At 38.7% G+C, this 135,425-nt stretch overlaps 1 protein-coding gene across 1 annotated transcript; it reads right to left on the bottom strand.

The window, feature by feature from the left end:
- Window positions 1–34,286: 34,286 nt before the first annotated feature.
- On the bottom strand, window positions 34,287–100,915 carry LOC149785962 (radixin-like). The gene is made up of 14 exons (XM_089976218.1): window positions 100,763–100,915; window positions 89,984–90,052; window positions 86,659–86,742; window positions 79,492–79,587; window positions 61,323–61,427; window positions 60,407–60,582; window positions 56,591–56,674; window positions 54,613–54,759; window positions 52,286–52,382; window positions 50,385–50,658; window positions 49,257–49,417; window positions 44,265–44,454; window positions 43,405–43,502; window positions 34,287–38,951 (listed from the first exon to the last, which is right to left on the bottom strand). Exons 2-14 carry the CDS (start codon window positions 89,993–89,995, stop codon window positions 38,787–38,789), a joined length of 1,689 nt encoding a protein of 562 aa, XP_089832344.1. The 5' UTR covers window positions 89,996–90,052; window positions 100,763–100,915; the 3' UTR covers window positions 34,287–38,786.
- Between the last annotated feature and the right edge of the window lie 34,510 nt (window positions 100,916–135,425).

Below are 135,425 nucleotides of genomic sequence, written 5' to 3'. Positions count from 1 at the left end.
GCTAGAAAGAGTTCTATGTTTACAAAATAAAATGTTAGTTATTATTAGAAAATCGGGTACTAAAAATATAATGTTTAACCTGGACTATGTCAAGTACACCAGACAAATTGTTGGGGAATTCCAATAGCATAGACCCAGACCCAAATAAATAGGTTTACTTCTATTAATAATGATCCTGATATTAAACCCATGTAGATAGAGAATATCTTAATTATGTATTAGTTGTTACAGAACAACAACAAAAATCAATAACTCTCGTCAAGTAGTAAATAAATTTAATTTTGGACAAGGTTAAGTCCAACATACAATGTTATATTAAAATAGCATATAATGAAATAAAAAAGAAACCTACCTAACAAACAGTGCAAATTAAAGATACATAACACTTCATTTTTTTAAAGGGAGTACTAACCTGATATTTTTGTAACATTAAAACTTGAATTTGTATTTAAAGTAGGGATGTGCTTTACACTTGCTAGCTTCTTTCAATCTAAATTGAAATCATCTTTCTTCCTTTTCTCTTTCCTCTTTCTGCACTTGCAGTTGCTTCTCTCTATCCTTTGTCTCCAACTGCATTTGTTTTTCTTCTTTCTATAATTGCATTTGTCTCTCCGTCCTCTTTCTGCAATTGCAAATATATTTTATTTCTGCAGCTCAAGCTTTCTCAACTCTAATTCCATCTTGTATTTTAATTTCAGCTCCTTTACTTTTAGGTTAGAGTCTGATACAGACTTACTGATCACACCTAAAGCACTTTTATCCACACAAAAAACTCTTTTCCACCAAATATTGGACCAAACTGTTTTTATTTCTTGCTTCATTAAAGAAAGTAATATTTTCTGGCAAGCTGAAATAATTCATCCTTTTCCAGTGAGTCTAACCGTTCATTGGTAGGATTTAAAATAAAGTTTTCCACTTTAGATGACATTATAAAAGCTTGTTGGTTTCACTAAAGATTTCTAAAATCTGAAATAATACCTTGGAGATAGGAAATCATAAAACAAGGTGAATTTAAATTTCAAATACATAGTTTTCTGAAATATTTTAAAGAAATTCGTACCCCAAGGAAAAGCGCCAAATGTTCTGTTACAGATATTAAGAGCATAAACTAGTAAGAGTGGTTACGTGATCTTTCTATTGATGTTGAAAATTTTTAAAAACTATTGTCAGGTGTTGTAATCTACACTGTGACATCATTGACTGGAAATAAATTTAAAATTACAAACTATTTTAATGATGATAAACGATATCAACTTCTATCAGATATATCACTGAATACACTGGTCAACAGTGAAATCATTACTGACTTGAAAAGGCCCTAATCTGTAGTATTTTGGTGTGCCGAACACGAATATAACCGTGAAAAATTTGTATTGGCTCTCGTTTTGAAGATATTCATATACCTCATTTTCTATGTTTCACTGTGTAAATTTCTCCAGTAGGACTGCAGCAACATCCGGAATAATGATGTAACATTGCATAATACCATCATGCTCACATCATCCACAGTTGATTGCATCATTTTCTGATGCAATGCAATACTAATGCCATGCGGCTGCTGAAGTAAGTTGACGTCAGCAGTGTACTATACATGTGTAGGCCTATTATACTAATGCCAGGCGGCTGCTGAAGCTGACGTAAGCAGTGTACTATATAAAGCCCAATCAGATAGGTTCAGCATTTAAAATATTTTAGACGTTGTGCGAGACAGTTCAAGCTACTGTTACATAAAACTTATTATTTTATCCATTTACGTACAATAAAGAACAGTAATGCCTCGAAAGTGTGTTAATACCGCGGACAATTTTTGCTATATTTGTGGGGAAGTGACATTTGCCAACCAGAAGAAAAGTATCAATTCTCAAGTGAAGAAGGCATATCATCTTTACTTCGGATGCAAGGTTGGTGACCAAGACAAGCCTTGGGCTCCGCATATATGCTGTGCTACATGTACAACACAGCTTTCACAGTGGTTGAATTGCAAAAGGTCATCAATGCCGTTTGCAGTCCCAATGGTGTGGAGAGAGCCAAGCAACCACCTAAATGACTGTTACTTCTGCTTGGTTCCTCCTCTTTCCGGCGGAATAACGAAGCGAAAGAAGTCGAGAATAGTCTACCCAAACATTCCGTCTGCATTGAGACCAGTTCCACATGGTGAGGGACTTCCTATTCCAGAACCTCCAGCAGAATATTCTCTTGATTCATCTGACGAAGACAAAGGTGAGTCGACCTGTTCTTCTCCTGGTCCATCAGCATGCAGTGATCCAGATTTTCACTGTGGTGCATCATCAACCCCACACAGAATAACACAGGAAGAACTAAATGACCTGATTCGTGATTTGGACTTATCAAAGAACAAGGCAGAATTGCTAGGATCAAGACTCCAACAATGGAATCTTCTAGAAGAAGATGTCACAATTACTGCATATCGAAAGCGCCACCAGCAATTGGAGCCTTTCTTCAGAAAGGAAAGTAATCTGATATTCTGTTCCGATATTGAGGGCCTCATGAATGCTTTAAAAATCACTCATGACCCACAAGAATGGAGACTATTTGTGGACTCTTCGAAACTGAGTCTCAAGGCTGTGCTTTTGCACAATGGAAACATTATTCCATCTATTCCAGTAGCGTATGCTGTCCACATGAAAGAGACATACGATAACTTAAGGCAGCTACTGAATTCCATTGAGTATAACAAGTACAGCTGGCACCTCTGTGGTGATTTGAAGGTAGTTGCCCTTTTAATGGGACTGCAGCAAGGATATACAAAATACATGTGTTTCTTATGCGAGTGGGATAGCCGAGCAAGGGAAATGCACTACATGAGGAAGGAATGGACTCGCAGGTAGAATGTAGCCATTGGAGAGAAGAATATCCAACACCCAGCTCTGGTTGAGGCTCAGAAAATCTTGCTACCACCCCTTCACATCAAACTAGGTTTGATGAAGAACTTCGTGAAAGCCATTGACCGGACTTTGCCAGCATTCCGATACCTGCATGAAAAATTCCCTCGACTCAGCGAAGCAAAGATTAAAGAGGGAGTTTTTGTGGGTCCTCAGATTCGAGAGCTTTTCAAAGATGACCGGTTCAACAACTTGCTGGAAGGTGACGCGAAACAAGCATGGAATGCTTTTCGCCTAGTTTCTACAAACTTCCTCGGAAATGTTAGGGCAGAAAACTATAAGGAACTAGTAGAAGACATGTTGATGAAGTATAAGAAACTTGGCTGCAATATGTCTCTAAAGATTCACTTCCTTCATTCCCATTTGGATTTCTTTCCTAGCAACTGTGGTATTGTTAGTGATGAACACGGCGAACGTTTTCATCAAGATATCGCAACAATGGAACAAAGATACCAGGGAAAATGGTCCACTACAATGCTGGCTGACTACTGCTGGACACTCCTCAGAGATGCTCCCGAACAGCTGTACAAGAGACAGGCGAAGAAATCTAAGATGTAGTCAATGACTTGATTTTTTATAGGTAGGCTATTACAGTTGACCTTTTACTATTGGAATGCATTTCGTTATGTAAACATTAATTTCTTGCAGATTACAAAAAAACTAGAGCCAATTTTGCAATTTGACTGTCATATTCGTGTTCAGCACATAAAAATTGATAAGAATTGACTAATTTTATTTCAGTAACATGACTTTTGTAAAAATTTGTTGTCCAGTGATATTTGTCATTTAAAATAGATTTCATGTCACGGAATTGCGTGCTATAAGCATAAATGTAGATGGGTTACCCACGGTGTATAACTTCAGTTTGGCACTTTCGAAATAGTGACCTCTAATCACGCACATTAGCACTTACAGAGCACCGGCAGTCGGTGCCCGTTTAGCGCAAGCGTTCTGGCTGTGGATGTAACCACGTCCATTTCATTTATAGCGATACGTTTCTCTGTATCATCACAAACTAAAACAGTCGTGTGAGGAAGCTGTCCACTTTAGTGAAGCAATCCTCACACGTAGAAGTATGTGAAAATTAAAATCTGTATTTTTTCTTTCCATTCGTTCTATCAGATGGAATTGTTAAATATCTAGAATGTTTCGGAATTAATTAGAAATTTTCCAGAAAGTCAGACCAATGCTTTATAACACCAGGCTACCGTATAGAATATAATTCAGGTTAGATATTTTTATAGCTCAATGCACAAACGGACTTCATTTATATGTTGTACGCAATATACGACGAAAAATGACTTATAATCCAGTGGGATTCTCTTTTTTGATGACCAATTCGTGTTCAAGAGGGGTAATTATGTTAAATATCTCGCACAGTCATTCTCATGAAAGAATTGTTTGTGTATCGAGGTCGCCTCATGTGCACCGATGTGAAAAGTATCGCACCGTATTCGCTCTTAAGCACGTTTCCTTTATTACACAGCTCAGTTATTGTCTGTTTATCCTTTCTAGGAAGTCGTTGTATATTTGTTTAACTCAGATACCGGGTTCAATTGTAGCGTTGTATCGAATGAAGAAACTTACAGACTACCATACAAAACATTGCGTAGATTCGCGTTTTTTCAAGCACATCAATTGGCTATCATAAATGCCTCATCGATTTTGTCAGAACTGTTTTTTTAAACTGATATATTGCAATAATTATATTTTTTACATTTTGTAAACTATTTCACCATATCAAACCACAAAAATAGGTCCAACTGAGCAATGCAGTACACCGGTATTTTTTTTCTTCTTCACATTTTTGTCAAGGTTACGAAAAGAAGCACGACTTCGTTAAAACGCAAACGGTGAAGAGTCAAATCTCTTCAGCAGTTTCCGTTTATTGCTTTTCTTTTGTGTTTATCACATTTATTGTCACACACTTTCACTTTTAATAACGATACCATTTCTGATTATTTATTGATCAACAGTAGTGAAAGGGGATATTATAGCGTCAATGGGACTTATCATTAAAAATACCCTTGGGAACATATAGCGTCAAGGGAAATTTAACATGGAGAAAAATCGTGGGAACATATAGCGTCAAGGGAAATTAACATGGAGAAAAATCGTGGGACTGTTGAGCGTCAAGGGGATTTGAACATGGGAATAGGGGACTGTATAGCATCAAAGGAATTTAAACAGGGTGGGACTGTATAGCGTCAAGGGAAATGGAACATGGGATTTTTTTTAAAAATTTTTTTAAAAAGGGGTAGGCAATGGAAAGGCTATCTCTTTTCGAGAAATATGGCTGGCCCTGAAAAGGGCCTTTGGGTTTTCTTCTTCTTCTGCTTCTAATTTCTTCTTTTCCTCCACCAACTTCTTATTTTCTCACCTACACTCTTTTTCTTCTTTTTTTTCTCCTCCTCTTCTTTCTTCTCTTCCTCCTCTTCTTCTTTCTTCCTCTTCTCATTTTCTTCTTCTTTTTCAATTTTTTCATTCCATGCTCTCATCCTTGTCCTTTCCTCTTCATCCTCCTTCTCCTCCTTTATTTCCTTCATTACACCACTTATCATATCCTTTGCTTTTCTTAAATTATTAATTTCCATTTTTACTCTATGCGGACTATAAGAATAGTGATCTTCAACTAGTCGTACGAGCATTTGTTCTATCATTCCCAAATTGTCAAGGACGTCTTGCAATGATTGAAATTTATCCAGGTGGTTTGAAGCCATCTTCTATGAAGAATGGTTTGAACGACGAATACTGTGGGTTCTTATACTTAAAGCGCGTACGTGAAGGAAAACATCCCCCTAAAAACATAAAATGGATCTTACCTAGATCATGACCCAACAACGCGCAAACGTGAAGGAAAACATCCCCCTACTTTTTCATTTCATATAATATAACCCAAACTATACTCTCCACATACGCTAAGAAACCCATAATCTACTATTCACACAAACATACCTGAGCTCTTACAAACACGCAAACACACAAACACATACCCTCACATCTTTTAAAAAGAGTTAGTGTTTATATTCACACTACTCTACCTACACACATTGGCAAATCGATCGTTATTTCTTTTCTAGAGTATTGGGTAGCCCTGAAAAGGGCTGTTTTGTTTGGAACTTCATGGACACCTGGTTAATGGTGGCACCTTCCAGGCCTGGCACCACATACACATCTTATCCCCCAGTTACTTTTTACCTTTTGGGGGGAGAGAGCAGAGGCAGGATATGTCGCTTCAGAATCCCAATTTTCGCTCTCTGGGATTCTGAAATTTTTTCTTCTCTCCTTTTCCTCCTCCTCCTCTTCTTTGTATCTTCTCTCCTCCTCTTTGTATCTTCTTTCCTCTTCTTCTTTATATCTTCTCTCCTCCTCTTCTTTGTTTCTTCTTTCCTCCTCTCTTATCCTTCCCTCCTCGACAATGGCTTCCGCGGCCAGTTCATTTAATATGCGCCTGGCATATTCCAGATGCACATGAAGTTCCAACAGTTTCTCCAGTCTCGTGTTCATTTTTGGTGTTGATCAATCAACAAGGGTAGCTAGACTGCCCAGCGAGTTTCAATTTATAGTGAAAGCGCGGACGTGATGGAAAACATCCCCTAATAACATAAAATTGATCTTACCTAGATCGTGACCCAAAAAAACAGCAACGCGCGGACCTAAAAGAAACACTCACTCACTTTTTTATGCTACCCATCACTATTGTAAAATTTTTTATAAATCACTTCAATAGACTATCCACATACGCAAAGCAATCCAATCTAACTCCAAATATACACCTCTAACAGCCAAAAAAAAAACAAACATCATTTTAATCTACTATCCACACCAACCTACTTTATCACTTACAAACACACAAACACACAATCCTATACACAAACACATACCCTCACATTTTTTTGAAAAAGAGTTAGTGTTTATTTTCACACTACTCTATCTACACACATTGGCAAATTGATGGTTATTTCTTTTCTAGAGTATTGGGTAGCCCTGAAAAGGGCTGTTTTTTTTTGTTTTGCTATGGCATTCTTTTTTTAGTTTCTAAGAATGCGATGTCCTCTGAGGATAGACTTTCTGGCGATAGGTCTGCTTCTTCGGAAAGAGAAGAAGAACTCTTTGGTGTCGATACGGCAATCGACAAAGCCTCTGTCAGCTTCAGGTTGTTGCTGTTGTTGCTGCTGTTGCTGCTGTCTCTGAAGTCTGTACTTCTCTGTCCATTCTTCTTTTTCCCTGTTCATTTCTTCTCTGAAGAGCTCTTCTATCAGGTCTTCAGTGATTTTTAACATTCTCACATTCTCTATTTCTTCTGGCTTCGGTATCAGACTGTGTCTGACCCTATGCAAATTCACGTAGGCTTCGTTGAGCTTAGCTAGTTTGGAACACATCTTCTTAGGAGGATGAGTCGACAATGGATGGTTAGACTGGGAACAACCCCGGTTCTTAAAGTCAAAGCGCGGACGTGAAGGAAAACATCCCCCACACGGTTTTCGAGTCGCAACGTTCAGTGAGTGTCATGAGAGGGATAGTAAGAAATGAAAGAGCATCAATCCAACATTCTTATAGCTAAACAAAAGACAAAGGCATTTTTTTCCAAACACAACATTTTTTATTCAAAAATCACTTAACACTAAACAACAACATTTCTAACATTTTTTAACAATAATCCAACACTATAACATCAAACAATTTTTTTTTCAAATCACAAACATTTTTTTCTCAATCTACAATCTACTTTGAACAGGGCTGACAACGTTGTGAATGAAATTGTGATTTCCACTGTTGGAAATCATTAGGCCATTGATGGACACTACGTTTCCTAGCTTGAGACAAAAGATAAGCATAATGGTCACAAAACCATCGATCTACTTTCACATCGTTTCTAGCAGAAGAACGAGGATCGAAATGAGTCACTAAATGTTCTAAGGAATAGCCCAGGCTGCGATGATGCAGAAAATACACACAGTACTGTCCACACACCAAGGAATCTGTGCCTTGTAATTTCACGTTATTGAATCGGGTGGTTTGAGCATTTCTTCTCATAAAGTCAATGATATCGTCTTCCAAAGGGGGCAATCCGTACGAATCGAAATATTCCACACATCCTTCTTGAGGAAAGTAGACGACTACCCAGTGGGTTCCTGGGAGATGACTGTCGTCCGTGTTGATCACGTAAGCTTGATGGTCTTTAGGTTTGCGATGAGGGAGTTCATCTTTAGCACAGACGACAGGATTCCAAGAAGCCGTATACGAACTGTGGTTCAAAAGGTAATAAAGTTCCCAGGTATCCATTGTTTTGTGTTTTCTTCTTCACAGGTAATAATAAGTCGTCAATTCGATCCTGACTTTTTGCTTGAAAATGTCTGACGAATAAACGGTTATTCGTTCTGTTTCCTCACTCTGATTCAGGAGAGCTTCGATACGATGGATCTCTTGAGTGGTTAATGGTGGACAAGAATGTTCACGCAAGTCTTTATACCACTGGTGCAACACGTCTTTGTTCGAGATGAGACTCCAAGCTTCGTCCAGATACTCGTCCAATTTTTCTTCTTGGCTCAACATCATGCATTTATCGTGTTGAATTTGACTGGGATGATCGTTTTGACATCCATAGCAATTTTTCTTGATCAATTCCGTCATTTTGTCGACCAAGTGTTTGGCAAAACAGCAGACTAAATGGGCTTCTTGTTCTGGCCATCTCGACTTCATCATGATCACTTCTTCTTTTTCTACGGTCTCCTCACATTTCATGTCCAAAGTTTCTCCACTAGGTAAAGAGGGATAACAGTCTTCCATGGCTTCTAATAGTCTAGAATGACTTCTCTCAAACTGTTGATTTCTATCGTATTGTCAAATTCTGCATACAGGATGACGTTCACCGTATTATCTGCGCGTAAAGCTTCTGCAAACTGAATTTCCACACGAATCTGGCCAGATTTTATAGGGTGGAAATGTCCCTCGTCGCTGCCTTGGTCTGGAGTGAAATCGAAAGCCCACAAAGCGTAGCCTCCTGCATAATCTTCGTACGTAATGCCGTGACTGGTGTTGGTTCCTAACTGTCCGGTAGCTTCGTACAGGGACAAGTACGATCTCAAGTAATTCGACTTAGTATTGTCGTCATTAAAGACAGGTTCGAAAGGTCGGGTACACAAGGTCTTGCCGTCGCGACTGACTTCAATCTTGGACACTTTGTAATGATGAAAGTTGAAAGGATTTTCATTGTAGGCTCCGTTGAAAGCTGAATTCTTGACGATACCAACAATCAAACGTTTGGGTAACTGTCCTTGGAACAGATGATCTTCGATCATGGATCGCTGTCCAGCAGGAATGGTGAACGTTTTCACTTCTACGCGTCGTATCGGATACTTGGCGGTTGTTCTGCTCAACGCCTGACTGATGTCGTTACCTACTTTAGGTAACACTTCCACACGACGCACGTAGAGTCTGGCTTCTTGGATGATGGTTTTGTAAGTGGCATCAGCAGCAGCCATCAAATGGAAAGCAGCACTACTGCGATTCAGTCTCAGGCGGACATCCACCCCGTTCAGCAAATACTTTTCTTGTAACCACATGTCCAAATGCAAACGATCCATCAGTTCTAAACTACGACTTCCAGCAATTTTCTTTTGTCGTTCTACAAATCCCGTTGGATTCGAAGCATCCCCAGCAAGTACAATGCCGTTGAACTTAGTCGCTTTGTCAGGTTTCCATACCACGCAAGCATCCAGATGAGTATCCTTGGCGTTTTTTCCATACGTCAAGAGATTTTCCAGGTACGCTCGGTAAGGGTAAGTATCCATGCTGCTGCTGACCAGTTTGTTATTCATGTACAAGTCCACTTCGCTAAACAAGGAATGCATGAAATTATTGACGGGAGCTACTGCTTCATCAGCGTCTATGTTAGCGTTGGGTGGTTCGATCACTTTCACTTTCAAGTATAGGTAACTACTATTCAGATCGATGTAATCTTCGGGCTGTCCTTTGATTTCAAACTCGATGGGAGCGGAATCGGTCAATGAGGAGACGGGATGAAATTCCACCCATTGGGATTCTTGCATCGTCATCATGGTGGGGGGCATGGCAAACATATCCAGTTCTGTCTTGAAACAAGCACAAGACTCTCGGTGCATCATTTTTTTCTGTGTCTCAATAATCGAAAACGTCTAAGTCTCGAACGGTTCTTCTTTTCTTGGCTTTTCTAGCTTGAAGTCTGGTGAAAGGGTGTTTTCTGCGTCGTCTCTTTCTGCCTTGTCCTTGCTGAATGCCTGACTCGGTAGCGTGCAGGGCATTTATAGGTGTGTCTCGTCGGCCTAAAATGTCTTTGCCCGTTTGTAGCAAGACATTTTTACCAGCCCTCATGAAGGCTTCTTTAGGGTTTTGTTTGTCGATGATGACATTTTGGAGAAATTCTTTGCCTTGCGTCAGTGCCGCATCTTTCAAGGCGTGCAATCCGCGTGTCACCATCGGTTTCAACACCGGGGCCACTGAACGAAAGGCCGATTTTAACATGTCTCCTAAACCGTGTCCTCGCTGTCGTGCAACCCCTCGGTACACTGGATACATGACTTGCTTACGAGTCGTGAGAGAACCGTTTTCGAAAATGGAGTTTCACCGTGACTTTTCCTTTGGTGAATGGAATATTTTGTCCCAAATCTCCTTTTATAGTAATGTTGACCGTGTCCAAATACGACTTGCTGACCGGCAAATAGTGAGGATGGACAAATTCGCGGTGAACGTGGTAAGTGTTTCCACCTTCCTCGTCAGCGTTTGCGGCAGAATCCACTTTGAAAGGAATGACACGCAGTAACGGTACGGAGGTGTGTCCCACCACGTTGTATTCCACCACATCGGAGTACACAAACATCAAATTCAGTCCTTGGTTCAGTTCTACCGGGGTACGAAAATACTGGCCAAAAGACTCGTTGCTGTAAATGATGGTTTTTTGGGGTGGTGTTTGTAGTTCTACTTTCTTCCTCATCTTTATGTCACCGCCCAACATGTCAAACAATTCATCATAAAAATAGAAACCCATGATTTTATCCCCCTCAGGAAATTTCATCAGGAAGCGACGAGCTGTTTTGTGGTATTCCAGGGTGACAGTTTTGTTCTTGACATTCTTAAAAGTTTCCCCAAACACGCCATTAAACTTGGTGGCTATGGTGCTGACCAAATGTTGACCACTAAAATAATAGCCTGGGGGAATGAACAACTGATAGGTGGTCCACTTTGGATTTTCTTTGTTAGGGGTTTTCTTGTCATATTTGCTATGGGTATCCATCCACTGTTGTATTTGTTCGTCATAAACTTCCACATCAAATTTATTTTGATTGGGAAGGACATTGAGGACTTGGGTCGGGTGAATCATTTCTACTAAAGCCACTTCCCAATGGGCTTCGTGATCTAAGGGGATGGCTTGAGGTAATTTGGCCGTGTAACAGCACAACGTGTTGTTGGGAAACACCTCCATGGAACTGTCACTGGGTAAGGTTAAGTAAAATTGGTTTTGGTGACTCATAATTCCAGAGTTCTGTGGCTGTCCGAGGGAATATTAGTGGATGTCAGAGGTGTGTCTCCGCCCAAAATGGGGTTCTGGTTGTGGTTGTTGTTGGAGTGGTGACTGGCACTGGCACTGGACACAACGTTCCCGTTCGAGGAGAATTTCAGGGAGGGATTGGGAAGCAGGTAACCGATGCAACTGCTCAATAAAATGGTCCACAATTGTTTGTCTCCTTGTTGCAAACTCAAATTGGCAATGGCTGCCCCGATGACACAATACACCACGAAGATTTGGCAGAAAAAGACGATTTGCGTTTTAGGCACACGTTCTCCGCACCACACCCACAAGGGTTGTTTTTGTAAATCTTGCACAGAAGAACTAGGGGAAGAAGGAGTGGTCGACGTAGCTGCGTCTGCTGTGTGAAAGGGCATGATGGTCACTTCTTCTTTTTATAGTCGATGACTTGCGAAGCGTCGATCCAAGAATCGAAACTGGGTGGATATCCTTTCCAAAGTACTTTGACTTCTTTGACACGTCGTTTGCCCACTTTACGGGTTCTGCGTTCGAGAATGCTTTCGATGTCGTACACGTCGTCTTCTTTTTTGGTGACACGTTGTAACTCGGGCAAATAAAACGTTCCTTTGAGCACTTCTCCGTTCATGTCTTCCAATTTATAGACGGCAGGATGACGGCCATGCACTCGTCCAGTGACACGAAACAATTCGGTCGTCCAGTTAGGTAAGTAACCTTTGTCGAAAGTGCGTTTGGTTTTGCCAATGCGCACCCAATCTCCTACGACCAACATTCCACTTTTCTCGGGGACAGCCCTCGTCGGGGACGTACCAAACAGACGCTCAAACACCAACACTTCGTTGTCGGGAGTCACGTCTTGCGGGGCACGTCCGATGCTTCGATGGTAAGATTGGTTGTACGCTTGCACCAGGTGCGGTAAGATGTCGATGTACTTCAGAGTGTGGTGATGCGTAAAATATTTCCACATGCGTTCTTTCAAAGTGCGTTGAAAACGTTCCACGATGCTGGCTTTGGTTTCGGGATTCTCGGTGGTAAAAAAATGAATGTCACGTTTCTTTAATTCTTTTTGGAAAGCTTGGTTCAGAAATTCGGTGCCTTTGTCCGTTTGCCATCGAAGAGGGTGACGACCGCTTTGTTTCAACACCCGTTGCAGGGCTCGCACTAACTCGCTGCTCGATTTGGAAGTCAAGGGCACGACCCAGGCAAATTTGGAAAAGACGTCGATGACACAAAACAAATATTTGTAGCCACGATTGTAGCTGACCAAATGAGAGACATCGGCTAAATCGGCTTGCCATTGATGATCGATGCCTTCCACTCGGGTGCGACTTCTGGCAAACTTGCGTCGAATGGGTTTGTGTAAAGTGTAGGTAGCTTGTTCTTGTAACCATCGTTGCACTTGAGGTAAACGGAGACTCTTCAGTCGCGTTTTGGCAGCACGATACAATTTTTGAACTCCTGCGTAACCTGCAGGATGGGAGGGATCGTAGTAAATGCTGGCTAAGACTTTTTCCATTTTTTGTGTTGGTGTGTTAATAAGTCACCCACTCTTCGGTGATGCTACTTTGGGTGGGTCGAAAGGGTGGTTTGGAAACGGATTTACGTGTCCGATGGGCTACGGGAGTAGAAGTCGAAGGTAGTGGTGGTGGTGGTGGAGGTGGCAATGGAATGGCTTTGGTTTTCTTTTCTTTTTTCGCTTCTGGTTTCCCTTCTTTCTTTTTCACTTCTGTCGAAGGAGGCGTGGACATCATCTTTTTAACCCAAGCTTTCATTTCTTCTCGTTGGGGTGTGGGGGACGGGGTCAACAAGGATGCTGCAATCTTACTCGAAATGGGAGCTGCTGACGGTGTTTGAAACACTTCGCGCATCTCATCTTCCTCAGGTCTTTGTGGGGTAGCATCTCTGGTGACCCTTGGGGATGGTAGTGGTGGTGGTGGTGGTAATGATGATGATGGTGCTGGACTTTTCATCAAGGTCTTAAAATCTTTTAGAGTGGGTAAAGCTGTTTCGTCTAAAGCTTTCTGGTGAAAGAGTTGCAGTCTTTGCAAGAGTTGACCGTACTTTTGCGATTTTTCTGTTTCGGACAAATCTTGGCGATCCATCAAGGATTGCAATTCGTGTTGTAACTGGGACATCTCGCTCAAATTGGGATTGGGAGGTAAATGCGGGGTGCGTTGTTCTTGCCACCGATGGTATTCCATCCATCGTTTGTAAGGCACTAAAGCTAGTTTTCGTCCTTCCATGGGGTTGTCAGGGGTGAATTCTGAGATCTTGGGACTTCCGAGGGCCTTTTTATCTTGCTCCCACCAGTCCTCCCAACATGGTTCCCAAGACTCCTTTCAGTATGGGGCCTAACAAGAGAGGTAAAATGCCTCCACGTTGGACCAACATCTTCTTTTTTTGACGAATGGGAATTTTCTTTTGAACCATTTTCCGAAGAACGTGACGATGTTTGCCTAAGCATTGTTTCTGGTGTTTGGACAAAGGGATCGTGCCTTTCAAAACGTTCAAACAACATTCGCACACGGTATCGATGACCTCTTTGGAGGCCGTTTGAATGAGTTTTTTTCGTAGGGGTGGAGAAGCTTTGGACGGGACAGATAACATGTCCCCATGTTTGGCTAAACGTGGTGGCAGTCCTTTCCTTTTCTTTCCTTGGGGTTTTCTGGAGGGTGACATTTTTTGCTTGTGGGTTCCGGGACATTCACCGAACAGACACTAACGTCGATGACTTAACGCACACCCTTTTATCTTTTTTTTGGGACTATCGCTTTGTCATAAAGGTGACAATGTTTTTCCCAAAATCGCCAAGGAATCCTCCCCTTTGTTGACGCCTCTTTTTCTTGGAACGACTGTGTCTTTTCTTAGGGTAATGTCGATGCTTGGCTAAGCGCTTTGTCGGATGACGCGTCTGCCTTTGTCTCTTTCTTTTGTGGCTTCTTGGAGGTGACATCTTTTACAAGTTCACTGATACCCCGACTTGGTCACAGGCTCTTTTTATACTGGAACGCGTCGCCACTGATTGTCTTTACGTTTTATCAGTTTGAGGACAGGCATGACACGTCGTGCAGGGGTACGCAACGGACTAAATCGAGCCAGTTCTTGCTTGGACAAATCCAGTAAACTTTGTAACATGCCCGATCTTTCTTGGACTTTGATTTTGGGAGAAGGTACTTTGTGAGCAGCAGCCACTGCCACTAAATTGGAGGGTCCTGCCACTGGGGAAGTTCTTTTGGGGGTCATCAACGGAGATGTTCTTGGTGTGATCAACGTCTCCAAGTACTCTTCAGTTCTGGGTGTCATCAACGGAGAAGTGGATGAACGTGAGGATGCCGGAGACGCAGTCACTGCCGTGGCAGGTCGTGGTTTGCGAGTGTAAGGTTGCGTCCTGGCCGAAGTGCCTCTCTTGCGACTAGTTTTCTTCTGTGGACTTTTCTTTTTCTGGGGACTTTTTCTCTGTTTCTTTTTCTGGGGGCTTCTTTTCTTTTTCCGGGGTGGTGGTGTCTGGTAAGAGGAGGGTCCTGCCACTGGAGAAGTTATTCTTCTTGGGGACCTGGTCTTTTTCTTTTTCTTCTTGGGGCTTCGTTGGACTTTTGTCTTGGGGATAACTTTGGGGGCATTAGGATCCCATCTTAAGAGTGAGCGAATGATGACCCCTCCTAGAGTACCGCTCCTTCCAGGTTTCAAAATGATTTGTTTTTTGGTTTGAGTATCGATGCGGGGATCGGCCAGTTGGACCAAAGCGACTTTGTTTCGATCGAAAAAGCGTTTGGTTTGATGAGGAATCTGAATGATTCCTTGGAGTAATTGACGTGCCGTCACCGTGAACCATCGTAAGACTTCTTTGAGACTAGCTTCTAAGACACGAGCTCGTGTTTGTGGATCTTTTTCTCGACTGATGCCATACAAGGCACGAATCAATTTGACGGAAAGATGCGACTGAAGGGACGTCATGTTGACGTTGTGTGAGACAGACGAAAAAGGTTTGAGGTTTTTATAGATTTTTTTATGTGGAGTGAAATGAAGTCGAGGACGGAGACGTGTACAGGACAGGCCCTCCGTCTTGGCACCAGTGGTGAAACAAGTGGGTACGAAATCGCAAATCCTCGGGGGTCGTAGGTTTCAAATCGACGAGTAAATAGGCGTGTGGTGTTTGAGTGGCATCGTCGTACGCCTGAGTCAGCCAAGGCGTTCCTAACTGTTTGGCTAAGACTTGCACTTGCGATTTATCTCGAGGGCTTTTAAACAAGACCACGTAATGCGCATTGAGACTGATGGTGCGATGGGCTTTACTTTGTTGAAACAAATTTTGGGTGATGTAAACGACACTGGCATTACGGTGATGCCCTTTGCGCGTGAACCACAATTTAATTTCTTCTTCGTCTTCTCCTAACATGTCGTCGAAAATGACCAAATGGGTTTGACGGGAGTCAGAGACGATGCCGTCGTCTTCTTTAGGAATGCCTTCCACAAATACGATGGAATCTCCTTGACTTTCTCGCAAGAGGCTGTACGCCGATTGCCACTCTTTGTAACACCACACGATCCGTTGAGGGGGCCGATCGATCAAATGATGTTTATGTTCAATCAAACGTTTGACGAATTCGGTTTTGCCTGAACCGCTAGGTCCAGCAATGAGCATGTTAAAGGGATGGCGAAGATACAAAGCCTCCCAACTGGCACGATCTAAGTGTTCGTCGATGACTTTGACAGTAGAGGAAGAGGGAGCAGAGACAGTAGAGGTAGCCATGGTGTGAGAAATGTCACTTGTGACACGAAAAACAAACAAGACAAGAGTTTATATACTTTTTCAGAACACGTTTATTGAATGTTTTTTTTCAAACATGAATACGAAATACTAAAATACATAAAAGCCAAAGGCTTAAGTACAAGGATAAAAGGCACATGATAACTATGAACGTGGAATAAACACAAGTGTCTGTACAACAACCACATGTTTTGGGTAATGTTCTAACCAGTTCTATAGTAGGGGGTAAGGTCACACAAGTGTCCTCCCGAAAGGGTCTTTCAGGCCTGTCCACGACAGTCCTGTCCTGGGTGACCGGTTCTTCTGGCACCGTCACTAACACGGGTTGAAAAGTAACTTTTTTCCTTGAACAACTCTCGTGCATACTGGGCCACTTCTTGGGTCCAAGCCTCAAAACCCCATTCTTTCCAGGCACGGACATCTGTCCAATGGGGATGTAAGTCACAAGCTACACACACATCGTCATACACGTCTTGGGTAGCTAAAAGTTGACGAATCTTTTTTTCCTGTTGAGGTCGAGAAGTATCCAGATGAAAACGCAAGGCTTTGAGCAAAAGGAGTTTTTCGTGACCATTTAAGGCCATGGAGGTGGTAAGTACTGATCGTAAAGAGTCCACAAAGAATCGGCTGGTAAACGAAATCCCAGAAAACAAGTCACTAAGACACACACCACTTGTCGTCCCAAATTGAATGGATACAGTTCTTGTAATAATCGATGGTAATGATCCACGGTTTGAATATGGTCATTGAGTTCCTTCCACGGAATCTGTTGGATGACATGTGACATAAACCGTGGCATGGCAGCCTGTTTTTATATTCTCTTTTTTTTGGATGCAATACACGTACTTTCTAGCCAGAGATCTTCGTTCTCCAGTAGGGAATCTAAATCTTGCATACTGTAACCGAAACGTCAGAGTTCGTTTAGGTGTTTCCTCTTCCGCTAAGCAGATTCCACGTAAAATATGTTTGTAATCCTTTAACTTCTCTTCCTCAATGCGTTGCACTAGGTGAATCTCGAAGTAACCATAATCATGAACATGTCGATCATTAGCGACCTCAAAGTTTTGAACAATGTCTGACCATTGAAAGAATTTCTGACGAATCAGTTCTCTTATACCATTCAGGTACCAGTGGTTAAAGATCTGGTGACGTATCGGATGCAATTGTTCTTTACGTTTGATTTGTATTTTGACCAGCTCTCGGTAAATGCGTTCTCTCAACTCCACAGGCAAAGCACGAATGTTCTCTTGTAAAGTATCCATGAATAGGTCATACTAAATCCTCTTTGGTCTGACACAAGAAATGTACTGTTTGCACAAACATGGTTTTAATTCATTGTCGAATCTAAATCGTTTCACCACTAATCTACACATTACAATTCGTTCAGAAGTTTCCTCTTTCACCAAGTTGACATTGCGTGAAAGATGTTGGTAATTCGTTAACTCTTCCTCTGGAATTCGATGCAGTACGTTTACAATGTAGTAGATAGAATCGTCAATACCAAACCATTCCTTTTTATAACCAGGAGGTCGTTGATCAATGTCTGTCCAATGGAACACTTTCAACTCAATCAGTCCTTGTATAGCCTGAAGGTACCAGTGGTTCAAACACCGGTGACGTAACGGATGCAATTGTTCTTTACGTTTCACTTGTATTTTGACCAGCTCTCGGTAAATGCGTTCTCTCAACTCCACAGGCAAAGCACGAATGTTCTCTTGTAAAGTATCCATGAACAGATTATTATGGTAAGAAGTTACTTCAATGTCTCGGTCCCACTAAGGGTAAGTAATGACAATTCGGTGACCATCGAGCATGTTCTACGTAGGCCGAATCTTGCGGTTCCCAGTGGTGAAGTGACACACCGCAACTGAAGCACTTGACTTTATCTCCTTCGCCCAAGTAGAAAAATCCGGCTCTGGCTAATTCTTCGGGGGTCGGTCCTCCCAGATACTTAGGCCATTTTCCTTTGAACGATTGAAGACGATTTTCAAAGTCGCAGTATTCCGACAAACGCACAGGGAACGAATATTCGTCTTTCACAGGTTCGTTTCGATGAGGGTTGAGTGACATGGGTAGGAGTTTGCTCAGGGCTGGATGACATCCGTAAGGGGGTAGACGTGAAGGTGAACATTCCCCTTTAAAACGAAACCCAGTAAAATGTCCAAGAGGACGAGCAGCATCGCTTTCGCATCCCACAGGTTTGACACGCACAGCATCACTTTCCATGATAGGGGTAGGGGCACTAAAGTTCCCATGATGCTTTACGGCATCGCTCAGGTCACAACGTACAGCATCGTACCCATCGCAAGGCTCACAATCGCATTCCACTTCCGAAGCCTCACACTTGAATTGTGCCCTTCTAAACAACTTGTTCTGTGTTTCTCTGAAAGTATTCATCTTGTTCGCTCGGTCTTGGTAGTCACAATGAACTATCGATCTTGACCATAGCCCCTTTTTATACTAGTCGCAATGCAGTCTCCAGCTTGTACATCTTTCCTTTTTTACGTTTTTTATGTCCTGTTCTGGAAGGTACCGTCTCTAAGGTACCGTCAACATTGTACCGTAGTGTGATGGGTGGAAAGGCCATAGAAAGGTAAGGGCAGTGCGGAGACCATCGAGTATGTTCCAGAATAGCTGAATCTTTATAGATACATAGATCCATTCGTAACTTCAGTCCGCAAGCGAAACACTGTACCTCGTATCCCAATCCTGACTCAGGTCCCAAGTAGACAAATCCTGTTCTAGCTAAAACATGCGAAGAAGGTAATCCTTCCCTATCCGTAGGCCATTTCTGAAACGTGTCCAATCGACGGGCACAATCACAATAGTCAGGTAAGAAGACTGGAAAATGGTAGGGTTTGAACTTGGAGTTATCATCGGGTTTCTCACTCGATTCTTGCTGTGGCGAAGTCATCTTTCTAGTGGGGTAACTATCCTCTTACAACCAATGTTTTATACCAACGTGTCCATACGGTAAGGTGAAATGATTGGGAAGTCGAACTCGCTTCTGGTACACGATTTGATAGACTTTTTCCAAAGGTCGACTGACGATGTGGTGAGTGGGTAAACGTACAATCTTGTTCGGTTGGTGAGTGGTCACTTTAAAGTTTCCATCCTCTCCCGATTGCAAGGCTTCTTTCAATACCCCAAAGTTGACCATACGACTGGTACGATAATTCAGAGTCAGTCCTTTCACTTTGCACGTCGTGTGCACTTCTCCTTGTTTGTCCCGGTATTCGTAGCCGTAATTTTTGGGACCGCCACTGACGAAACTTAGAATCTTGTCGTCGGGATGCTCGTCTGTCCAGGCTCCTAAACGGTCTCCTTCGATGTTAGGGTGATGTTGAATCGGGTGATGGATGTAAATGCAACTGTCCGTGTCAAAGTACAGGACGCGTTCTTCTAACAGTTCTAAAGCTTCGTACAATTTTAAGCGAGCATGGGCTGTCACGTAAGCCGCAATGATGACATTTCCAAAAGGGTCGTCTTGTACAAAGTCCAGATCTTCTTCGTAATTGACCAAGATCAAATTCTCTCGAACGACGTCCACGTGTTTCATGTATTTGGTTTTGTCGTGAATCATCTGGAAGTAGCGGGAAGGTTCTGTCAAATATTCCGTCTTGGGTAAACACGGTCGTTGTGCCATTTTACCCCACAAGCAATTTAACATCACTTTGGCAAACGATCGCCTGCCTTCGTTTTTCTCGATGTGGTCTAAAGTGATGCCTTCTTGTTCGTAGTATTTCTCTTTGAATTGTATTTGGTCTTCGGGAGTGTGACACCAGGAAGGATAGCCGCTGGCTTCTTGCTTCAGTTTCAAAAAGGCATCCACGTAGTCGGCGAAAATGCCTTTCTGACTGGGGTCACCCTTGCGGTATTGTTGTGTCTTGGGAAAGTGGCAAATTTCGTACACTTCTAACAGTTGGTATCCCATGTCCAAAGCTTTGAACAATTCTACGCTGACCCAGGTTCCCGTCAAGGCCCGTTCTTCCTGGCTGTGCTGACAAGCTTGGTCTTGGTTGCACGTTTCGGCACAAGTACGGCACAAGGGAAACATCAGTTTGCCTTGACAATGGTGAGGTAAGACGGGATGGTATAGGTTCGTGGGAGGCAAAACTTTACACTTGATCAAGCCTTCGTATTGTCGAATGTTTTTCAGGTCGATGTGTTCCGTCAGCAATTGTGGGTGCCCTACGGGAAAACGACAATATTTGCACACGTAGGGATACAGCGAACACACGTCCAAGTATTTGATTTCTTCTCCTTTCTCTTCGTCGGCTTGGTACAGCAAACAGGTGACATTGGTCCTTCCTCCGTACAAACTATCCCTCGGGTTCAGCGGATCCATGAACTGGTAACTTTCCACGAGGCGTTTAAACTCGGGATCGGTTTTCATACGGTGATCGTACTCGTGTTCCCACATTTCCACCACTTGGTATCCTTGTTGTTCTAACTTTAGGCGCCGCTGACAAGTGTCCTGGTACAAGTCTTCCATGGTTCGTTGCAAAAACTGATTTTTAGTGCCACGGTCAGGGTAACAGACGGGACATCCGTGAAATAAGTAACCGTTAAACTCGTACACGATCTTGGGGTTTTCTAAGTCCCAGCCATCGACCGAATACGTTCCGATGGTCTTTTCGCCCCCTCCGTTGCGGGCATGCTGAATCCATTTGTCTTCCTTGTCGCACAAGTAATGTAACCAACGTAGGGCTTTGACCGAGTATTGACGTTTGACAAAGTGAGTCGTTTGAGGGCTGATGACAGCCACGGTGTTTTCAGGCATGAATCGTTGTCGATACACTAAGGAACACGCTTTGGCAATGGTGCAAGCTTCTTTCAAAGGATCGACCCCTCCGTGTTCCATGAACAGTTCTCGAAATTTTCCACAGCAACGCCGTAAAATGTCCACGTCGGAACGACAATACTTTAGCATTTCTTCCTGAAAGTCGAAAGGGTCCGAGGCGTGAGTCTGGTACCAAGCGTAGAAAGCTTCTCGTTGTTCGGTACGCATGTTGTCGGGGTCGTAATAGTGAGCCTCGGGTAAATGGGGTAGAACGGCATGTTGATTGGCTTCCGTATTGAAAAAGTGTGGAAAATACCCTTTAGCCATTTCTGTCATTCCAAACGTTTTAGGCATTCGACTCAAAGGCATGGCCAAATAGCTCATCGAATCTTTAAACTGCACTTGTCCCACTTGCATGAAAATGATTTTGGCTCCGTTCAAAGTCACTTTAGGACGTTCGGTGCCATGTTCCGTATAGTATCTGAGAAGAAACTGTCCATGGTATCCGGAGAAATTGTGAGCCATCACCGTGGCATGACGATGACAATCTCCGTAACGTTCGATGTCCTCTTGGCTCCACGTCTTGTCGATGGGGTCTAAGACCCATCGAGCGAAATCGGCTAGCGTGTTCGGTCCCCGAAAGATTTTTTCACGTCCTCCAGGAATCTTGCTGCAGTGAGGGCAATGACTGAAAATAGGTTCTTGAATGCACTTCTCGCACGCTCGATGAGCCACGCAGAAATTAGGAATGTGAATGCCGGTTTCTTGCATGCATTCGAAATCGAAAAAGATGAAATTGCCTTTCTTCTTGTGACCGTCCTCTTTCTCTGGTGGGGGTTGGTATTTTTGCACGTAACATTGGTGTTCCAAGTCCACGATGTGGTGACAAATGTGACATTTTTTCTTTCCTGAACATACGTGTGTCTTGATATTATTGGTACGTATGACTTGTTCACACGTAGAGCACAATCTCAGCAGTTGACAAGCGCATTTCTTCTGTGAACCTTGCGTTTTCAGATGTTGTTGGTAACAGGTAGGGCTGACAAACGTGCGCAGACAAGTTGAACAAGGCACTGGTTCTTCGCTCAGACAGGGTGAATAGGCCAAACATCCTGGGCATTTCGATCCACAATGTTTGTGTTGCTCTCGATTATTATAACCATGGTCACATTTCTCACAGTAATAACCGTATCCCAGGAATCCGGTGATACTGGTAATGGTATCGAAATGGTCATCGTGATGATAAACATGAATGTATTTTCCGTCCTTAAAATCTTGCCCTCGAAACAACATAGACCCTCGCACTTCTTGAGGGTGCACTTTCAAGGTGTATCGTGGAGCTAGGGCATCTTGCAATTTTTGCATCTCAGGAATGCCACAGGGTGTGTCTTTGGACAGGCCAGCTTGTTGCAACAGGAGTTCTGCTTCGTTTCGTTGTTTGGCTCGGTCGGATTGTTGAATAGTTTTCCAGGTTCTTTTCCATTCCACCGTGTCGTTCTTGTTGGCATAGGTTCGTCCCACCACGATGGCACGGGCTAAACACATCTGGTCATGAGGGTTGTGAATTTGGACAAGGCTACGCTTAATGCTGCGAAGGTCGTTCACCAATAACATCTTTTTGCGTACGGTCCCTTGAGGTGGAGAGACATGGGTCATGTCCAATGTGGCTTTTCCATCGGTGATGTCAAACTGGTCATTAGATTGTTGCACGTGTTGAATCTTGTCCATGACTTTGGAAGCGGTCAATTCTGCAGGGCTGCTAAACTCGATCCAAACAGGGGATTTCAAACCGTCGTGTTGTATGGAAAGTCTCAAGCCATCGTCTTCTTTGGGTTGACATTGTTGCTTGAGTGCAGTGAGCAAAGAATCCCACACCCCAGTGATAAACACTTCTGCTTTCTCTAACGGCACTTCAGCCTTGAAATCTTTAAACTTCACTGTGTATTTGTAAGCCGTAGTTCTAAATTTTCTAGAGGAGCGCTTTTCCGTCTCTCGAATGGAATAGTACTTTTCAGGGTTAACTAAGGGTGGTGAAATTGGTTTAGAGGGTTCTGATTCTGGTTCACTCATGTCCTCTTCAAAATCACTGGCATGAATTTGTGCCAAGATTTCAGCCCTGGTACGAGGCGATAGATCACGTTTCTGCCTCTTACTTCTTTCTTCTTCTTTCTTCTCGAATGAATTAGATCGTTTCATCTTGAAAGCAAAAAGTCAAATGACTCAAGTTCAAACACCATGAGCTACTTTATAGTCATAGCATACCAGCGTATATAAAAGGGTGTGTGTCTTGTCCTTTCACTATTCATTTCACTCTCAAGCCGAGCACAACGATGGAAGAGACTAACCAGATGGAACGTTTCGTCAGAGCTTTGCGAGGGGTCATTAGAAAATTCTCTTCAGACCAGCTTACGGACTACTCTCCTTCCTTTAGAGATAAAAGTCAAGATACTTGCTATATCTGTCAGAAGAAAGGGCATTGGTCTTCAGAGTGTCCAGACCGTCAAAAAAGAACAAAAACAGGGACTAAAAAAGACAAAAGTCAAGATACCTGTTATTATTGTAAAGAAAAAGGACATTGGTCTCCAGATTGCCCAAAAAAGAAACAAGAGGAGTCAGAAGAAAAGAGGGATTCTTCAGAAGAAGAGAGGGATTCTTCGGAAGAAGAGAGGGATTCTTCAGAAGAAGAGGAAGAAAAAAGACAATTCTATTTACAAGAGGCAAAGAAACAGGAGAAGAAGAAAAGAAGGGAAGAAAATGAGGAAAAGACGGTGAAGAAATTCAAAAAACAGAGAGACTAAACAAGGAGAAAGAAGAAGTCAATGAACTTTTTTATTAAAGTGTTGTGTTGTGAATTGTGAATTGGATTGTAAAAAAAATGGATAAAAGAATAAATGAATGATATAAGGTAAGAGTCTTTGAGTTTTGATTTTAAAATAAGAACGTACACTCACGCACTCATACACAGACACGTACTATAAAGGTAAAATGGGTGGGGGTTTTTTTTGAGTTATTGGCAAATTGAAATTGTATTTCTTTTCGAGAAATGTGGGTGGCCCTGAAAAGGGCCTTTTTTTCTCTTTATGGTGTAGGGGTGAGTTTAAGCAATCAACTTTAACTGCCTTATGCCTTTGCCACGGCCAAGGCCTACTTCTGAACTGCGTAATGTTGATGATGATTGGGTTGAAATCACTAAGGGTGGTACGGTAGGCTTAGTCACAGGGTTGACGTGTTTAGCTCGGGAAGGTCGTATTCTCTTCGGTCGTGATAAAGAAGTCTGATACATTTGTTTCAGACTTCTTAACTCCGCTAAAATGTCCAACAGTACCGTGACCGTTTGATTTTCACCCTCTTGTTTCTTTGCTGCTACTTCTTCTTGCTGTTGTTGCTGTTGTTTTTTTTCTTACCTCTTCTTCTTGTTGCTGTTGCTGTAGGAGAAAAGCCTGTTCCGCTTCCTTTTGTCGTTGTATAAATTTCTCCAATTCTTCTTTCTGTCTCTGTCTAAAATTCTCCACTTGCGGTAATAAAGAAGGTAACGAAGGTTCCGGAACAAATTCTTGCGAGGAGAGAAAATCCACAAAATCCCAATTCACCTCTTCTGAAAGTAAGTCCGGGTTCCCTTGGGCGGTCTCCCCTGCTGGTGCACCCCATTGGATCGTTTTCTGAGTTTCCGTCATGTTGAATCACTGTCGCATAGATTGACTGCACACAAGCGCTAGCGAATCTATATAGACTACGTGACGTCACAGACTGCTCTCTTCGGATTGGATGCGGGCTGACTGAATTTTGTAACGCGTGTTCGGATTGGTGAATGAACTCAATCCGTTTCAATCCTACCTGTACCTATAAATAAGCGCAGTTCAGTGCATTGATTCACCTGTTCTCGTCGCTTCAAGATGTGGACCACAGTTGAGTCATCCACCCTTGTGTCTTCCATGATGTTTCGGACAGACTTGCTTATGTATGTCCGATCCAAGTGGACCGTTGTCCACAGGACAAACACCAGCCTGTGGATACGTAGGATCTACGTTGAAAGACAAGGATGCCTGAAAAGAGTGCTGGTTTACGGGCCAACAGTGAGACGCAGCCTAAGGACAAGAAGAAGACCAATACGGTGCCCTTTATGTTAATGAATACATTAACATAAACCCAAAGGCCCTTTTCAGGGCCAGCCATATTTCTCGAAAAGAGATAGCCTTTGAATTGCCTACCCCTTTCTTATTTTATTTTTTTTTTATTTTTTTTAAAAAAAAAATCCCATGTTCCATTTCCTTTGACGCTATACAGTCCCACCCTGTTTAAATTCCTTTGACGCTATACAGTCCCCTATTCCCATGTTCAAATCCCCTTGACGCTCAACAGTCCCACGATTTTTCTCCATGTTAATTTCCCTTGACGCTATATGTTCCCACGATTTTTCTCCATGTTAAATTTCCCTTGACGCTATATGTTCCCAAGGGTATTTTTAATGATAAGTCCCATTGACGCTATAATATCCCCTTTCACTACTATCAACTATACTTTAAATGTGTCCGTTAAAGAACGACACCATTTTAATTGTGTTCGTTTATAAACTTTGTGCGCACCGGTAGGATACGGTTTTCACTTGTTATAGTCGAGTTTATGAGAGAAAAAAGTAAAGGTGTGAGATGAATGTCATAGATTTAAATTATCATTAATAAATAGATTATTAAGCTTGTGGTGTGTGTCATTACTAGAGTCAATTACAACTGGTTTCATGATGTTACCTCTATTTGCATAGAGAACAACTTATCATTTATTCATTTATATGGTGAATCATCAGTGAAAATATGCTTTGCTGATTTGGAAACAATACATATAAAGAGAAATATGGAAGGAAATGATTTGTCTAAATCATCGTCACCAACACAATGAGGATTGAAAACTGTAAACATCTATGGTAAAAGCTAATTGATAGACCATCGAGTATTTTTGTTGTTGTGTGCTGTTTTGCTTCAGTGCTTGTAAAATTCTGTTTGTTGCTAAGTGTGAATTATTGCAGTTTTTCTCGATGTGTTATAATACCTGTGTACCCTATGCAATATTCACTGAAATGTTGTTTTCGTCTCTCCGACCTTTGTAGTGTTTAATTTGACATGGTTTGCGTTTATATTGTTTCTGATCAAGCTCAAGTGCATATTATTTACGATTTCTGGCAATTTACAACATTTCCTTTTATGTATTATCTATTATTTACCCAGTTACATTTCAGATCACTTTTCACTTTCTAAAGGTAATATTGAATATTGACTTAATTCCAATTTAGATCCAATGCGAGAGAAATTTCCAAATTTCAGTGCTAAGAAATGGAAACTGAAGACAGCAAAAAAGAAAAATGGACGCTTCGTTACATCAAAAAGAGCGTAATTAGAGGTAAACTTTCCAGACAACATGTAAAACGTTCACATGAATTTAAAATATCCAAAGAGCAACATACGCTGCAAGAAGACATTAAAGCTGTGTGCTGCTCAGCATGACAAGCAGGCGGAAATTTGCACCAGACAAAAGAAACAAGAAACCAACAAAGAAGACTCCAGCTTTTCGATTCTCAAACTGGAGCGTATGCACCATGTGCACCGGCATCTCTGGCGATCTCAGGAAGTTGGACGACATCAGGAACACAGCATAGCGGCCCTCCAGGAAACCAGGCTCGCCTTCAGCGGCTCCCTCAGAGAGGAAAACTACACCTTCTTCTGGAAGGGTCGAGAACCTGAGGAGCTCCGACAGCACAGAGTGTGCTTCGCCATCTAAAACACCATCCCGGCCTCGGTTGCGCCTCCCTCAGGGGCCACTGAGCGTCTCTTGTACATCCGCCTTGCCACTGCTGCAGGTCCTGTCAACATCCTCATTATCTACGCCTCCACCCTCACGTCTTCAGAAGACACAAAGGATCAGTTTTATGAGCAACCGGACAAACAGATCAAAGGATGCCCTAAAGATGAGCTACTATACTCCTACGCGACTTTAATGCCACAGTATGTGTGAACCACGAGTCATGGCCTACCTGCCTCGGAAACCATGGCACTGGAAAGACCAAAGAAAACGGTCAGAGACTGCTGGAGCTGTGCACCTACCATGACTAGTTCGTTACAAACACCTTCTTTAAGTGTAAGCCACAACACAAAGTGTCATGGAAACACCCCAAGTCTCATCGCTGACACCAGCTGGACGTGGTCATCATCAGGCACTCTGCCCTGAAAAGCGTCCTCTCCACCAGAAGCTACCACAGTGCAGACTGCGACTCCGACCACGCCCTCGTGATCAGCAGTGTGCGCCACACAGCCACACAAACTACACCACTCAAAACCAAAAGGTCGCCCTCGTATCAACACTGTGCAGATGTTGGTCTCCTCCAAGGTGAAGGAGTATGTTTATACCCTGGACAAGGCTCTCCAGGACTTGCCAGAGCACGATGTCACAGCCAGGTAGAACACCATGAAGGGTACCATCTACAGCGCAGCCATGTCCACGTTTGGCAAGAAGGAACGACCCAGTCAGGACTGGTTCAACGCACACCTTTCCATGATGAAACCAATAATCGAGGACAAACGAGAAACCTTCATTGGTTACAAAAAATGCCTCAGTGAACGGACGCATGCTGACCTCTGAAGTGCCCGGAGCATCACCCAACGCATCGATAGAATATACGCTAACGAGTACTGTCAGCAACTGTGTGAAGGAATCTAGCGCAGTGCCGAGTCTGGAAACGTTCAAGGTATGTACAGTGGCATCAAGAAAGTTCTAGGCCCTACAGTGAAAGGGGTCTCACCCCTGAAATTGCGGATGGGAGAGAAGATCACAGACCCTGAGCAACAGTTGTCCAGATGGGTGGATCACTACTCAGAGCTATACTCCTGAGAAGTGTCAGTCACCATTATGGCCCTTAGCAGCATACAGAAACTGTCCACCGTGGTGGAGCTGGGCAAAGTGAGCACCTTAGAGGAGCTCAGCAAAGCTATCGACTCCCTACCTAACGACAAAGCACCAGGTTGAGACAGCATCCCGCCTGAAGCCATCAAACGTGGAAAATCAACATTGCTTCAGCCGCTGAATGAGCTACTCTGCCTCTGCTGAGAGGAAGGATTAGTCCCCCGAGACATGCGCGATGCCGTCATTGTGACCCTTTACAAAAACAAGGGCGACCGCAGTGACTGTAACAATTACAGATGAATCTAGCTCCTGAGCGACGTTGGCAAAGCGTACTCGCACATTATCCTCAACAGGCTTCAGCTGCTGCCAAACTGTTTTTACCCGAAATCTTATTGTGGCTTCAGAGCAGGAATGTCGACAACAGACATGATCTTCTGCCTCCGACAACTCCAAGAGAAGAGCCGAAAGCAAAGTCAACCATTCAACATGATGTTCATCGATCCCACTAAGGCCTTCGACCTGGTCAGCGAGAAGGGCCTATTTGAACTTCTTAGTAAGATCGGCTGCCCCCTCCAAAAAAAATCCCCATCTTCAGCATGATAATCTCATTCCATGCCAATATGAAGGAAACAGTCCCGAACGATGGATCCTCCTCAGATCCTTTTCGGGATCTTCTTCTCCCTGCTTCTTTCCTACGCCTTCGACTCGTCCACTGATGGCTTGTATCTGCACACCATGTCCAACGGGAGGCTGTTCAATCTGGCACGACTGCGCTCGAAGACCAAATTGAGGTCGGTGCTCATCAGTGAGATGCTCTTTGCGCATGACGTGGATCTTGTGACCCACACCGAAGATGCCTTATAGAGACTGGGAGACCACTTCGCTGATGCCTGCAGGCAGTTCGGACTCACCATCAGTCTGAACAAAATAAACGTCAGCGTGCAAGATGCCATCACTGCCCCTTCCATCAAAATCGACTGTGTTACCCTGGAATCAGTCAACAACTTTACTTACCTGGGGTCAACCATCAGCAACACTCTCTCGCTCGATAGGCAAACGTCATCATGGTACGACTAACGAAGAGGGCGTAGGAAAACAACGCGCTGACAGAGCACACCAAGATCCAAGTCTACCAGTCTTGCGTTCTTAGCACCCTCCTATATGGAAGTGAGACCTGGTGCACCTATATGAATCAAGAGCGTCGGCTCAACTCCTTCCATATATGGTGCCTAAAACCATCCTGAAAATCAGCTGCCAAGACCACGTCCCACATAGCGAGATTGTGCAGCGTGCAAGTATGCTCAGCATGTACTCCTTGCTGAGAAAACGCCGCCTTCGATGTCTTGGACACGTCCAACGCATGGAGGATGGGAGGCTGCCAAAGGACATCCTATATGGACAGCTAGCCACTGGCACCAGAAGAGTCGGCATCCCCTCACTCCGTTTCAAGGATGTGTGCAAGAGGGACATGAATGCATGCGACATTTCACTCAACGGCTGGAAAGTGCAGGCCAAGGACCGAGGCAACTGGAGACAGACGATCCTTAAGGGCATAGCAGTCGCTGCTGTGAGGAGAGGCCAGTTGTCGGCAGAGAAACGTGAGAGAAAGAAGATCGCGGCAGCAAACACAGCAATTCAGACTTCCCAGTACGTCTGCACCAACTGCAATAGGGACTATCACTCGCGCATAGGCCTGCACGCCATAGCAAACGTTGCCAAAACCCCAGAGACAGACGACACTCCAAGGGCGCTACTCGCATGGTCTCTCGAGTCTGAGCCACCAATGATAATGAATGGTGACACTTCAACTACCTATCCAAAGAACCTGGGATGGTGAGACTCGTTGCAGTGTGGCCGAGCGATGAAGTGGTATCAGGCGTTGGATAGGTCTTGAAATAGCAGTTTTACAAAATATAAAGATGGCTAGCGTGGTATCAACATTCAGCGACTGGATACTGTATACTGAAACGAGAATAAAGACAGCAAGTCCTTTCGACGATGTGATTTGGCGTTTCACATAAGAATGCGAGGACTTGGAGGTAAGGCTATCAGCACGGAAGGGGACTATGGAATGGAGCTCGGGGGAAGTTCCAAAAGGAACTAGAGTCGACGAGATCTTTCCCTTATGACAATTTCACTTCGGTGGACATGTTAAGTCCATAAGTTTAGAATCATCCAAGATCGCTGATACCGAGTCTAAATGGAATGATACAATGCCAACTTCTTCCACTGTAGTGCAGGAAGCTTTACTCCGATGTCGTATGACAGTTCCACACCCTTCACTTTCAGATGTGTTTAACCCTTAATTCTTGGATAGAAAAAACAAACGGTACTTTTAGGTGCTGCGTTAAAAAGTCAAACTCAGTTATTGCTGGCAGTACCTGATAAGTCTTAAAATTAATTGGTTGGGGCTGTAAAGTTACAGAGATCCGCGCCTCATAATCCAGACAAAATGGTACCGAGTCCAGCTGAGAGCTATGGTTCGCAAGATGGAGAAGTTTTACTAAAGTTTGCGCAATCAATACGGTAATTTATTACGCGCCTACCCAGAAGCTAGTTACCTTGTGGTCCACACGTTTGTAATGGAACAGTTCATTGATGCAATGGATGATTCTGAGATGAGCCTGAAGGTGTAACAGTCAAGACCCTCTTTTACTGAACGATGCAGTACAAATGTCAAAATAGAGCCTTTTACCAAAGCTGAGATGGCCACATCACACAAATTTCGAATGAGAATTTGGCAAGAAAACAATGGCAGTGAGTCTTTTAAGACCTTTTCCGCCTGTATATAACCTGATAAAGTGGGGTGAGATACATGGCTGCAATGTCAACCTTTCCCACTATCTACAAGTTAGACTAAGCAAACAGCAGACTCCTATTAATGTGGATGCCATAACATGCTAACGTGTGCCATACATCTTTCACATAGTATTATATCTGGATTCAGTTTGAAAAATGTCTAAACTGAATACGTAAAAATTTAGGTATCATATCCCTAGCATTATCGTGATATTTTCCCTATATGCACATAATGACACAGATGCTACCTGCATATTGTAGGCCTGCACATCGAGTGCTTTTCTAGGATCAGACCCAAAAAGACTTGGAACTGTATGATCGCTTACAAACCTGAAATGATATTCAAAATAAAATGTCGTTACACAGAGCTTCTGTTGTGATTTTTAAAGGTACATAATAAAATTTAGGTATATACCGACTTCTTGTTCTTTTAGTTTCCACTAATTTAAATAATGTCAAACCTTTCAACAGCAGTCACTCATGTGAAAAGATGGTTGCACATAGATGACAACTATATATTGATTTTTTAATAAATACCACACACCAATTATCATTAATTAATTTTCAATATTTTTTATGTGTACTATACAAAAAAATGATAATTATGTTCTCTTCCAAATTTATATTCCACGCTATATTACTATATCCTGTTCTTTTTCAATCCATTCTCGATATGAAATCATCACTAACTTAAAAATCAACACCGATCTCAGTTTGGTGAAAAACAATATCTAGATTAGTTAGCAGCTTTAGTTGCCAAGATCAATAGACAGCTTAATGAGAGACCTTGATGAGCAGAAAATGAGAAGGCACCTATGATCATTTCTTATGACTAATGAAATGAAAATTCACTCGTCTTCATGGGCTCGTTTTGAATACTGAATGACCCCCAGACCCTACAGAAAAGGGATGAACTCGTACCTCTCCTCAAAGACGACCATTTTTTCTTCAGAGATAGCTTTAATTTACAGGCAAATAGATAACCAAGTATACCTGTCACAAGTGCACAAAAGGAGACTTCCATTTCTGATGCAACAACAGAACTACTTTTCCCACTATCCAGCGAACGAATCGCTTCAATCTTCTCCTGTAAGGATAAGAACTGTCTTTACTTTAGACGCAGACACATTGACAACTCTGCATTCACCGGACAGTGACTAGTACGAGTAAGTACAATTGAGGTATGAAGCACTTAAAGACTAATTCACATCTTATATATCTTTCACTAAACTATGCTGTCCACATCATTGTTCAATTTGCATATTTGGAGTGGTCATTGCTGACGTGTTTCAGTGACTACTTAAAGCAGCAGGCAGGTGACCATTAAATACAGGATATTTATATAAAAAAATTTGCCAGAGGTAAATAAGAATGGCCATTGTGACCAGGAAGGGTTTCAACCAGGTTTGAGAAAAATGGGGCCAACTGACCCCTTCATTTGAAAAAGGGGGCTAATACTGTGCTCCATGGGCCAACCTCAAAAAAGAGGGAGAACATTTACCTGATGCAATTTACCTGTTATTTGCATGAAAATCCAAATAAATTACGTTCTGACCATGTACTAACAGTACTAATAAGTTAAATACTTCCATCGTCTGCCCCTCCAACATTAGGGTGATCAGTCCTTGCAATGTCTTGACATTCAAGCAATTTCTTGATAGTACATGGATATTGTTTTGGCAGCTAAAGCCTTGTTCCAATCAGCTGACTGAAAAACATCCTCTGTAAGGACTTCATGATGATCAATGAACTTGATATGGTGTGTTGAAGTTGAGGTCCTCAAGTTCTGACAACCAGCTGTCATGGACTGCACAAGTTGCAATACATTTTATTTGAATCTGGATCATATTCTAGCCAGCTTTACTCCCGTTTCCATCCGGCTTAGAATAAATGCATGAATTTTTATCATCAAAAGTTTCATTTTTGGTTAATTATTCATCTCGGCTTCCATAGGTTTCTCGGTCTTGTTTGGTGTAGTCATGATCTCTAAGGTTATTCTGATTGCTGTCACGCTCTAGGCATAATTATAGTGATATGTATATTTGATTTGTTTTAAATTTTTTATTCCATTACATGCTATTGTAATGTAACTTTATTTACTGGATTTTACATTGTCTAGAAATTCAGTTCAGTTCTGTTCTGTTTGATCTGTTTTTTGTAAACAACTAATAATACAAACTTTGTATCTAATGCAGACCGAGTTCCTGACCTTGATTCTGAAATCAGTGAGAGTTGTAGTAAATGACTCTTTTTTAAAAAAATCTTCGAGTAAAATTCATAAAGTGGAATCGTGGCTATACTTTGAGTATGTGACAAATAACATGTAGCAATTGTTATAAACTCTTATTTCTCCAGAGGATTGACCCACATCCAGGCATGTTTTGCATTGTAGCTAGATTTATTACTGATGTTTTGAGAAATAATAATTATTCTTGCCATAACACTTGAGAAGTCAATGTGATTTATGTTGTGACCAGTTTTTGGGCTAATTATTTTGTTTTGTTCAAATTATTTGGATTCCAAAAGATTTTCCAATTTAAATACTTGTGCTCTAAATTAATTCTTAGTCAAGGACAGTTATCGAAATTTACACAGAATTCACACACTGGAATATTATTTTCTGATTCAGCAAAGAACTGTTGAGACATCAGTCAGACGCTGATCACAGTATATGCCATCGCCTAACATTCTGGATTTCATTGAGATTTGAACTAAGTTTCATTCGGACTTATTTTTATAATTCTTGGATAATTTTTAGATTTTCGTAAAACCGCAAGTTCTTTTTCTCATTTTCACCTTGTTTTTCTTGGGAAATAAATCGTTAAATTTTACAAAGCTTGTCTTCACTTTTTTCTGGTTGTCTTGTTATCCAAAACACGTAACAATAGCAAAAAGAAATGTCCATCGTTTCATACCTGCCTCTTAGTCGCCAATACAAATGCAAAAACACTGCATCAAGGTCGCATCAAGGTCACATCATGTTACTTGTTAGCACATGGCTTACAAAAACTGCTAAGAAAACAGATGTTTCTTAATAACAAATGTAAATTAAACAGATGTTTAACTTACCTCAATAAGTTACTTGAAACAAAAAATATTTAATAATTTAATTCAGGCTTCTACAGTTCCAAGATTAGACTGGTTCCATTCTAGAAAAATATACTGGCATATCTAAATGCACAGTACCGGTCCAATTCTAAGCTGGAAATATTGTTATATATCAAGTAAATTTTATTTTATGATCCACAGTTAAATATACACGTTCAGGTGAATGGGGAAAATTGCCAGGATGAGCAAAGGTGCTATTGGAAAAAATTGCTAGATAAACTTTATTCATTTTCATTAAATAATCATTAAAAGAATGGGTTATTTAATAATTGATTGGTACAACCGTATCAATTTATAGATAAAACTGCACCCCATCCATTTTTTTTGCGCCTTTATTCTGGCACACTGAATTTCTGTTTTTTTGTGGAACATGTGTCTATTTTGTGTTAATCCCACAAGGGCACTTCCTGGCTGAAACACTGGAGCAGGTGACCTTAAGCCAAAATACATGTCTAAATGACTCACTTCATTCAAGTTAATACTCAATCTGGAATACAAGGAAACAAAAGTCAATTGAAAATTGTTTCAATTTATTATGATTGAAAATCATTCACATTTAAATCTTTTCATTTGCTGTGCCTTTGCTACACAGTTTGATCTGGATCATTCAGCCCTCATTTGGAATGGATCTTTTCTTTGACTACAAGTCATGACAAAAAGCACTCTGCAAATATATTTAACATAATCCATTCCATCTATTTGTTCTTTACATGAATACAAAGAGTATATAAAAAATATAATTCTAATTCCTTAGTGAAGTGTATTCATCTCTACAGTTTATCTTAGAGTTATACAATATCACAAATGATTTTTAAGCTAATGTGCAAATGCCATCGATTAAATTATGATATAAAATACACAGGCAAGACTGTTGTTTTATGATTTGAATTATTCTTAAGAGGACTAACTGGAAAATAGAACATTTTAAAAGGTAAAATCTTTTGCAGATAGTAATGTTCAGATTAGCTTGCATCATTTCCATTAAAACAAATCTGAATTTTTGCCATCACCAAGAACCTTAAAACAATTCAAATATTCTGAATATAAAAGGTGCAAACCCATGCTGACTGGCCCAAATCTGTTTAACTGGCCCAAATCTGACATTATTAATATACAAAATAAACACAATATGCTTCAAGCCAATACCCAAACTGTACCAGCAAGAACACTAGGGCTCGTGTACTTGCCATTTACACTTCAACTATAATCATTGGATGCTTCTGAAAATCATCCTTATGGTATTACACTTGAATGTACGTGTTGCATACATTTCTTACATTTATTCTAGGTGAAGTTTTCCTCTCCTGCCTGCATCATGCTAATGCAAAAACCTTTTCAAAGAATCATATCTATATATTGCAATCTGGGATTTTTATAGTTAAAATCTGAATAAACTGAGCAATCAGAATCAGCAACAGGAGGCTCCAATTATTAGAAAGTTTCTTTTATTAATTGATGCATAGAACTTTCATACTTTAGCAACAAAAAAGGCATCAAATGAATTCTCTATATGCTTAAGATTTCTTTGATCTGAATTTGTGGAATATGCAAATTTTATTACAAAACTGACAGGCACATTTTCTAAGTACAGCTTGAATAAACCAAAATATAAATTACATGATACATTTTCCACTATATGACTACAACCCTAGCCTAGCTATATCAGTAAAAAATATCATTCAAGATAGATAACTGGACTAGAATGCTTTGGCCACATGGAAGCAGTACTAACAGAAGAGGGGGGAGACAGCTGTGTATTAGCACCTCAGACACCATTTTAGAGATCATTAAACTACCAAATTAGTGCTTAATTTGACTTCTGCCATGGGTAGTCTCCATTGTGGATCAATGTACATCATACTGCTTTGATAAAAAGATGTATCATTACTTTTGTAAGAACTTTACTGACACACTGTGGTACATTACCTATTTAAGTAGAATGTAATAACTTAATGGAGGTCAGAATAGTACATTTGACGATTTGAACGATGGACAAATGACAAAAATATTATGTTTAATATGCTCAGTAAAATTTAAATACTCAACCAACCATCACCATCCGAACATTATCAAAACTGGAGATTTTTTTCTCCATTATTTCAAGTGAAAGTGGAAAAGGGTCTACTTCAGTATACTAACAGAACACAGCAAAGATACAGAGAAAATCTAATTTTTCTACATTGGACAAAATTTCTCATTTCTGTACTACAGACATGGTAGAACCCATAGCTAATGTACAAACAAACTGGAAGATTGGGAATGTTTAGTTTAAATTAGTAGGTACTTAAAAATGTGTGGCTATTCAAATATTTGCACAAACTGCAAGGTCATACCTACAACTTACACTTATCAATAATCCACCCAAGATACCAATGTCTACAATAAATACAGCACTAGACATCTGCAAGTAATGCTTTCAATAAAAAAAAGTTATCAAGCAGAATACAAAATTGGCAACTTCGATGCTTACAGTCCGTGATACAAACATTTATTATATTTAACTGCTTGTTTTAAAGTAGTCTTTCAAAACAACTTGTTTCTGCTTCTGCAACCAAATAAATTCTTGCATGCAAAAAGGCCAAAGAAAAACAAAATGAAAACCCAACTAGTGGAATAAATATTAGAATAATAATTGCATTGTATAATCAGTTTTTAAATCATTACTTTCATGTACATACTTAAATATTGGCTTTTTCTTTTCTTACACATGCCCGCTGGCAAGCATTCCCTTAAATAATGACAATAAATTGACAAAACAATTACTAAATTTTTACAATAACAACAGTGTTCTAGAACCAGTTTAAGGTCATTGTGCCTATTAGGCACATGTCAGCAATAGGTAGGGAACAATGAATGATAGTTTTTTATTCAAAGGATCCAAAGGGTATTACTTTATTTCCTTCTGATGCCTTGAGGTAAGAATGTTTACCATACAAGAGACAGTCTAAGGTCGAACGAGCTTACAACTAATCCAAATTGGGTTGGGAGGTGGGGAGGGATTCTGTACTTGGATGAAACCAACCATTTAAAACTCCAACAAACAATGATCCTTCCATGGAAACAAGACAAGTTCATCGCCAATCCACATATTTAAGTTCCAATGAAGAAAACAAAATTTTTAAACTGTGAAAATTTATAACAATGAAAATAAACGTCTTAGTGTTTTGCATTAAAAAAATTCCTTGAATTTTTTTTCAAATATTTGTCTCTATTTATAACAAAACTGTGCACAAGCACGAAGGTATGGGATGATGAGCGATCAAAAAATATCTAAACCAAATGTAGAACACTTCATGATCTCTATGATCACAGTCCAAAAAGTGCATTTGTTAAATGAGCAAATCCCTCAGACATGATAAATATCAAACGCCTATACACACAACAATAATGCATATTAGGTATAAAAAGTAAGGAAGAGAGAGAGAGACAGGTTTGGGGGTAGCTTGTTAAGTGTGCAGAAAAGGGAAATATGGTTTGGCTGAAGCAGAATATATTCCATGTATTATGTACAATTTAATACAATCTGTTTATATTTCTGACATTACAAATAGAAAACTTCTAACAGTTCATAATTAAAGAGATGGCAACTAAATCTTTGAAAATACAGCCTTTCTAAGTCATATGTATTTTTTATTTTTCTTCAATGATGAAGAAAAAGATCTTGGATCTTTCCTTGTTGGATTTTTCCTTGGCCTGCGTCTTCTCCATTATGAAATATCTTAACATGCAATGCTGTGTGAATATAAATCCTTTTTAATACAACCGAAATATCAATTCTTAACATGCAATGTTGTGTGAATATAAATCCTTTTCAATACATATCATATTTAAAATTAAAGTAAAACATTAAAAATACTATCAGACATTCGCTGAAAATGAAAATGGCTTTCATTAACTTGAACAAATTAGACAAAGTACATGAAAAAAATTAAAAAGCTTTTACTTTGAAAGCCATTACAATAACAAGATTTTGATCCTCTTCTTTAAATCAAGAAATGTAAAGTATTCTGTATGTTAGGATTCATATACGTTCTGAATACTTAGACACAACATAGAATGACAAGACTTTATAAAATTTCAACTAATTAAAAAGATCTATTTCATCAACTGCTATAAATATGATTTTCATTCCATCATAAATCAGATTCAAAAGATACGCTGCCTAAGAAACAACAGCTATAAAACAAATTGGTTGACAGGGAATTGCTATGGTGAGGTCGCAGTCTGTTGTACATCATCTACGTCAAAAAGATCTACATAATCATGTATAAAGTGAAGAAATTCTTTATTAATTCAAATGTTACATCTCTCACCAAAACGTTTGTTTTCTAAATACCTCTGTCTCACAGAAGAACAAGATAAAAGAGGCAGTACAAAGATTGGTTATGACTAACTTTGCCCAAGAGAAGTGACTGGCAAAAATTAACTATACACAAAGACTAGTGTTTTAGGAAATTTTAAACTCTTTTGAAGCAGACATTATTGTATTGCATACATTACATACATGCTCCTTGAGAAATAAATGTTCTCATGTAAACAGAAAAAGTATTAATAGGAATTATTATAATTGCAAATGGTTAAGTACAATGTACTGCTGTGCTTTCTTGTGGTTTTATGATGCATGGGGAAAAACAGGTCTAATATAGTACTGGCTTTATGAAAGCAATTTCAGCCTCTCCAAGCACAGTGGTCCACTTCTACCAAAGTTTCTGGTTTTAAATTTCTCTATCTCAATTCTCCTTCAGAAGGCTTGGTGTTGGATAAAGAACTGGTATTTTAGCACTTAAACAGATGAAGTATTGGAAGAAGTGGGTCACATGAATTGTGATACAGAGAGCACTCATCCCTCATCAAACTTATTAATTACATCCACCTAGCTATATAATATATCAATTCAAAATCTGGTTTTCTTCTTCAAGTAATTGTCCAAAATACTCTCGATACAATGTTCCAGCAAGCACGAAACATCAATGGTACATGTTTGGCTGAAGGACTGGTTCCCCTGAACCACCATTACATGGACTCAAACTCATCAATTCGTTTCTTGGTGTTTCCTTGTCTAATCTGTTTTAATGTCTTGTACTTATCACGCCCTTGCCTCACATTCTCTGCATGTAGCAAGTCATTCTTTGTCAATTTCTCTTGGTCCTTTTGGTGCTGAAGTTCTGCCTTGAGAGCCTGAAACAAAAGATCGATATAAATAGAAAGAAGTTTTAAAACAAGACAAAAGGCCTGCATGTCAAATCTACAATCCAGAAATTGCTGTAAGACGTGATCTTGAGTCCCAAGGTCAAAAGGGGAGAGTGAGTATACCATAGAATGAAATGTCTTAACTTCATAATGATTTATGCAATGTATCCATCAGGGAGAAATAAAAGCAAATAAATTTTTTAAACCCAAAATCTTAAAGCCAATTTTCTGACTGAACTTGACCCCAAGGTCAAAGGAGAAATCAGACACGTCACAGAATGAACCATCTTAGATTCAAAATGATATATTTCAAGTAAGCAAATCCATCAAGAGGTTTAGGAAATATAAGCTGACAAAAAAACTGAGCAGATTCTTATGAAACACTTTCCATGACAGTGATTTTAACCTACTTCCAACCTTAAAAAAGATCTCAGACCTGCCAACCCTGACGAGTCAGCCTCAGTAAGGAAGTTGATTTTTTTCCATAAGATTTAACAGTTTTCAGCATGGTGTAACAAAATATCAATAACTGCTATTGTAAAGCTGGAAAACGTAATTAAAAGTACGCATCAACAATAAACACAATGTTCAACTGGAAAGTTTGTAAAGCACGCATAGACTTTATTTACCACTAGTACAGTTGCACAAACTCTAGTTCCAAACCCTATGCAGCTCAATGGCTTGTTGCTATCTCTCAACCAGACAACTCTTGGAAATTCTTTTCCATTTCCCATGGCGACGGCAATTGCATTTCCTGCCACAAGACATACTCAAATTGGCACGTGATGTCTAATAAACCTGTGTCCTTTCCAGCTTTTTATTCACAAGAATCTGAAAACTCTTTTTTTATTCTTCTGTGTTGATTATTAACACTTTTCTAGAAGTTTATTTTCCCTTTCATCTTAAACATGCATCGCTTTCTGGATGCCATTTTTAAAAATTCTATAATCAACAGTTTGATCATGCAGACGCTTCACATGAACAAACAGGTGCAGTTTAAAGCATCTGGGGTGCTGCTGTAAAGTGGTCTGATTCCCTGATACAAGATGAAACCCAGATCCACATAAAACATGGATGAACCAATTATCTGGAATTTTTGGCAACAATCATTTTTCTGTAGTTTTTGCTAGTATGCCTTAAGTCAGTCGCTATTTTAAGGGAAATTTCCTTAAGACTTATGGCAAAATCATAAGAGTTGGCAGGTCTGATATAACATGAAATATGTACAGAACGACGACTTAAGAAAGCAATTTGTTTCAACTCTTAATTCAGCGTAACATGGTCACTATTTACTGACCAGAACAACGATGCTCACTGTCCAGTTGAGCCAGATCCATACATAAATCATCTAAGGGCTGGGGATCATAATCTAAGAATCAGGATCCTCATTAAATGATCTGTCATCAATGATAATATCCAAGCCTTCATAGATGTCATTCAGCATACAGCTGCTCATGAAATTAGGTCTGTGGAAAGATGAATTCCAGCAGTGAATCTGACTGCTGGGACTGGAACTGAACCTAACGCATCAGCAGAATAGTTCATTCAGCTCAGCATCGTGAAATGATATCCATGTATGCAGCTCAGTGAATTTTAGCATAGGTATCTTGAAATGTAAATAAATTTACCTAATATAAACAGCAACTTGTTATCTGACATAAACAGCAACTTGTTACCTGACATAAACAGCAACTTGTTATGCAAAATAAACAGCAACTTGTGACCTAATATAAAGAGCAACTTGTGACCTAATATAAACAGCAACTGGTTATGCAATATAAACAGCAACTTGTTACCTAGTATAAAGTGCAACTTGTGACCTAATATAAACAGCAACTGGTTATGCAATATAAACAGCAACTTGTTACCTAATATAAACAGCACTTGTTACCTAATATAAACAGCAACTGGTTATGCAATATAAACAGCAACTTGTTACCTAGTATAAAGTGCAACTTGTGACCTAATATAAACAGCAACTGGTTATGCAATATAAACAGCAACTGGTTACCTAATATAAACAGCACTTGTTACCTAATATAAACAGCAACTGGTTATGCAACATAAACAGCAACTTGTCACCTAATATAAACAGCAACTTGTTACATAATATAAACAACAACTTGTTATGCAATATAAACAGCAACTTGTTATGCAATATAAACAGCAACTTGTTACCTAATATAAACAACTTGTTACCTAGTATAAACAGCAACTTGTTATGCAATATGAACAGCAACTTGTTACCTAATATAAACAGCAACTGGTTATGCGATATAAACAGCAACTTGTTACCTAGTATAAAGTGCAACTTGTGACCTAATATAAACAGCAATTGGTTATGCAATATAAACAGCAACTGGTTATGCAATATAAACAGCACTTGTTACCTAATATAAACAGCAACTGGTTATGCAATATAAACAGCAACTTGTCACCTAATATAAACAGCAACTTGTTACCTAGTATAAACAGCAACTTGTTACCTAATATAAACAGCAACTGGTTATGCAATATAAACAGCAACTTGTGACCTAATATAAACAACTTGTGACCTAATATAAGCATCAACTTGTTACCTAGTAAAAACAGCAACTTGTTACCTAATATAAACAGCAACTTGTTACCTAGTAAAAACAGCAACTTGTTACCTAATATAAACAGCAACTTGTTACCTAACATAAACAGCAACTGGTTATGCAATATAAACAGCAACTGGTTATGCAATATAAACAACAACTTGTTACCTAATATAAACAGCAACTTGTTACCTAATATAAACAGCAACTTGTGACCTAATATAAACAGCAACTGGTTATGCAATATAAACAGCAACTTGTTACCTAATATAAACAACAACTGGTTACCAAATATAAACAGCAACTTGTTTTCTTTAAACTAATTAGCACTTTTTTTATTGTAAGTTTCTGATACAATCTGTCTGATGAGTAGATCATGTTTGTTTACATCTGGCGCATTATGGCTTCAATAAATGCCAGTCAAAATCGAACTCTTCCACAACTACAGTGCCAACATGGTGGATTACATCTACACATACCACTCTTTTTCAGGATATATCGAACAAGTAGTGTTGCTCTGTACATTGGTGTTGAAATCACTCAAGTAGTGTTGCTCTGTACATTGGTGTTGAAATCACTCATATTAAAAACTAATTCAGTAGGTCTATCTACATATTGAGAGACACTTATGAAAATTCACTGAGCAAAAGTGTCAGACATCATTCATGATGCTGGGTTGAACGAACAGCATTGTCAAAGTCTTAGTATGCATCCGATTCCTAAATTCCAAGCAAATTTTATAACCCAATACTTGTTCTCACTTGATAGTGTTGTATTCCTTTTGCGTAGTTCTTTTTGTCCTTGTACATTTTTGGTTTTTAGCATTTTGTGGCTTCCAGACATCTAAATACCTCATGTCAACAGTGGGAATCAGAAGTAGCATGTATCAGACATTTCATAGATGCGGAAGAGTATTTATTAGGAGTTACAAGCATCTAGTGAAAGCAGATTAAATGCAAGTTATTTCTCTTCTCATCACCCTGATTCATGAGTTGATATCAGAAACAAATCACCATTACTTATTTTTCAACTTGCTTTTAATACATATCTCAATAACATAAACATAAAATTCGTAAATTAAATTTACTAGATATGACTTTTGTCCCAGTCCGTCATAATAATGGTTAACATAGGAAAGAATTAGACCCGCAGCAATTTTGCAGATTCCCCAAAAACCATCTCTCACTCAACAGCCCAGGCTTCCAGGTCTATGACACAGGTGTGCAGTTTGTGTTTCCAACTTAAAGAATGCATAACCCGATGAAATATCGAGTCACTATTTTGACAGTACTAAGTGAAAGTGGTGCCACCTTGTGGTACTCAAGAGGGGCTAATGGGTAAGAGTTTCTTCCCTTGGTCTACATAGTATAGAAAGGAAAAATTAATTTTCCTCTTTTCAGAAAGACTGATTTAAAAGGTAGCAAGCTTATTTTCCTAATATTCACTCAAAAGGTGATATAAAAAACAGCTTGCTTCATGTTGTTACATACCTAATCAATTTAAAATTCAAAACATATTAAGAACAATTTTTCTTAGTGACTTCTGCTTTTTTTCTCTGTTTTTAAACAAAGACAATGGATATGTTATCAAGTCTGAAATCTCGGTCAAATATTCTAATAAACCCATGGTTAAAATAGAGGACAGTATATATTGGCATGTTTGTAAAGCAATTCGGTTAAAAGATTCACAAGTGACTAGGATCTAGGAAAGAATAAGTGAGTCGACAGAAAAGTTATCACCATAATTTTAGACTTGTTACTCTGTAGCTATAATTATATTCTTCTGTGTGCATGTACATGTTTTAACTGTGTTTGTGTGTGTGTGTGTGTGTGTGTGTGTGTGCACGTGTTTGTGTGTTATACCTCCAATTGTTGCTGCAGGGACCTGTTACTCTCTGTGGCTGTAATTCTGTCCTCCTCGGGCCGTGGCATCTCATTCTCGCTCACTTGAAGTTCCACAGCTAACAATATTGCCAAAAAAGTTAATTTCTTATCAATAAAAACACTTGAAACAGATGGTCATTATATGTTAAATGTTACTTGCATTATAATGATGGACAGAAAATATCTGAAATACTGTTTTTAAAAAAAACACATAAAATGAGCACAAATTTCACTTAGACTGCTCAATATGGGTTATAAAAATGTCAGAACTATTACTGAATGTTCAAAGATGGCATCCATTTTCCTTTTGTTAAGCTGCCTGTACTGTGGAAAAGTTATTACAAGACCTCTGGTTCAGCCCTTCGAATATTTAGAAGCTTTTCAAGACAAGTCCTGGAATGAATGAACGCTTCAAAAGATACATTGTAACCACAACTCTGCCCATCAAATTTAAAAACTTTTAATATAAAAAGCCTCATTGGAATACATAACAATTGGGAATCATCAGATGAAATTATAGTCTTACTTTACATCTGGGAAACATGTCTAGCCCCAGACAAAAATTCACTTTACTTTCTTTAATGGATAAAGTGATGTGAATCATAACATTTTTGTGAACTTTGAACTTTTAAAAATGTAAAAAGACACAGTTCAATAAAAATATTTTTCATAGTAAAGACCATGATGGAAATATTTGTTTTCTTAATTACTATTTGACAAAAATATGTTGAAAATTTTCAGAACTTACTAAATTTGGGAAAGGGGATAATGCTAAATAATTCTGATTTCTGATAATTTTTGTTTACTTCCTGTAGTCCATCTACTAATGGCCAACTTACTCTCTTCCTCCTCATGGTCTTCCTTATTGCTCTCACGGACCAAGGCCTCCTCAAAAGCACGCTGTCTTTCCTCAGCCTCAAACTGTGCCTGTTCCAGGTCAGTCCGCAGTGAACTCATCGCATTCTCCTTCTCCTCCAACATCCGCTCCTTTTCCATGATCTGTTCCTGGGCTAATGCAAATTCTCTAGCCTGTTAAAAAAAAACAATTTTTGTTGTAAAACATATTTTTTTATTAATGCTTAGTTGATCGTTATATAATACTATCTCACAAATCCAACCCTCCTAAACTAATAAAAATGTTTGTGTCTTTTGGTTTGTTGTTCAACAAAGTATTCAATAGTTGCTTGTTTGCCCAACCAACGAAAACAACAAAATTAAAGAGTAGTCTCCCCTTGGAAATAGGAACTGACCCTTGAAATAGATGTCATATAGTGGAATTAAGTATTATTAAAGAAACACATTTTACTTCAAATACATTTCCAGATCGTATACATTAGGTGGCAAGGTCAGTGGGGAAGGGAGTTAACTTGCAAGACAATGGTGTGCTCGATTCATCTACCACCACCAAAGTTCAGATTTTATATCATTTGCTTCGTTAATCTGAAGTCAGGTTTAAATTTAAATCAAAGAGCTCTTGGTGTAGTGAGTGTCCCTGCTTCTAGGAAATTCACTTTCTAGTCTGTATATTGGTCCATCACTTTTAGAAGAAATATAGTCCTGGATTTCCATTTCAAATGCTACTGACAGCCCATAGCCAATCATATTGCTTGACTCAAGTCTGAAGTTTACATCTGAACTTAATTACTGTTGGTGAAATCCAGACCTGGTCTTGAGTCTGTCCCTTTTAGGCTGTGTGAATAACCCAAAAGAATCAGAATAGAGATCTTTTCCTTTCCCAAGCAGTATGAACACAAGTGATCTCCATTCTCTGATTGGCTCAGTCTGCTTTAGGTATCACTTCAGTGAGCTGATTGGGTCCCGCAGATCTTCTTCAACAGATGGATCCAAGGAAGAGTGGTTTCATGACAAAAGATCAATTTCCAATGGATGGGCACAATGGGAAGTGGGGCCCATCATGGCAATATTGTCACCAAGTCGGATCAACTGATAAGGCGTGAAATATGACTGCTCCTGCACCCTGTAGCTAGAATGAGTAGGAAGTAGATGTTGTACAACAGGGGGCAATAAGAAGGCTTTAAATGGTGGTTCAAAGGGTGTCTTAAAACCCATAAAGATCCATTTCTGACATGGAGTTATGGCCTTTGGTAGAGGCAAGAATCTTTTATTTATAAGGTTTTGTTCTTTCCATTGTTGTCCTTTCATGACCACAAACATGTTGGAGATCTTGGAATGATTGTCCCTGTTTGTGATGGGAGCTAACTTCTCCACACACAAAAAAAAAGACTTGATGAGATACATCTCTACCAGTACAATTCTGAAAACTTTTTTCTTTCAAAATCTTTCAAAGTTGTGGGTCGTCTTCTTCTGAGAAATGATTCTTTCTGAGTGCTTGTCTGACATGGGCTAGGCATGTAGATTCAACATCTCTCGTTTTCAGCCAGAAAACTTGACCACAATGGTTGTTTTGGAAGGCAAGTAAATGAGATCATCAATCCAGGATTCTTCCACCTGATGAAAGATATGAGTTGCAGCTGTCACTTGGATCCTCTCGCTTCCTGCAGACTTTTGTAATCACAGGAGCCATGGGGGAAAGGAAATGCATCAAGGAATTCCTGAGCTTAGATTTGATTCCACAAGGAGCTGAAGCACACAGGTGATCCTAAAGAGATGTTCATGCAGGTTAGATAAAATCAAAACAAAGGGGTTTGAACCCCATGTCCATATGAATGAAGCACTAAAATGGAATGAGATGGCATTAGTAACTGCTGACAAGTAATCCAAGAAGAGCAAAACAAAAGATTTCACATCCTGCCAGAGAATTTTCATCCAGATACAGATATCAGATTAGCAATGGAACTAATCTCAGTTCTCCCGTCTGAACTTAAATCCAAGAAAGGCCTGGAGTAAATTCCCGTGGATAATAGCTGTAAAATGAACTCAACTGCCCTTTTTCACGGTGTTTACTTCTTGCAAGAAACAGACAGTCAAGGCTGAATCTCACCCATTCTATGGTGAAGTGTTAAGGCTTCCCATATTAATATACTGGACAAGGCAGGCACAGGCATGTTCTCATTTTCTAAAGGAAGGCTACTGGGCAAAGACAAGAAAAAGAAAACAGTTCTCTCCAAATGACCTGCCATCACTTGCTCTTGGAAACAAGGCTCTCACTAAGGAGTAGGACTTGGAAAGGGGTTTTCCCATCTGGTATGCCTCAGAGAGGTCCTTCCCACTTATCTGAAAAATCTCAAGGAATTAAAGATTGCATTCTGGGTCAAAAGACCTGTGAGAGGTCTGCCTGTTTAGTGACTTTATCTATCTCACCATGGAACAGAAAACTGACTTCAATCTGACAAAAGCATTTGTAATGGTCTTGTAACAATGTGAATAGCAATGGATGTCTTTCACAAGCTGGAATGATAATGGAAACAGCTACATCACTTGAGGTTGTGGAACTGTGCTATGGATTACATGAGGCATGAGAGTTACTCTTATGTCTGTCAGAGGGTGGTCTCAGTAGAGGTTTCCAAGCTATGCTTTAATTGCAAACACATAGCCATCAAGACCAAGCTGAGCCAACTGCTATGATGTTGCTAACCAGTTGTGAAGGGACTTCCAATCCATGTACACAAATGAAGGTTTCAACCTTCCCAGGCAACAGATGTAAAATCAGTAAAGACAATCAGCTGGTGTGTCTTCTAAAAAAGTAGGTCGACATTTAAAAGAAAGATGCAACATGTCAGTGACCTGACCAGATAATAACAGCAGTTTCAGAAAAATGCTGCTCTTTCTTGGTTAAGAGGCTGAAAGATGCAGGTATTCTGAATCAGGCAAATGACAGAGACAAAAAGGCAAACCTCCAATGACAGAAGCTGGAAGACTTCTTTCAAAAGATGCACAAAAGGCTGAGTTCTCTGTGGCCATCTCTGAATCAAGGAAGAGAAATGGTGCTTGTGAACATGTCTTTGAACTCTGGAATCCTGGCATATTCTTCTGAATTTACTGAATGGATAACAAGTCAATAAATTACATATAATCATACTACATCTTCCTATCAGCCCATGCACCACATGCATCACTGGGTCTGTTCTAGATCCCAACACCACAATGCGAGAAATCTGGGTGTATTCTAGATCCCAACACCACAATGTGAGTCATTTGGGTCTATTCTATATTTAAGTCCACAAGGAGAGTCATTGGGTGTATCCTATATTCCAAGTGCACAAGGGGAGTCATTGGGTCTATTCTAGATCCCAAGTCCACAAGGAGAGTCACTGGGTCTATTCTGTATCCCAAGTCCAAAATGAGACTCATTTGAGTCTATTCTATATCCCACGACCACAATGCGAGTTATTTGGGTCTATTCTATATTTAAGTCCACAAGGGGAGTCATTGGGTCTATTCTTGATCCAACTCCACAAGGACAGTCACTGGGTCTATTCTGAATCCCAAGTCCGAAATGAGACTCATTTGAGTCTATTCTATATCCCACGACCACAAGAATAGAGCGACAATAGGATAAGTATGTAATAAGCCAAGTATCATTCTGCACTTACTATGAATTGGACGTTAAAAATCAGGATAAATGACAAACAAAATTAAAGAAATTTTCTTATTGCTAGGAATAAATGACCAGTTTACCAACTAAAGCTTACAATAAAAATCAACTACTGACATGAATTATAACTACCACAGAACAGGGCAGGCAATTCAGATAAAGCCAACAAGCTTACCATATGATGAAAATGACAACTGAGACGCAAAAACAAACTATCTGGCTACAACAAGATTTAATACAAGATGGAGTATTCTTCCCTTAAGTGAGCAAATTCTTAAGTATTGCACAAAATGGTGAAAAGGCACAAAGTAGACAGTACTTGTGAGACCTTTTGTTGAGCTGCTGACCAGTGGAGTACATAATAACTGACAAATTGGTTGCTATTGTTTTTGTTGTAGTGTTTAATGCCATTTTTCAGCACAAGGTAGGCTATACATGGTGGCCAGTATAACTGGTGAAAGAAGAACCCTGAAAAACCCCAGGAAGAACCACCGACCCACGAGAAGCTAATAAGCTTTCTCGCGTACAAACATTAGCCGAGCCCGAGACCTGAACCCATGCAGACAGCAGTGAGATGGCAGTGATCCAGAATGGTGAGTGCTTTAGACCATTCGGCCACTCAGCGCCTATCCCACAATTTACAAGACCACACTTTTAACTTTCATCTCCGTAACCATGTCAGTCAAAGGATGTGGTGAATGTTTTTCTTAGCTTAGCGGACCGGATCTGATGCAGATGAATGTATTTCTCCCAAAACTTTATAGACAGGTACTAAAAATCAGGTCACTCGAAATATTTAAAACTACAAAAGTAAATAAGAGCCTTTTCCATACTAAATCTGTCAGGAAAATAGAAAAATTATATAGAAGACATAAACTTAACTCGAATGTGTACTTTTCATGCATTAAAAACAAAACTTTGGACTTTGTTTTCCATGCCCTAATAAAATAAAATAAGACTTGGAAGGGGAAGTAACTCTAACAAGAACTACTTCTAATCTGAACCAGCAGAGACTTCCTATTTCCTATTAACATGAATTTATTTATGAACTTATTGATTCACAAATTTAAATTTTTAAGGTTGAGAAACAATTACATTTTTGTCGGTACATAAACTTGTGCAATCCTACTCTTTTCATAAATGAATTGTTTAGCAGTTCACAATGCTTTACTGTCATGATTCACATTATCTACAAGAAGAAAGTCAGGCTATTCCAAAAGGCAGGGTTGTTCTTCATCTGGTTAACTTTTATCGACACAAATATCTTGTACCATTTATTACCAGTAATGCATAAAGAAATATAGGTTTGTTTTACCAATCGTTCCTTCTCTTCCTTCTCAAGACTGGCAGACTCCTCATACTGCCTTCGGAGCTCCTCAGCCTGACGTCGCTGTTCCTCCAGCTCAAGTTGCTCACGTTTGAATGACTCCATGTCATCCTCCAACCTGCGGATCTGGGCCTGAGACTCCTCCAGTTCTGTCATGAATAACATAGTACATTAGAACCAAGGACAGAACAAATGACCAAATTTGCTCTGTAGCAACAAAGTGATTATATCTATAACCAGAGTGTAATCAATCACCTATACAAAACTTTTAGAAGTCCCAAGTAGCTACTGTAAGCATTAATTATCATGCAGAAATTAATTTTCAATGCAAATGATTTTTACAATTAAATGTTGTCCCTTATTGTAATAAAAGTAGGGATTTTTTTCACTTTTCTTTATGTGTGAACTTGTATTCCTTTTAAACTTTGAAATTTTTACGTTTAATTCACTCTAAATGACCAGTCTTATGCTAAATTACCATTAAACCATCCAATCCACATACCATCTGTGAAAAAGCTTAAAAGACAACACAAAATAAAGAACAATCTTTTCTATGATATCAAAGTACATGTACTATAAAGAGTTGCTAAAAACCAGATTAGTGTTGTTCTTATTTGTTACAAAATCACTTTTCTTAAAATCTGCCAAATGTTTATATCCAATTCTGTTTATTAAACAATGTATTTTGGCCATGAACAGAGCTTGGAAATAAATGTACAGCAAAATGTAACCCAAGTTGGTAAATCATAAATAACGGTCCCAGCGACATACTTTTGTGCTCAAAATGTAGTACTTGTCAAGATACATCCTCTCAACAAATTTCATGATTCAAGGGATAAAAGAATTTCTTCAGTGTGCCAAAATCATGTGCTAATGAAAAAACAAAAAATGTACAACTAACGTACAAATTTGGCCTAATCAGCCTGGTGAAACCTACTCCATAATTCATGCAACAGTTTCAGAGAACTAAAACAAAAACGTAACAATAATACCCCAAAAAATAATAACAATGCCTTCAGGTAAAGAGACACAAATCTAAACTATGCTGTTCTGGCAAAGATAATAAGTAATAGATGATTAGTTATTACTGGCAATAGGGTACACAGGAATACATACCTCTGTTTCTTCGAGCATTTTCAGCTTCATATTGCCGTAATTTTTCCTCCAATTCCTGTTTCTTTTTCTCAACCTCCTCACGTGCCTGTCTCTCAGCTTCTAGCTTCTGGCGCTCCTGGTGCTTGGCCATGCGGTCTTCTTTGGCCTGAGCCTTCATCTGTTGGACCTCAATAGTGTCAGGTTTTCGTCTTCTCATGTACAGCTCATGGTTACCCATACATAAGGCTAGGATTCGTTTGTTTATCCTCAACAGGGGTGCATAAAACACAAAGTCCTACAGTGGATATAAGACAGTGGCTATACATACATGATGTAAACATGTAGAAAGATGTTTTTAGTGTAAATATCAAGTCTTGCAACAAGTTAACTAAATATACCTCTGTAATGAAAGAAATGCAAAAATTTAATGCAGGGAAGTTTACATTTCTGAAAGGACAAAAATAGCAAACTAAGCCAAACTGCCAATTTTGCATAATATGCAATCTTAACATACGACACAAGAAGCTGAAAATCTTAACATACGACACAAGAAACTGAAACTTGGAGAACATGATGCATGTGGAGTCAAGGATACAAAATGAATATGGTCCAATAAAAACATATCAATGATCAATGCGTGCAGTGGCCAGTTGTGGACAAATTTCCGTTCTGGCACAAACTTAGTGTGAGATTGTTTTTGTTGCAGTTTTTTTCTTCTTCCCTTTTCTTTTTATTTAATTCTGTAAAATGAAAACTATTAATTCCTTTTGGTGTCAAGAAAATCAGGACTTTTCAAGGTACTCGGACAAGATTTTGAGTTTTCAAAGTGTTTTCAAGGCCTTTAATGAACAGTTCATTTTTCAAGGCTTTTCAAGGTCCCCTACGTACTTTGCAACATGTATGTAGGTTCTTAAATGTGCACCTGCCTCTTCTAAAACACTGATTCATGACAACCATATTTTTAAGTCATTTTACTTCCCAATTTATCAAACCTGAAACTGCAGAAATAAGTATCCCATATATATAATATGGAATTCAAGTTAATCTTGATTGCCTTTTAGACACCTGGAAAGAGGCATTCTAACTGATAGGATACTTTTAGATACTTGGGTAGAGGCATTCTAACTGTGACAGGATACTTTTACACACCTGGGTAGAGGCATTCTAACTGTGATAGGATACCTTGAGATACCTGGAAAGAGTCATTCTGATAGGATACTTTTAGATACTGGGTTGAGGCATTCTAACTGTGATGGGATACTTTTAGAATCCTGAGTAGAGGCATTCTAATTGTGATAGGATACTTTAAGACACCTGGATAAAGGCATTCTAATTTTGATAGGATACGTTTAGACAACTGGGTAGAGGCATTCTAACTCTGACAGGTCATTTTTAGACCCTGGGTAGTGGCATTCTAACTGTGACAAGATACTTTTGAGACACCTGGGTAAAGGCATTCTAACTTGGACAGGTTATTGTTTTTAGACACCTGGGTAGAGGCGTGATAGGATACTTTTACACCTGGGTAGAGGCATACTAACTGTGATAGGATACTTTAAGACAACTGGGTAAGCATTCTAACTGTGATAGGATACTTTTAGACACCTGGGCAGAGGCATTCTAACTGTGATAGGATACTTTAAGGCACCTGGGTAGGCATTCTAACTGTGATAGAATACTTTAAGACACCTGAGTAGGCATTCTAACTGTGATAGGATACTTTTAGACACCTGGGCAGAGGCATTCTAACTATGATAGGATACTTTAAGGCACCTGGGTAGGCATTCTAACTGTGATAGGATACTTTAAGACACCTGGGCAGAGGCATTCTAACTGTGATAGGATACTTTAAGATACCTGGGCAGAGGCATTCTAACTATAATAAGATACAAATCTTATTACACACAGCTTTCAAAACTTACTGGTGCTTTCTTGTCTATAGGTTTGATCACAAATTTCTTATCGTTGAAAGATATATTTCTTATTTCACTCCACGGAAAACCTATTTTTGGCGTAAGTCTGAAAGAAAGAAAAAAATAGAGCTGATTGTAAAATTCTAAAGACTGAACATTCTTTACATGCATGTAACATCTACCACAATTATATCAAATTCATTCAGGTTCTGAAACAAAAATAACTGAAACTGTTGGGTATTTATGATTATTTGTAAAACTTGTACATATATGCTTGCTCATAACATTTCACTTGATAGTCACCCTGCACGCTGCCATAGTATGACAAGCATGGCAGTTTCTATATATAAGTATGTAACCTTAATACAGGCACTAGGGTAATACCATACAGCACATGGGCACAACATTCAGTGACTTTGTTAACCAAGAGTCATCAAAAGGAATTCAAATTACTACAAACACAAGGAATACTCACCTTCACTGAAAAGTAGGAGACAACTTGGGAGTTCAGTACGGAAAAATACAACAGGCTTAGCAAAAACTGAAGGTTATGATTGCTAATAATATTTAAAAAATCAAAGAATGCTATCCAAAACTAATATTTACAAAGAACCCACATTCGATAACAAAGCACATGACATGAAGGTAAAAAGAGGAGTGATTCCCATGAATACAATTAATGATCAATGTGAATTGAATGATATATATGCAAGAATGAGGAAATGTTAATAAAATATACCTAACTTTACCTACGCCCCTTAACAAATGTAAACAAAATATACCTACCCCCTTAACAAATGTAAACAAATACCTACCCTTACCTACCCCCCTTAACAAATGTAAACAAATACCTACCCTTACGTACCCAACTTAACAAATGTAAACAAAATATACCTAACCTTAACAAAGAAAAATGCACAAAATATTTGATTCCCTAATGCCCTTTGTAAGGGGTAAAAATGAATAAATATCAAGCCTTACAAATGTATGGAACTAGTGCTAATAACTCTCAAGAGAGCTTAAATTAACTGAGATTAAACTCAATCAGGAGTATAATCCTAACATTTACAAAGAACATGCAGACAAGAGAAAAGGCAAATTATCTCTTGTTTGTGCAATGAACCAATGTCAAATCATCTTAGACACAGACAATGCACCATGTCAACTAAGAAAACAATTAAAGGGAAGTACACATGGCAAGAATGTGAAATATGTCCCATAGGCAACTCAGTCTATACTGGACCTCAGATTGGCACAATCTTCAGTTGGGACCAACAAGACATCATCAAGAATCTTTAAGTGAAAATCCCATGTTGGTATGACCATCCACTTAGAGTAGTAGTGATAATGATTTTCAAGATGGCAACTGTAGCAGTCATTTTAAACATCAGATTTGCACCATTTTCATTTTGAACAAACTAGACATCATTTCTGTTCATGTGGAGTAGCAATAACAAGACTTTCAAGATGGCTTTTGTGGCAGCCATTTTGAACATTAAAAAGGTACCATTTTCATTTAGAAGCAACCAGGTATCTCAACAAGTCTTATAGTGAAAACCCCATTTTGATATGACCATCCCTTCCCAACCCAGGAATAACAAGATTTTCAAGATCACTGCTTGTGGTGGCCATATAAGATTTCAAAGCAGCAACATTTTTTGTTTAGGATAAACTAAACCATGGATCAATATGTGTTAAAAGTTTCAAAGCAATCCTTCAAGTATTTTTGGAGTAGTGATAACAAGCTTGTGCAAACTGATGGGTTGATAACAGGTACATTGCAATTCTGACTTTATAACAAAATGTATGTGCTTAACTCTTTTAATGTGTACAGACTGCAAACTGTGAACAACAGACCTACTGCAGCATAAAGCATCAGCAGATCAGGACCTTTGTTGTCTTTTATATCAATGATATCAGATTCTAATTTGTTGTGTTTTATATCAATGATATCAGATTCTAATTTGCTGTGTTCTATATCAATGATATCAGATTCTAATTTGATAGCCAATTATGTGGTGGCTGATGTGGGATATCTGCTGTAAAACTTTACTTGACAGTTTGAGCAATACATTTTACTCAAGGCTTTAAAATCTTACATGAATTGTACATATATTGCCTTATGATTAACTAGAATGTTTTTCTGAGCAAGATTTCAAGTCTATTAGTTTTATGACAGAAAGACCTGACCAATCCATCATAAAACCGTAATCCATGTTTTGGAAAATAAAAATGCGTCCATCCTGAATTTTCAGTGTATTTGCAAGTAAGATTTGGAGTTGAATAACGTTTTATGATCACAGGAAATCTGTACATCGTCAAATATTTACACTTACTTATCTTCCTTGTCATACACATTGAGACCTAGTGCATCTACTCCCAATAACAGATCTGTGCCCTTCTTATTTTTGATCTCAAAATAGTTTACACCATACATTTCCAAGTCCTGCGCAATTTTGAGGTATTCCATCATTGCATCTTCTCTGTAAATAAAAAGAAACAAAAATAATACAGAATCATCTATATCATATATCCCACAAAATGTATGTCATGACACGGAAGGATTTGTTCAATTTGTATATAGAAATCTGCATTTACAAAGGACGCAGGGAAGTGATCGATATCATGATGTTTGCTCCTGAAAGAATGTTTGATGATGGATGAACAAAAGAAAAGGACACAAATGATACAAGCAAAATGCACATCAACAAGACAAAATTTCATAGAAATATCAAGAAGCCAAACTGGAAGGATAAATAGAAATTTAAAAAAGACAAATCAGTGTAAAATACGATTATATTACTGAGTGGAATATATCACACATAAATTAACAACTTACATTTTATCCATCAGGAAGACCAACATTTTTAATCCATTTATATCATAAATCCACTAATTCTCTTATGGGTCACATACAGTATAAAAACATTAGCCTATAATGATCTCATTTTTCACAGCATCTTGTAGTATCTTAATTCTTAATGTCTTACAAATTTGACCTTGTAAAGGTGAACAATTTAGACTACTCTGCCAACTGCCACCCCCCAAATAAATGAGAATCCATCCTAATTTGTAACTTTGAATGTTGGGGTGATGTATATATTGTTCGGCCAATACTGGTTACATAATACCAAATACTTTTCAACATAAAACTGTCCAATATATTTTAACAACCATCAAATTCCTTGAGAAATGTAAAAGTGCTTTTCTGATTCTTGCAGTTTTTGTTAAGTAAATTCAATGACAGTTATAAATTTAATGGCATGATCAATATATAAGACAATTTGGTGGCAGGGTCAATATATAGACAATTTGGTCAGGAATAGAAAATACAGAAGAAAGAAAATACAACATCCAACAACCAAAGCTGATAAAGTCCTACAGTTTTGTGGATTTAAAGTTGTTGTTGTTGTTGTTGTTGTTGTAGGGTTTAACGCCATTTTTCAGCACAAGATAGGCTATACATCGTGGCCAGTATTAATGGTGGAGGAAGAACCCAGGAAATCCCCGGAAAGATCCACCAACCCACAAGAAGCTACTGGCAAGCTTTCTCACATAACGATATGAGTCGATTCAAAGTATGCAACAGAACTGAATATAAGAAACTTCATTAGCTAGTGCCATATAACCTTTAAAATTTCCGATGGCACTGAATGCAGTTCACATTATTACATGTCCCTCTCTAAGTCTGAACAATTCAAAAACAAATATAATATTTTAGAATGCACACTAAATCATGTATGAGTATTTAAAAACAGAATCTAATCCAATATAATAACAGCTTCTTTTCTCTATTATACATGTACATCTATAATGGTCAATCAATTTATGCCCTTTTAATCCACTTTTTGGGGTAAAAGATGTGCACTTCATTTTATATGGATGCCGTCATGAGCTAGGGGAAGTAAAAATGACATCAGTCAATAATATATAGGAAATTCGCATAAACATAGAAAGGACTAGAAGGCCAACATTCAGCTGTCCAATCTTGTCACAAACAGGCTGCTGATAGACTCGCCCAATCTTGTCACAAATAGGCTGTTGATAGACTGGCCCAATACTGTCACAAATAGACTGTTGATAGACTGGTCCAATCTTCTCACAAATAGACTTGGTAAACTGGTCCAATCTTCTCATAAATAGGCTGTTGATAGACTGGCCAATGCATTAAAAACAAAGCAAGAGAAATGATGGCTGAGGGCAATATCATAAGCCTATTATGTCATAAACCAGATACATCATAAAAAACATGAGACAGTTCAAGATTTCCGGTTCCATACAGAACTTGTAGCAATGTAAAATCAGATCGCTTACCTCAACATTCCCTTGTGTTCTGCCCACCATGTAGTAATTCTCTCTTCCCACTCTTCTTTTGTCATCTTATGCTGCTCAAAAACTCTGACAAAAAAATATGTGTCATGGTTACTGCAAGAGAATGCAAATTGGGGAGAGGGGGTTTATAACTTTTAGTGATGGCACTGTTCTTCAGGGGTTTTTGGGTTGGAATTGTTGATATCTGGAAAACTGGATAGTCTGGACACTTAAGAGTAAAGATGGCAATTAAATTAGGAGATGTTCTAGGATAAAAGCATACTGGTTTATTTCTTATAATATTATAAGCTAAAACTACAAAACATCAATTTTAAATAATTTTTTTAAAAAATTAAATGGTATTTAATACACAAAAAGTCACAAAGAATGCAAATACATGCAACGACATAAAAGCAAAAAAAAAATTCAAATATCTGAATATTGCAAAACCACTTTAAGGTTAGGTGAGGAAACAAGTGTACAGCAACTGGCCAAAGAACAATTTAGCAAATTCATTCATTCCATGACTACCTACGCTTCCTTATTTTCCAAGAGCTTATCCACAATTTATTTCATCTAAGTATTAACTGTGCTTTAACAACTTCATATTTTTCTTCAAATTATAGATTATTCAATTAAATCCCCATGGAGTATTTTCTTGTTAATTCCAGACATTTGTTTTATTTACATTTATAAATTCTATATCCTAAAGCTCTTGTTTCAAATCTGATTTAAATTTTTCTGCATGGAGGACTCATTATAACCTCAAATCCAATTCTTATTATTCCTAATTATAGGTCACATCCAATGAATGACTGGAAAGTTCAGCATTTATTAATGACAGGCATGTTTATTGTCAGATCAGCATCATTTCTGTAATATTTGGTCGAATTAGTGGTGATTTTTTGGCACAGAAGCCTTTTCAAAGTTTATATGTGTTAAGTTGTTGTTGTGGGGGTTTAACGCTATTTTTCAGCACACAATAGGCTATGCATGGCGGCCAGTATTAATGGTGGAGGAAGAATGCGGGAAAACCCCGGGAAGAACCACCGATCCACGAGAAGCTACTGGCAAGCTTTCTCACATATCCACATTGGCCGAATCCTAGACTCAAACCCACGCAGAGAGGTGAGATGGCAGTGATCTGTATCGGAGAGCGCTTTAGACCACTTGGGGCCCCTATGTGTTAAGTAACAGTCGCCATGTCTTATGGCAGACTGGCATGAATGTACAAGTTTAAAAGGTCCTCAAACCAGATTTTTTCTGTCGTAACTGGTCATATACCAGTTTCACACTGGTATGGTTTATTCTGTGGGCACAACCCAAAATTTATTCAAATTGGTGTGCTCGTTCACAAGACCAGTGACCAGAATATGATGAAGCACTAATGAAAATCCAAACATGGAGGGGCCCTGAGTGGCCGAGTGGTCTAAAGCGCTCTCCGTTACAGATCACTGCCATCTCACCTCTGTCTGCGTGGGTTCGAGTCTACGATTTGGCCAATGTGGGTATGTGAGAAAGCTTGCCAGTAGCTTCTCGTGGGTCGGTGGTTCTTCCCGGGGCTTTCCCAGGTTCTTCCTCCACCATTAATACTGGACGCCATACATAGCCTATCATGTGCTGAAAAATGGCATTAAACCCCATAACAACAACAACCAAACATGGAATTCTCACATATTGCATGGGTTTTTCCTATAAAAAAAGAACCAAAGACAGATATTCAAGTATACACTGTAAATGACAAAATGCAAACCAGTCAAAGTGAAATGTAGTATATATAGTGTATATTTCACGGGAACCAGTCAAAGTAAGAGATGCATGTGCACATTATATGTCAGAATGGGAATCTATACACGGATACACAGTGCATATGTCAATGGTAATCAAAGACATGTATACACAGTGCATATGTCAATGGTAATCCAAGACACATGTATACACAGTGCATATGTCAATGGTAATCAAAGACACATATACACAGTGCATATGTCAATGGTAATCCAAGACACACGTATACACAGCGCATATGTCAATGGTAATCAGACATACAAGAATACACAGTGCATATGTGAATGGTAATCCAAGACACATGTATACACAGCACATATGTGAAAGGTAATCAAAGACATACAAGTATACACAGCGCATATGTGAATGGTAATCCAAGACATACAAATATACACAGTGCATATATGAATGGCAATCAGACATACAAGTATACAGTGTATATGAATGGCAATCCAAGACACACATGTATACACAGTGCATATATGAATGGGAATCTAAGACGTACAGATAATAACCAGTCAAAGATACACAATATACAGTATGTCTTATTTACCATGGAAAACATATATCAAATATGGATCTGTTCAATTTCCTCCAAACAGTATGTGGAAGAAACACACATGCAAGTATACACAGTGCATATGTGAATGGTAATCCAAGACACAAGTATACACAGTGCATATGTGAATGGTAATCAAAGACACATGTATACACAGCGCATATGTGAATGGTAATCCAAGACACATGTATACACAGTGCATATGTGAATGGTAATCAAAGACATACAAGTATACACAGTGCATATGTGATTGGTAATCCAAGACACGTCTACACAGTGCATATGTGAATGGTAATCAAAGACACATATACACAGCGCATATGTGAATGGTAATCCAAGACATACAAATATACACAGTGCATATGTGATTGGTAATCCAAGACATGTATACACAGTGCATATGGGAATGGTAATCAAAGACATACAAGTATACACAGTGCATATGTGAATGGCAATCAAAGATACATGTATACACAGTGTATATATGAATGGCAATCAGACATACAAGTATACAGTGCATATGAATGGCAATCCAAGACACACACGTATACACAGTGCATATTTGAATGGGAATCTAAGATGTACAGATAATAATAACCAGTCAAAGATACACAATATACAGTATGTCTTATTTACCATGGAAAACATATATCAAATACGGATCTGTTCGATTTCCTCCAAACAGTATGTGGAAGAAACACACATGCAGTTTAATTTCATTAACTTCTACATTCTTATGACAACTGCAGACCTATCATCCCCAAAATGAACTTGGTATGGCATTCATTATCTTTCCACAAGTTAGACCAATTTTCAGCAAGGCTTAGTGAAATATCATAAACTGCTTTGGTACCTGGAAAACATTCGTTTAAAAGGTTTAAGAGGCATGATGATTTTGCAAGCACAACACTACCTTTAACTATAATAAAGTTCATAAAGTATAATTTGGTCTCAAACATCTTCAGTTCAGTTTCAGGAAACTACAGTTACATGGAGCCTAATGACATCATACTCAGCTTTATATAATCTTCGATGTCTTTTTGTTCATGTGGCAGTCATCTCTCCCACCATAAACAATACTCAAACTGACACAACATTATGTCCAACAAATGCAACTGCCGCCTTTCCCGCGCACAGCCAAGTATATAAATAGGTCTGTATCTCTGGACTCTATAAAACAGTGATTGTTCCAATCACCTTCGACATGTTTTTATCTGCTGGACAAATGATGCAATAGCTTTATGATGCTGGTGATTTACATAAATATGGATAGATTAAAGTGATTGATGCATCCCTCAATAAAGATAGCCAGGTACCCTTACCACCCCTACCAATCTCATATTATTTGCTTCAGTTCCCCCAAGACCATAATTTAAGGTCTTTTCAGAATGCTCTACAGTAAAATCACAGGGGTTGACAGGTGGCTGCTTACTAGAATGGTGGAAACTATAATCTGGTTTGACTTTACTTACCTCTGAGGGAGAAGATTTCTTGTATCTGTGAGAAGAAAACCTGGTTTGTGAATATCTTTGTTGTAATCCCCATATTTGGCCTGACTAGCATAGGATGCCAGTAGAACGGAGGTCTCTGGAGGACAGTATATCTCATCGTTCAGGATTCCTTCCTTCACTTGCAGGAAGAACATTCGCTGAAATTACAAGAATATTTGCATGAATCAAACATATCATGTTCATCTGCAGGAAGGTTTCCTCACCCCAATAACCAAATTTACATTCCAATGAATTACCTCTATCATGGATCACAAAGATTTTCTACATAATTGTTTCCTGTATTTGGCTTGATGACAATAAGAAATATACTTAAAAGGATGAAAATAGGTCACTGTGCAATTCTCTAACTATTCAAACTTTAAAGAAAAAAAAATCCAGAAAGCAATAAGCTGGCTATGGTCTGAATGTCAAGTCTTTGCAACAGCTTGCAGTAGATTAGTGTTGTACACAAAATGTATCCACATGCCAAGTAATTTATCCACATGCAAGGTAATGTGCATTAATGTACATAGACAATTTTAGTGTTGTACACAAAACGTATCCACATGCCAAGTAATTTATCCACATGCATGGTAATGTGCATTAATGTACATAGACAGTTTTAGTGTTGTACACAAAATGTATCCACAGGCCAAGTAATGTATCCACAGCACAAGTAATGTGACCACTGTATTAATGTACATAGTCAATTTTAATGTTGTACACAAAATGTATCCACATGCCAAGTAATGTGACCAAAAGTATTAATGTATGTAGTCCGTTTTAGTGTTGTACACATGAAAATGTATTCAATGGTTTAGATGCCAATGTGCTTATAATTTTTTTAAAATCTATTTGTTTGAATTCCTGGTTCTGTCACATGTATGCTAATTCCTACCTGTGTGATTTCTTGAATAAGTTCTTCTGAGACATCTTCAGGGAAGAATTTGGCTCTAAATTTAAACTGTAGTGGAGTCTCTTTCTTCACACCCTGGCTCAAAACCTGCCACAATGGGAAAAGAAACAAAATTCAAAAGCCAACCATATATGCACATTTTCACAAACTCTGCTTTCTGAAATATACGATCTTGAGATGGTATTTCAATTATTCACATTCACAGTCAAAATGCTAAAAGAAAATGAGCAACACCAACAGCATGTTATATGCCCTTATGTGGACAAGTTAACATTTTGTGAAGAAACCATTTTGCACTAAGAAGCAGCAATAATAGTAGCAATAATAATAATAATAATATTTATTTAAAGAGTGCAACTCAATTACTTAAATACAATTAATCTCTCTTTTAGGGCCCTATACTAAAGAAAACCCTTCATGACAGTTTTCTTACTCTCTCCCTCATGAAAATAACAATTTACAAGCAAACACATTTACAAGTACGTACCAAAGCACATTACAAAAGTTGGAGAATTTAACAACATATTCATCTCTCCAATATCTATGTTTTGAAATGACTTCAAGCAAGATAATGTGAACACAGCAGTTAAAAATCATTTCAACTCAGATTGTACCTTTAGGCTATTCTGCAAACATGTGGCATGAAGTGAAGTTTACATCTGTATTATACTTTGTCATAAAACAGTATTAGGTACAAAAGTTGAGAGACATCCATAATACTAAGTTCATACAAAAAAAGACATTTTACACATACTTTTGTAAATATGAAAGATGCAAAACAGGCAAGTGATAAATTTGAAGAGTAATACTGCAATAAATCCCAGAACTCTATCTGGAACTTATGTTTTTCTCATTAGTTTCTTAATATGCAGGTCTGAATACTGCATGTACATTTTTTTTAAAGAATGAATCAACAGATCAAATCTGAGCAGGAAGTGAGTTCCATATTTTACCACTTGAATACTATCAACTTCCTTTGTATTGTTCAAAGCAAGGTTTTGGTAATTCTAAATTGTTGTTAAAATTCAATCTTAGACTATAGGGAATAAAATTCAATCTTAGATTATAGGGAGAAGACATTTTGTTGAATATCATAGTCATGTACTTCTCTGAAACATTTAAAAACCAGAACTGCTGTCAGAAAATTTATTCTTTTGTCATTTTGTAACCATTTTAATTCTGAACACTGATGATGATGGGGCATAAAAGGGAATCAAGAATCAACCTTACTGCTCATTACTGAGGCCTGTAAATTCTATCTAGTTGGGAACAATGTCCCCATATTGTTCTACAGCAGCCAATCAATGGAAGTATAAAACCAACATAGTAAAAAAAATGTGAAATCCTTTGTAAGGTTCTTTTGTTGTTCTACTAAGCAATGACCTTTTAGATGTGAGGTACCTAGTGACACTACTTGTTTTTCCCACTGAAGACTTCTGTCAATGATTACTCCCAATATCTTCTCATCATTTATAATTTCAACTGCGATATGCCTTTCTTTTTTGAACGTCAAGGGTATTTTTTTGTTCCCATGCAAGCCATCTACAAACTAGTCTTTCATGTAGAAGTACTGCTATTCTGCAGAAACCAGTTCTTTCTATGTGACCTTAACCTCGAACCCCAAAATCAATCAATAGCCTTCTTCCTTACTGCAAGTGCAAGCCATCCACAAAGTTCAGCTGATATGTCATCTAGAATTAATGTTATTGTGCAGAAACCATTTCATTCATTCAGTGACAATGACATTTGACTTTTTATTTACTAAAAAATCAATAGGGTTCTTCCTTACACAAAGTCCAAGCCATCCATAAAGTTTGGTAAGAGATGACAGAGACCTCAAGTTTTTGTATACAGAAACCATTTTTCTTTGTTCAATGATCTTGACCTTTGACTTCTAGAACCTTACCTAAAATGAAAGCCAAAATTTAGTGTTTACAGTGAAGAACTCGCGTTATGCCAAAACTATATTTCTTTTAGTCACAGTGACCATGACCCTTTGACCCTGATATCAGTAGAGTTTTTCCTTAACTCGTGCACAAGCTGCCCACAAAGTTTAATAACTGTATATAAGGGAGAACTCTATCGTGCAAAAATGTTTTCCTTTTTCAGTCCGTGAACTTGACTAAAGCTGTAAAGATTTTAGAAAACCCGATCAAAAGCAAATTATATTAAATGTGTAGAAACCTGAAGTCTGCATTTTTAAAATTCACAGGGTCTGATATATATCAAAACCTAATGTTATCTGTTACAAAGTCCAAGAATTCATCCTCACTCTCTCAAAATTCAGAATTCCTCCATCATTGTCTAGTAAATCATTTTCTAGTCATGGTAATTATCGGCCAACTCCATTTCCTTGGCCTTGTCGTATGTAGATGCTTATTTAGAGACTGAGCTTGAGCTTTGTAAGTAACTGACCATACAGATTGTGAAATCTACTAAAAGGTTGCAAATGAACACGTCCGCTATGTGCAGCAAGATTAAATAACCACCCTGTTACTTGAGACTGAACCACACTTACAGCACAAAGGGTTCTACATGGGAAAACAAGCTATCAGATTACAGACAATTATTTTCCTGGAACAGACATATCTTTGCTTGGTACACATTTTCAAGACCCATTCAAAAGGATTGTCAACTTGAAAACTGTGTGTTGCCATACCAAGCACTGGCAGAAAACTTTTATATGTAAAATGGATACCCTACAGCTCATTTTATTACCTGGGTAATTATGAATGGGTAGGTACCCAAGTATTGGGTACCTGCTGACTGCTTTAATCTTTAACACTGAGCCAGAAATCAATAGTTTTCCTTCTTTCCTTAACCTAAGTGCAAGTCATCCAAGAGCAGTTTGGTTAAGTGTAATTGGTGGACATTCTAAAGCTACTGCGTGAAAACCAACTTGGCACGGACAGCATCATAACATAATGAGCTCCACCTTTTGATTGCCATATCAAAATTGATTGCATCTTCCACAGAATGAACTCATCACACCCCAAATTTAATGACCATTTTCTGTCTTGTAGTGTCTAAATGACCAGACTGTCTGGCTATGGCTAGGTCAAACTGCCCTACTTTCAGAACAGCATCAATCACATAGTGCTGTCAATGTAAATAGTGGACACGATGGTAATTATTAAGAAGCATTTTGAAAGCTACATGTATGCCACACTGAATTATGAGGGCTGTCTGGCCTGACAGACATCCTTTCAATATCTGACTGATAGATATGACCTAAGGGCCAAGTGATCAGTTATGAATCTGATACCTGCAATAGTAAAGTGGACAGGACTAGAATGGACTGCACTAACACAGTAAAAACAAAAATAATAATTTAACAATAAGACTGATCCAAGTCCATACAAAGTAGTTTGTTTCCTGTTTTATACCACATATGCTTGCTTGCACATTGGAAAAATATCACAAACTGCCAAGACCCAGATCCACCATGACATAATGCCTGTTAAGCTGGGTCTACACAGTTTGTTAGGACTACTAATCAGTATAACAAGCAACACAAACCCTAATCTGCAATTGCATAATGTGCCAGCAGTTCATGGTCTATATTATTTGCAGTTGAACCAATTTGTGCACAAGTATATGTGGTATTATGGCCTCAAGAACCAAGATGTACACAAGTACATGTATTCGGACTTCATGACCCAATTTGAAGATGAGTTCATGTATTAGAGCTATACTATGTATGTAACTTAATGATATATCAACACAATTCCATCTATGCAAATAAAATTTAGTCTAAAAATGTAAAGGTCAAGTTTCAAGCCCTTCCAAACCCAATCTAAACTAGTCCTACAACAAAAAAAGATTTTTAAAATTATGTAAAAGGTACAATGTAAATCAAATAAAAGACAATAATAAAAATTAAAATATAGTGTCAAATGACATTCTTTAATCCTTAAATCATCTTGTTAAAGTAAATGCACTGTTATGTATATTTGATTTAATTTATGATTGATTTAATTGCAAAATTTTTTAAAAATTATTACATGTAAAATTAATTTAATTTTGTTTACTGGAATTTGATATTTTCCAGAAATTAGTCTGACCTGACTATTCTGTCAAAAACACCTAAAAATAGAACTTTGTATCCTTATGCTGACCTAGTTCCTGACCCTGATTGAGAATTCAAGTAAACTTTTTTTATATTATTCATTCGTAATCTGGGTCTGATAAGAGTGAAATCGAGCCTGACTGGGACTATGTGACTTTGGACGTAAACAGCTTCTACGATGTTCTAGAAATTCTGGTTTTACCGGAGGGTTGACCCTCATCTGGGAATCATTTTGCGCAGTATTCAGGTTTTATACCTGTCTACAGAGAGCAAGGTGTTCATTTTGTTGTGACCAGTTTGGAGTTACATTTTAATTTTTATTCAAATTATTTGGATTCTGAAAAATTAATTCGTTTTCCTGGAAACAGTCAAGTGCTCATACAGAATTCCTGGACAAAGATGTTTCTTGAAATTTTATTCAGGATCTTCAAACACTGGAATATTGTCTTCTGTTGTATAACAAAAAACTGTAGACATATTAGTATCAGTCTCATAAAGGCTACAGTATACGTCATCGCCTTCCATTTGGGATTTTTCATCAGGACTCGAACTTGAATTCATTAAAACATTTTATTATTAGGACTTCTAATTTCAGAATTCTTGATTATTTTTGGATTATTTTCGGATTTGATTCTTAAGACCGTAAGTTCTTTTTCCCTTGTTACATTGTTTTTCTAGGGAAATAAATTATTTGTTAAATTTTACAAAACTTGTTTTCACTTTTTCTTTGTTACTGTTTATGAGAGCCTAAACACGTAACAGCACACACGAAGAAAGTCATTACTTTAAGTTCGCTATCTGGATTCCACCTCTTGACAGCTAGAAAATCCAGAAAGAAATCCAAGACTGCTAATTTTTCATAGACTTTAATCACAAGACTGGCAGATCCAGAAACAGTTTTTCCCTGGATCAGATATACAACTATATAAGTGGTTAGTGCATTTGACACAGGACCAGAAGAGTACAAGTTCAAATCCTGACCAAGTTAGGCTGGGGTGAAAACCATGGCATATCTCTGGGATAAACACATTATTACTCCAAACACCTCAGCAAGATATAATTTTTCAGGTTGTTGATTTGCCATTATTACACACCAATCAATCATTACTCAACAGCCAATTAGTGATATAAACACTGCTGTACATGTACAGTACATACTTCAGCACACCTTTATTAAACGAATCCCAAGTAGGTCACCAACAAGCTACCTAATCACATGCCTACAACAAGACTATAACCTAACACAGAAATCACAACATAGGACAAATCTTTCTAGCCTTTATCACTGCTGATAGGTCACAGTTTAACAGGTCAAAAAGTATACAACAAGAATCAGGGGCACTATCATCTGAAAAATGTTTGCACAAAACTGACATTGTTGACAGATGGCAATCTCAAGAGTAACCACTCCCACAGATATAGTTACCAGGGACATGGTCTCAACTGACCGATGTGATACCTACATAACTACAATGTTACAATGTCTGATATGTCAATGGAATGTCAAATCCATACCGTCTTTTTCATGTAGTATCCTTTAATTCTACCTGACAAGAAAACAAATATAACAGAAATTCATCCTCTTTTATAAAGACAAAGTTTCTCTGAAGATTTTAGCTGGAATCATACTTCAAAATTTTAATCCTGAGCAAATATTTAATTTTCTGAAAAATTACTTTAAGACTGAAACCAGTGCTCAAAAGTGATGCCCTTGTGCAATCTTTGAAATAACCATCTATCCCCAATCCTGCAACAGACTTTTCCAGTGACTAGCTAGTTAATATTTTACCTGCAAACCCCAATTAACTAGCCAGTAATGTGACCAAATTCTTGGGGTGGGGTGGGGGTCAGGCAAAAATGTGTTGAAAATTCATGCTTTCTTTCCAGTGTGTACATGTTGCAACCTTTCTGCTTATTTGTGATATCATCAAATTTTGAGATTTTCTTAAAAGAGCAATGTAAGACGCTAAGTTACTACTGAATGGACTGTGAGATGATCCTTTGACATATTTCTCGTCTTAAACTGCTGTATTTGATACTTCTTTGTTGCAAAACAGTGACCAATTTTAACCAATGCAACACGGCATTTTTAAAGAAAATCAGTGACCTATGTTAACTGACTCAGCATGATGTTTTTAAAGGTACTCAGTGACCAATGTTTAACTAACACAGCATGGTGTTTTTAAAGGTAATCAGTGACCAATGCTTAATAAACTCTGCAAGGTGTTTTTAAAGGTAATCAGCACTAGTTAAGGCTTGCGTGTGACAAACATAATTATAATGCACTGTCTTGGTAAATGCTAGCTTGGACACATTTTTCAGATCTAGTAACTCTATTCTATGTTTTCAACTGTAATCACAAAATCATGCCTACTTGACACCCTTCTTGATCAGACTTCAATAACTCTTGGTGAATGAAACTATTTTACATGATATTGCCCACTGCTGCAAACTTCGTCAATTTACAAAACAAATTCATTTCCTTGCAATCTGACTAACTACATCTGAAAGGTCATATCCACTACAATAGGAAATGAACAATGCTTGGTGCCTCCCTACACACACAATGACAAGTTAACAAGCTCCATGTCAGCTGATGTGACATGAATTTTAAGACAAATTACATGCTGAATACACCATGACTGTGACAAATTATCTTTAGGATTTCAATCAGCAAACTGGCATCAGGCTTCCACTTCAATTTATCATGGCATATTATGTTTAACCATTCAAACTAGATCTTCAGTAAATGAACCCCCCCCCCCAAACTCCTAGTGATGCAAGGATATGCATTGTAATTCATATCACTCTCTACAGATATGGGAACAACCATTTCATCAGAGGCCCAGGGTGGGGTGGGGGAAACTGGAGTGATTTTATGGAGAAAACAAATTCTGGCCCTCATATACTCCAATACCTTGAACAAAAATTTTTTTATACACGTTTGCTCTCATTTATAACAAAAACAATCATATTATATGAACTATATTTTTTTAACAAAATTATAATGTGGCAAATATAAAATATCCCAGCCTGAAACAAATCCTAGCCGTCCCACCTACCTACTCCCAACACTTTTAAAGGTCAGTCCTTAAAATTCTGCAAATCAACTAGTTAGTCACTGTCTTTGGCTACAGGTTAGACTTTCTTTTGAAGTTCTGTATCAGGCCATGTGTTCACTTGCTCATGCACAACTAATGTGAACAGCAACCACTGAATTGAACAAAACTTTAAGCATTCATGTACTTCCACACTGCATTTTTACCATGCCACACATATTAAATTTTATAAATGTAACTGATCGCAAAGATAGTCAATTTAAATTCCAGATTCGCAAAATGTAACTGATCGCAAAGATAATCAATTTAAATTCCATATTACTGAACACATGTTACAATCATGCCCACTCAGTAAGAACAGTGCTCATTAAAATTTTGTGGGTAACCATTTTCATTCATCCTTTGACTTCTACCAGAACTTTGCGTTCTAAGATGCAGCTATATTTTTATTATCATGCAGTTATGCATTTTACAGACTTAGATTCTCAGAGATTGCATGCAAAAAAATAAAACAAATTAATGTAACCTCACTGGTCCTAAAAACACTCCAAAGAAGCCAACCTATACTATGCTTCCACTATCGTCCAACATGGATTAAAATAATGTTCCTCAACTAAGGCTGCAAAAATTGTCTAAAATGTCAAAGCATCTACATGGTTTACAATAAACGAAATGAAGCCATTAAATTAAAGCAATCTGAAACTCAACCCTCACCCCCCATCGATAGTAAAAGTTACATGATTCACTTTAACGATATAAATTATAAACTAAATTTTAGTTTTAAAATTGAATCATAACATAGTTCTAACAAAGGTTATTCAATCGTGATTTTTAGTGGTCTGTATTAACTGTCATAACAAAACTTCCTTATGAAACTTGTTCATCACTATGGACTTTTTAAAATGGCAGTTTGGCATTTGAATGGGTCAAGAAAGTTGATATTGGACTATTATTAATGCAGGGATCAATGTACAATTACACAAACAAGAAGTCGTGTACATTTTAATTCATCTCTTGTGTGGATGTTCAACTATAAATGGGATAGAGGAGTAACATACAATTTTTTAAAGTACTTTTTATTTTAACTTTGTACATATGAAATTTCTTCAATATTATAATTTAGCATACTATAAAATTTAACAAAAATAAATCTGAATTAGTGACAATTGCATTTCTACTGTCTTTTATGCTTATGAAGGAGATATTTCTATGGAAAAAAGAGGCTATCTACAAACTCAAATACAAGACATGACATGCCATACATAATGTGCATATAAAGTTGCACATTTATCTCCAACTTGTTGGATGTGTGTGCTGTTCTTTTTTTTTGGGGGGGGGGGGGGGGGGAGGGGGGTCCTGCCAGTGTTTTCCCAGACTTTGTTTATAAATGACAACACTGTCATATCTCTGCTTAACAGCATGTGCTTTTGCTGTTATATCATAGCACATGACAGAATCCAGGTTTAAACAGGATCACCCCAACTGGGTGACTATGTCTAAATATGCTGACATATGTTATCATTGAATTTTCTGTTATGCATTTCTTGAGGAATTTTTACCATAATCTTCAATGGAATTTTGATGGCTAAGAAGCGAAATAAAGTGAATAAACACCATTTAAAGGTACAGTGTGACCCTGCTATAACATGGTAGTTGGAAGCCATAGAACCCGACCATGTTATAGACTGATTCGTGTTATAAGCAACCAGGTGAGTTAGCTAAAGAAAACTATGCATGTACCACCAAAAATTTGTGCGGGATGGTAAAAAATGTGCTTCATTGGCACAGTTACCATCTTAAATTGATGCATATTAAATGGGAAATACACCTGTAATGAAAACAGAGAAGGCATATATAATATTTTACTTTATTTAGAGAACCAGGGATTGGTACATATACGTGTATACTGTTTACATATACAGGTCTCATGTTTAGCATAAATAGAGTATCAACACCATGTACTCGCCCGCAAAGTAATTCCATCAAAAATATGCAAACAGATTTAAACTATTCAAGAATTTTGTCACGGATCATATAGGTCTGATTTCACTGGATAAACATAGCACAATCACGTAACGAATGATGAAGCACATTTACTATTCAGTATGTCCAAGTCGGTAAAAGTTACTTTGCATTTCAAGCCGCCATTTGTAGCATTCATTTATTGTTGTTGCTGTAGGGTTTAACGCCATTTTTCAGCACAGGATGGACTATACATGGCAGCCAGTATTACTGGTGGAGGAAGAACCCTGGGAAACCCCAGAGAAGAACCATCGACCCTCGAGAAGCTACTGGCAAGCTTTCTCACATACCCACATTAGCGAGCCTGAGACTCGAACCCACAAAGAGGTGAGATGGCAGTGATCCGGAACAGTGAGCACTTTAGAACACTCAAGGCCTCGGTAGTGTTCGTAGGCACAAACTTTATCCCTACAAAAAGGAAACTTTCACGGCACAGTAAACATGATCCAGTCATGTTGGAATATGAAAAATTTCCATCAGACTCCATTGCTTTTTTTTTAGGTTTGGTACTGACTTCCTTTGAAGAAAAGTTCTTTGTTTTTATTGAAGATTGTAGTCGGCTTTCTTTGATGAAAGGTGCATGCATCACCGCTAATGGCCAGCTCTAGAGAACCAAACAAATGCCTGTTTCTTATTGTGGCAGCAACATCAAATAATTGTATTGTATGATTGAGACTACTTTTTTTTTCTTGATTTGCTTAGCACGTTTTCATAACAGTCGGTGCCACAAAGGTAATGTTTTCTTTCATATTTCAGCACTCTATTTTATCTGGGTACATTTTTTAAACAGGAATTGGCTGTTGTTTGGTCGATTGTAGTTACAATTCCTCCATGCCTACTGAATAGACAAGCGATTTTTTTGTTTACATTTATGCTATGGTAGCAGAGTGATGCTGCCTTCCACTCATGCATCAGAAATTTAACAAAGGTTCAACGGTCAACAGAAATGCAGGTGTTCTAGTCTGATGACAAGGATTAGTACAGAAAATGTGGGTGTTCTGAAGGAGTTAATTCTAAGTGGAAAGAAGAGGAATTTTACTTGCCAGCCACACACAAATGTCTATGTAAATATATTAATTACTAGCGAGCGGCCGAAAATCCGATGAAAGATATAAAGAGATAATGCCTCATCCGGTTGATCTCCACGACCAGAAATATCAACAAAAAAAAGCGTACAGCTCACAACACACAGTACTCATGCTCGATGTCAACATAAGCAGATTATGATACAACAATGCAATGTTAAGATGGTTTGTCAATATGGACAAAGAAATTGTTTATGTAACAATTGATAAATTTCAGTGCATTTTATATCAAGTTTGCGGCTTCCTGTAATGGGGCCTCTGAATTTCTCCACTACAAGTTTAAACAGCCAACAATGTCACCAATAAAAAAAAAATCGCCAGATGGTATATTTTACCACCAATAAGGAAAATAAAGTCAGTTTGCGATCTCTTCCCCAAAATGATAATGAACTTTTTACATTTTTTCGTACTTTTAAGATTTTTTCTATGTGCAAAAAAATACATGTATATACAATTTCGGGAGCCACACAGCAACCATGGTATATCCAAATTTGTGTTATAATGGAGTGTGCTATAGCGGGGTCACACTGTATGTGTAATAAAATTCTCAAAACTGACACCTATAGCTGCAAAAAATGTCCCAGAATGAGTACATGACTTGTGCGAGTTGTACTATATCCAATGACAGGCAGACTCAACAGGTGACAATTATAAAGTGCATGATGTGCCTGGTTTATTATTTGATTGATGTATATCTTTTACCTAATTATTACAACAGGATTCAGTTCTACAAGACCCAAATTGTTGAATATTTATGATATTTTAATAAACAGCATTGGATCATCAACTGACTGAAAAATCAAGATCTGTAACATAATGGAGATCTGACAGATACAATCATGAGGCCCTGTTCTGGTTACCTTTCAATTAAAGCTTTACAAATTTATGCAATCAAAAACCTAGTTTGGAATAAAATGTTTTCAGCAATAACTCTCCCTGACACAAATACAGTACTTTAACAGTCATGAAAACAGGCATCAGTGTGTGTGTCGGGTTTACTTACTATGAGTAAACCGTGATTTTAATTAGACAGGGATTGCCTGTCTTTTGTACAAGATGAAATAATTTCACACTGAAGGTCAAACATCTACATATTAATAAATAGTTGAAGATACCAGAGCAGGTAAAGAATTTCTCCCTCAACAAAGAAGGAATTTGGTCTTCTTAAATAAATAAAAGTTTCATTGATGAAATGTTTTCCGAGTAATCGCTCGTCCTGGGTGTATTTGTGCATTCATTTTTACCTATTCTAAGATTGGTGACATGGCACTTGAGTATAGTATAGTTACCATACCTATCTACCTTTTACAGTTAGTGTAAAATAGAAACTGTCATGTGATTACAGTCTACACCAGATCATGAGAACCCTGTCCATCAAGGACCATCTTCAACTATAATGCGATAAACCTGGTCAGCTAAGTGTTTGTGTGTGTGTGTGTGTGTGTGTGTGTGATTTGGATTTTTAACGTAGCTTTTAAAAAAATTCAGTCATATCACTACAATGTCTGCAGTGTGGCAGTTTATAGTGATGTCTACCACTGGGGCATCATGCCACAGACATCTAGCATGATGTCCCACCCAGTCACATTATCCTGACATCAGACTGACCAGTCCTAACACTAACCTCTTAATACTACATAAATTATGCAAAAAGCCAATCCAATTTGAAGATGATCTGGTACTATGTACATGTACACATATGTATATTGTGTGGTAAGTTAAGTAGGTGGGTCTCCCTGTTCAACATCAGACTGAATATCTTTATACCTACACTATCTTGTCTATTAATTTTTACCTGGAACCTGCTGCCTGCCCAACCCAGATCTGAATCAAGCCCAGACACATTCATTCACACATACTGGAGTTGTCAAGTCCTTGTACTTAAAGTAATTTGGCAGTCACGATCAAATCAGTTTAGAATTCTTTAGTGATTTGCTGAATGGGGGAGGGGGGCCTTGTGCCTTAAACGATGACATCATAAATATTAGAGGAAAGTACACCAACTCCCCTCAACACTAGCAGGACAGCTGTGAGCAGCTCTCCTGCATTTTACAAAATACATGCCCTGTGTGTGTGTGAATTTGCCACTCTTTAAAAATGCACAAAAATTACAACTGTGTAAATCAAAGAAAGGTTTATAACTTCTGGGGTGGTACAGCAAATATGGGTGCAACAATACAAGTGTGTTGATATATATTACAAAACAGAACCTACTATAAGACACATACAAATTACAATATACAACCTACTATGGATTAAAAGTAGAATTTATAAAGTATCATTTTATATCATTTAACCATCCTTTGTGACAATGTGTGTATCATAAGGGCAAATTTGTGAATGGTTTCATCCTTAAGTACAAGCTTGCTGACTGAAAACATCTCATGGCTAAAGCTAGACATGTAACATCTAACCCAAGCTTTTCAATAAGCCCAGGGCTATTGCAATACAGCCTGTGCATACCTACTCCACCCAACACAATTTCAACATGTCACGAAAACTTAGACCAATGATAGTCATACCAGTATGGATTCTGCCAACACTGGAATTTTTAATCTATTCCCTGGACATGGGGGTGGTGGTAGGGTTATTTTACATAAATATTAATTTGATGTCGAACATCTGAGATTTAGCAAGTGTCAGACTGGGACCATTGGGTCATGCCCCAAGCTGCCAACCATCCACTTGAAATTAGTAAAAAGAGGGATAAAAATAAGTGAATTTTGAAAACAATGAAAAATTATACCATGACGCTAGATCCATCCATTCTGATGGTCAGTATGCATTATTATGAAATCCCATAATAACATGAAAACATTATTTACATTAATTACATGTACAAATCGTTTGCAGCAAAATTTACTGATATACACCAACTTCACGCTATTTGTAATTATACGATGCTGTGGCAGACTTGAACTTCCTCAAATACGCAGGTAGAGTAAATTTGGTTTCAAAACAGTTCAGGCTTCTTGCCTGATGGTTAAACTTGGTGAATAAAATTGTTGCAAACTTTCTTCACCCAAGGAGACTCTTACACAATTATTATATGGCACTAATAACATTCTTATTACATGGTTGCAATAATATTATTACACAAGATAGTCACATATTGTGGTAGATACATAAAACATCATCAGAAAACAATATAGAACAATGGAACATTAAAATGCACATCTCAAAATGACAACCTTCATGGCCACAGGACAAAAAAAATATGCCCTATGTCATAGCTAGAACACTCAGGATCCTCATTCCATTACTATTAACATACTAACTGGGCTTGAAAGGCAAATGCACATACAAAACTTACAAATAATAAATGGGGCAGTCTTAACCCTCAGGGATCTACCCAATAGGCTACAACTTGGTCCTTGGATCAGGAAGCAAAACCAGAAAGTATAGGTTTTAGTATTTCACCATTCTACTACAGCAGAACCTGTCTTGAAAGACCACCTCTCCTGCCAAACAATAATGGTCTTTCAAGACAGGTGGTCTCTCATCACAGGTTAAAACACTATTTAATAAACATATCCATGCATCGAGAATGTGGCCTTTTAAGACATGTGGTCTCTCTGCAGTGGTCTTTCAAGACAGGTTGTTTTGTATCGAAAAAAAAACTTCTTACATCAAAACATGCAGACAAGTCTCAATAAGACCTGCATAAAAACGTTATTAAGTGATCATAATAGCAGTGCCCCTTTGTATAAAGGACAGCAAAATTAGACTTTTTAACTTTTTGGACAACCCTACAATAGCCCTTCCAAAAATGAATAAGTGCAATAAGTAAAATGCATGTTGTGTATAACAAGCCTGGACACTCCTGAATAATCCCTACCACATCCTGTTCACAATAACAACTTGTTTTTAAACTTCCAAGCACAATATAATGCCAGTAATACAGATGCTAGGCACAAAGGACAAAGAATGGACGAAGTTACAAATGTGAAAGTTGAACCACTTGTTCACAAACAATGTGCCCAGTTTAGCATGAGGCATGAACCCTGTTGACAATGACTAGACCCCACTGGTCAAAGGGTCACATAGTCTCTCAACAATAGTTTAATAAATGAAAATATGCCTGTAGTTTCTTAACTTCTACTGTGTAACTTTGATAAAATGTTTATATGCTCATTACTAAACAATTTAGTGGCGGCTGAATGCACTATTGTATGCACTTCTTAATGGTGAGTTTTGTCATCACAAAATCATCTACTAGTTTCACATTTTTGGCTTATTGTTTATTATCAATGGCTTCAGAGAAAGAAAAGATAAGATGTAAAAGAAACTGGATTCAAAACAACATACATAAAAAAGGTATACCAATTACAGATAAAGGGTCAGAAAGAGATTTATACTTCTACTTTATTTTTAGTTTACACATGCACACACGTATCTGCAACAAAAAATAACCAAGAAGTACTTCTGTGCAATTATTTTCTGTAAATACTCGTATTTGGAATTGCACATATTCACCAGGTTCTGCAATATGTAATTGCTTCACAAGTACAACACTGATTAAGTGACTCAGCAGGAAATTGCTTCATTGTGATAAATCTAAAATAATCGTCACTTGTTTATACTTACATTTCCGCAGTCTACTTGCAAAGGTACAATGCATTGGTTCATAGCCAGTCTTTCCAAGATGTTTTTTGTTAATTTTTTGCTGGTTTAAGAACTCTTTAAGGACACTATTGGTTGTATCATGCTGAGGGAATGGTGGGAACTAAGTGCATTTCCTACTGATACACTGAGGTTCCCAGCTGGTTTTGTTGGTACTGAACCCAAGATCCTCTGATTACAAGTCTGGCACTCTACCAACCACAGCAGCCATCTTCAGATGAACAGGTTCACAACAACTTTGTATCAATGGCCATTCATGCAATTAATTCGTGATTTTCTGTCACAATTAAAATTACTTTTTCACAAAACACTGCATTTTTTCATGAAGAAACTACATTATTCAGTTTTGCATAGCCATTACTGTCAAAATCTTCAAGAAATAAACTCCAGACAAGAATCTTTCTGCATTAAAAAAACCATCACCAATCATTATGAAGAGTATAATATTTGGTGGGAGGGGAGATAAAATTGTGTACCAAGTTTAAACATTCTTAATAAAAGAGAAAACTTTACATTCATGAGGAAAGGCACATTTTTGAGAAAATTTTTCATAACAATTCTTTTATTCATTATTGAAGAAACAGCCACTGTCACTTTTCTTCCAATTTGTCTGTGTGTGTGTGTGTGTGTGTGTGTGTGTGTGTGCGTGCAGTGAACTGGCAGTTCCAGTCATTAAAATCAAACTACAAAGTAACATGCAACATTAATCCTGTTTTGAAATCTGAGAAGAGTTTACACATAACAAGCAACATGTTAACTATATCTTGTATATTAACCCCCCCCCCAGTAAAATAAAAAGATATCAAAATACTGAATTTATGCACCTAACTGATGGTCCACATTTAATTAGGTAATTTAACCTACAAGTTCATTCACAACAGAAAAGATAACAAGTTAACCAGTAACTTTTTTCCTTATGTACGAGGAAATGGACTTGGGGCTGTCATGAACAATTTGAAGTACTAAAACTCGCAATTAATATCATGCAAGCAAGCAGCATGTACATATTCCCAACTGTTCATGTTCCATTAATTAAATGCAGCAGTTTGAATTACAAGAGGTAGCCATTTTACACTTAATCTTTACATTAGTGGCTGGAAGCATTACAGAACACCTCCATTTACAAATTTTTAAACTGTTGCAATCAATTTTACAACATATTTTGTTACCTGAAAAGATAATGAGAAGGCTGCAAGAAACCTAATTGTGGTGTTACTTCACCATACCACCTTAAGCCTGAAAAGAACCAATGCCACCAACAAATAAATATAATTATTACCAATATTAACATTCGTAACTCTTCTGCAAATAAATGAGTTGACTTCTCTTGTAGTGATATATCTTAGCTAGTAGAACTTCGGACTCGTAATCATATATTCAATGTAACAAGCAAACAAGTCAGTAGATGATGAAATAACAGGCAGGTCCTTTAAAGTGAGAAGGGACCCTTAAATTCAAGCCCGCAGAAAGGGAGGAGGTCAGGTACACTTGCAACCTTTTTGCTTACAAGGCTGGAGAAACACTGATTGTGATATTGAATGACATAATAAATAAGAATATTATGAATGTAAGCCAAATAATAAGGTACACAAAACAAAGAACTGACTTAATACATGTAAGCCAAATAAAAAGGTACACAAAAAGAATCGAGTATTCATAATGTATGTAACACTGAACAAACAAAATGCTTTGTGGCAACTGCAAGTTTTATTTATGTTTAGCAAATACCCCACTGCACCGAAGGACTTGAGAAATATCTGACATACATGGTAATAAAATATCTCTAAATAAATATTGAGACATTTACCACATACCTGACCTAGAACAGAACTATTTATACTAATGCTTGGATTACAGCATGATCCCCTGCTGTTCTTCAATATAGACGTGATTCGATTTTCGGGGTTATTATTGTAAATGCATGATACATTACAGGAAAATTTAGTTACAGTAAGAATTATAATGAAAATATAATTATATATTCCTCTTTCTCTCTTGCCATATTTATTTATGTACTGTGTGCAAATATGAACAGCACAGACCCAAATCTACCATCTCAAAAAGCACAAGCATATCAAGGTCAGTGCTCCATTTAGGACATGAAAGGGGTACAGAACCGGTCATATAAAAGGCCACAGAGTGCATGAATTTCTCATAACAGGTACTTAATTTTGTACCAATGTACAAGATACAATATATATATTCAGTTTAAATATCTTATGTAACTGCAGATCTAGACATAAATAAGTAACAGTTTCAAATAAATGCACTTGCTGTAACCAGACAAGAGCTTCCTTATTTCAATAATGATATTAACACATTAACCCCTGGAGGTTTTTGTCGTTTTTGCCTGAAATTCGAGTAGGAAACACATTTTGAAAGCCATTTCTTAATACATCCTAATAAATCAACTTCCAGGTGATTTTCCAATAACCCAATGCCTAGTTGTGTTAGAAACATAATTTTTTATTGGCTATTTGGCTTGCACATGAGCAGAAGGGTAAAAGTTGGAGTTTTTTTTTTTGCTTAACGGACCCATTATTTTCGTGTCGAGACCACTCTTTATTCCAAATGCTCATCTTATACTTTTTGCAAAGGTTCACCTGTCTGTTTGCAGTCCATACTGGTCTGCCTTAGATCTGAGACCAAAAAGTCTAAATTCCGTACACAAAATCAGATTCCGACCACAGGCGAATTTTGGGTTGGTAAAAAATTGGGTCCAAAAAATGAGGTTTTTCCCTCTGCATTTTGTAGTGCAACTAGAAATTCCAGATTATTTGGTATCATTGTAGAGCTACATCTGTCTACCTTTCTATAATACCATCCACTTTAGTGTATCATACATGACCTTGACACTACTGAGCTCAGCAGTAGGCTACTACCTCCTGCCATGTAAACTCATCGCCTGGGGTTAATGTGTTAAGACAGGGTTTTCAATAAAAGATGGCAGCCAGAAATTTTTGGCAATACTGTATATATTTGTACAGGAACTGTCAACTACAATTCCAGATTCTGAAAAAGTATATTGTAAAAGTTTTATAATACATCAGTGTATCCTGTTTGGACACAATTCATTCAATTTGAATTAGTTTCTTCTTCCATTCATACAGACTGGACTAAGCGTAAAAGAGGATTTCCCCATCATCAGCATCAATGAAAGTGCTTGCCTGACACATGGTTCAATCTATATCAAAGAGTGCCTTTACTGTTCAGTCTCGTTCCTCTGACACCTAAATCATCGTCTTCAAACAGTTAAAAAACCATGATAAAATAAGAAATGGAATGGTACTTACCTTTTTGTTTAATTTCAACCATGTAGAATATCCTTTATTATCAACATATTGCAAACCAAAGAACCAAATTTCACGCAGACCTATTGTTTTCACAACCTGAAATAAAAATGTAAACATTAGGTGACTCTTGTACATGGTGTGATGAGAGTAAAATCTTAATTCATGCCAACTATCAGCTCCATTTTTATTTTTTTAAACTTGTATGATACAGGTAAGAGCTTAGGCATCAACTTCTTAATTTCCGATCTTTCCCAAACTGGAACCACAGTAGCTCAGTTGGTAGAGCATCAGGCATGTAATAAAATAGTCATGGGGTTTGATACCTGCTCAGACCAATCAGAGTCATTTGCTTTGCAGACCTGCCAACACTGATGAGTTCGTCTCAGTAAGGCAGTTGATTTTTTCAGTAAGATTGACCAGTTTTCAGTAAGGTGTAACAAAATATAACTACTATTGTAAAGCCAGAAAATACAATTAAGTTTGATGCTGCGACGATCAACATTATGTTCAACTAAAAAGTTTGTAAAGTACTCATAGACTCTATTTATCACTAGTACAGTTGCACAAACTTTAGTTCCGAACCCTGTGCAACTTTATGGCTTGTTGCTATCTCTCAACTTGAGTAATTCTTAGAAATTCTTTTTCCATTTCACATGACAACGGCAACTGTATCTCCCGCCACGAGACATACTCAAATTGGCACACGATGTACAATAAATGAAATTGTGTCCTTTCCAGCTTTTATTCACAAGAATCTGAATACTCCTTTTTATGTTTCTGTGTTAATTTTTAACACTTTTTAGAAGCTTTTTTCCCCCTTTTGTCCATGCATTGCTTTCTGTATGCCATTTAATTTTTTTTTAATAATCAGCAGTTTGATCATGCAGATGCTTTGCATGAACAAATAGGTGCAGTTTAAAGCGTCTAGGGTGCTGCATTAAAATTAGTCTGCTTCCCTTACTGATTTCACTAATCTAATATGAAACCCAGATAAATATCGAACACGGATGAACCGATTATCTTGATTTTTCAGCAACTATCATTTTCCGTAGTTTTTGCTTGTATGCCGTAAGTCCATATTTTAAGGGTAATTTTCGTAAGACTTACTGCAAAATCATAAGAGTTGGCAGTTCTGGCTTTTGGTGTGTCCTTGAAAAAATACCTACTCCCATTTCCTTGTCAAAAAATATTCGATATGTTAAAAAGTGTCATTAAACCATAGCACCAGATGTGACTGATATTTAACCCAAAAGAGGTCAATGTTGCCACTCAATTCTGATGAACAAAGGATAATTTAATTGTTTCAAAACAGCATAATATTGCTATTATAAATTCATTCTCTTTGCAATGATGAAAAACAAGGAAGTCTATCATTTCTATGTAATATTTAGGGACGTTTCACCAAGTTAATGCTGAATAAGCAAGTCAAATGTACGACTGCTATACTGCATCGTCTGCTATTCTAGTCCATTAGACAAAATGGAAATGCTCCCATGCTCAAATCTGTCATAAGCTATGGCTACAATATCTGTACATGACCAAAGGTCAGGCTTTAGTTGTCCAAATGACTTAACAATTTTCCCCCTCTAAATTAATGCCACACACCATCAATATATAGCAATTACAATTATTTCAGGTCCTCTATAAATGACTGTGCTGTGAATGGGTATGTATGCTGAGACACTACACACACACACACATGTAAACTAGATGTGAATGGGTATGTATGCTGAGACACTACACACATGTGAACTAGATGTGAATGCTGAGATACTACACACATGTGAACTAGATGTGAATGGGTATGTATGCTGAGACACTACACACATGTGAACTAGATGTGAATGGGTATGTATGCTGAGATACTACACACATGTGAACTAGATGTGAATGGGTATGTATGCTGAGACACTACACACATGTGAACTAGATGCGAATGGGTATGTATGCTGAGACACTACACACATGTGAACTAGATGTGAATGGGTATGTATGCTGAGATACTACACACATGTAAACTAGATGTGAATGGGTATGTATGCTGAGACACTACACACATGTGAACTAGATGTGAATGCTGAGATACTACACACATGTGAACTAGATGTGAATGGGTATGTATGCTGAGACACTACACACATGAACTAGATGTGAATGGGTATGTATGCTGAGATACTACACACATGTGAACTAGATGTGAATGGGTATGTATGCTGAGACACTACACACATGTGAACTAGATGTGAATGGGTATGTATGCTGAGATACTACACACATGTAAACTAGATGTGAATGGGTATGTATGCTGAGACACTACACACATGTGAACTAGATGTGAATGGGTATGTATGCTGAGATACTACACACATGTGAACTAGATGTGAATGGGTATGTATGCTGAGATACTACACACACATGTAAACTAGATGTGAATGGGTATGAATGCTGAGACACTACACACACAAATGTAAACAAGATGTGAAAGCTAAGCAAAGTACACTTTCTGGGAAAAAAAACAGCACATCATGGTTAAGCCAAGACAAACTATACAAACTCACTGTCAAAATACTTGTCTTACATGCATAGCTAAGCTCAAACATGTAATATCCACTGCCAGATTTCATTCAATCAACCAAAATATTTTCAGGTATTAATTTTCTAACTAAAATGGTTTGCTCTAATTAGTTCTTTATATTTCCCTGAATACAGAATATTTATGCCTGTGGAAGTATACTGCATACAGTAGACAAGCTTATATTGCTAATTCTGTGTGGTTTAGCTATATATACTGATGCTAATCAAAGTTGTTCTTACATACTACTCCATAATTGTAAGCAGGTATGCTTAAAACAGGATTCCTACCACAAACCTTTTACATACATTTTACAGACCAAAAAGTAAAAATTTCCCTGATTTCCCCGAGATCTGAATCAATATACTATGCCTCCTCCCAAACACAATAGATCAGTCATATTACTGGTTTCCAAATATGATATAATAACGAAAATCCATGAAGACCTTTCAGTCATTATTCAATTTTTCAAGACCTGGAAAGCAATTTTCAAATTTTAGACCTTCTCCAGGATTCCAGACCCATGGGGGAACCTCGTTTTTTATAATATGCAAGCACTGCAATGTCCAGATAGTTATTAAGCAACAATAACTACATACATGCCAACCCCTGCCAAGGAAAAAGTGTAATCCAAGTGGACAAAAAGAGGAATCCAAGCAGAAAAAGAGGAATCCATATATAACATGCTAAAAATTCAATAAACAATGATTTATTTGCCCCTCTCGTCTTTTAAGATCCTTTACTGCCTCAAGTTTTCATATGTAGCACACATTTTCATGTTGCATTTTAAAACACTTTGTACCACCTGAGACCATGATTGTTTTGCACAGCACAAAGTGCTGGGTTACTGAGCCTGGATCTGAATTCACTTTTATTTTTGTTAACAATACTGAACAATCTCTCACTGTCAGCATTAGAATGGTAAAGAACCAATATTACTTTCATAACATGACAAAGAAGAGGAAATTTATATCTTCCAGTGATTGTGTCTTTTAGCTGGGAAGTGCCACTGCACATCAACTCTATCTGCATTAAGTATATTGTCAGGTAGAATCCCAACTTGATACTTCAGTAATTCTCCTTCCAGATGATCCAAGGTAGGCAAGGATGGCACTAGTAAGGGATAACTCTTGACAAAGAATCTAACACTTTTGAAGCTTTTTGACTGTCTCTCATTTACATCAGCAACTGTAGCATTTAAAAGCACTTCATCTCCATATGGGAATTTCTGGAGCATGTAATCACAGGCTGTAGCATAATAATATATAACATTATCATAATACACCTTCACAGCAAGAGCAGAATTGTGTACTATGAATTCTCTTGCTTCTGCACCAATAGCAAGATCTTCATTATCTTTCTATTAAGAATTCGGTAAATAACACCTCTGCATCTTAGCTGCCAACCTTCCAGGCTCACAATTAGTGAAAATAGGGATAAAAAGTCGTGAATTTGGACATGAATTAGTGAAAAATACCATGACAATAACCCATCCACTCTGACCGTCAAAACTACACTATATCAAGTTTGCAATATTAAACTAAAACCCTACATATATGCAGAAATATTTATTTATCAGGACATGATACTGTGGCAGACTTCCTCAACTGCTTGATCGTAAATTTGTTTTCTAAACAGTTCAGACTTCTTGCCTGCTGGTTGATATTGGTGACTAAAATTGCTGACAAATTTTCTGCAACTAAGGAGGCCCTAAAGTCCGTCTTATTTTTCCTCACTAGAGAAAATACTCTTTCGCTGTCACTGTTGCCTGTTGCTGTGAAGAATGCACAGGAGCTGCAGCACTTTTGGTTCTTCCACAGGAAAATTTGGAAGCGATTTTCGAGTCAGGGAACATTTGTCAGAACAAATGTTTAGCATGGTCTCCAGCTGATAAAGGTAGATAGTGTTCGACAAGATCTCACAAATAATGCTTCAGCATTGGTAGCCTGCAGGTCTTCCGCCGATGGCTTAAAATATTCCAAAGATGAAATCTGCGAATTCTTAATTTTCCCAACTTCTACGTGTTATTTTGCAACTGACGTGCTTCCTCACATCGTCTCTACGATGGCACACCGAGTGCAAAATGCATGATGAATATCAATATTTAATGGCAGAATACAAGGCCAATTTTTGATATAATCCAAATTAAACTTCACTTTTTGAGCAATACATTTCTTTTTCCTTGGTGGTGAAGACATTTTCAACATCTTACATGCAATGCTAAACGGTAACTCAAATCAGTGTTGGTGACGCATGCGCGGTGCATAATTCCGGTTATGCCCCAGTTTCTCTCAAAAGCATTTGTAAAATTACTCTTATACATATAGATTAAAATAGGCTAACATGCTTGCTACTGGGCCAACTGTACTAATCAGCTGCAGATCTACTAATATCGCGACCAGCAGTACCGGACTGTTTCGGCAACTGCGAATATCACGACTAGCGCTTAACAGGAAATCGTTTATTTTATTAAAGATTTAAAATAATTGAGGATTGGAGAAATTCGTGAATTTTTGGCTTGCGACGTGAATAGCTGAAAAAGTCATGAAATTCACACCAAATTTGTGGAGGTTATGCTGCATTTTAACATTCATGTCCGCACTTTAATTCTGCTGTAAATAAGTTACCTTAGTATTGAAGTTTGTAAGACGAGCTAATTTGATGTGTTTCTTTGTTTTCAAGTGTTTCTCCACATCAAATTTACCACCATGCCCAATATTAAAATCGTTTCTGCACAGACTGCAATGAGCATGATGCTGCCCTAGAACACAGGGACTCATACCTGTCATACATGTACTATACAGTACATGTATGAATGATACGAGCCCCTGTGCCTGAGAATGGAACGCTGTATTATGCCCTTCATTTATTCATCTCTGAAGGATTCGGGGGGGGGGGGGGGTCTTTTTCTGATCCACAAGTGAAATTCTTTTAAATTCTTTTAAAACGTGTGCTCTAACGCAAACATCGACTAGAATACATCTGATGACTTCTAGCACCAAATAGTAAAATTCTTTCCACACGGCCTGCAATTGATGTCACGTGATGCTGCCCTTGTGTCCCCATCTTTGGAGGATTCTGTTATTTTTTGTTTCGTTTATTTTTTTGCCTTTTTCTAATCCATCTGTGAAATTATTTGAAAGGAGATATTTTTGCTCTCATACACGCATCGACTAAAATAAAACATACTTTTTAGCACCAATTACATATAGACTGGTTCTGTACTAAATATAAATTAGAAAAAAGTATCTGCGAGTACAGATTAAAAATTAGAAAACCAGCCTGTTCCCTCCTAAGCCATACGGTTGCTATAAATAGAATATGAGGTTGAAAGTTTGAAAGTAGAACCAGCATGTTTCTTGGTAATATTAGAGTTGCTATAAATAGAACGTAATACTGTTAAGAAAGTGCACAGACAAGCGAACTCTTATACTGTAGTTACATAAAAGCCGTCTTTTCTAAAATACAGTCTGTGGGATTAATGGGATGTTAATAAAAACGGGAAAACAAACAATTGATTTTTGGGGGAAGGTGGATATACCGAAAAAGCGTAATCCATATACGTTTACGCGTAAGGCGTACTTTAGTGAAAAAAAGGGTAATGATAACGCCAAAAGCGCAATGGTTGGCATGTATGTAACTACTGTCAATATTCAGTCCATTATCAAGCAACAATAACTATTGATGGTATGCCAATATTCAGTCCATTATTAAGCAACACTACACTGCAAGTCATGTCAATATTCAGATGTTGTTGTAGTGTTTAACGCCATTTTTCAGCACACAATAGGCTATACATGGCGGCCAGTATTATTGGTGGAGGAAGAACCCGGGAAAACCCCAGAAAGAACCATCGACTCACGAGAAGCTACTGGCAAGCTTTCTCACATACCCACTGAATCCGAGACTCGAACCCACGCAGACAGAGGTGAGATGGCAATGATCTGTAACAGAGAGTGCTTTAGACCACTCGGCCACCCCAATATTCAGATGTTTATTAAGCAATAAAAACTTAAAGTCATGCCAATGTTCTGACAGTTATTAAGCAACAAAACTTAAAGTCATGCCAATGTTCTGACAGTTACTAAGCAACAAAACTTAAAGTCATGCCATTACAACAGAAAATTACAAGAACAGTCTTCTAACAAGAGAAATGTACAGCAGTTTTTTGGGTCCAAAATTACGAGACAAATACAGAAAAAATGAGACACTTGGCTGCTATGCTATTCACTATGCCACCCTAAATTAAACCATTACTGGAGAGTGATTCTGAGTTGACTGAAAACCAAAATCTTCAGAAAAGTTCATGTTTTCATGCAAGTGAAACAATGGGACTCCTATGACTGCAGTATGTGGCTTTCAAATTTCAGTCATAGAATGCCCAAGATGTCAAAAATTTAAAAATTAATGTAACCCCTGGTATATAATGGGACATTTTGGTTGATTCTCCAGAATTTTAGATGCAGTCTCCATTTTAAAAGGTTTCACTCCAAAAGAAAACCTGGGAAACCAAATATGGTGTTCTATCATGCCTGAACTTTCTCCTGAATTGCCTGCTGCAAAATAATGATCTAATTAAATTCTGCTAGACCTACCTGGTCAAAGAGCTGTTTACCAGTGGTGCTAGGCTGGATGGCAAATTCCAGCTCAGCGTCCATGGTGGTGACGCGAACGTTCACCTGCAAAGATGAATGCATATGAATCAAACTTATCATAAAAAACGGAGTTTTGTTGTAAATAATATGATCACAAGGTCAATACTTATACAGCAATGTGATTTCCTTCCCCAGCAAGAATAAAATGAAAGTGGGGGGACAGGGAGGAATTGGGAGAAGCAAGTTAAAAATCTTCAAAAACAGTCATTTAAAACAGCTGTTGAGCTCGACCTTTAAGCCAAATAATAACTATAAATTAAAAGTCACCAAGCTTTTACAAAAATATTACATTATTTCTTAGGTCACTGAATGATATTGCTGTGTGGCTTGTTTTTACTACAGAAAATGGGTGACAAATCAATGTACAAGACACCATTTCCAGTTTATACAGAATGGAATGTGAAAGAAACCTTTATTAGGATTTAGTCTACAAGGCTGCAGACTAAGAATTTGCTCATGACTGGGCAACAAACAGCATGGAAATTCACTCATGCTAAACTTCAAGTGTGAATTTCCAGCTGCAATCTCACTGACTGAAACATAATTGCCGACATAATCATTTACATAAAAGTTGTAAAATACATGAAAATGGCAAGTTTAAAATATTTCACATTGTCATGGGAGCTGGCCAGGATGTCTACAAAAGATAAGGCAGTCAGCTTTGCTTTTTCTGCAGACATGATGACTGGCAATGGAGTAAATATTCAACCTGAATTGACCCCTAGTTTGGACCTTGCAATCATACCAAAATATTTTGTAAGGGTATAGGCCTGGATAACAAACCATGCCTTGGATTATACTGTTGTGACACAAACATTTAACTGCATTAATAAAAACACATATATTAGCCATATATGGTGTCTGATTTAATTCCACCAGAAATGACCATGTTACATAAACAATTCAAGTAACAAAAATAAAATATACCTGGATAGCCATCTGCAGTCTAATTGGTATATTTTCTCATTCACAAGATTGTAACTGAAAATCTAAGAACGTGTATTTATGCCCATGTTCAATATGACCACAGGCCAATATTTTTACCTAGCCCATATCCAGGTTCAATGTGACCACAGCACACAGATACAGATAACGAATAGGGTCACAATGTTAGGAACCAAAACTATCTCATGCCAAGAGACTGAATGTACAGGTAGTGCTGACACAGCAATATAGTGAATGCTGGGAATTTTATCGGCATGTTGAGAGTATTAAGTATAGGAGCAATATGCAATCTCAATACTAGTTGCAGAAAAGAGACCACATCATAATTCCATGGTCCCAACTACATCACCCAGACATTCAGAAATCAATACAAAATAACGATGATGACAGCGGTCAGCCTGCAAATTCTCTCACAGCAGGTAGGAATTCAGGCGCATCCCAAACTCTTTATCTTCCATGTAACAGCAAATGAGGCACCAGGATCACCCATAAGTAACAATATGGCCTTACATCAGGTCAAGTTTTGAATTAAACAAAGAAATGGAATGTTGGGGCGGGGGGGTCAGGTATGTTTCGCCAAAAATGTATTTCTTCCAAGTGAGAGAAAACCAAAACACCAGTGATCGAAACTATAAAAGAACACCATGAAGACAAATTTGTGTATCAGAAGGTACAATAATAATTTCACATGCATAACGTAAGCCACCAGGATAAAGAACAGAATTTGCATACTTGTGTAAAACAAGGGTCTATATTGGATACTGGACGTTAAAGTGAAGATTTTAATCAAACAGCCAGTAATTTTATCCAACAGCAGATCTGGATACAGTCCATAAACTTCAATTTACTCCCAATTTTTAGTTGTAAACAAACTGTGGACCCCACTTGATTTCTGCATCAGTTGTGTATATTTTTCAAAGTTGTGTTAATTTTTTATACTAATTTTCGTTGTAAAAGTTGTTGCCCAATATTTGAATAGCTCAGAAAGAAGTACTTTAGAGGAATTACCACACAGGTGTTATTCTGTAGACTTAACAGTACATAAACAAGACATGACTGGCTGCCACCTGACATAAACTTGTTCTAATGTATTTAGGATTGTAGTGCTGGCCCTAACCATTGCACCTGTTCACACATGGTTGCAAACACTGTTATTGGATGTTCTTTCCATAAGGAAAACTTGTGTCAATCTACTGGTTGTGAAAAAGAAGAAAAAAATAAGAAAATGGTAGCCATTTATCCACTTATCAAACATTACCAAAGATTACTATCTCACTATCTGGACAATGTGTGTAAATCTTTTGCCCTGAAAATTACTGTCTATACTGGGTATTCATATACTCTGTGGGTCCAATACCAGTTGGAATTGGGCTAGGTAAACCAAGTGGCACTATATCCTCATTTGTCTTTATATAATACTTGCACAACAAAGGTTCTGGTGTTTTTGTTTACAGATAATGAATTCTGTGGACATTCAAAAGGTTTATTTTATTATAGTCAATGCAGATTTACTGCCACCTGAAGTAAGTGTACACAAATGTCTAATTCTGTTAAACGTGCATTTCCAAAACTAGTTATTTTCATGCATGCATGAGCTGAGTTGTAACACTGGCAACAGAAAACTGAACCAAGATTTCAGTCCTGAAAATGTCAAGGCCATGTATGAAAATGATTCCTGATACAGAATGTATTGAAAGTTAAAATTATACTGGCCCTCTCTAAGTACTAATCATTACTAAAATAGTTTACATAAGGCAACATATAGTGAAAAAATGGTGATTCCAAGGAGAGATTTGGTTACCTACTAGTCTCGGACCCTCTCAGTCAATTTAAAGATAAAGGACTGGGAGAGCCAGAGGAACTTCAGCTATAATTAGGATAATCAAAACAGTTCCAATTATAAGTCATCTATTCAATCAACGATTTCTGAGTATGGGTAAAACATTCCAAAGTTTACATGCAAACTGAATTTTTTTCTGTCAGGTATGAAAACATACCTGGTGTCCAAAATGTTTCATGTACTAGTGAAAATTATTAACAATTCTGAAAAAGTAAAGTCAAAAATTTGCAATGTTCTGGTATTTAGACTAATGATGGTATGTCCTTATTTAAATATTTGTTTAAAAACAACAACAGCACAACAGTGGTACATTCCACATAGACCTTTTAAAGAGTTTTAGTTGATGGAAACTTGGCAGTTTGTCTAGTTGTAGATTCCTGCAGTGCTAAGCATAACCTCAATGCAGGGCATAAACTACTGTATCCAAACAGAAACAGCTTTCTATCAGTGTAGCTAGCAAGTGGAAGGAAACAAACTTACCGGCTTTGGCATCTTGCCTTGTTTTTGTATATTAAGTCCTGCAGGAAGGTAGATGAAATGTTAGTGATCCTGAAAAAAAAAAAAAAAAAAAAAAGTTTAATGTCAGAATATTATACAAGATCCATGATCTACATTTTTTATTATGTGGGTTTTCTTTCAGATGAATCCCCTCCATAAGTTTCACAACTTCTCAATTTGCAAGACCTTAGATACTAAATCATAAACACATAAAACATGAAATACATCAAGTCTTACAAAGATGCAGTCAATCAGCATCCAGTAAATCCTGTGCCCAGGCACAATACCACCAGAATGCCTGGTCTGAGCTAGCAAATGTTGAATTCAAGTTGACCAGCTGGGTACTATACAAACTCACCTCTATACTTTTTTGGAAAAAGGATATTTTAAAGAATTCATATTTAACTGAACAATAATCATTTTCATTGTTCAGAACAAAGAACAGAGTCCTAAAGCGTATAATGTCATATCAAAGTGCCTCATTCTGCCAAAAGGAAGGATAGTTGGTATTCATGAGCTAAGAAACATATTCTTTTGCTTCTAGTGCCCAAAAGACCATGATTTTGAAATTTGTTTGACCCAAAAATTAGTTACGCAGTTCTCCACTAGTTTCATTTACACCATTTTCAGTCTAGTCACTCTTAATCTAGGTTTACTGCCATGCCAACAAGTTCCAAAAATGAAGAAAAGTCCAACAACTCCACAGAAAAATAAGCATCTTGCAGTTTTTGATTTGTGTTAAGGAAACAAATGTGAAATGGACAGCCAAACTCATAAATGAAACCTGTTTCTAGATCCACAGCCACCTTCATTGGGTGGAAAACAATCATGTATTTATGTGACTCGTTAAATACCTAGATATTAAGCAGATTTAAGAAATACTGAACTTTACACACACACACACACAAATACAGATCTTTATACACCAGGAGCTCCTTACACCTGATCCTCAAAAATTAAGAGTCTAGTGAGAAAATTTAGAGTCCGTTATTTTATTCCTGATTTAAGCTGATTTGAGAATTCGGGAATTCATATTTTTTGCATGTGGCATGAATCGTTATCTAGAGTCATGAAATTCATTACAAAATGATGAGGGTTGGCAGGTCTGCAGTACCAAGCCAATCACTGCTGCCAGTTTTCTCTGTCTAGCTGGGATTGCCATCACCTCTTATTATTGTGGAGGTCCCTTGGTGAATTACGCCATCGCTGATAGAGCGTTGGTGGGTGAGTTATCAAGGAAGAAGTACGCTTTCATGCAAATCAGTAAGTTTTACAGTGGTAAACCTGCTCCTTCACTCTTAGATATGAAAATTCTTCTTTTCTATTCATATCATTATTTTCTCAACTAGTTATTGAGACATGGGCGGGGGTCCACAAAAGTTAAAATCAAAGGGAAGCCTTCAAAGTGATGACAATTCAGTCAAGGGAGAGAACAGTACCCCATTTCGTATAAGGATGGTTTTAAGTTTGGTGGTTTATTTAAATCTCACTGCAGTTAGTTTTATATAAATATATACTGTACAAAGGATTTAAGAAATACTTGCAATCTTTCTCCAATACCGAGAGTAAACAAGATGAAAAGCCAAATAAACCCTTAGGATCCAGAGACCAATGAATGCACAAGCTGAGAAAACAGAGTCCAAGAATAGTTTTTGAGAGTCCAAATTAAGTCCAGTTTGAGAAAGGTCCAAGGCTGGTTATTGAGACTTAACAAGATGAACATCAGAGAATACTGAAGTGCAATGGCTAGTTATGTAAGATCTCACAAGATGCACTTTCATCAAGCACCGGCAGGAATGACAGTTCATCTCTGAAGCCAGTCAATACACTTGTAAACGATAGCCAGTCAGGAAGGTGCTGCGCTTTGATGTTAGGCTAGCACAAATGTTTCAAAAGAAACATCAACTCCTGAATGAAGAAATACATCTTTCTCTGTAATAAAATATGTTTATCATATGCAAACATGAAAGAGAGACTATGCACCATAACTTTTGATCATTGTTATATTTAGCTTATATCACTGATTTGGAAACAGACATCATTAACAAGAGTGTGTTTTTTAAATGCATCTCAGCTTCATTTTGCAATTTGTCCCATGACCAAATTTAGAAATAAAATTCTGCCCTTGATTCAAACTAAGTGAATAGATAAATAGCAATTCATTTTGTATATAGGAGGAGGTGATGTATTAATTCGGTATTAATATGTTATTAGAGCACTCTCATCATCTGAAATTAATGGGGTTTTTCCAAATCAAATTTCAGACAATGCAAACATAATGTCAGTGACTTGTGAACTTGATTAATACTACATATTCTATTAATTACGAATCAAAGGTCTTATATCAAGTAACAAAAATAAGAAAGTCAACAAGTTTTGTAAAATTCAACCAATAATTTATTTTGCATGAACACAAAGCAAAAAATTAAAAATAACTACAGTATAGTGAATGAAATCCTAAATAGTCCTAAGAGTTCTATCACAAATCGAAACTAAAGATCATTCCACATGAGTTTGATGTGCTAACAGTCGTGATGTATCAATATTATAAATTCAAAATGTCTTTAAATGAATTCAAAGTAATTCAAAAATAGTGATAGTCCTATATCAACAAGCACTTTGCAATTCCAATGAATAATTTAAATAAATCATCTCAAATTATAAATGAACATAACTAAAGCTGCTTCTACTAAGATTGGTGTTTAAGAAAGGAATAATCAATTCTGTTACTCACTACCATATATAACCAAACAAAAAACTAAGAATCAATTTCAGAACCAGGATAATGTTTAAGTATTCATTTCCAAATCATGCCGACTTGTCAGCAAGGTCAGGTCCATTAGCAGCCAACCAATTAGAAATTAGGAAGGCCACAATTTCCTATGGAAAAACCAATGACCTGAACTCAAATCCCATCAAATTCATCAACAAGATTTCTTCTACACTTTTCATGGTCAAAAGACCTCGTCTAAAAGTACAAACCCACAATCCTGAACAAAATTAGTTGTTTAATGTTATTTACTAAATGACCCAAAAAATGAACACACACAATACAGATTTACATAGCATGTGTCACTCAGTCTGTTGTTTTATTTAATCCCAAATTATCAAAGCCATGACCAATTTCTTCATCAGTAAATAATTGTCAAATGAAAAACACTAGCCTGATGATAGTATACTTAACTGTCCATCAGTATCTTCATGTGTGTGTGTGTGTGTGTGTGATTTAGATTTTTAACGTAGCTTTAACAATTTTCCAGTCATATCGCTACGATGTCTGCAGTGTGACAGTTTAAAGTGATGTCTAGCACTGGGGCATCATGCCAGACATGTAGCATGATGTCCCACCCAGTCACATTATCCTGATACCAGGCTGACCAGTCCTAACACTAACCTCTAAATGCAGACTGCCTAGCAAGGCTGCTGTTAGTACCATTTTTAGAGTCTTTCGTATGACTCAGGCAGGGTTCAAACCCATGACCTCCCGTATCCAAGGCAGACGCTCTAACCACTAGGCCACTGGAGCGGTCCAGTATCATCGTAATTAATGTCTTAATTACACATGAAATAGAAAGATGGTGGTAGGTTGTGAGCAGTCATCAAAAAAAACTGTGCTGCAGAACACCAAGTTTCAGCTAAAAGTGAACGTTCATACGTTCATTTATTTTACACAAACCACTACTAGGAAAACTTTACTAACCCTTTACCTCATAGAGCATAGTTACAAAGTGCAGCGCACTATAAATAGAACACCTGTTACCTATTCGACTCCATACGCATACACCTGGCTGTGAACTGTTAAGCAATGTAGTGTATGTTACGTTTAACAGCAATTTTAACCATTTTACATGTTTGGTACACATCTATTATATGTGGAAAAATTTAAGAGTAAAGTCCGACTGTTATAGCTGTGTAATTATTTTTCACGGAGGAAATTTTTATGTGCTTTAAAATCTTGAGAGAACTCGTTCACTGTCATGTCAGTGAGGCTGTGTGACCAACCGTAGCTGCCATTTCTCATACTCGAAATTTACAAGTTTTTCATCTGCATTTACATCACTAACCATTTCAACACTATGGAACACTTTACCAGTCTGGGGCAGTGTTCTTCTCTAACGTTATAGTAACAGTCTATACAAATTTTGGGGTATCTGTAATAACTTCCTACTTGTAATGTAGATATTACATTTGGATTATCTCGTGAGTTTAGCTTGTATACAACTAAAAATATAGAACAAAGTAGGCACTTTTAATGACTCTTCCAAATGGTGAAATTTGTATCCAGAATGGCGGAGTTCAAAGAAAGATTAGATGAGAGTGAAGTGTTAGATTTTGAATTATCAGAGGATTTTAATAATTTCGACCTAGTAAAGTTGGATGAAAATGAGAGAAGGCAGCTGGAGAGGCAATGGAACGCGCTTGTGGGTGACAGTGATGATGATGAAGAGGACTTTGAAGGTTTTGAACCGGAGGAAGTGTACGCTCCACATGATTTTGTTTGGTCGAAGTTGGAAAACCAAAAAGATTTGTTCCAGTTTTCTGAGAGAGTTGGACGCACCCGAGTGTTAGATGGCTGCAGGAAAGCTGTGGAATATTTTCAAAATATTCTATTCAGATGAAGTTTTTGGAAACATTGTCCGTCTGACGAATATGAATGCAATGATCAAACGTGCGGAGGCGATACAGGTGTGTGGACAGACCTCACCTTGGATGAAATCAAGGCATTTTATGGAATTTTAATTATTATGGACACCATGAAATATGCCAGGGATGTTGCTACTGGAATTATTCATGAGTACATCTAGGGACAATTGAGCAAGTTTTGAGAACTTTCTAAGTTTTCTAAGAGGTAAGTAGGTAATTACTTGTATTTTACCTGTTGTGTTACCTGTATTTTAACAGTTATAATAGATATGCACATTTTAGTCAATTAGTCATAAAATTTGATTTTTAAACCTTGATTTTAACACCAAATCCAGCCAGATATCTTTAAAAGTTATGTTATTTCAAAATCCACAAGTCATTTTGCTTTACAACTCCAAAGTTATTTAGTGTTGAGGACTCTATGCTCCCTAAGTTACTTGGTGATGAATACAGTTACCTAATGGAAAATCCAATTCCAAAGATTCAGTTACAGCATGCCCCTTTTAGCTAGTTTCCACTTTTCCTACATCCCCATCAGCTTGTAACCCCCATCAAATGATTTAAAAAACAAAAAGCATCATAGATATAAAAAATGAACAAAACTTACTAATTTCATTAAATATCATTTCTACAATGTCTGTCAGCAAACAGTATTTAAACGGAATTCGCAAAAACAAACACTGAGAAAACATCCAGTTTTGTTGTAGGTTGTTCGAACTTTAAAACTGAATCAGTAAATGTACACGAAAGCTGTGGGCAACACAAAAAGAGTTCAGAGAGAAAAGCAGCTATGCAGATACCACCAGAAGAAGCGACCGCTGGTAAGATCTTGGAAAGTTTAAATCGGAATGTGTTTGACCAGCTTGTTAATTTGTTTAGAAATGCACATGCGATTGTATAGAACAATATACCCTTCACTGGTTTTGTATGGGTGTGTCAGCTGGATGAGTTCAAAGGAGATGATGCTGGAGAGACTTAAAGGAATGATAAACAGGTTGTTACATTTACTCACTACATGGCTGAAAGTGAAAGGCAGAAATTTATCAAAGGTGTGAATGAAGTAAGGTTTCTTGCAGTAGTGTGCGATAGTTGTACTGACAGTTCAATTGAGGAGGAGGAAATTGTATATACAAGAATTTGGAAAGGAGAGAATAAATCATCATTCCTAGCATTTGATAGGCATGATTTTGGTCTTCCATTAAAAAAAAAGCTGAAAAAATGTTAAGGGGAGTTTGAGGGTTCTCCCACAATGGGGTCTCCAGGGGCCCTCTTCCAAAAATGCATTTTACACTCACAAAAAAACTGCTCCTGGTGCATCTTATTATCATAAGATAAACCAAAATAATCATTTGAAAAACTAATAAACTTACAAAACTGTTCAACTTGACTTCATTAATTTCACAATATTATTATCACATGAAGTTCTCCAATACTATTGATGCTGATGCAACTGATCCGGTGGTCTAGTGGTTAGAGCATCCACCTTGGATGCGGGAGGCCATGGGTTCAAGCCCTGGCCGAGTCATACCAAGGACTTACAAAAATGGTACAAACAGCTGCCTTGCTTGGCGCCCAGCATTAAGAGGTTAGTGTTAGGATTGGTTGGCCTGGTGTCAGCATAAAGTGACTGGGTAGGACATCATGCTACATGTCTGCAGCACGATGCCCCAGTGCTAGAAATCACTATAAACTGCCACATTGCAGACATCATAGTGATATGACTGAAAAATTGTTAAAGCTATCTTAAAAATCCAAATCACACACACACAGTGATGCTGAAGGTATTTCATGTGCATGTCAGTGTTCACCTCGTAATTAAGTCACAATTATTTTTCAATTTTTGCAGCAAATATATTACTTTCTTTTCATAACAAATCTGTAAAATAAACACCCAAGTACATCAACTATATACAAATAATCCCATATATACATGCCAGTTGAGCTCTATTTGCGGCTTTGGCAAAAATTTCTTTAACCTTCCTTTTGTCACCACTGACTCTTTTGGCTCAATGTGCAATTGTTTCTTTTCCTTCTCAATGAAAGCCTTTTTCCTTTCAAGCTGGTGCTTGTATTGGTGACATGCAGTGCACATGTTCTGACAGAGGGCTACATCTGTTCCCTCACGCAAGAAATCTTTTTCTTATAGTAATTAATTGCACTTTTTCCAGATGCCTTCTGAACTTCAATTTTTCCGTATGCAGCTTCTTTTGTAGGTGCTTATCCAAACTCTTTCAACCGCGATTATCATAATTCAGATCTTTCTTGCCGAGGTCACAAAATGCTAGTCCTCTAGCATTCAGTTGTCTTAAAAACTGACCAACTAACTTATCGCTCGAGCCATTCCAATTTCCATATGTTTTTTTAAACCTTTATCTAAACTTTTATGTCATGGTCTCTCTCAACAACTCGGGACACCATGTTTTGCAAGCATGCTTCTTCTTTCCATTGCCGTCAGTTTCCACTGGACAAAGATTCATTGGATGAATTTAAACCTTTGACCAATCAGAATACTTTTTACGGGAGTCATGTGCGAACTAATATATAGAAAAAAGAATTTACAAGGGTCATTGTGGAATGGGACTGGACAGACCATATTTAAAAAACTGGATCAGAGATGATATAAAAAAATGGACTATATCATGAAAAATCTGATTCAAATCAGGAGAAAAGTGGAATTCCACTTTAAAATGGAGAAAAATCATGTCTGGATAGTGTAGAGAAGGCAGATGCTGAAGGGATCCTGAAGGTATCACAACTTCACCAAGATTGTTGCATTTGGTTGTTGTTCTTGTTGTTGTTGTGGGGTTTAACGCCATTTTTCAGCACACGACAGGCTATACATGGCGGCCAATATTAATGGTGGAGGAAGAACCCGGGAAAACCACGGAAAGAACCACCGACCCTCGAGAAGCTACTGGCCAGCTTTCTCACATACCCACATTGGCCGAATCCAAGACTCGAACCTACGCAGACAGAGGTGAAATGGCAGTGATCCGTAATGGACAGCACTTTAGACCACTCAGCCACTCGGGGCCCCGTTGCATTTGGTTTGTGATGGAACACGTGTAATGATGGACAAAAATGCAGGAGTTGTATTTAAAGTGAAAAACATCCAATCAGCTTTACAGGGTATTCACTGCTTTGCACACTGGCTCGAGTTGGCATATAAAGATGTAGTGACATAAACTCCCCATTACACAAAACAAAATCGAACACTCTTTTGATAGGACTATATTACTACAACAGTCCCCTCAACAGAAGTAATTTAAAGCGGTCATTTGCTGCTCTAGACATATCACCAGTGATGCCAAGCAGGGTTGGAGGCACACGCTGGTTACAGCACACCGAGAGAGCTCTTGACAGCTTCTGGATAGGATATACAGCCATCAAGAACCACCTTGAAGAGGTATTTATCTTTAATTTAAAATTTAAATAACCATTGAAAATATAAAATGCAACTTTAAATGCACACAGCTCCGTCACTAGCATATAATGCAACTGAACTGTAATGCAACAACTTATCACATGAAAATATGTTCCATTCATAAGTTTAATTGTACAAAGTTGAATTGTAAAAGTTGCTTTCATTTTTAACTTAAATTAAAAGGGTGTGTTTGTTACTACTGATTATTTATATTTTATCCATATTATGTTAATTCATCCATATTTTATGAACTAAGAAGTAATGCTAGATTTTCATCAAAAGTTATTTTTTTTTATCAGCTTCCTTCACAGAAAAGAGCAACATTAGATGCACTTGGAAAGGTTTATTAAAAATAATGAGAACACGCTAGGCCTTTCCTTGAATTGCCAAAATTCACTCTGACTAATGAACAAACAAGAGCTACGTCAGTAGTGTAAAGAATTTGGAAAATTAAACTATGACAACCACTGGTTCTTTTTATCTGGACATTTAGCCACTTCAGGTATGCTCAATATTGTGTATGGGGACTGCAACTTTTCCTGGTGGGACTCCGATTTTTACTAAAATAGGAGTCCTGTACTCCTATTTTTAAAAGCCTAGCGAGACCTCTTCTGCTATTGTAAAGCTGGAAAACACGCATTTAAAAGTCAAGAAATGTGATTAAAGACTAATGCAGTGATGGCAAATATTGTGCTAGGCTCAAAAGTTTGTAAAATTTACTCCAGTACAAACTGCAATTCCAAACCCTACAAAGCTCAATGGCTTTCTGATATATATCTCAGCCAGATGTAATCCTTTAACAAAATCCATGTGGGTCATGGCGATGCAAGTCATCTTTCAAGCCATGTGACATACTCAAATCTTCACATGATCTCCATCCACTAAACATAACTGTTGTCCTTCCAGACAGGTTCGCAGGTCTGCATTATGGCACAGGACAGTCAATCTAGATCATACTTGATCACACTTATTGGCTGATCTTGTAAAAAATGACCACATACTTTAACATAGTCCTATGAAGTAAGACACATCACTCAATATTTTTGTTGGGGGGAGGGGTGATAGGTCTTACTGTCTCACTAATGCCGCTGTGTAGAGTGTTTTGACGTCGAGTAACAGTGTAACAAAAGTCAAATTTTCAGGAATATCACACAACTGGCAACCAATAACGACACTTTTCTACAAAGTAAAGATGTAATGTTTTTGCCAGACTTTACTCACCCTGATGTCTTTTCTCTAATAAATTCAAATTCTCACAAAAGAAATGGACATGTTTTCAAGTTTCGTTGGCTGGAAAGTGATGAAAGCCAGGAATGCCGAAATCGGGTTAATATGAAATATTATTCTTTAACAAAATGAATAAAACAATATATGCCTATTGAAACTGTAATCAACATTTCATTTTGTTCAAGAAACATATCCACAACATGAACCTACTTCGGCATACCTCGACTACCGCTGCATTTGAACAAATTCAAATCTATGTCAATGGAGCTTGAAAATGCGTCCATTTGCTAGTGTCAGATTTTTATTCCACTAGGATAAAAACAGCGCAGTAAGTATATTAATTACATATCAATTTGTGGAAGAGTGTTGATATGGGCTGAATAGTGTGCGAGACATTCCTGAAACTTTGACTACTCATTCTGATGTCAACTGACATCGGAACACGCTATACAAGCCCATTATTTGGATAGTAAGACATAGCACTAAAACAAAAACATGTGCTATATCTTGCACTGTATGACTAACTTTAACAATGATTTTGCAGTATGTACTTCTCAGGGCATGAAATGACCTTCCAAAGAAATATGGATGCCTGAGGATTCCAAATAAAGTGAATCACTGCCAAATAAAGGTATTTAGAATCAAATTCTTATAAAAATGAAACCCATTACTGAAATAATCGGTGTTGACCGCATACATGTATCAAGTTCTGTTATGTCTGAAAAGCAAAGATGACACGATTTGGGGCTACTCTGCACAATAGTTATAAATTACAAATCAACGAATGGATATTCTGTGCATTTTTATATCCTTGGTGTTTTTCGCTCTTTAAAATATGTAGCAAGCAGCCGGGTGGGCAGGCGGAAACTATATGATTAAAAACAAAAAATTCTTGGGCCCGAGGAAGCGAAGGCTAAGTCTCCACCTTTTCTTTATATAAAAAAAATGGATAATAATACTTCTGGATACAAAATGTTTCTAAAGGATTCCTTCCTCAAGATTAGTAAAAGAAACAGAAGCCTACTATCATTCATATGTTTCTGATTGGTAAGGCTATTATGTCACTGAGAGCGGAAACAACTATGGGGTGTGAACTAGTCAAAACGCCTTGATGACGAGACGAAAGTTTGACACTTGCCAAAAGTTGAAATATTCTATTTTTATGCTGAAAGCATCATTCGCGAGTAAGTTTGAAAAATACTTCTAGATCTAAATTAAAGAGTTTCATTCCTTCCTACCCTCTAAAGTACACAACCTTGCAACAAGCCGGAAAGTTTTTTACACGCACGACCAGATGCTACTTGCAACAGTCCTTCAAGCTTTACTTTCCGCCCGCCAAATTCCTAATCACCGGTTTCTTCCTAAATGATACTTTACGGAATAATTCGAAAGTTCTCTAATGAAGAGACGGCAATAAACTATTAAAGTTTCCTCTGAGCCGACTGACACTAATTACGATAACTTACCACTGAAATCCTGCTACACTTCCGTGGTTTGCTCTTTCACTCTACTGAGACTGGTTTCAATATGGCGGCCTTGGGTGTGCCTCGGGACAAACGATATTATTTCAATTGCTCTATTCCCTCTCGAACACTATTGCCTCGCTTTGAGAAATAAAACAGAAAGGAAGAAAACAAAAAGTATCCGATTAAGTAAACATAATACAACACGTGGATTTTCGACAAACACTTGTAGGTTGTATCAAACTCCTTGCTGAGTGACAAAGTTTTCAACCGCCTGGTTTTTCACCATAATTACTATCTGCGTTGTGCTTCAACGTTCCTCTCTCTTTATGTTGACTTTTTAACATGTAAGGTGAATCGGTATGCAAGTGGGCGTGGCTCGGTATTCACCTTTACGTGTGCAATGTATACTTATCTGAAATTAAACTACAGAGGATTTTGCAAGACCTTAGTAATAAAGTCAAACTGTCTGTTACGACCACTCATGAGACCATCTGAAAATGGCTTTATCCAGTGTCTCATCAATGTTTACATTTAACAATACTTTGATTTGTGTACAAATGGGTTGTATGGAAATATGTCTTCGTACACAGATGTTCATTACATGCTGTTGGCTGCTAATAGGTTTTACTGTATTTATTGTATTCTAAATATGATTTGACTGTACTCACATTCTACCAGGTTTTACTGTAGTTATTGTATTCCAACTCAGATTTGACTGTACTCACATTAGAACAGATTTCGTGGTTCTTATTGTATTCTAAATGAGATTTGACTGTACTCAACATTGGAGTCTGTTTTACTGTATTTATTGTATTCTAAATCAGATTTGACTGAAAGAATTCATACTAGACTCGGTGCAGACTATGAGGCAACAACTGTGATGTAAGCACCTGCAAAGCATCATGGATCTCACTGTATCTGGCTCCCAAAAGAAGTGGCATCAGCTCAACTTGTATAATAACTTAATTGTAATAGAGGCATCAGCTCAACTTGTATAATAACTTAATGGTAATATAGACATCAGCTCAACTTGTATAATGACTTAATGGTAATACAGGCATCAGCTCAACTTGCATAATAACTTGATGGTAATAGAGGCATCAGCTCAACATGTATAATAACTTGATGGTAATGGAGGCATCATCTCAGCTTGTATAATGACTTAATGGTAATACAGGCATCAGATCAACTTGTATAATAACTTAACTGTAATAGAGGAATCAGCAGTGGCGACAGTCATTTAGTTCTAGCAGCGTAAACAGCTACTGCAAAGGGCAAGCAATAGAATGTTAATATGCATGTAGACAGGTATTTCCATTAGTATCTACACTCTGCCTCCTCTTCCTCCTTCTTTTTATTATTATTATTATTAATAGTTGTAGTATTCCACCAGATTTATCCGTAGTCATTGGTGTTGATAGATCGAGTTTCCTCTGTCTTGGAAATAAATTAGTACTATTACTGTCCATATCTATAGATCAACTGTAATCGTCTTCAAAGGTGTATAGCCTCCATCTTGAACGGACACCATGGCAACATAAAAACGCACGCACGCACGTGCAGAATGGTAATATCACCTAGTGGTCGTGTTTTCCTTGAAAAATGCAAAGTTAAGCATTGAACAATACAATTATTGAAAGTGGAAATAGTGCCATTATAGGGTAAATCGAGACCTTTAATCCCACCCCCACCCCTCTCTAGTGTTGCTCGGTAAGGTAGTACTGCATTTCAGTAAGTTTCAATGGCTCGCACTCTCCTACCTTCCGTCCTCACGCCACTCTTTAGATGCGTCAAGGGCCGTCGCAAGTTTGTGTTGGACGAAGCGCCGCCGCGGCTAGCATCGCCTTCGGCGCCTCCATCCCAGGAAGAATACCACAAACTCCGCGAAATGGCGTGCCGGGTATTCGCCCCTATCACCCGCCCCTTACGCCAACCTTGGCTGTGTCCCCCCTCAAAAAAAAAAATTGTTCAAAGCTCTAAACTGTCCCTTGTTTAGATATATTTTTCCCTAGTCTATTATAGTATAGAAAAGAATTCTCATAAATGAACGCATTACGCATGCACAGAGAGGATCTCCTAGCCTCCGCTCATTTTTCTTTCAGAAATCATACCAAAGAACAGCTGACTTGCTTGGCGCTCAGCATTAAGAGGTTAGTGTTAGGACTGGTCGGCCTGGTGTCAGGATAATGTGACTGGGTGGGATATATGTATATCGGAAACTTTTTCTTGTGTCTAGTTGTCTAGTAGGAAGTCTGTAACATACGGTCTTTATCCTCAGTTTAACATAGAACTTCATGCAATATAACATAAGTCATAATGCGTCCTCACCCAGCCCTTCTTGTAGAAGACTTAGACAGAATTAGGCAGCATTTAATTTAGAGTTGATTCTGATCAATAAAACTTTGACGATAACCGACCTGTGGCCTAAGTGGTTAGAGCGTCCGCCTGGGATGCCGGAAGTCGCGGTTTCGAACCCGGGTCGAGTCATACAAAAGACGTTTTAGAAAAATGGTTCTAGTAGCTGCCATGCTTGGTGCTCAGCATTAAGAGGTTAATGTTAGGACTAGTCAGTCTGGTGTCAGGATAATGTGACTGGGTGGGACATCATGCTACATGTCTGCGGCATGATGCCCCAATGCTAGACATCACTATAAACTGTCACACTGCAGATATCGTAGCGATATCGTAGCTACGTTAAAAATCCAAATCGCACACACGTGCGCGCTCGCAAACACACACCATTCAGAAAACTCAGGAGGAATTATGAGAGTACTTACTTCGTACACATATACCTTGATAAATAAATATGACATAATATGTAAACTTAGAGAAGAATGAGTCATGTCTGAACATTGTACATAAATTCAGAATTTAAAATGAAAAGAAAAGATAACCCTGTAACGTCAAGCCCTGACTGAAGAGGAGCGGTATCAAGGGCGTGGTTTTACAATTCAATTTCATTATCTAATACACCGGAGAGATTGATATGTTTTTGATACGTTGTTTAAACAATTTTCTGTGACTGTAGCAATATTCCAGGTAATTTATTTGTCGCCTCCATTTATTGTGTCATTAACATCGAAACAAGTGGCTTTTGGGTGGTATTCATGCGTAGAAGTTGTAATTTATCTGAAAACTTGGATTATTATTTTGAAAGCTTAGCTAATGGCGTGGCTCAACTGCCTTTTTTTCTTGTTTCTGGGAGGAGGGGATCCTACCACTTCCCTAATATAATTAATTATCACAGGTATTTGATTTTCTCCTGATAAACAAGAAATAGGGTTATACAGGTAATTTTATTTGTGTTGCTAAGCGCTCATAACGTCTTCGTTACAAAAGAAAATGAACAACAGTGGTGGATGTGACTTAGTTCTTCTATTTCATTCTATAAATAATATATAATGCAGGTCTCCTGGAATTTTAAAAAAGAACATTTCCCTAAACACATGTAATCGATAAGTGTATTCTCAACTGTACTGACAAGGAGCTACACAATGCATATATATGTGTTTTAGATGTTCACTCTCAGGTATAGTTCCTCTCGTAAGGTCATCCGATGTCCAACATTGTCTTCATTTCAGTACTTTGAATATGGACAGTACTTGAATACTTTTATTTTAAAAATTCCTGTGTGGGATACGGGATCCTGTATGGGATACGGGATCCTGTTTAGAGATAGGGGAAAAATCTAACTTTAAAATGTATTAGACCACTTATATCTTTACCATCTCAAGCAGGGAAGCGACAAAATTTCTGGACAAATCATAAACATTATTGTCCATATACTTATTTCTTGATTGTAAACAAAATAATTGAACAATTCTGGCTCTGAAGATAATTAGCCAACGAAACAACTGCTGAGCCAGCACTACAAACAGCAAAATAATTAGTGTTCTTTTTACAAGACATCAGTAATATCACAACGCAACATTGTGATAAGCATGATGGTTTTTAAAGAAGTGATTTTTATTTCGTGAGTCTAAAAACAATCTCGGTATAATGAGATAGTTTGAATTTGTTTATATTTTTGTATGGGATACAAGTGGGGTCAAAGCTAGTTTTGTTACAAAATAACATACAAGAGAATAATGTTAATTTGTCGATTCGAAATACTAAATAGACAGCATGAATGCCTTAGAAAATATGCAGATGTACAACTAATGATGATTGTATGGAAATAAGCATCACTCGCCGTAATAACAAGATGGTTAGAATAGTACAATGTGAGGAAGGGATAGACTGCGTATTTGATATGAATAAATATACAAATTTATATTGGTCTAAATGAAGATCTCGTAAGTTGTACAAGGTAATTTGCAACGATACTACTCAAAGATAGATATAATGTATGGGAAGCAAAGATTAATCTCAAGACTGGTAGCTTTAACATCTGTTTTACATCATTGAAGAAACGTTGCAAAATGCTACAAAAATAAAAGTTCCTGTTGTGAATGGGTGACCTGTCGGTTTGTTGATTAAAAACATAGCAAGAATGTATCAACCATAAAGCATTCATTACATGTTTGCATACAGTTCTAAATGGCACAGACAAAGAACACGTTTAAGACATCATTAACATGATTCTGAAAAGTCCATCTGCTTACACAAATATAAATCAATTATGGGAATATATTAAACGGGGTATAAAAGTAAAATAAAATACGCTGAATTGAAAGAATGGGTAATTGAACAAACTACCTACACACAATATTGGCAAGCGACAAAACGATTTCCCCACGAAATAATTTTTTTACGTGAATGGCCAGTGTAAGCAGGCTTTGTTGACACGCTGGTGTATGAAACATACAACGATGGATACAAATTCATTTTGACAGTAATGTATATTTTTTGCGAAATACGCTGGGTCTGAGAAAGAAAAAGCAAAAAGGGAGACGGAGTGCACGATGTTTTCAGAGAAATATTGAAAGAGCGAAAACATCAGCAGACACATTTTGATGAGAAAAAGAGTTTAATAACCAAAAGAAAGTAAGAATTTATTGTAAAAGGAAAACACTGCGTATTTTTAAAGGTAGACAAAATTCATCTATTTAACGAACTTCTGAAACTTGTGCTTTTGTGGTCTTTCTACGTGGTCACTTAGTCTTTTTAACACCGTCTCTAGAGCACTGAATAAACATTTCTACATGGTCACTTAGTCTTTTTAACACCGTCTCTAGAGCATTGAATAAACATTTCTTACCTTTATCCTCCACAATGAAGACAAGCCTTTTTTTATCTAACCAGACCCAGAGGTTTCTGGCGCCATAGGCGAACTATGACTTTGGCGGCCCGTCCCCCGACCCATAAAAAGTTAACTTCCGTTTAATTTGGCACCTCTTAAAGCCAGGCGCCCTGGGCGACAGCTTCGTTCATCCATAAGGTCGAGAAGGCCCTGTTCCTAATCCATTAGGTGAAACCTATGTACGAGAGTCTTCAGAGAGGCTGATATTTATATATGTGCAACGTTACATATTCTGTCCTGTCGAACATCAACAGTGTACTTTTGCTTATTTCCTGTCCAGCTTTGGTATGTAAAATGTCAAATAAATGTTCAGTGACGTCACCTATGGCACCTTCGTGCATGATGTTCATAACGTTTTTTTTTAAATGGTAAAATTTGACATACTCAGTTCTTTTTCTACTTCTTGAATAGGCCGTTCATAAGTATGATGGCTTAGTCTAGGGCTATGCTCTTATAGAACCAACTTGACGTTTCTTGTGAGGTTTTAATGAAACCTCTAGTGACATGTACTTTACACAAGGTTACGTCATTCAGGATCAAGACGTTATAGTCACCTAAGTTCACGTATTTTATGAACCAGATCATTCACCCCAACTTCAAAGTAGTTCACTGAAGGTCACTCCCAACCGATATATTTGGCATACGACGTTATGCAACTGCACTCAATGACTCCCCTTCATGAGCCTCTTTTCGTCATCTTTGACGTGTTGCAAAGTATAGGATCATATCGAGGTTTTGTTGCATGTATGTTGGTTCATTGGTTGTTGCAGCTGGTTGGTTTTAAAGGGCGTTTCAACGAACGATAGGCTATATAATGCCAACAAAATGAGAGATACATGTGTTTTTTTCTTCCCCAAGGACATACTAAGAACGTACCAAGACCCATTACCCGTCTATTATTTGTCCAACGTTCTTCCAACTGTGCTACCGCTGTTAAAACATTTTGACTTTTTGGCAAAGTGTCTGTTGTTCATTGCAGAGTGTCCGTGTTCGATAACTAAACATGTAGTTTATGAATATTGTGTTACTAGCACCTTTCCATTGTATTTGAAGAACCTACAACCTCTTTCACCTGTCTGCGTTGGTTCGAGTATCGGGCTTGGCCTATGTGGATATTCAAGAAAGGTTACCAGTAGCTTCCAGTGGGTCGGTGGTTCTTTCCCGGGTTTTCCCGGGTTTTTCCTTTTCCTCCACCGCCACGTGTAGCCTATAGTGTGTTGAAAATAGCGTTAAGCCCACGACAAGAACAGAACTATAAACAACCACAAAGTATTGGAAACAATGTGGCTAAAACTGACCAGACAGATTCTTTCCCATGAACTACATTTTTAGGCTGACCACATGTACAGAATTTTTAATTATACTGTCGTTTCCTCTTAATTGCAAATAAACAAACGGATAAGGAAAAGTGAGGATTTTATCATGGTAGAAATTAACATCATTAAATTGCCAATTTATTTTGAATTCCAGTATTAAATGTTCTTAAAATACTTCTGATAACGAAATAAAATTGCAACATGGGGATTATTATCGACAGATATAATGACTAACATGATAGATAAGTACCTCATTTTAAGACTCCTTCTATTTATGGCATCGGTTATTCCTCTAAATGCGAGGATAAAAATTGTTTTCGCGAAATCAGTGTAGTCAACCTGCTTGTTTGAAACTGAAATATTTAAGAATGATAGAAAGTAGGGAAGTAGTAATTATGCAGGAAAACATGTAGAATTTAAGACTGCCGTTACAAGCTTGCTCATTTAGAATACACTGATGGCAGCTAACTGTTTAACAGGTTCCTGGAATGGCAATATCCATAACTGGCCTCACACCTCAATTAGTTAATGCTCGAGCTCTCGCCAGGACATTCATTTATCTTATTTTTTATCTTTCATACACAGGTCAAATTCATTTCACAGAACTAATTGCAACAGCATTAATTATGAAATATAATTATTGACAATATCTTGGTAATCATCAAGACCATGAATCGGTGACGATATGTACTCATTGCTAATTGTTACCTGTAAAACTGGAAAATGATCCATTCAAAACCATGGTATATGAAAGCAGCCTCTCTCTCTCTCTCATACACATAAGCGATACAAAATCACTCAGCTACGCATGTATACAAGAGACCCTTAGGGGCCATCCATTTAGTACGTACTCAAAAATCTGGCAAAGCTTGATCCCTCCCCCCCTCCTTGAACACATACGTACTTTTTTACACACACACACACACCCTTCGCGAACGTACGCTTGACGCACCCTCTGCCCCAAATCCATAGAACGGCCTATATTTAATCCACGCAGAAACGATCGAGGATTAATAATATTAAAGTCTTTAATAAAAGAGTCTACCAACGTTAAATGTCTGGTTGCATCAAAGAAATAAGCTGCGTAACTTTGAAAAATTTGTATAGTTTCCGCTAAAATTCAAATGCAGACTGAACCCAGTCGAACAGGTTACGTATTAGACAAATTATTATCGAGGTTTCACGTACGTACATTATCTGTAGACCCCCCCCCCCATACGCAAGCGTATGCATTTGGGTTAAACCCCTCCCCCTCCATGAGTACGTACTAAATGGACGGCCCCTTAACGCATACTATAGTTACAACGTCAGTCACTAACACACTAACATTCAGAATTCTGATTAGGAATAAACGTCAGTACATAGTTGCGGTCAAGGGTGTGGTGGACTCAGCAACAGGTAAGGCGTAGGTGTTCAGATGATTAAAACAAGGGTGGGGATAGGTAAATAAACGACATGAACATAGGAATGTTTGTCCAGGAGGAAAAAGAAAACCGCAAGATTCATAAGAAAAAATATTATCAAACTGTCTCCTAAAACTTTAAATGGCGATGTAATATACTACCATATTAACCTCTCCCTGTGACCTTTACCTGTACACGAAATATGATTTAGTTCGGCGTCACACCGTGTGAAACAAGTACAAAGTCCAAAGCTGATATTAATGAAGACTGGATAACTGAATATCGATGTTGAAAAGAATTTTTAAAAAGTGTCAAAAGCGGGGGACATAATTTATATCTAATACAGGAAGGTCTGGCTCTCTCCAATCGCGAGATGTTAATAGTGTCATATACCTACCCTTAAAACGCAACACATTTTAACTTTTTTGAATGAATGTCGGATGATTTTATTTTTAACTGAGTAAAACTCTCAATCAGACCTATCGAACAAAAGCAAAACGATTAGGATGAACACCGTATTTATCCTCTTGTAACAACCAGAAACTCAGATGTGCCATCCTATAATGCGTCCTTAGATGAGAACAAGAGATAGCTGAGATCTACTGACGCATTATGTGACGACACACCAGCTCTATTCTGGTTTCTTTTGTGCGTTTTATTCACAGTGGCGATTCAGTCACAACCTATGCTATGTTCAGTACTTGATTTTTACTATGAATAGTTCTGAATTAATTATCTTTCTCCTTTTGTTACTTGTATTTTTTTTTTTTTAATTTTTGATTTTTTTTTTGCATGCCTTTTAATTATTGCTAAGCAATATGCGTGTTTATATTTCAAGCCATAACAAAAATATCAGTCAATGGCCTCTGTAGGTACAAAAACGTCCGAGTGTCAAAATATAATTAAGAATGACCCCGGTCTGTCCCACCCCACCCCACCCCCAAATAGTATTATTTTTATATCATGATAATTTTCCTTCAGAAATAGCTATTAAGATCATTTCATACTATGATAAATAAAAAAATACCTTTATTTCCACAAACAAAGTATTTCCTTTTTTTCTAAGTGAACATGGAGTTTGGGTTTGAAAAATGGGGAGAAGTGGGTGGGCGGTAGCTCAGTTGCCACAGCACTGAAATCGTAATGCAAGGGTCGCGGATTCGATACCCGCCCTGGCCAGCCCAGGTCGACTGTCTTGATGTGTCTTTGGGAAGTGCACTTTCCTCGTCCTGTTGTAGACAGTAATGTGTATTAAGCCAATAAAAACAGTAACATAAACTGACGACGCCTTGACATACACGCCACGTAATGTATAATCCTCATGAGCTCACAGGGGCTCGTAAAATTAAAATCGTCGCTTAAAATTGACCTGTCATCTCTGTACTATATAATAACTACAAGGGAGGACACTTCTCTCCTTTCTCGCGTGACCCATTTAAGAATAAACGCTGTTATTTAAAGCCACATTTCGCTTAGCGTAATAAATTTGGTACCGATGTTTAGTTCAGGCATTCGACTGTGTATCCCTATCAAAAGTTTTACTTAATGTCATACCTTTAAGGTATGCCATATAATTTTCCCACGGTACCGCTCGACATGACCTGATCCCGCCTGCTTAATATGCAAAAACAACGCCCTGAATGGAATACCTTCTCATTGACCAACTGAAAATAAGTTATAAATAAATATAGGACGTCATTTTGTTTTAACCAATGAGCGGACAGTATTCCATTCAGCGCTTTGTTCTTCAGTTACCTCTCTGTGTTTAAAACACATTTTCGAGTTCACACCTAATTATGTATACCAAACACTGTACGTTCATTTTAAAAATGTCAAAAGTTTAAATAAATAATTTGTTCCGTTAATGTTTTTACGTACCATCTCAGCACCATGTTGTTTAGAACCGATGTTTTTATTTCTTGTTTTCTTTAATCTACTCGGGGATGTAAGAATAATGGAGTCCACCATATGCGTTGGTGAAACATAGGGAAATCCTTGCCCTTGAGCCAGGATTTGTAGGCAGCAACTAGGGTTACAGATTCGGATCCAGAGGGTAAGATTCCCCTGTCCCACGTCAAGTACTGGGCAAAAAGATAGCGTATCATCCAGAGGGTAAGATTCCCCTGTCCCACGTCAAGTACTGGGAAAAAAGGTAGCGTATCATCCAGAGGGTAAGATTCCCCTGTCCACACGTTAAGTACGGGGCAAAAAGATAGCGTTTCATCGGTATAGATACACCTGTATAAAACAGAGTACTTTTCTGAAAGCTTTTATATCATTAGAGAGGGCATTAAACAAATTTGTTGTAAATAATGACTGTTACTTATAGGTCGTCAAAGTAGGTATTTTCAATACTAAAAACGCTAGAAATATTGTGTAAGTTTATTACGTCATGCGCATAACGTAATCCGCAATGTAAATGAATGGATTCACTTGGAACAATCTCACACTTTTATGTAGCATGCTCGGAAACGACTTTGGGTGTAATTAGCGACCATTTTGAACTGCCCTCAATCTCGTGATGTAATGTAATTTTGATTTTTAACGTAGCTTTAAAAAATTCAGTCATATCGCTACGATGCCTGCAATGTGGCAGTTTATAGTGATGTCTAGCACTGGGACATCTTGCCGCAGACATATAGCATGAAGTCCCACCCAGTCACATTATCCTGACACCAGACCGACCAGTCCTAACACTCACCTCTTAATGCTGAACGCCCAGCGAAGCAGCTGTTAGTACCATTTTTGTAAGTCTTTGGTATGACTAGGCTGGGGATCGATCCCACGACCTCACGCATCCGAGGCGGACGCTCTAACCACTAGGCCACAGGAGCGGTCCCCTCAATCTCGTTATTGTTATTATGTCATAATAACTTTAATAACGTCCCACTACCATGACGATGTATCATTGCTAATAGCAACGTTCGAGTCTATAATAAGTGACTGATTTCATCAGTTTATTCATTTTTTTATTCAAAAGTTCCAAAAATAACATTACAAATGAAAGTATAAGCATTTCATAGATAGTTGAAACGTCATCAAATGTTAATTTCATCGCCTGATTTTTATGTGGATCTACTTTTTGCGTATAGAGCCGGATATTCGTCTGCCAAAATCTTACCAATTTTGGAAGGATGAATATGATCCCCTTTTGAGTTATTCAGCTCGCGCTGAAAAGAAACGAAGTTGTCCCGATTTTCGAGGTGGGTGGGTGTAACAATTGAAACATCCTCTGCGTTTTCTCTCATATCGAGAAAGAAACCTCGGATGTAAATTGCCGTCATTGGACTATGCTCTAAACTACTTTCGTTCACATGGCACACTATGACAGAATAAGCAGATAAAGCCACAGTATGTCTTATGGCGATAATCCCCACCATATCCAACAACATTCGTTGTTATATTTCCAATTCACGGAAATGGCTGAGCGATGTTTCGATTGATTTGCGCGTGGTGGAGAAGAGATGAAGGAATTGCTTTTGTAACACTCTGGTACTGTGAGATCTGTTTTAAAAGTGTGTGGTAAAATGTTGTTTTTCAAATCTCTGTAACCGAATGTCAACGCTTCGATCAAATTTTGAAAAAGCCCGACTAGAAAGACACTTTCTCCTGTCAAATTTATCTATCTGTATTTGCAATGTTGAATCCAGAATAGTTTTGCACGCTTGAAAGTATATCATTGAACATGCCTTTGCAATCAGACCCGGATGCATGAACTGTAACTAATCAGGAAGCGATGACACACTGAATGCAGTCACTTTGCTATCGGTGTGCAGAGAGTCACTTTGCTATCGGTGTGCAGAGAGTCACTTTGCTATCGGTGTTCAGAGAATCACTTTGCTATCGGTGTTCAGAGAGTCACTTTGCTATCGGCGTGCAGAGAGTCACTTTGCTATCGGTGTGCAGAGAGTCATTTTGCTATCGGTGTTCAGAGAGTCACTTTGCTATCGGTGTTCAGAGAGTCACTTTGCTATCGGTGTGCAGAGAGTCACTTTGCTATCGGTGTGCAGAGAGTCACTTTGCTATCGGTGCATACTGAATAGTTATCACCAATATATCTAACATTTAGATGTACCTGGCAAACAGGTATTTTTTATTTATTTATACAAATGAAGGACTGTTTTCATATGAAAATGAAAAGATTTATATTGTCATTAACACGTGGAAACATTTTTGAAGCACCCAGTCCCATTATTCTGACACCAGGCCGACCAGTCCCATTATCCTGACACCAGGCCGACCAGTCCCATTATTCTGACACCAGGCCGACCAGTCCACATCATCCTGATACCAAGTCGACCAGTCCACATTATCCTGACACCAGGCCGACCATTCCTAACACTGCTTGATTCAGGTGGAAAACTTATTATAAAAAATTTCCACCATAATTGTATTGTTTGCATTCATTTTTAAGCATTACTGATGGCGCCTTCGCATTGATTACATAAATGTATACTAAAGGATCAACGGTCATGACGCATCTTAGGATCTGTGGGTCGGTGGTTCTTCCCGGGGTTTTCCTGGGTTCTTTCTCCACCATTAATACTGGCCGCCATGTATAGCCTATCGTGTGCTGAAAAATGGCGTTAAACCCCACAACAACAACAACAGCATCTTAGGATCTACTGATCGAGAGAGAGAGAGAGAGAGAGAGAGAGAGAGAGAGAGAGAGAGAGAGAGAGAGAGAGAGGAAGGAAGGAAACGTAGAAGAAAAAAAAAAGGAAATAGGCCTACATCTGGTATACAGGTCTAAATAACATATATAAGGGCAGATATAATGTAAAAACTGGTTCCAGACAGACAGACAACATATTATCCCATAAGCTCTTCTGGTAGAACTAAACATTTCATTTGTCTTCCGTCTGACAGCGAGCGCACGCTTTCTCACAGTATGAGTTATACTACGCAAGTAGTTAAGTGGGGTACATTAGCGACAATGGGAATTAGCATTACAGAGACCCCTGGGTCAGATTAGCGACAAGGGAAATTTAACATGGTGAAAAATCGTGGGTCAGATTGGCGACAAGGGAAATTAACATGGAGAAAAATCGTGGGTCACTCTAGCGACAAAGGGAATTTAACATGGAACTATAGTGTGGGTCTGTCTAGCGACAAGGGGAAATTAACATGGGGAATAGAGTTTGGGCTTTTGGGATTTTTTAAAAAAAATTTTAAATTTAAATTTAAATTTAAATTTAAATTTTAAAAAAGGGTAGGCAATGGAAAGGCTATCTCTTTTCGAGAAATATGGCTGGCCCTGAAAAGGGCCTTTGGGTTTTCTTCTTCTTCTGTTTCTAATTTCTTCTTTTTCTCCACCAAGTTCTTATTTTATCTCCAACACTCTTTCTCTTCTTCTCTTTCTTTTTCTCCTGCTCTTCTTTCTTCTTCTTCTCTTCCTCCTCTTCTTTCTTCCTCTTCTCATTTTCTTCTTCTTTTTCAATCTTTTCGTTCCATTTGCTTATTCTTATTCTTTCCTCTTCATCCTCCTTCTCCTCCTTTATCTCTTTCATGACACCACTAATCTTGTCCTTTACCTTTTTTAAGTTATTAATTTCCATCTTTACACGATGGGGACTATAGGAATAATGGTCTTCAACCAGTCTTATTAACATCTGCTCCATCATTCCTAAGTTGTCTAAAACGTCTTGTAATGTTTGTATTTTGTCCATTTGGTTAGAAGCCATCTTCTTTTTTTATTCTTTGCAGAATGGTTTGAACGACGAATACTGTGGGTTCTTATACTTAAAGCGCGTACGTGAAGGAAAACATCCCCCTAAAACGTAAAATTGATCTTACCTAGATCATGACCAAACAACGCGCGAACGTGAAGGAAAACATCCCCCTACTTTTTCATTTCATATAATAAAACCCAAACTATACTTTCTCATTACATATAATAAAAACCCAAACTATACTCTCCACATACGCTAAGAAACAATAAACAAAATCCATAATCTACTATCCACACAATCTTACGTGAGCGCTTACAAAACCCAAACTATACTCTTCACATACGCTAAGAACAATAAACAAATCCATAATCTACTATTCACACAATCGTACGTGAGCGGGTACAAACACAAACACACAAACACAAACACACAAACACAAACACACAAACACATACGCTAAGAAACAATAAACAAATCCATAATCTACTATCCACACAATCGTACGTGAGCGGGTACAAACACAAACACACAAACACAAACACATACGCTAAGAAACAATAAAACAAATCCATAATCTACTATTCACACAATCGTACGTGAGCGGGTACAAACACAAACACACAAACACACAAACACAAACACACAAACACAAACACATACGCTAAGAAACAATAAACAAATCCATAATCTACTATCCACACAATCGTACGTGAGCGGGTACAAACACAAACACACAAACACAAACACACAAACACATACCCTCACACTATCTTAAAAAAGAGTTAGTGTTTATATTCACACTACTCTACCTACACATTGGCAAATTGATGGTTATTTCTTTTCTAGAGTATTGGGTAGCCCTGAAAAGGGCTGTTTTTTTGGAACTTCATGGACACCTGGTTAATGGTGGCACCTTCCAGGCCTGGCGCCACATACACATCTTATCCCCCAGTTACTTTTTACTTTTTTGGGGGAGAGAGCAGAGGCAGGATATGTCGCTTCAGAATCCCAATTTTCGCTCTCTGGGATTCTGAAATTTATTCTTCTTCTCTTCTTTTCCTTCTCCTCCTCCTCTTCTTTGTTTCTTCTCTCCTCCTCTTTGTATCTTCTTTCCTCTTCTTCTTTATATCTTCTCTCCTCCTCTTCTTTTTTTCTTCTTTCCTCCTCCTCTCTTATCCTTCCCTCCTCCACAATGGCTTCCGCGGCCAGTTCATTCAACAGGCGCCTGGCATATTCCAGATGCACATGAAGTTTCAACAGTTTATATTTGTTCATTTTTGGTGTTGATCAATCAACAAGGGTAGCTAGACTGCCCAGCGAGTTTCAATTTATAGTGAAAGCGCGGACGTGAAGGAAAACATCCCCCTAAAAAAACATAAAATTGATGTTACCTACATCATGACCAAAAACAACAACGCGCGGACCTAAAAGAAACACTCACTTTTTTATGCTACCCATCACTATTTTAAAATTTTTTATAAATCACTTCATTAGACTATCCACATACGCAAAGCAATCCAATCTAACTCCAAATATACACCTCAAACACCAAAAAAACATGATTTTAATCTACTATTCATACCAACTTACTTAAGCACTTACTAACACACAAACACATACCCTCACATTTTTTAAAAAAGAGTTAGTGTTTATTTTCACACTACTCTACCTACACACATTGGCAAATCGATCGTTATTTCTTTTCTAGAGTATTGGGGTAGCCCTGAAAAGGGCTGTTTTTTTGTTTGCTATGGCATTCTTTTTTTAGTTTCTAAGAATGCGATGTCCTCTGAGGATAGACTTTCTGGCGATAGGTCTGCTTCTTCGGAAAGAAAAGAAGAACTCTTTGGTGTCGATACGGCAATCGACAAAGCCTCTGTCAGGTTCAGGTTGCTGCTGCTGCTGCTCTTGTTGTTGTTGTTGCTGCTGTCTCTGAAGTCTGTACTTCTCTGTCCGTTCTTCTTTTTCCCTGTTCATTTCTTCTCTGAAGAGCTCTTCTATCAGGTCTTCAGTGATTTTTAACATTCTCACATTCTCTATTTCTTCTGGCTTCGGTATCAGACTGTGTCTGACCCTATGCAAATTCACGTAGGCTTCGTTGAGTTTAGCTAGTTTGGAGCACATCTTCTTAGGAGGATGAGTCGACAATGGATGGTTAGACTGGAAACAACCCGGTTCTTAAAGTTAAAGCGCGGACGTGAAGGAAAACATCCCCCACACGGTTTTTGAGTCGCAACGTTTAGTGAGTGTCATGAGGGGATAGTAAGAAATGAAAGAGCATCAATCCAACATTCTTATAGCTAAACAAAAGACAAAGGCATTTTTTTCAAAACACAACATTTTTTATTCAAAAATCACTTAACACTAAACAACAACTCTAACATTTTTAACAATAATCCAACAATATAACATCAAACAATTTTTTTCAAAACACAACATTTTTTACTTCAAAAATCACTTAACACTAAACAACAAGAACTCTAACATTTTTTAACAATAATCCAACACTAAAAGTTTCTCCACTAGGTAAAGAGGGATAACAGTCTTCCATGGTTTCTAGTAATCTAGGATGACTTCTCTCAAACTGTTGATTTCTATGGTATTATCGAATTCTGCATACAGGATGACGTTCACCGTTTCATCAGGGTCTCGGTCTTTAAACTGAATTTCCACACGAATCTGGCCGGATTTTATAGGGTGGAAATGTCCCTCGTCGCTGCCTTGGTCTGGAGTGAAATCGAAAGCCCACAAAGCGTAGCCTCCTGCATAATCCTCGTACGTAATACCGTGACTGGTATTGGTTCCTAACTGTCCGGTGGCTTCGTACAGGGACAAGTACGATCTCAAGTAATTCTTCTTGGTAAAGTCAGGTTCGAAAGGTCGGGTACACAAGGTCTTGCCATCGCGACTGACTTCGATTTTGGACACGCCAAAGTGTTGAAAGTAGAAAGGATTTTTTTCGGCAGCTCCGTTGAAGGCTGTATTCTCGACGATACCAACGATCAAACGTTTGGGTAACTGTCCTTGGAACAGATGATCTTCGATCATGGATCGCTGTCCCTTGGGAATGGTGAAGGTTTTCACTTCCACGCGTCGTATGGGATACTTGGCGGTCGTTCTACTCAACGTCTCACTGATGTCGTTTCCCACTTTAGGTAACACTTCCACACGGCGTACGTAGAGTCTGGCTTCTAGGATTTTGGTTTTGTAACCGTCACTATCAGCCATCAAATGGAAAGCGGCACTGCTACGATTCAGTCTCAGGCGGACATCCACCCCGTTCAGCAAATACTTTTCTTGCAACCACATGTCCAAATGCAAACGATCCATCAGTTCTAAACTTGTGTCGGCTCCCGTGATTCTCTTTCTTCGTTCTACAAATCCATCATTGTTGTCTTTCTTTTCATCAGTTTCCAATATTTCAAACTTGGTAGGTTCGTCAGCTTCCCATACCACACAGGCATTGAGATGAGTGTTCTTGGCATCTATTCCGTACGTCAAGAGATTTTCCAGGTAGGCACGATAAGGGTAAGTATCCATGCTGCTACTGACCAGTTTGTTATTCAAGTACAAGTCCACTCCACTGAACAAGGAATGCATGAAATTGTTGACGGGAGCTACTGCTTCATCGTCTATAGCACCTCCAGTCTTATCTAGAATTTTGACTTTCAGGTACAAGTAACTGCTATTCAGATCGATGTAATCTTCGGGCTGTCCTTTGATTTCAAACTCGATGGGAGCGGAATCGGTCAGTGAGGAGACGGGGTGAAATTCCACCCACTGGGATTCTTGCATGGTCATCATGGTAGGGGGCATGGCAAACAGATCCACTTCCGTCTCGGAACAAGCGCAAGATTCTCGGTGCATCATTTTTTTTGTTGTCTCCTTTCTCAATAATCGAAAACGTCTAAGTCTCGAACGGTTCTTCTTTTCTTGGCCTTTCTCGCTTGAAGTCTGGTGAAAGGGTGTTTTCTTCGTCGTCTCTTTCTGCCTTGTCCTTGCTGAATGCCTGACTCGTTAGCGTGCAGGGCATTTATAGGTGTTTCTCGTTGGTCTAAAATGTCTTTGCCCGTTTGCAGCAAGACATTTTTGCCTGCCCTCATGAAGGCTTCTTTAGGGTTTTGTTTGTCGATGATGACATTTTGGAGAAATTCTTTGCCTTGCGTCAGTGCCACATCTTTCAAGGCGTGCAATCCGCGTGTCACCATCGGTTTCAACACCGGGGCCACCGAACGAAAGGCCGATTTTAACATGTCTCCTAAACCGTGTCCTCGCTGTCGAGCAACCCCTCGGTACACTGGATACATGACTTACTTACGAGTCGTGAGAGAACCGTTTTCGAAAATGGAGTTTCACCGTGACTTTTCCTTTGGTGAATGGAATATTTTGTCCCAGATCTCCTTTTATAGCAATGTTGACCGTGTCCAAATACGACTTACTGACAGGCAAATAGTGAGGATGGACAAATTCGCGGTGGACGTGGTAAGTGTTTCCACCTTCCTCGTCAGCGTTCGTGGCAGAATCCACTTTGAAAGGGATGACACGCAGTAACGGTACGGAGGTGTGTCCCACCACGTTGTACTCCACCACATCGGAATACACGAACATCAAATTCTGTCCTTGGTTCAGTTCTACCGGGGCACGAAATAACTTGCTAAAAGACTCGTTGTCGTAAACGATGGGTAATTCGTTTTTCTTGAGCATGGCCTTTCTCATGTCCATGTCTCCGCCCAACATGTCAAACAATTCAGGACAAAATAAAATGGACACGATTTTACTTCGTTCAAATTTCATCAAGAAGCGACGAGCTGCTTTGTGGTACTCCATGGTGACATTTTTGTTGACATGCTCCAAAGCTTTCAGAAACACGACATTAAACCTGGAGGTTATGGTGCTGACCAAATGTTGACCACTAAATTAATAGCCTGGGGGAATGAACAAGTGATAGGTGGTGTACTTTTGTGTACGGGTTTTCTTGTCATATTTGACATTGCTATCCATCCACTGTTGCATTTGCTCGTCATGAACTTCCACATCAAAAAAATTTTGATTGGGAAGGACAGTGAGGACTTGGGTCGGGTGAATCATTTCTACTAAAGCCACTTCCCAATGGGCTTCGTGATCTAACTGGATGGCCTGAGGTAATTTGGCCGTGTAACAGCACAACGTGTTCTTGGGAAACACCTCCATGGAACTGTCACTGGGTAAAGTTAAGTAAAATTGGTTTTGGTGACTCATAATTCCAGAGTTCTGTGGCTGTCCGAGGGGATATTACTGGACGTCAGAGGCGTGTCTCCGTCTAAAATGGGGTTCTGGTTGTGATTGAAGTGGTGACTGGCACTGGCACTGGACACAAGGTTCCCGGGGTTCCCGTTCGAGGTGAATTTCAGGGAGGGATTAGGAAGCAGGTAACCGATGCAACTGCTCAATAAAATGGTCCACAATTGTTTGTCTCCTTGTTGCAAACTCAAATTGGCGATGGCTGCCCCGATGACACAATACACCACGAAGATTTGGCAGAAAAAGACGATTTGCGTTTTAGGCACACGTTCTCCACACCACACCCACAAGGGTTGTTTTTGTAAATCTTGCACAGAAGAACTAGGGGAAGGAGGAGTGGTCGACGTAGCTGCGTCTGCTGTGTGAAAAGGCATGATGGTCACTTCTTTTTATAGTCGATGACTTGCGAAGCGTCGATCCAAGAATCAAAACTGGGTGGATATCCTTTCCAACGTACTTTGACTTCTTTGACACGTCGTTTGCCCACTTTACGGGTTCTGCGTTCGAGAATGCTTTCGATGTCGTACACGTCGTCTTCTTTTTTGGTCACACGTTGTAACTCGGGCAAATAAAACGTTCCTTTGAGCACTTCTCCGTTCATGTCTTCCAATTTATAGACGGCAGGATGACGGCCATGCACTCGTCCAGTGACGCGAAACAATTCGGTCGTCCAGTTAGGTAAGTAACCTTTGTCGAAAGTGCGTTTGGTTTTGCCAATGCGCACCCAATCTCCTACGGCCAACTCTCCACTTTTCTTGGGGACAGCCCTCGTCGGGGACGTACCAAACAGGCGCTCAAACACCAACACTTCGTTCTCGGGAGTCACGTCTTGCGGGGCACGTCCGATGCTTCGATGGTAAGATTGGTTGTACGCTTGCACCAGGTGCGGTAAGATGTCGATGTACTTCAGAGTGTGGTGATGCGTAAAATATTTCCACATGCGTTCTTTCAAAGTGCGTTGAAAACGTTCCACGATGCTGGCTTTGGTTTCGGGATTCTCGGTGGTAAAAAAATGAATGTCACGTTTCTTTAATTCTTTTTGGAAAGCTTGGTTCAGAAATTCGGTACCTTTGTCCGTTTGCCATCGAAGAGGGTGACGACCGCTTTGTTTCAACACTCGTTGCAGGGCTCGCACTAACTCGCTGCTCGATTTGGAAGTCAAGGGCACGACCCAGGCAAATTTGGAAAAGACGTCGATGACACAAAACAAATATTTGTAGCCACGATTGTAGCTGGCCAAATGAGAGACATCGGCTAAATCGGCTTGCCATTGATGATCGATGCCTTCCACTCGGGTGCGACTTCTGGCAAACTTGTGTCGAATGGGTTTGTGTAAAGTGTAGGTAGCTTGTTCTTGTAACCATCGTTGCACTTGAGGTAAACGGAGACTTTTCAGTCGAGTTTTGGCAGCACGATACAATTTTTGAACTCCTGCGTAACCTGCAGGATGCGAGGGATCGTAGTAAATGCTGGCTAAGACTTTTTCCATTTTTTTTTGTGTTGGTTGGTGTGTTAATAAGACACCCACTCTTGGAGGATGCTACTCTTTTTCTCTTGGGGTATTTTCTTGGATTGCAATGCTTTGCGTGTGCGGCCAGCAATAGGTGTCGAAGAGGAGAAGGATGTCTGAGCGGGGGATATCGGTTCTTGTTTCACTTCTGTCTTCACTTCTGTCTTCACTTTCTTTTTCTCTTGTGATGAAGAAGGGGTGGCCATCATCTTTTTAATCCATCCAATTCTGGAGGTAGGTGGTGTTGTTAACTTGCGTACTTTTTCTGGTGGAGTTTGAAACCCTTCCTCTTCTTCTCCTTTTTCTGTCTTGGTCACGGGTACTGGTTGGTACTGGTACTGGTACTGGTACTGGTGATGGTGCTGGACTTTTCATCAAGGTCTTAAAATCTTTCAGAGTGGGTAGAGCTGTTTCGTCTAAAGCTTTCTGGTGAAAGAGTTGCAGTCGTTGCAAGAGTTGACCGTACTTTTGCGATTTTTCTGTTTCGGACAAATCTTGGCGATCCATCAAGGACTGCAATTCGTGTTGTAACTGGGACATCTCGCTCAAATGGGGATTGGGAGGTAAATGCGGGGTGCGTTGTTCTTGCCACCGATGGTATTCCATCCATCGTTTGTAAGGCACTAAAGCTAGTTTTCGTCCTTCCATGGGGTTGTCAGGGGTCGATTCTGAGATCTTGGGACTTCCGAAGGCCTTTTTATCTTGCTCCCACCAGTCCTCCTAACATGGTTCCCAAGACTCCTTTCAGTATGGGGCCTAACAAGAGAGGTAAAGTACCTCCACGTTGCACTAACATCTTCTTTTTTTGACGAATGGGAATTTTCTTTCGAACCATTTGGCGAAGAACGTGACGATGTTTGCTTAAGCATTGTTTCTGGTGTTTGGACAAAGGGATCGTGCCTTTCAAAACGTTCAAACAACATTCGCACACGGTATCGATGACCTCTTTGGAGGCCGTTTGAATGAGTTTTTTTCGTAGGGGTGGAGAAGCTTTGGACAGGATAAATAACATGTCCCCATGTTTGGCTAAACGTGGTGGCAGTCCTTTCCTTTTCTTTCCTTGGGGTTTTCTGGAGGGTGACATCTTTGAGTCTTCAGGAGCACCGAAAAAACACTGATACCCGACTTGGTCACAGGCCTTTTTTATACTGGAACGCGTCGCCACTGATTGTCTTTACGTCGTATCAGTTTGAGGACAGGCATGACACGTCGTGCAGGGGTACGCAACGGACTAAATCGAGCCAGTTCTTGCTTGGACAAATCCAGTAAACTTTGTAACATGCCCGATCTTTCTTGAACTTTGATTTTGGGAGAAGGTACTTTGTGAGCAGCAGCCACTGCCACTAAATTGGAAGGTCCTGCCACTGGGGAAGTTCTTTTGGGGGTCATCAACGGAGAAGTTCTTGGTGTGATCAACGTCTCCAAGTACTCTTCAGTTCTGGGTGTCATTAACGGAGAAGTGGACAAACGTGAAGCTACCGGAGACGCAGTCACCGCCGTGGCAGGTCGTGGTTTGCGAGTGTAAGGTTGCGTCCTGGCCGAAGTGCCTCTCTTGCGACAAGTTTTCTGTGGACTTTTCTTTTTCTGGGGGCTTCTTTTCTTTTTCCGGGGTGGTGTCTGGTCAGAGGAGGGTCCTGCCACGGAGAAGTTCTCCTTGGGGACCTGGTCTTTTTCTTCTTGGGGCTTCGTTGGACTTTTGTCTTGGGTATAACTTTGGGGGCATTAGGATCCCATCTTAAGAGTGAGCGAATGATGACCCCTCCTTGAGTACCGCTCCCTCCAGGTTTCAAAATGATTTGTTTTTTGGTTTGAGTGTCGATGCGGGGATCGGCCAGTTGGACCAAAGCGACTTTGTTTCGATCAAAAAAGCGTTTGGTTTGATGAGGAATCTGAATGATTCCTTGGAGTAATTGACGTGCCGTCACCGTGAACCATCGTAAGACTTCTTTGAGACTAGCTTCTAAGACACGAGCTCGTGTTTGTGGATTTTTTTCTCGACTGATGCCATACTAGGCACGAATCAATTTGACGGGAAGATGCGACTGAAGGGACGTCATGTTCGCACTGTGTGAGACAGACGAAAAAGCGTCTGAGGTTTTTATAGATTTTTTTATGGGGAGTGAAATGAAGTCGAGGACGGAGACGTGTACAGGACAGGCCCTCCGTCTTGGCACCAGTGGTGAAACAAGTGGGTACGAAATCGCAAATCCTCGGGGGTCGTAGGTTTCAAATCGACGAGTAAATAGGCGTGTGGTGTTTGAGTGGCATCGTCGTACGCCTGAGTCAGCCAAGGCGTTCCTAACTGTTTGGCTAAGACTTGCACTTGCGATTTATCTCGAGGGCTTTTAAACAAGACCACGTAATGCGCATTGAGACTGATGGTGCGATGGGCTTTACTTTGTTGAAACAAATTTTGGGTGATGTAAACGACACTGGCATTACGGTGATGCCCTTTGCGCGTGAACCACAGTTTAATTTCTTCTTCGTCTTCTCCTAACATGTCGTCGAAAATGACCAAATGGGTTAGACGGGAGTCAGAGACGATGCCGTCGTCTTCTTTAGGAATGCCTTCCACAAACACGATGGAATCTCCTTGACTTTCTCGCAAGAGGCTGTACGCCGATTGCCACTATTTGTAACACCACACGATTTGTTGAGGGGGTCGATCGATCAAATGATGTTTATGTTCGATCAAACGTTTGACGAATTCGGTTTTGCCCGAACCGCTAGGTCCAGCAATGAGCATGTTAAAGGGATGGCGAAGATACAAAGCCTCCCAACTGGCACGATCTAAGTGTTCGTCGATGACTTTGACAGTAGAGGAAGAGGGAGCAGAGACAGCAGAGGTAGCCATGGTGTGAGAAATGTCACTTGTGACACGAAAAACAAACAAGACAAGAGTTTATATACTTTTTCAGAACACGTTTATTGAATGTTTCAGACATGAATACGAAAGACAAAAATACATAAAAGCCAAAGGCTTAAGCACAAGAATAAAAGGCACATGATAACCATGAACGTGGAATAAACACAAGTGTCTGTACAACATGTTTTGGGTTAAGTTCTAACCAGTTCTATAGTAGGGGGTAAGGTCACACAAGTGTCCTCCCGAAAGGGTCTTTAGGCCTGTCCACGACAGTCCTGTCCTGGGTGACGGGTTCTTCTGGCACCGTCACTAACACAGGTTGAAAAGTAACTTTTTTCCTTGAATAACTCTCGTGCATACTGGGCCACCTCTTGTGTCCAAGCCTCAAAACCCTGGTCTCGGTGATGTCCAACATTTGACTCCTAACCAATCTGGTTTCTTCTTCGTCAACGACATGGTAAGTTACTTCAATGAACAATGAACTATCGATCTTGCCTAGGGTTCCCTTTCATATACAGACCAATACCGACGTGACCGTACGGTAAGGTGAAGTGATTGGGAAGTCGAACTCGCTTCTGGTATACAATTTGATAGACTTTTTCCAAGGGTCGACTGACGATGTGGTGAGTGGGTAAACGTACAATCTTGTTCGGTTGATAGGTGGTCACTTTAAAGTTTCCATCCTCTCCCGATTGCAAGGCTTCTTTCAATACCCCAAAGTTGACCACTCGACTGGTACGATGATTCAGAGTCAGTCCTTTCACTTTGCACGTCGTGTGCACTTCTCCTTGTTTGTCCCGGTATTCGTAGCCGTAATTTTTGGGACCACCACTGACGAAACTTAGAATCTTGTCGTCGGGATGCTCGTCTGTCCAGGCTCCTAAACGGTCTCCTTCGATGTCAGGGTGCTGTTGAATCGGGTGATGGATGTAAATGCAACTGTCCGTGTCAAAGTACAGGACGCGTTCTTCTAACAGTTCTAAAGCTTCGTACAATTTTAAGCGAGCATGAGCTGTCACGTAAGCCGCAATGATGACATTTCCAAAAGGGTCGTCTTGTACAAAGTCCAGATCTTCTTCGTAATTGACCAAGATCAAATCCTCTCGAACGACGTCCACGTGTTTCATGTATTTGGTTTTGTCGTGAATCATCTGGAAGTAGCGGGAAGGTTCTGTCAAATATTCCGTCTTGGGTAAACACGGTCGTTGTGCCATTTTACCCCACAAGCAATTTAACATCACTTTGGCAAACGATCGCCTGCCTTCGTTTTTTTCGATGTGGTCTAAAGAGATGCCTTCTTGTGCATAGTATTTCTCTTTGAATTGTATTTGGTCTTCGGGAGTGTGACACCAGGAAGGATAGCCGCTGGCTTCTTGTTTCAATTTCAAAAAGGCATCCACGTAGTCGGCGAAAATGCCTTTCTGAGTAGGGTCACCCTTGTGGTACTGTTGTGTCTTGGGAAAGTGGCAAATTTCGTACACTTCTAACAGTTGGTATCCCATGTCCAGAGCTTTGAACAATTCCACGCTGACCCAGGTTCCCGTCAAGGCACGTTCTTCCTGGCTGTGATGGCAAGGTTGGTCCTGGTTGCACGTTTCGGCACAAGTACGGCACAAGGGAAACATCAGTTTGCCTTGACAATGGTGAGGTAAGACGGGATGGTATAGGTTCGTGGGAGGCAAAACTTTACACTTGATCAAGCCTTCGTATTGTCGAATGTTTTTCAGGTCGATGTGTTCCGTCAACAATTGCGGGTGCCCTACAGGAAAGCGACAATATTTGCACACGTAGGGATACAGCGAACACACGTCCAAGTATTTGATTTCTTCTCCTTTCTCTTCGTCGGCTTGGTACAGCAAACAGGTGGCATTGGTCCTTCCTCCGTACAAACTATCCCTCGGGTTCAGCGGATCCATGAACTGGTAACTTTCCACGAGGCGTTTAAACTCGTGATCGGTTTTCAAACGGTGATCATACTCGTGTTCCCACATTTCCACCACTTGGTATCCTTGCTGTTCTAACTTTAGGCGTCGCTGACAAGTGTCCTGGTACAAGTCTTCCATGGTTCGTTGCAAAAACTGATTTTTAGTGTCACGGTCAGGGTAGCAGACGGGACATCCGTGAAATAAGCAACCGTTAAACTCGTACACGATCTTGGGGTTTTCTAAGTCCCAGCCATCGACCGAATACGTTCCGATGGTCTTTTCGCCTCCTCCGTTGCGGGCATGCTGAATCCATTTGTCTTCCTTGTCGCACAAGTAATGTAACCAACGTAGGGCTTTGACCGAGTATTGACGCTTGACATAGTGGGTCATTTGAGGAATGATGACAGCCACGGTGTTTTCAGGCATGAATCGTTGGCGGTACACTAAGGAACACGCTTTGGCAATGGTGCAAGATTCTTTCAAAGGATCGACCCCTCCGTGTTCCATGAACAGTTCTCGAAATTTTCCACAGCAACGCCGTAAAATGTCCACGTCGGAACGACAATACTTTAACATTTCTTCCTGAAAGTCGAAGGGGTCAGAGGCATGAGCCTGGTACCAAGCGTAGAAAGCTTCTCGTTGTTCGGTACGCATGTTGTCGGGGTCGTAATAGTGAGCCTCAGGCAAATGGGGTAGAACGGCATGTTGATTGGCTTCCGTATTGAAAAAGTGTGGAAAGTACCCTTTAGCCATTTCTGTCATTCCAAACGTTTTAGGCATTCGACTCAAAGGCATGGCTAAGTAACTCATCGAATCTTTAAACTGTACTTGTCCCACTTGCATGAAAATGATTTTGGCTCCGTTCAAAATCACTTTAGGACGTTCGGTGCCATGTTCCGTATAGTACCTCAAAAGAAACTGTCCATCGTATCCGGAGAAATTGTGAGCCATCACCGTGGCATGACGATGACAATCTCCGTAACGTTCGATGTCCTCTTGGCTCCACGTCTTGTCGATGGGGTTTAAGACCCATCGGGCAAAATCGGCTAACGTGTTTGGTCCTCGAAAGATTTTTTCACGTCCTCCAGGAATCTTGCTGCAGTGAGGGCAATGACTGAAGATAGGTTCTTGAATGCACTTCTCGCACGCTCGATGAGCCACGCAGAAATTAGGAATGTGAATGCCGGTCTCTTGCATGCATTCGAAATCGAAAAAGATGAAATTGCCTTTCTTCTTGTGACCGTCCTCTTCCTCTGGTGGGGGTTGGTATTTTTGCACGTAGCATTGGTGTTCCAAGTCCACGATGTGGTGACAAATGTGACATTTTTTCTTTCCTCGACATACGTGTGCCTTGGCATTATTGGTAAGTATGCCTTGTCCACAGGTAGGGCACAATCTCAGGAGTTGACAAGCACATTTCTTCTGTGAACCTTGTGTTTTCAAATGTTGTTGGTAACAGGTAGGACTGACAAACGTGCGCAAACAAGTCGAACAAGGCACTGGTCCTTCGCTCAGACAGGGTGGAGAGGCCAAACATCCTGGGCATTTCATTCCACAATGCTTGTGTTGCTCTCGATTGTTATAACCATAGTCACATTTCTCACAATAATAACTGTATCCCAGGAATCCAGTGATACTGGTAATGGTATCGAAATGGTCATCGTGATGATAGACATGAATGTATTTTCCGTCCTTAAAATCTTGGCCTCGAAACAACAGAGTTCCACGCATTTCTTGAGGGTGCACTTTCAAGGTGTAGCGTGGAGCTAGGGCATCTTGCAATTTTTGCATCTCAGGAATGCCACAGGGTGTGTCTTTGGACAGTCCGGCTTGTTGCAACAGGAGTTCTGCTTCATTTCGTTGTTTGGCTCGATCGCATCGTTGAATAGTTTTCCAGGTTCTTTTCCATTCTACCGTGTCGTTCTTGTTGGCATAGGTTCGTCCCACCACGATGGCACGGGCTAAACACATCTGGTCTTGAGGGTTGTTAATTCGGACGAGACTCTTTTTGGTGTTGCGAAGGTCGTCCACCAATAACATCTTTTTGCATCCAGTTCCTTGAGGAGGAGAGACGTGGGCCATTTTCAGTGTGGCTTTACCATCGGTGATGTCAAACTGGTCATTAGATTGTTGCACCTGTTGTATCTTGTCCATGACTTTGGAAGGGGTCAGTTCTGCGGGTCTGCTAAACTCGATCCAAACAGGGGATTTCAAACCGTCGTGATCTATGGATAGTGTCAAGCGATCGTCTTCTTTGGCTTGACATTGTCGCTTGAGTGCGGTGAGCAAAGAATCCCACATCTCGGTGATAAACCCTTCTGCTTTCTCCAAGGGTACGTCGGCCTTGAAATCTTTAAACTTCACCGTGTAGGTGTAAGCCGTGGTTCTAAATTTTCTAGAGGAGCGCTTTTCCGTCTCTCGAATGGAATATTACTTTTCAGGGTTGACTAAGGGTGGTGAACTTGGTTTAGAGGGTTCGGAATCTGGTTCACTCATGTCCTCTTCAAAATCACTGGCATGAATTTGTGCCAAGATTTCAGCCCTGGTACGAGGCGATAGATCACGTTTCTGCCTCTTACTTTCTTCTTCTTCTTTCTTCTCGAATGAATGGGATCGTTTCATCTTGAGTGCAAAACGTCAAATGACTCAAGTTTAAACACCATAGACTAATTTATAGTCTTGGCAAACCAGCGTATATAAAAAGGGTGTGTGTCTTGTCCTTTCACTATTCATTTCACTCTCAAGCTGAGCACAACAATGGAAGAGACTACCCAGATGGAACGTTTCGTCAGAGCTTTGCGAGGGGTCATTAGAAAATTCTCTTCAGACCAGCCGACGGACTGCTCTCCTTCCTTTCGAGATAAAAGTCAAGATACTTGCTATATCTGTCAGAAGAAAGGGCATTGGTCTTCAGAGTGTCCAGACCGTCAAAAAAAGAAAAAAAACAGGGGCTAAAAAAGACAAAAGTCAAGATACCTGTTATTATTGTCAAGAAAAAGGACATTGGTCTCCAGATTGCCCAAAAAAGAAACAAGACGAGTCAGAAGAAAAGAAGGATTCTTCAGAAGAAGAGAGGGATTCTTCGGAAGAAGAGAGGGATTCTTCGAAAGAAGAGAGGGATTCTTCAGAGGAAGAAGAGGAAGAAAGAAGACAATTCTATTTACAAGAAGCAAAGAAACAGGAGAAGAAAAGAAGAAGGGAAGAAAATGAGGAAAAAACGGTGAAGAAATTAAAAAAACAGAGAGACTAAACAAGGAGAAAGAAGAAGTCAATGAACTTTTAATTAAAGTGTTCTGTGGTGAATTGTGAATTGGATTGTAAAAAAATGGATAAAAGAATACATGAATGATATAAGGTAAGTGTCTTTGAGTTCTGATTTTAAAATAAGAAGCTACACTCACGCACTCATACACAGACACGTACTATAAGGTAAAATGGGTGGGGTTTATTCTTGAGTTATTGGCAAATTGAAATTGTATTTCTTTTCGAGAAATGTGGGTGGCCCTGAAAAGGGCCTTTTTATTTTGGTGTAGGGGTGAGTTTAACCAATCAACTTTAACTGCCTTAAGCCTTTGCCACGGCCAAGGCCTACTTCTGATGATTGGGTTGAAATCACTAAGGGTGGTACGACAGGCTTAGTCACAGGGTTGGCGCGTTTAGCTCGGGAAGGTCGTATTCTCTTCGGTTGTGATAAATAAGTCTGATACATTTGTTTCAGACTTCTTAACTCCGCTAAAATGTCCAACAGTACCGTAGCCGTTTGATTTTCACCCTCTTGTTTCTTTGCTGCTACTTCTTCTTGCTGTTGTTGCTGTTGTTTTTTTCTTACCTCTTCTTGTTGCTGTTGCTGTTGCTGTAGGAGAAAAGCTTGTTCCGCTTCCTTTTGTCGTTGCATAAATTTCTCCAATTCTTCTTTCTGTCTCTGTCTAAAATTCTCCACTTGCGGTAATGAAGAAGGTAACGAAGGTTCCGGAACAAATTCTTGCGAGGTAAGAAAATCCACAAAATCCCAATGTACCTCTTCTGAAAGTAAGTCCGGGTTCCCTTGGGCAGTCTCCCCTGCTGGTGCACCCCAATGGATCGTTTTCTGAGTTTCCGTCATGTTGAATCACTGTCGCATAGATTGACTGCACACAAGCGCTAACGAATCTATATAGACCACGTGACGTCACAGACTGCTCTCTTCGGATTGGATGCGAGCTGACTGAATTTTGTAACGCGTGTTCGGATTGGTAAATGAATTCAATCCGTTTCAATCCTTCCTGTACCTATAAATAAGCGCAGTTCACTGCATTGATTCACTTGTTCTCGTCGCTTCAAGATGTGGACCGATGTGCAATCTTCTACGCTTGTGTCTTCCATGATGTTCCAGACGGACATGCTCATGTATGTCCGAGCCAAGTGGACCGTTGTCCACAGGACAAACACCAGCCTGTGGATACGTAGGATCTACGTTGAAAGACAAGGATGCCTGAAAAGAGTGCTGATTTACGGACCAACAGTGAGACGTAGCCTAAGGACAAGAAGAAGACCAATGCGGTACCATTTATGTTAATGAATACATTAACATAAACCCAAAGGCCCTTTTCAGGGCCAGCCATATTTCTCGAAAAGAGATAGCCTTTCCATTGCCTACCCTTTTTTAAAATTTAAATTTAAATTTAAATTTAAATTTAAAAATTTTTTTAAAAAATCCCAAAAGCCCAAACTCTATTCCCCATGTTAATTTCCCCTTGTCGCTAGACAGACCCACACTATAGTTCCATGTTAAATTCCCTTTGTCGCTAGAGTGACCCACGATTTTTCTCCATGTTAATTTCCCTTGTCGCTAATCTGACCCACGATTTTTCACCATGTCAAATTTCCCTTGTCGCTAATCTGACCCAGGGGTCTCTGTAATGCTAATTCCCATTGTCGCTAATGTACCCCACTTAACTACTTACGCATAGGATGCCCCGAGTGGCCGATTGGTCTAAAGTGCTCTCCGTTACGGATCACTGCCATTTCACCTCTGTCTGCGTGGGTTCGAGTCTCGGATTTGGCTAATGTGGGTATGTGAGAAAGCTGGCCAGTAGCTTCTCATGGGTCGGTGGTTCTCTCCAGGGTTTTCACGGGTTCTTCCTCCACCATTAATACTGGCCGCCATGTATAGCCTATCGTGTGCTGAAAAATGGCGTTAAACCCTACAACAACAACAATACTACGCATAGTGGTCCAGTTTAAAACTTTTGTTTCCGGTTTGTTTTAATGATTTATTCTGTAGAGTACTTCAACAGATAATCCGATTTTTAAAAAGCAAAGATAGCAAGCAAAATTAATTTTAAATCTGCGAATTCATTACTATTCATATATGTTCAATATTCATCAAAGAAAGTAAGCTTAATGAATCGTATAAATAATAACTTTGCACAAGCGAAGAACTCGCACGTTATGGCATGCAAAACATTTCGCATCGCATGACTCAGTATTGTGATTCTTGTGCGTTCCTCTGCATCAAATTTGAGAATTGTCCAGTCATTACACGCACTGTATTGCAGCCAGTACACACATGTCTATATTTGAACTAGTTTTTCATAGGCTTTGTCTATTTCGTGTTTTTAAATTCAAAAAGAAAAAATAATAAGAAACTGGCAACGAGTGAAAATTGATGGACAATGTGTGTTTTGACTGATGCTGCGTGACATTATGGAGATGTGACGTACTGTGTGTATCTCGTGCGTATTCGTCCCCTGTGTAAAGTTACTAAACTGGGATACATATTTTTTAATAGTGTATGTAAACGCTATACACTTAGCAGTATGAAAACAGTGACATGGAAGTGCCTATTGTTGTAATCTAAAAACTGTAACTAAAGTGGGGATGAGTAAGTTTGCACTATAGGTGACACCCATTGAATGTCATCATCCAAGCAGTAGACAGTGTGTTGATATAAATAGGAAGTGTTGACACTGAAGCATACACCTACAATATTGATATAATACGCTGGGAAACTTTGAGGGGGAGGCCAATATCCGGGCAAGATATTTATCAGAGATGGACAGTAAAGCTAAACACTCAACAAACGAGAAAATATTTAGTGGACTTTAGAAATTACACAGATAAATAATGTTCTGCTGAAAGTATTTGAATGCATCCAGTTAACACATTAACGTACGCTTGCAAATGACTAAAAAAAAACATTTTGCTTTTAATCCGAAATTTGTTCCAAGTCTGGACTTGACCCGAATATCTTTCACATTTGGCCACCACGCTGGCTTAATGAACACCTGGAAAAGAATATATATATATATATATATATATATATATATATATATATATATATATATATATATATATATATATATATATATATATAAACACAACTGAATTCATTTTACACCATCGCGGCTAACAAAGTGCCTCTGGAGATTTACTCTGCAGTTTTATATATTGTTCCCAAACCGAGCAGTTGAACGAATACGTATGTACATTAAGACTCTAACAACAGTTTCAAGCATTTGATCCCTTGCTTTGTTGTGATGACATGCTAAGGTCAGTCTAACACATGTCTTGAATTTAAATTGTACTATGTAAAATTCTTCGTAAAATGTTTTAACGTGTTTTTGCAAAAGGTAAAATTGCCCGTGCTCATTGGAGTAATTCTGTTGTAAAATCGTCTGTTTCTGAGGTGCGTAGGTATAGCATGTTGTCAAGCGCTTCAGTTTCGGAGATAATGTATGTAGTCCGTTATCCCATAATGCATAAATGGAAGTGTGAGAGAAAGAGAAAAAAAAACACTAATAAGATCGGTACTGAAGTTTGCAGCTAGCGTCTTATAAGCACACGACGTCCAACCAGCCAAACCACGATTCCAAAGGCAGAATGTAAATGTAATGAAACAAATCAGGAACTTTACGACACTATCGCAACTATAATCTTGCTTTCTCTCTCTCTCTCTCTCTCTCTCTCTCTCTCTCTCTCTCTCTCTCTCTCTCTCTCTCTCTATATATATATATATATATATATATATATATATATATATATATATATATATCAGTAAAAGAAAGATATGCAGTGTTTGTTTTGAGACACACGCGCGTGTGTGTGTGTGTGTGTGTGTGTGTGTGTGTGTCGTGTTCATTATATTCAGTTTACAGACTTGTAACAGCCTAAGCGGTGAAATGGGCACATTTTAGACGTTACAGACTGATTTAATGCTGTAAGAAAACACATAGTGCTGCGATTTCGTTGTTTTTTAATCCCAGAAATATCATTAGTTTATAAATTTTAATAAGTTTTATTAATAGCATACCCTTACTCATTCGAGTCCCAAAGCAAACCCTTACTCATTCGAGTCCTGAAGCAAAGTTTTACTAATTTGAGTCCTAAAGCAAACTCCTACCCATCCGAATCCCAAAGCACAATCTTACTCGTTTGAGTACAAGCAAACTCTTACTCGTTTGAGTCCCAAAGCAAACCCTTACTAGTCTGAGTCCCAAAGCAAACCCTTACTAGTCTGAGTCCCAAAGCAAACCCTTACTAGTTTGAGTCTGACCATAAACATATTTTATCTTTTACTGTTTTCGTGAACTTGGTTATAATAGAATCATAACAACGTCATTGTTCCGACCAGTGTGACCAGGTGTTACACTCGTTTTAAAAACGTAGTAAGATGACCAAAAACAAAAGAAAGACAAAATAGTATAATCACCTGAAGAAAATTTCAAACTTTCAATATCAGAATCACCCAGTAAAGGTAATGAACATTATTTTTAACATAGGAAAAAAAAGACCTGCAAAATATTATGAAAAGAAGTATTCTCTTTTGGTTGTACCGAAGCTGTTTTTTTTATAATTATTTTCTTTCTAATTTTTGTTTCCTTTGTTTTTTTTTTTTTTTTTTGCTTCGCAGGCAGTAAAGGACATGTTTGTGACCATGTAAACCTAGTCCGAACAGAGATCTTCGGCCAGAATGTCAAGAGGTCCCCGGAGCACGTTGCAGTCTGATAACCTTCCATTAGCAGCACTTATAATTCACCTACCGCCATTTGTCAGTCAAAGTCTACTATCACGCGACCAATCATGTCGATCGCCGACCAGTAGTATCTTATGGCACGCTGGAACCATCTTAAGGTGGCCAAGAGTAATCGTAAGGTCCACTGGAGTAAGCGTTGCATCATCTGAAGTAAGCGTTGCATCATCTGGAGTAAGCGTTGGATAATCTGCTCTTATCGTCGGGTGGGCTGGAGAATGCGAGCCGGTGAGATTGTAGGTGAACATGAGTAATCGTACGTCAACTGGAGCAATCGCAGTCATCTAGTGTGTGTGTGTGTGTGTGTGTGTGTGTGTGTGTGTGTGATGTTTAACGTACCTTTAAGAATCTGAGTCGAATTGATAACGATTGTTTAACGTGGCAGTTGATACTGATGTGTAGCACTGGGCCAGTCACATTATCCTGCAAGCCGACCAGTCTTAACATTAACTTCTTAATGCTGAGCGCCAAGCGAGGCAGCTGCTAGTACCATTTTATAGTCTTTGGTATGACTCAGCCGGGTTCGAACCTCCGACCTCCCGAATCCGAGGCGGGCACTCTAACCACTTAGGCCACCAGAGCGGCCAGCTTGAATACTAGTCGGGTTAGTTGTAGAACGCGAGTTGGAGAGATCGTAGGGTGAACTAGAGTAAGCATATGGTCATTTGGAGTAATCATAGGGTCAGCTTGAGTAACCGTAGAGTGAGCTGGAGAGATCGTTGGGTGAACTGGAGCTATGCTATGGTGAGCTGGAGTACTCGTAGGATGAGCTGGAGAGTGATTGCGGGAGAAGAAGGTTAGTTAGAGCAGTAGATAATTAGCTGTAATGGGGGAAGGAAATGATGGATACTTCTGTCAGGAAACTGCCTATTACGGTATGAAAATATCAGAAAATTTAATTCGCTGAACTCTGCCCACCCTACCATTACTCCAGCTCACCTTACGATTACTCCAGTTAATCATGCTGTTACTCATGCTGACTACGATTACTCCAACTGACCCCACGATCTCTCCAAGCACACCCTATGATCTTTTCAGCTCACCCTACGATTACTCCATATCACCACAAGTTCTCTATAACTCATCATACGATTACTCCTTATCACCACAAGTTCTTTATAACTCACCATGCGATTACTCCTTATCACCACAAGTTCTCTATAACTCACCATGCGATTACTCCATATCACCACAAGTTCTCTATAACTCACCATGCGATTACTCCTTATCACCACAAGTTCTCTATAACTCATCATACGATTACTCCTTATCACCACAAGTTCTCTATAACTCATCATGCGATTACTCCTTATCACCACAAGTTCTCTATAACTCACCATACGATTACTCCTAATCACCACAAGTTCTCTATAACTCATCATACGATTACTCCTTATCACCACAAGTTCTCTATAACTCATCATACGATTACTCCTTA

The sequence above is a fragment of the Sinohyriopsis cumingii genome, chromosome 12 (genome assembly GCF_028554795.1).
Source record: "Sinohyriopsis cumingii isolate HCF-2022 chromosome 12, ASM2855479v2, whole genome shotgun sequence".
Taxonomy (NCBI): Eukaryota; Metazoa; Mollusca; class Bivalvia; order Unionida; family Unionidae; genus Sinohyriopsis; species Sinohyriopsis cumingii.
Note: the sequence above shows the minus strand (reverse complement) of the source record. Positions and strands in the feature narration are given on the sequence as shown.

Excerpts from the sequence above, each read along its gene's own strand:
- LOC149785962 (XM_089976218.1), bottom strand. Across the intron at positions 44,455-49,256 it reads AGGAAGAGAAGGAACGATTG|GCTAGAGAATTTGCATTAGC; the intron begins GTAAAACAAACC and ends TTTTTTTAACAG. Across the intron at positions 38,952-43,404 it reads CCCTGCAGCAACAATTGGAG|GCTCTCAAGGCAGAACTTCA; the intron begins GTATAACACACA and ends CTTTTGTTTCAG.